This window comes from Strigops habroptila, chromosome 2 (assembly GCF_004027225.2).
Source record: "Strigops habroptila isolate Jane chromosome 2, bStrHab1.2.pri, whole genome shotgun sequence".
In the NCBI taxonomy this organism is placed as follows: domain Eukaryota; kingdom Metazoa; phylum Chordata; class Aves; order Psittaciformes; family Psittacidae; genus Strigops; species Strigops habroptila.
Genome location: NC_044278.2, coordinates 28,424,430 through 28,567,936, shown reverse-complemented (window position 1 = coordinate 28,567,936; position 143,507 = coordinate 28,424,430). Strand labels below are relative to the sequence as shown.

The 143,507-nt window shown below is 39.6% G+C and overlaps 4 protein-coding genes across 19 annotated transcripts; all 4 read left to right on the top strand.

Moving 5' to 3' along the window:
* Positions 1-16,056: 16,056 nt before the first annotated feature.
* Positions 16,057-28,140, top strand: C2H21orf62 (chromosome 2 C21orf62 homolog). Of its 3 annotated transcripts, XM_030477644.1 has the most exons (3): positions 16,057-16,472; positions 18,702-18,838; positions 25,228-28,140. In XM_030477644.1, the coding sequence occupies exon 3, from the start codon at positions 25,295-25,297 to the stop codon at positions 25,967-25,969; it is 675 nt and encodes a 224-aa protein (XP_030333504.1). In that variant the 5' UTR covers positions 16,057-16,472; positions 18,702-18,838; positions 25,228-25,294; the 3' UTR covers positions 25,970-28,140. The 3 variants fall into 3 exon arrangements, with proteins under 3 accessions (XP_030333504.1, XP_030333502.1, XP_030333503.1); XM_030477642.1 differs by lacking the exon at positions 18,702-18,838; XM_030477643.1 differs by lacking the exon at positions 18,702-18,838 and having other exon boundaries at positions 16,057-16,476.
* A 2,304-nt stretch (positions 28,141-30,444) lies between these two features.
* On the top strand, positions 30,445-57,030 carry PAXBP1 (PAX3 and PAX7 binding protein 1). Of its 3 annotated transcripts, none has more exons than XM_030477639.2 (18): positions 30,445-30,994; positions 32,648-32,776; positions 34,403-34,576; positions 35,736-35,957; positions 36,577-36,680; positions 37,516-37,736; positions 38,681-38,870; positions 43,632-43,755; positions 46,048-46,147; positions 46,591-46,706; positions 48,658-48,857; positions 49,380-49,524; positions 49,713-49,834; positions 50,599-50,675; positions 50,939-51,005; positions 52,659-52,805; positions 53,203-53,357; positions 55,455-57,030. In XM_030477639.2, exons 1-18 carry the CDS (start codon positions 30,457-30,459, stop codon positions 55,570-55,572), a joined length of 2,949 nt encoding a protein of 982 aa, XP_030333499.1. In that variant the 5' UTR covers positions 30,445-30,456; the 3' UTR covers positions 55,573-57,030. The 3 variants fall into 3 exon arrangements, 2 of the variants coding, with proteins under 2 accessions (XP_030333499.1, XP_030333498.1); XM_030477638.2 differs by having other exon boundaries at positions 34,400-34,576; XR_003990279.2 differs by lacking the exon at positions 50,939-51,005 and having other exon boundaries at positions 34,400-34,576; positions 55,455-55,980.
* Positions 57,031-62,735: 5,705 nt separating this feature from the next.
* On the top strand, positions 62,736-129,182 carry SYNJ1 (synaptojanin 1). Of its 11 annotated transcripts, none has more exons than XM_030477636.1 (33): positions 62,736-62,818; positions 64,179-64,324; positions 76,935-77,021; positions 77,429-77,696; positions 80,086-80,311; positions 81,571-81,654; positions 82,450-82,511; positions 83,131-83,227; positions 84,454-84,623; positions 86,687-86,768; positions 89,473-89,625; positions 92,723-92,879; positions 94,587-94,610; positions 98,783-98,974; positions 99,110-99,194; positions 100,435-100,575; positions 100,956-101,148; positions 102,460-102,618; positions 104,831-104,987; positions 105,339-105,456; positions 105,569-105,784; positions 106,620-106,698; positions 107,239-107,401; positions 109,398-109,604; positions 110,554-110,682; positions 111,299-111,337; positions 116,269-116,316; positions 117,975-118,013; positions 118,106-118,176; positions 120,455-120,563; positions 121,493-121,716; positions 124,110-124,133; positions 126,216-129,182. In XM_030477636.1, exons 2-32 carry the CDS (start codon positions 64,201-64,203, stop codon positions 124,128-124,130), a joined length of 3,924 nt encoding a protein of 1,307 aa, XP_030333496.1. In that variant the 5' UTR covers positions 62,736-62,818; positions 64,179-64,200; the 3' UTR covers positions 124,131-124,133; positions 126,216-129,182. The 11 variants fall into 11 exon arrangements, with proteins under 11 accessions (XP_030333496.1, XP_030333492.1, XP_030333495.1 ...); XM_030477632.1 differs by having other exon boundaries at positions 92,714-92,879; XM_030477635.1 differs by having other exon boundaries at positions 92,714-92,879; positions 124,113-124,133; positions 126,216-126,342.
* A 265-nt stretch (positions 129,183-129,447) lies between these two features.
* Positions 129,448-138,971, top strand: LOC115604497 (cilia- and flagella-associated protein 298-like). Of its 2 annotated transcripts, none has more exons than XM_030477640.1 (8): positions 129,448-129,511; positions 129,736-129,898; positions 131,290-131,457; positions 132,832-132,899; positions 134,988-135,146; positions 135,665-135,796; positions 138,362-138,457; positions 138,545-138,971. In XM_030477640.1, the coding sequence occupies exons 2-8, from the start codon at positions 129,760-129,762 to the stop codon at positions 138,653-138,655; spliced, it is 873 nt and encodes a 290-aa protein (XP_030333500.1). In that variant the 5' UTR covers positions 129,448-129,511; positions 129,736-129,759; the 3' UTR covers positions 138,656-138,971. The 2 variants fall into 2 exon arrangements, with proteins under 2 accessions (XP_030333500.1, XP_030333501.1); XM_030477641.1 differs by having other exon boundaries at positions 129,471-129,483.
* Positions 138,972-143,507: the final 4,536 nt, after the last annotated feature.

Here is a 143,507-nt window from a genome sequence, read left to right as displayed (position 1 = left end):
ACAAGCAATCATGCTCAGCTCTCGTAGGACCCCCACTGCAGTCATACACACTGGGCCAAAGCAATGTCAGTTCTAGATCTCTGCTTTTCAGTATGGTGTTCAACCTCTTGTTCTCTCAGCCTGGCAGTAGTGTTCACTACAAACCTCACTGCACCACAGCCTTTCCTTGCACCAGAAAAATACACCAAACTAGAGCAGCACAGTCTTCCCCAGGAAAATATTTCTTCTACCAGTGAAACTCCAGCCCTGAAAAGGGCCTGCAACACCTTGGTACGTATTTGTTCAACCATAAGAGAAATCAGAAAGCCTTACTTCAGAGGCTTTCAGAGAACAGAGGAAAGATCTTTCTTTCTTTAAGATTTTGATGTTGTTGCTACTACTACACAGCTGGTTGTATATGGATGGATGTTTCTCAGATGTCCTTTCAGTTCTCCCTTATCCAGTCTGTATGAGTAAACAACAGCAGTGCATGTCAGGCAGGATCAGCCAGTAGCTCTAAAACACATAAAAGCTCTATGCATTTAACTATATTTTGAGTTCCCTAGTTGGCTTTCATTTTATTATTGCTAATATTATGTGGAGGCCAGAGTATTAATAAGAGGTCAGGAAGTGGTCACTGCTTAACTATAAAAATCCCAAGGTGATGGCTCCAGAGCCAGCATACCTTCAGCATGTGCCTTGTTTTGCAGCACCTCTGACAAACATGCCTTGCTGGATGTGCCCGATTTACACATTAAAACCCCCTGTGTAAGGTAAGTAATCTCTCATCAGCTGTTTCCTGGCAGTCTGACACAGGGCAAAAAACAGCCTTGTACCTTAAACACTCGGTGCTGTGAAGGCATGCACTAAGCAATAACAGATTAAAATAATCAGAACATTTTGTCTTTTTATGCAAAGACTCATTAAAAATTGACTTGCTCCTAAGGGTGAGACATTCTGGGGACAACACGAGACCTGACCGAGATCTCCACTTGACTCACCTTCACCCTTGCTTGGGTTTGAAGTATTTCTTTTCCTTCTGCTTTTCTAAAAGGGTGGAGAAGGCAAGGGTAGGAGAGGGAACAAACATGATGCTTGTAGTGTTTGGGTCTCTGCATTACAGCCTCTTCTAAAACAGGAATAAGAGTGACCAGAAGAGGGATCTAAGGTAAGGAAAAGCCCCAGAGATGGACTAGGTTGTTTCCTCTAGGGAAGAAAGGAAGCCTTCACCTCAAGCTAAGTGCAGTTTGCTGCCCAGACTGCCAAAGCACTTCAGTTTCTGCTTGGTGTGTGTGGTCAATAGCAGGCAGACTCCCATGACAGGTTTCTGCTTTCAGGACTGTGTGACATTTGCTCCCCACCATTTTGCAAAGGACAGATCAATATTTGTTAAAATTACATTTAAGATTCAATTAAAATTTCTCCAAATTTAAGAAATAAAGCACATTAAATGTTTTTTGTGGAAAGAAGGTTATCTTGCAATAATGTTCCCATCTCTCTCCTCTCCCACAACTCTAACATTGGAATGGTTTCCAGGCATGAACTGGTTTATCCTTACAATGCACCTGTGAAACAGGGAAATGCTAGCAAACCTATTCTGAAGGGCAGGGAAGACACAGAGATGTGCAAGGGTTAGATTTACCACACAGCATCCTTGATGTGTGGGGTGCACTTTCTGCACCCCAATCCACCAAAGTCAACTTCATCCCATCTGTGGTACCACTGCGGACTGGGGTCCAAGAGGTAAGACCATTTCCATCTCCACATTTTTGCATTAGCTGCTTGCAGCCATGCTCTTACCCTGGTAGCCCATGGGAGAAAGAAGGAAGCTTTCTGCTCCCTTAGAGAAGGGACATTGTTTCACATTTACTGCTTAGTAATAGCCCACTTGCAAACAAATTGCCATGAAGTAGCTGTTGTACTGCGCGTTAGCGGCCCAGGTTGATTTACAGCAAATTGTCCATCTGCCAATATCTCTAGAATAGACCCCTCTCTCCAGGCTGTAATATTCATGTCTAGTTAGCGCAGCACTTTTGAATTTAGGAGCTGAGACCACACTTGAAATACAATGTCCTTCAGCAGTTAAATCACAAAAAGCACTCGCTCTGTAAATAGTGGCATTATCAGAAAAGTTTGCGGCTGCTGATTTAGTGCTAGCTAGAGCTCCATTCCCTATAGAAGATCAAAAAAGAGATTTCCACAAAAATAATTATTAAAAAAAAAAAAAATAGAAAAAAAGAAACTGAACCTCAAAGCTAAACCTTTTGCTTTGGTCTAGATAGAAGTGTTTTGTCCTGGTTTTAGCTACTTTGGTTCTAGAAAATAAAACAGAAGTAAATTTAATAAAAGAAATGCCTAAGTAACGCACATCCACAATCTCCTGTTTTATATATGTGTGTATATATACAGTATAAAGTATATATATATAAACACTTCTGACTGGTTTTACCGCAAAGTTCACAACCGGGTAAGCCTGGCATAAGCTTATGACATTTAATGGATGTCCTAAGTGTGCATTTTTTTATTTCCAATCACTCTGTTTTGGGAAGTTCTAGAGCTAGATAATTTTTTGTCACATTTATATACTCCAACAGCAGTTACTGCAAGCACTGTGCAGACCTGCTGCTCTGCCCCAGCACTCTGGCTGCCACACAGGTCTGTGGCAAACACCTCAGGGCCCTGAGTACGCTTCAAGCACAGCATTCAGAAACTAGCACATCATTACTTTTATGGCATCTTGCATACTTTCACACCAGAGTGACAAGGGAAGAAACAAGGATGAGCATTTCATAACCTGAAGATGAGTGTGAGGGCGGTACAGTGAGATTCATACAGGAGTATTTGGGTTAACCATCTGGGATGCTCTGAGGCTGGTATGGGCTGCTGATCCCTGTGACGCTGGCTGTGAACCAATCCTGCTCACGTTTCACAGCAGAAGAATGGGAACTAACTGCTAATGTTCATTTTCGCCCAAAAAATAATCAAGTGTCAATCACTGGCTGAATATAAGAGAGCTGGTGGCAGCAGGGAGGTTGCTCTTCCTACCATATGTCTTTTCTCTTGCTTTGGATCCATGGTGGCATTTGTGAAGTGTCAGTACTCAATTCTTTCCATTACCTGGTTTTAATTAACCCCCTATAGCCCCTTTGTGTGGCTGGTGATATCAGCTGGGGCTTTGAATAGAAGCCACCCTTGTCAAAAAATTTTGGAACAAGCTCCTCTTGAATGGGCCCAATGAGCCAGGGGGCTGTTTCCTCCTTAATCCCACATTTAATAGCACGAGCTGGGGACAATAGGCAGCTTCTCCAGCTTTTTGCAGCTTGATTCCGTTTGACATATCCAGCCCTCTTTTGTCCCCCTGGTGAGGACACGCCACCTCCGCGTGCTCTGCACGGGACACCCTCCCTGAGTGTCACCGAGATGAAACAGCCCTGGGCAGCCTCTGTCTCCGGACCCACACTGCTGGCTCCATTGCTGCCCGCAAAGCTGCTTACCGGCAGAGAGGGCTCCAGCCAGGAGAGCAGAGAAACCTGGATGCCACCAGTTTTGGCTGGTCTTTTTTTCCTGATATTCCTATAAGGATGTATTTCCATCAAAGAAGTCAAGGATTATAAGATTTTGCCATGGCAACATGCTATTATAAATGCAAATGTAAAACTGGAAAAGGAGCAAGCTTTTATTTCTCATAATTAGATGACAAAAGGGTATAACATTGCAATTTTCCATATACTTTGAAACTGGAAAAATCATCCTCTCCTCTATCATCTTTTTTTCTGGAGAGCTATATTTCTTCAGAAAGAGCTTTCAATTGGAGACTGTGGAAAAAATAAAATTTTTTAATTTCATTTTTATTTTGTTTGAGTGGTGAGATTGACACTTCACCTGAAGAGTGGCTAGATCTGACTGGCTGCTGCTGTTTTGGGCAGGCATTTACTATCCAAAAGGATAAGTAAAAGATCAGTGTGATTATCAGTCTAGGAGCCACATTTTAAATCAGGAGACTTCACAAGCAGAAGCTGTCCTGCCTGTGACCTTTCATTTGTATTTACAGCACCAGAGCTGATGACATGTTCATTAGATATTTCTTCAAATGCCTGCTGCATGTAGAATAAGTGGACTAATTAGGTTTAGTTCTGAAAAAGAAAAGTCCTAGCATGTGTATAGTTGGCTAAGCGTAAAACACTGAGCAGCACATTGTACAGAGAACACCTGTTAGCGTATATTTTTTATTTGTCTGTCTGTATTTATCTTCATTTATGCAAAAAACTTTACCCAGCCTCAGTGTCAGATTACTCCTACCTTGGGAAAAGAAGATAAGTTTGAATTACAGCATATGCTAATCCAAATAAGATAAAAAAGATTAAAAAAAACCCCACAAAATAAACCAAGAAAACAACCAAATAAACCACTATAAAAGCACTGCCTTAGCACTGTCCCAAATTTCCACATTTAAACAGTGATGTGTGTGGACTCTACTTTTGGAAGGTGCACTTAGGACTCTCTTAAACAGATCTTGTTTTCACAGTAGCAAGTCTTTCCAGGAAATCACAATGTCTTAAGACTGGTTACCAAAGATGAAACAAAAATTAGTAATAACTCCTCTAATTTGTCTGTATACCATCCAATCAGACTTTTTCCCCAAGCTATTCATACAGTCCTCTTTCAAGGTCCCTTTAAAAGTAAATTTCTTTAATGATGCCTGCAAACTCTCATCCTGCCCTCCGAGGATTTTTTGCTAATTTGATGAAGACCACACACATAAAATCAAATGCTTTTGTCATTTGTTTCTCATTGTACCCACTTTCTAAAAGAAAGCATCGCCTGCGTTGTCTCATCATAGAGTTGGTAATCTGGCACCTTTCCAAATGTTCATTTTTCAGAGTAGCATTTTAGATAATTGTTGAGCTTCATGGTAACTATCAATTATGTGACTCACTGGAAGCACTAGCACACTTTTCTGTGTCCTGATATACCTTATGGTCTATTATTGAACTGGCTTTAAATCTCTTTGTGGGTTTAGTCCTCACCAACTCAAGTAAAGCAGGGTTTAATCCTGTGACTTTACCACTTGTAAGAATATCCAGTGGTAAAACAAGTTCTCTGGAAAGTGGTATTATTAAAAGCTGCATCTATCAGTAAGCTTTATTCCAAAGCTGTATAAAAATATTGTATGGTTCATCTTTCAGCCACGCATATGGCTTGTGATCTCAGCTCTCAAGCTAAGCAGTAACTATTTCCAGCACATGGAATGAAGAAACATTACCCATCTAGATGCCAGAGGCCAAATCCTTCAGGGCTATGACATCCATTAACTTAACACCAAACCCTTAGATGCCTGGGTCCTGGCATAAAATTCCCACTGCTCGGTTAGGCACCCAAGCTTCCTACATGCTGAAAGAGTTTTGGGTTGGGGATGGGATGCGATTCACCACAACCAGCCTGCCCAAGTTTGCCAGTAAAATGTGCTAACAAGGTATGTCTGAAAGGCAGGCTTCATGCACTCGACTTAAGCAATCCCGTATGCATTTGCACCATGCCAAAACAGCTGTCCTTATACTTGCATGTTGGCCAATTCAATTGTATTATGCAAACCCTGGACCACAGTATTCCTGTTCTCCTTCCTCCTGTGTTGCCAATATAAGGCAACTCAACTGCACTGACTCATTCAACTCCATCCTGATCTACCTGACCAAGGACACAGCTGCTGTCAGGCAGACAGTGCCCTTGTTGCAAAAGAAAGGGCTCACTTGACGGTCGTTTGTACCTGCTGTCTGCAGAGGGTCAAACATTGTCTGCAGGTCCCTCAAATACCTATTTGTCTCCCCTTTCTCTTTCTCCTTTGCTGTCCTTGAGCTCCTGCAACACCTATGATGCCCCACTAGCCTTTAGACCATGAAATATGCTTCACCCTAAGAGAAAAGTAGTTGTTTTCCTTGTGATGATGGACGCCCTTCCCTAGGCTCTTCTCTTATCCTCTGTAATGCCCCTGACAACCCTGTGAAATCTGCCCTCGGTGCCCCATTGTCCAGGCATCATTTTGCTGGAGACATCAGAAGTGCTGGTGAGGGGAAATCAAAGTGCATAGGCCACAGGGGAGCTTATCCGTGGCAGATGCTCAGGAAGATTCAACCATAAAAGGGTAAAACAATGAAATATGTGGTCAATGATGGTCTCAAAACATAAGAATCCCAAAACTCTGCAGACTTCACAGTATGAAGCTAAATAATAGATTTCCATGATTTCAGAGAAATAACTTCAGACATGCTTAGGGGCAGTATACCATCTCATAGAAAAATAAGTATCAGGACAGTAAACTTTAGCTAAAGCAGTCACCTTTAAATGGACAACTTGTGAAGTAAAAATGTAAGGGGCTGTTGCCTCTTGAAAAATGACAATCTAAGATAATATAAGCCAACTTAAAGAGATTTATATGAATATAGTTATGTATATACTTCCTAGGAAATAATTTGAAAGAATTAACAAATTTGAATACCATCCTACATTTCTTCCCCAATCCTCAGAATTTACTGGTTTTGAGACAATTCTTATCACTGGATTGGGATTCAGCCATGCCAAGGAAATAGGGAGAAGATGAGAAAAGATGAAAGAAATTCTTTTCTTTCATCCTGGAAAGAAAAAATACCTTCAACAAAATGTTAAATTAATCTGAAGAAATGAAATGGAGAAGTTGTTTTTGTATTAATAACTGAGCTGATGAAGGCTGTATGAAGTTCAAAGAATTGATAGGACATTAGAGTAGCAACAGCATTAGGAGTCTCCACACTTGATTCCTGTAATTGTAATAAAGTATCATACTTAGTCTTGAGATTTTTTTCAGGACTTTTTAGTGGCTTTACTCTCAACAGATTACATTAATAAAATCCCATGTTTTTTAAATATTTGTATTCATTTACTGTGGTTTCTTAATTCTGTAAAATGAATTGTTCTCCAGAACTGATCAAGAACTGTTGCCCTCTGACTTCCCTAAGTAAAGCACAGAGGTGAGGTCCCTTTAGCTAGGAAGCTTCCTGCTCTCTGAAGATCCACCTGCTTTATGAAACACGTTAGTTTTCATGTCCTCAGTCTGTATTTGAGCACCTTATTTTTTGTGCTGGGAGGATTTATACCACAAGCCTGGTAGGCAGGAGGGTTATTAGGAGTGCTGGGGGGAAAGCTAGCCTGCTGATCAAAATTATTATTTAGTTGGGTATTAATGCTGGAAGCACAATTGGGATCCAATAAACAGTACTAGACCTGAGTCTATTACTCTGTGTAAAAATGGGCACATCCAGAAAAAATGACACTTAAACTAAGAACCAGCTTCAAGCCTTTGCCTCCAGTGTTCGCTGCTGGGTGTGGAGCAGAATGGATATGGATATGTTGCAGGAACAGACAGAGATCAGAAGAGATGATGATTGCCAGAGGCTCTGCTTCGCTGAATGTTTTGCACTTCTTTCCTCTGCCTGCTCTTTCAAAGCCTGATTACACAAAGTTAACGAAAGCCCTTTCGCCTTCTGTAAAAGGATAAGGATTAAGTGAAAGATTGCTGGTACCAAGTTCATTCAGCCGCATTTGCCTCATCTGATACAGAGCCCTGAATGACGTCTGAACAAATTTTTCGCTAGGACTGGGATATTAAAGGCTCTACTGTAAGGCTTCTTTCCTTTATTTTGTGTAAGGAGCTATCCTTTTCACAGGATGGTGCCTTGTTTTGTGATGGTCAGTGAATATGGAAAAAGCAATTAATCTGGAGGATCCTAAATAGGGACATTTTATATAGGAAAAAGAAGGCATTTCTAGCAAGGAATGAATGTGCCATTCCTACCTTGAGTAATGAGATAAAGGTGTGACACAAAGGGAAGGACAGTTTATAGAAATCCCGCATGATAATCAGTGCAAGTGTACTGCATCAACATTTAAAAATTATTAGACACTGATCATCAGTAAAGATACAACTGTTTCCAGTGTTCCACTTCAAACACAGAAATGTACTAAAAGGAAACTTAGACCAGCAGTAATGAGATTTATTACTCTAGAGGTGAATTTAGGGCACTTTTGGAAAATTGACAAAGGATGAGCAGAGACAGCCTCAAAAAATGTCAGGCAAACGTATGTAAGAGTGGCACAGTCTTGGTCTTTAAGCCTGGTTTTGATCAGATTTTTTTGTAAGGGATTTTAATGGCAATGAAAACTTTTTGCTTTCTCCTAGCATCACTGTCTCTGAGGGGCCACGAATTTTCCCATGAGCATATGGTCAAAATGCAGTCAGGAATATCTTGCTGTTGCTTAAGCCAACTTCTTATCTCCCACTGAAACCACTGAGTCCTAAGCACCGTCTTCTTCATTTTCCTCACGAAGACATAACACCCTTCCATTGCATCTTTAATATAAATCCAGCTTTTATTTATGTTCCATATTACTTTCAAGCATACAAACCAAGCCAGTGTCTTCCCTGAACCAGGGTCTTAGGTGAGCAATTCCAAAGGCTCAGGCAGAGAAACAGGTAACAGAATTCCCTCCTTCCTACCGTCCCATAAAAATCACCTTTCCTCAGACCTAATATGCAAGGTCCTCCCTGCTCCTTGGAGAAAACAAGGAAGGAAAAGATACATGATCAGCAGTGAAGCCCCATCAACATGATGTATACCTGAGTGGTTTGAAACAGGGTACCAAGGTCCTATCAGCCACTCTGCCCTCAGCTGTGGGAATAGCAGCTGGGCACAGGGAGATAGGTATTGTTCAGGAACCCCTTGCAGCATTTAGCTCAAAATAGGCACATCCAATCCCAGGCAAGGCACCCCTGCCAGACCTGGGACAGCTACCAGTGGCTCAGTAGCCTGTGCCCAAAGCTCCCAGGAGTGCATCAGCAGTGGTTACTCCTGTGCCCATCACTCTTCCTCCATGCCCAGCGAGGCTCTGGCAGGGATCTGCTCCATAGGAGGCCAGCAGTGGGTCTGGGCTGCTCGAGCAGCCGTTCTCATTGACACAGGCTCCTCCAGTGCCTCCCAGTTTGTGACGACAGAGAGCCGGGCCCCAGCGCTGCCTGCAGCAGGAACCGGAGCTGCCCGGGGACAGCAGCGGGAGCTGAAGGGAAACCCCAGGCACAGCCAGACCGAGGAATACTCCAGTCAACTCCGGTTTCTCCCCAGCCATCTGCGTGTCCCCCTGGTCCAGGGGGCTGAGCTGGAGGAGAACAGCTCTGCTGGCTCTGTGCTGCTGCTGGGGGTCTCCCTCCCTCCGGCATGGGAGCTGCTGTGACGCATGGCTTGGTGCGGGCATGCCACGAATTCACACAGCCTGCGGGGTGGGTGAGCAGAAGGAGTTTCTGCACTGTGAGCGATCCAGCAATGCTGCTGCCCAAGGTTCATTTTTGCTGCCTCAAATGGCTCATTAAATTGGAGAGATGAAACCTGTAACACAGCCAGATCAATACCGCACAGGGAGAGCTCCTCTCCGTGGAGGGAGTTGGAGGTGGGGGGACAGGTCGTAATCACGACACCTCGGTCTCACTCCCGCCGCAGCGCCCGGGTCAGGGGCACGAAGGACCCCGCTCCCGCTGTGCCCTGGCCCCGCCAAGCCGCCAGGCGGCGCTCGCCCTCCGCGGGGCGGGAGCGCGCGGGCGGGAGCGCGCCTCTGCACGCCTGCTTCTGCCGCGGCTGCTGGCGCCCCCTGCCGGCACGGGCGGGCGGGCGCTGAGGAGCCGACCGCGTCCAGAGGCTGCTGCCGGCAGGAGAGACAACAGCGCCCCCAGGTGGCTGCCGACCGCTACCTCACCGTACGGACACACCGACACACAGAGGCGGAGACACGCAGACACCGGACACAGACACGCAGACACAGACTCAGACACGCAGACACAGAGACACAGACACGCAGACACGCAGACAGACAGACACAGAGACACAGACACTCAGACATGCAGACACACAGACACAGAGGCAGACACGAAGACACGCAGACACACAGACATGTAGACACAGACACGCAGACACACAGACATGTAGACACACAGACACGCAGACACAGAGACACAGACATGCAGACACACAGACAGACACAGGCACACAGAGACACAGGCAGACATGCAGACACACAGACACGCAGACACACAGACACACAGACACACAAATACAGACACACAGACACAATGATATGCAGTCTGTCCCTCTGAAAACAGCAGCCTGGCTGCTTTTGGCAAACCAAACTTTTTGACTGCTTCCCCCACCCACTCAGCTTTGCTCTCACATCTGTGTTTTATTTACATAAAAGATAAATCCCTCCTACAGCACTGGAAATCCCTCTACTGAAGTTAACTCCTTAATTTGCTGCTCAGATCTCCCCAAGGTCTGCCATTAGCAGGTTTTTCAAACCCCACATATGATTTTAGATTAGATATTAGGAAGAAATTCTTTACTGTGAGAGTGGTGAGGCACTGGCAGGCACAGGGTGCCCAGAGAAGCTGTGGCTGTCTCATCCCTGGCAGTGTCCAAGGCCAGGCTGGACAGGGCTTGGAGCAACCTGCTCTAGTGGAAGGTGTCCCTGCCCATTGCGGGAAGGTTGGAACTGGATGATCTTTAATGTCCCTTCCAACCCAAACCATTCTGTTGCTCTATGATTCTATGACTAGGCAGCATTTTGCAGGGAGGCACAAGCTCCCACTGCCCCCACCTTGACGCAGCAAAATAAAAGCCAGCCCCAAGCTGGAATTTGGCAGCACACTCTCTGTCCTATGTCCCCCTCCTTCCACCTCATGCCCTCCAGCACAGCCTGGCACAGCCTGAGGAGGACCACAGAGACGAGCCTGCAACGTTGGAGCTTCTCCTGCCCCATCGTTGCTTTTGGACTGTGAAGATAAGCTGGCAATCTGCTTCCCTAGAGATCAAACAGGCTGTGGATTAGTAGACACGGTTTGTTATTTGCTATATTTATTGTTGCAGAATTGACTCAGAGGCTGCATGAGGGGGTAGCTGAAGAAGAGGAATGCAAAGAGGAATTGTACCAGAAGAAGAGGAATGAAAAGGAGAAGTTGGTGGGATGGGAAATTCAGCCTGTACCTCAATCGCACACTGGCTCAGTTTCATGGACCTGCTACAGGTTGCTTTCCTCTGGGGAACAGCAGGGCCCAGTCCCTCTCCTCCTATCAGAAATCAGTGGCTCCAGTGAGAGCTTTTTGCAGTCAAAGGACGTGCAGAAGTGGCACAGTTGGCCTGGCACATTGCTGAGCACCAGCAGCCCTATTTTCATAGTGATCTCTAAGATGCTGCATTCAGGGGGAAATGGGGAGAGCTGAGCTTCCGAGCTTTGCTGGGAATCTCCACCCAGACACAAAGCCACAATCAGTAGAGCCACATGCCAGCCGAAATCTAGGCATAACCACCAAGTGCCTAAATGGTGCCATACATGAAATCAGCTGGATGTTTTAGCTGTTAGCAGATTACTGTCTCCACTACAAAAATTACAGCCATAACTGATGGCACAGTTCCTCTGGGTATCGTTGGACCTGATCAGCTCCAGGCCAATGAGAAAGTCATGACGTATAGCTCCTAAACCAAACAATATTGCAGTCTCTCTGTGTAATGTAAGCCCAGGCCCACATACCCCATATTAGTGCCAGCAAATAATGACTGTTCATCATGGGTGAGGCCCATGCTGCTCAGCTTTTTCAAACAACATTAAAGTAACATATTTTTTTCTATGGCATGCAATGAGAAAATACAGTTAAGTGCAGAATTATACTCCTCAAAATCACCTGTTGGGCTGGATGAAGTCAGTATAAGGTCTTCAAAGCAAGTGCTTTTAGCAGGAGTAGATTTATTTTTGTTGAGATCTTATTGTGCCATAAAATTTCTTGTACTGTATGTAGAGCAGTAGGAGCAAACATGGCTATGCTCGAGAAAAAATACTGCATCAGGTGGGCTCCACATTTTGGGCTAGGCACATTATTTTGGCTTCCTTCTGAGAAGAATGAATGTAACCAAAGTTACGTCCTCTGAAATAATCTGGCGATCAGTACAGCTAGCTTCTTTCCTTGTTTTTCATCAGGTTTCTCAAGCCTTAGATGGAGAGAGAATCTCACTTTTGTGTACACAGTTCTTGGCCTGTAGGTTCAGATGAGCACTGGTTGCTGCCAAGTGTAGAAGTGAGGTTCTTTGGTGTTTGTTTAGAAATGTTATCCCTTGACAACAGGACAAACATCCCGTTCGCTTTATGGATGATACTGAACAGTGGCTATCAACCCTAACAGTTAACCCTAGTCAACTCAGAAGCAAGCATCAATTTATCACACTCAATCATCATTCAATTCACATGGCTTTAATACTGCTGTAATACGTATATATACAACATGTTTATTCTTACTTTATGTCAGCATATGAGATATTTATACTATGCCACACTGTGGCATGTATACTCTGTTCCACAAAACCTGTCCACTCCTTAGCCTCTTGACAAATTGCTGCTTATTTTTATTGACCTAAGGCTGTAGAATTTGTGATGCATTATACAGTTTCTCTCCACATTTATGGGAGAAAAATGACCATGACAAGGGGAAAAAGCACCCCAATCTCTAACCTTCACATTCTTCCTGGAGGAGCACTGAAACTCAGTATAATTTCCTGATTCAAGAAACTATATATATGTGCACATATGCACATACAAAGAAGAGTTAACGGGTGTATTTATTTTCCTTTAAAGACAAACGGCAAAAGGTATCAATCATCTTATGCAAGTGCTTTTGTGGCTGTCCATTTTGCACACAGATGGGAACATGTTACCATTCCCCACGATGACATACTGAGACATGTGGACATAAGCAGGAGCAGTGCTGGACAAAAGCCACTTGGCTCACTTACGAGGCCGTGAAACAGAGCTGAACCCAGGCAAAGCTCATATCCATCCCTCAGCCTGGCTCTGAACCTGTCAGAGATCCTGCAGTGTTGTGAGAGCTGAAATGACAGGGATGGGGCTGCCTGGCATATTGCAGAGTCTGGTCTTCAGGGAAGTAATTTACCAATTAAGAGAAGAAGAAATTTCCATCTAATGGACTATGGTACTGTGGGGATTGGTGGTTGCTCATGGTAGCAATTTGGCTGAGCAGAGAGCTACTGCAGGGAGAAAAGAGGGCATGCTCCTGCTGCAGTGACCCCCCTCGACGCAGCGAGTCAGAGGGAAAAGGTTTAAGGAAGGCTAAAGGATGGGCTGGATTTCAGCCATCATCTTGGCAAAGTCAAGTCCAGAAACTTGGCTTAGGAGCACAGGTGACAGAGCTGTTTGTTCTAGAAAAAGGAAGACGACCATTTAAAAATTTATCTTTAAAATATGTGGCCCACAGAGAGTGAGAGAAAAAACAATTTATTTGCAGGTTATATACTCAGGAATATTTTCTAATGCTATATTTGATTAAACACTGAAATGAGTTAAACAGGAAGGCATTGGAATCTCTTTTGGTGGAGATTTTAAAAGATGATATGAAGTTGCTTTACAGCCTAGGGAATGGACTATACAAGGTTTTCAGACGTCTTCGAGCTCTGCCTTCCTGGGTTTCTGTGATTAACTTTAATGTGCCCAGGAAAGTCAGCTTACCCACCCACAGCTACAGCACAGCACTGTGGGCAGCCTCTGTGAGCAGGAAGCTACAACTGAAACAATGAGCTTCATAAGTTGGGGTTTTGTAGTTTTCACATAGTTCAGAGACTTAGATGGAATAGTGAGACTTTTCTCTCATGTGGCCAGGAAAGGCTTGTCGGCAAGGATTATAGTCCAGGCAGACATGAAGGAAAAGGTGCTGTCATTTAAAAGACAGAGCCCCCTGGTTTCCCCTCCACCCTATGTGTGACTTCAGGAGCTCTGCTCCTGGGTCCCTCTTTCTTTCTCATCGCCTCCTCTCGGTTTGTGCTGCATCTTGTATACATAGCAGTATGATGTTAGCTGGGCCCAGAAGGTGTTGCTCCAGTTCCTATATTTATAACTGGTATTCGTAGATGTTGGAGACCTGGCTTGTGCCCACGGGCAGGCTGAGTGCCACAGGATGGCAGCCTTGCACCGCGCAGTCCTGCAGACACCATCTCTCCACCTCCCTCTCCCCCCGCTAGATAAGCAGTTGGGGAAAAGGGTCTTTTGAGGAAAACGGCAGACTTTGAAAGCTGCCTCTCCTGTGTAGCTATAGCCAGGTACTGAAATCTCACTTCTCAGGAATTGTCAGCATTTTTAGCATAGAGCTGAAGCTACCATCAGTTTGTTTCACTGTGTTGTCCAAATGCTTGAGTTATACAATTAACATTTCCAAAGCTGAAGCTATACAGCAACCTGAAGCAAACAAACACTGTGCTGAGCTCAAAGACTGGGCTGAATAGTTTAACATTGAATAAACCAAAGTGGGGGGATGAGTTGATATGCTCAAGGACAGGGCTGTCACTCAGAGGGATCTCAGCCCTGCACAACGGAAGGATGAGCGAGCCTTAACAACCTAACATTTTCTCCCGTATTGCTTGTGCCAGATAATATTTTGAAAGAAAAGATTACAGTCTGGTTAAAGGAAGATGCTTTATTGGTTTATCCTTTTCTCATATTTTGGGCTGTTGAATGACAATGCTCTTTTTTGAGGATTCAGAGTTGCTCCAAACCTGTTGGTAACAGTTCCTTGGAGTGGAGGTGCACACAGGTGTCGAACCCAGGTTCACTCAGTTTCCATAGCTGGACTACTGAGCTGGCTGCCAGCCAGAGCCTTTCTTAGATTACTTGACAACACCCAACGGACAAAAAGGAAGACTGAAATTATCAGAAATAAAGGTACTTCATGTTAGGAAAACATAAAGCTAAGGATGATTTAGAGCAAGGAGGGAATGAAGGTCTTCCCCTATTAGATGCATCCAAGAAAGCTTAAAGTGGAGTTTATACTGAAATACAACAGACTTTCTGCTTAGTGCATACAGAGAGAAATTCACTGCTACCTTATGCGTTGTATAAGGCAAAGTATCTCTTACTGTGTAACATTAACAATAGAGAAGTATTCTAGCAAGCAGATCCTATGTTCTTCTTATATTTGCCTGATGCACAGCCCACGCATTTACTACAAAACAGGGTTCACCAGAGCATCTCTCTTTCAGGAGTTGAATGGGCATCTTGGGAATTCAGGCTTCTGAATGAACTTCTGATGGGCAGAGAGAGAAATACTGCTCCTTCAGTTCTGAATAAGAGCAAGAAGGGGCTGAAATCTCTCACACACCATCTCTGCCAGGAAAAAGAACAAGTGCAGTAACAAATTCCAAATTCACAAACCAGACAACTGGTACAATTGGTTGGATGTTTTCCTTTACATTTGCATAAGCAATAAGCCTCATAAATGAGTATATAGGGCTTGAATCACAGCAGCGTTTTAGTGTCTAACTTCCATTGGTTTCAGTGACCATAAAATGTCCAAATCTGAATTGGACCTAAATGACACTCTAGCTCCTGGCTTTGGCCAAATGCCCTTACTAAGGTGACAGCATCAGTAGTTCCCAGAAGGATCTTAGCATCTTGGCATACACATGACATGTAAAGGCCAGGTGCTGTTTTTGATAAAGCAGCAAGTATCTTTCCATTTGAATCACAACAATTCTTATTTTTCTAGGATGCTCCTACTGCATTTCCTCATGAAACTGCTTATGACTGGCCTGTCCTTACAAACAACCCCCCTGGTTATTCAGGCTTGTTAGTACCAGGCTAGCTGTAGATATTCTAGCATTCAGTAGGTACTCTCCTATAGTAACAGCATTGTAAAACATGCCACACAGATATTATTTTCCATGTTGGATCATAGAGAAGCATCCAGAGAGTTTGAGTTGTGGTTGAGAGCCACACTGTGCCTCTGCTAAGTTGTGACTGAAAATTTCCAGTTACTCCTTGAGTTACGCGAGCAGGCTTTCCAACTGGACCTGGGGTTTTGCTGTTTAAACCTACACACAAAGTCCCTGGAAAGGAGGCAGGGCAGAATATGTCCCAAGGGGACGGTCACGGGGCTCCCCAAGGGGAGGGCCAGCACGGTGCTGGGAGGAGAGCACAGCACGCTGGAGGTCCCCTCTCCCTCCCTGTGCACCAGGCTGGCCACCTCCCTGTTAACACCAGCTCCCTCTGCTTGGATACATCCCAGCTCCCCTCCTAGAGCAAGCAGGGAGGCTGTCAGTCACCTGTAAGCATTCCCATGCGAGCCCTTTGTGTAGGAGAGCACACCCGACGGCAAGGGAGCAGAGGTAACAGACAGGTAGGGATCCTGCTGCGATGGCATTTATGATAGGGATAGACCTTGGACTGCTCTCCCGGTAGTCAGGGGAACGGCGTGGGTTGCCAGCCGGCGAAAACATAAAAGAGCAGCAGCGAGTGGGAGAAACGGCACTGCCGCCTGCCCCGCAGGCTGACCCTGCTCCCAGCCACAGCCGAGCATCCCTGCCTCCGCAAGCTCGGCCAAGCGGGAAGCCGGGCGGTGACAAACCCATCCACCGGCAGCCGGAGAAAGAGTAAGTAAGTCGCTATCTTTGTTTCAGCTCTAAAATGAGGGGGTAAATGACAGAGGAACGTTTAATAACTTGTATTATTGGGAATGAGGCCATTTCTCTTCCAGTGCAACTTCCTTGCCAGTAACTCTGTCCTAGCAGGTTTTGGGTTTGGTTTTTTCAGATTTGTTGTTTTGTAATCACGGTTATAACAGATTCTGCAAAGTTTGTATTTCATATGTTGCAACTGTTTATACGCTGTATCTGTGTGCCTTAGGTAATAATTAATCACTCTATGAATAATAACCATGAAGAACAGTGGAATGATTTTGCTCGATTTTGCTAATGCTTCTTCAGGCACATCTTTAAAGGTGACAGGAGTGTTGGTGGGAATTATTCCAACTGACAGGAGTTCAGTCATTTTATTCAGTTAAAACTGGAGAAGAGCACTGGAATAGGAGGACTGGGGAAAGAAAAGCTAGGACCTGTGCTTAATTATGACATTTAATTTACCTGTGGTTTAGACCTGTATTTTATTCTGCCATTTAGTTTATAAATAAAGCCAGTGATACAGTAAGGACAAAACAAAGGAAATACACCATCTCTATATAGCTCTGGAGTTGCAATGGCAATGACAACATCCACTACCCAAGTGAGTGAACGTGAGATGAAATACCCAGCACCAGGAAGCCCTATTCCAGACTTTCAGTCTGCAGCTGCTTAGTGACCATTAACATTTCATGACAGCTTTCTATCACGCAGCTTACTCCCCTCACATCTTTATTTCTTAATTTAGGATTTGCACAATAGAAAATAAAGTGTTAAGGTACGCTTTTTATGCCATTCTTATTCATGAGGTAAGCATTACTGGTTTGGGCTTGGCAAATCTTTAATTTAGTGTAATGCTTAACTTGAACTTTTGTCCAGGTCAGATTAGAAAGAGAAATAGTAACAAAAAGTTGCAGTCAAGCTTTCTTTCCTAAAGTTCACTCAGTGTCAATACCCTTGCTCTGGAGACTAGTTGGTTTGCCATGAAAAAATTAGAATTTTAAAAAATTGATTTAAAATTAATCTTAGTACCTCGGTGTTCAAGTGCTCAGCTTGAGCCACCAAGGATAACTCCAGTTTTCAGGCAGTGCTGACCACCCATTCTTGGGATACCTGATTTCCCAGGTGGTGTCCCTTTCTGAGGACAGACGCATAAACAGGGATTTGACTGTGCATACCTTACCATTACAAGCCTTACTTGCATGAAAATGTGATGTCCTAGTGCGTTCATGAGCACACAAATTCATGCTTTATGCATGTGTGTACACTTTTTTTTTCTTTAATAGTCAGACTCTAAATCACAGGAAGCACAATCCCCATTGTAGCTTACATACACTCAGTGCATCCAGAGTCCGCACCAGTACCGAAGGAAATTGTATTTGCTAAGGCTTCTGTTTTACAAAAATAAATAAAAGTAGCCTAATGGAAGGCAAAAGGCTAGATCACTCAAGAAGCAGACAAGAAATTTATGGAAAAGTACTAATCTATCATTTAGAGTGTACTCTGGGGTTTCTCTTTAACACAAAGCCAGGGCATGATTTTGTACTCCTGACACCTTTTTGGTACAGGACACTCTCATAAGCATCATGACAAGAGTTCAAGCCACTAGTGCTCCCATTATTTGAAAGCTGCAGAAGGCACTGCAGCAAAATATCAGTCAACAGACTGGAATAGCTGCCTAGTTAGATAGCAGCAGGAAAAACCCGTTTTTTCCATAGCGCCTTCCCTCTGAGATTCTTAAAGCACTTCATAACCACTGAATAGAAAAGTGGGTCTTGTAGTCATAGGTTGTACCAGCAGGCAGAATGGAGACACACTGCCATAATGGCACTGCTACAAATAAAATTCTGATATTCTATTTCATTAGATCAGATTTATACCACTGGTTTCAATCCAGTTGCACAGATGTAATGACAAATCCTGCCTATGGTGCTTGAGTGGGTAAGGCATGTTTGATCTGCTGCTGCTTTGTAAAGCTGAGCAGAAGAGTGCTCTCCTCTCAAATTGGTAAAGCTTCATACCACTTTCTTTTCACTTGTCACATAAATGCTTGTCCTGGTGCAATTCAAAGGTGAATACCCAGAACAGTGTGGGTCAGCCTTCCCGGACAGCACGTACTGTGCACATCTCCAAGATGGAATAGCTCCAGGTCTGTTACGGCAAAGCAAATCCTGCCACTCATTTTGGTCCCCTGCTCCTTATTAGGAAAAGTGCAGACTGCACATGTGAAGCAGGGCATGAAAATGAAGACGTTACGCATGCATTCTTTCTCCTCTTTCAAGATTTGGAGTAATCAGGCTGTGACCTGCCAAGGGTGAGCTTCATCCAGCATTAAAAGGGAGGTATCACCACTCCCAATTCTTTCGGAGGACAAGACTTGCCCTTTTCGTTGAGTTTTCTCCTACTAATCTGCCTCCCTGCAGTTACATGTCACAACCTTCCCCACTGTAATGTTTGCCTCTGGTATGGACAAAAGCTTTGCATGGGATGGACAGGCTTGACCATCCTGCAGAGATGTTTTTAGATGAACTCTCTGCCCGGGAGGCTGCGTTCACCTCAATATCAAAATACCCACACAGGAACATTTTTGAGGTTCTGTGTGTTCAAATACAACCCAAAAGAACTGCCTATTTTATCTTGCATTTTTATCACTTCTGGGAAGGAATTTGTTCTGCTACACTTAACAGCATCATTACTACAGCACTGGCTGCTCAGCATAATGACAGCAGCCCAGGCTTTTGCTGCACAAGCAAATGCAAATACTATCAAGCTATCGACAACAAGAAGGGATCACGCTGCAGCCTGGAAGTCTGCAGAACATCAGTTTTTATCACCAAGTTGTTTTTCTATATTTATCTGTGGAGTAACTAAATAAATATGGTAATTATTTAAACAGAGATTGAAAACAAAATACCTCTCTCTTTGCCATCAGCCCACTTAGAAAACTCCTAAAACTCCCACAGAGGAAAGAGGTCAAATCCAGCATTTTTTTTCCCTCAAGGCCTGAGCCTCCCCAGGGTTTCCTGGTCAGATAACTCTGCAGGGAAGACTCAGGCTGTGAAGGAACTGACTGCATTTTACATAACCCTTTACATTTTCCTGTAATCTTGTATTTTAACACCTGTTTAGTTCAGTAGGTGTTAAAAGCTGTCCTCATCCTTTCTCATATGCATACCTCTTTGCATACCAGAGAAATTATTTCAGTTTAGTGTTTCAAATGCTGAAGAAACTATACTTCAAAACCTCCAGTTATTTACAATGAGAACACAGCCCAGCCACTCAATGGTAGCCCTGTGCAGCCTTCAAAAACCCCTTTTTCAACAGACATTTTACAGGTTAGACCAGTATTAAATATCACCAAAAGAATATACAGATGAAGATAAGCCTGGGGCATGCTTTACTCCTTAGAGTAACAGGAGCTTGTCTGCTCTCCTCTTCCCCCCGCCTTCTTTTTGAGGTTCCAATGTGACAGGCGAGTAATGCATCAGCCCCAGTGGTATCAGCCCAGTTAAGCTGCTGTACCTACATCCTTGCTGCCACCTTCACTCTGAAATGCAGTGTATTTTTTTACACATCCCTCCCATACCTGCATGCAAACAGGAAAAGAAAGAGGCAGTCTTTGTAGTTCTTCTAAATGCTTTTGGCGTTGCCCAGCCTTTCATGCTATTTTGATCTAAATTGGGTGGTTTTGGTATTCATTCTGTGTACATTACTCAAGCTGCACAAGATTATATGGATTTAAGCTCCTCTTTGCTTAATACAGCACTTTCACATAGGCACATGTTAACACAAGTGATCAATGACGGGTTTTAATTAGGTTTTTTTCTGAATAGAGAATGGAAGAAAGCACCCTGTGAAGAAATTAATTGTATAGGCTTTGGACTTCTATTGAATAGGATTAACTTTCCTTGAGACAGTAGCATTCTCACACAACAGTCAAAGGCTTTTTATTGCTTTTTTGCAGTTTTCTTAATACACAGATCTGTAATTAGAAAAGAAAAAAAAACTAGTGGAATGATCAAAGCAAATTCAGAAACCTGAAATGACACTATTACTAAATAAGCATTGAAAATCTCCTTTAGCTATCAAAACCTGTGAAGAAAAAGGAGCAAGGCTGTAATCGTGTGCTAGAAAACTTTGGTGATAAAATGTAATAAAACAGGGGGTTGAGTGTTGGAAATAGGATACACATCTGAAAACATGCATGGCTGAAGCAATCAAACTGGAGCAATTTTCTGCTGGTACCTGTGTCTAGTGTGATTTCCACGTGAAAAGCCCCCCACTTGGGACAGAAATGAACAAATGATTTGCTAGATTTAGATCACCCAAAAATGTTTTTTCAGAAGCAGGTTATTTCTACCTGAAGCAAGCAAAATTTACCTAAAATCATCAGGATTTTTGTTTGCTGCTAAGCAGAGAATGCAGCTTCTCTTCTCCCCTCCCTACCACAGAGATCCCAGCTCCAAAGCGGTGGCTGCCTTACCCCTCCCCAGGCCAGCACTGCGGGCTGGATGGACTCCAAGGCAGCTGCTGGGGGTCTAGTTTTTCTCCAGTTTTCGCACAGAAGGAACAACTCATTACTGAACAACAAATATTGGACTGGATGTAAACCACACAAATCAGGAGCCAAAGCAGAAGCAGAATGGGTGGCTCTTCTAGAGAAATGTTGTTCCTCTCTTACTTCCTGTCAAGACATGCTTGTAAAGTTAGCAAAAACCTGCCCCAGAACCTCAGTTCACTTTTTCTGTATGTTCTGCCCTATGAAAGAGCTTCCTGTCTTGTTGAGAAAGGCTTCCTAGTCCTTCCTCCTCCTCCATTCTTCCATCCCATCTCTTGGCTGCACTTGCCTCTCCTCCACCCAGCTCCTTATCACCATCTTTCCCCCTTCTCTCTAGAGCTGCCTCCTTTGCCCACAGCTGCCTCCTTATTCCATCATCCAGGCTGCTGTTGTGGTTTCTTCCTCACCCACCTGCATCTGCTGAGTCTGTGCTCTGTATCTAGATACTCCTAGAAAAGCTCTACTACAGACTTACTGTGTTACTCTGTGTTACAGAGCTGGTAAGCTTTGGTGCTTAGAGCTGACCTTTCTTCCCTGTTCTCCAAGTATTCAGCTAAACAGAGCTGGTTATAACAAAAAGTCCTCCAATTTGGGGTGATGCAAGAGCTTCCCCTCAATGTGAACGAAGACTTTTCTAAAGGAATCTACAACGAAAACTGGATGGTAGCTTTGGACTTCTTGTTGATTAAGATCTTGAGGCCAATTAAGAACCTCTTCATCTTCAACATATCTCACTTCCACATCCCCATTTCCCAGAAAGCCCTCGCAGTGGTAGAGTTTCTATCATTACTCTTTTTGTAATTGCTGAATCTTTGCCTTGTGATACCCGAACTGAGGTATCTCTTCAATTCACAGAAACCAAAATCCACACTTCAAAACCTTTCTGAGGTGTTTTAATGCTGTGATTGGAATCTAACCACTGGGGAAACACTGTCAGTTGTTTGGAGGAAAACTGCATCAACTGTCTGTACTTCCCATGTAGTGACGGTATTTTACCACTGCTCAGTGAAGCTGGGTGGCTGCTTACCCAGGCATAAGAAAAAGCAGGCATAAGACAAGACTTCTGGGGCAATACTAGTTTTACTTGCCTCTTGTTCTTTTTTGACTTCTAATTCTAATTAACCCAAGGTGGTATTACTTCTGCTGGAGGTCATTTTGCAGCCTGGCAGATTCTTTTACTCGAAAGTTTAAACCAAACTTTCAGCAATAGCACAAGTGCATACTACGTTTAGACTACAGAGGCATTCTGTGTTTTAATCAAAATGTACCTACAAGTCAGTTCACTGCAACTAGTTAATGAACAAGTTCAATAATTTCTGGTATCATTCGAAAAGGTGCAACTCAGAACCATCAAGCTGGTGCGGTTAAGTTTTATCTATGCTTTAGCTCATTTCTTCCTTGCAGGCAGCAACCTCCACCCCCCAAAATTAAAGTCAACTTTTTTCCAAGCCTTAACCAGTGCAGACAGTGAAGTAATTTGATTAAGAGCCATATAATGCACATTTTTTCTGTAGATAATCAGCAACTTAAGTAAAGGTGCATTGCAGGTGACTTTGACACTTCACAGAGAGACAACCTACAACATATATTTCACTGCTTGTATATCACTCACCAAAGCCACCCAGAAACTAAATACTGAGAACTGAGTTGATAGGAATGTTTCTGCATTGCAGGGAGCAGAAGAGGATAGCAAGTATTTCTGGAGATAACATTTCCTGGAATGCCAAGATTTAGAATTTTGTTTGGATTTTATAGATGGAACCCTAATGCTATCAGCTAAGCTAAACTTGAAAAGGAATTTTCTTTGGCTGGCTGCAGGATAATAGAGAACTAAAGGTTCTCTACTCTTCAGGTACTGAAAGAAAGAAAAGGAATCAAGAGTTAAAACTAATGAGGATGCATCAAAGTATTTTATTCTAATGTTTTATGACTATTAAGTCTTCACATGTTGTGTGGAAAAAGCAGTATCATCCTTTTTGATGCAGGTGGGAGTTTGAAATGCAGAAGTGCTCGGTCTTCAATTAAAATTCCTTTTCCTTAGTTCAGACTCATATTGTTAACATTGTCTAGGAATTCTTCTTGCAAATGTTACCTCCACACCAGATAAATCCAAATAATTTCACTGAGTTGTGAAAGAGTGGTGATACTACAGATTTCTGATTTATCACAACTGTTACCCATGGTTAAGGACTGAGAAAATAAGCACAGTGTGGAGGTTTAGTAATAGGATTTTCATTGTGATGCATGATTAGATGCTTAGATACTGGAGGCAAAATTAATCTAGTAGTAATGATACCAGAACAGCTACAGCTTGGATGTGTCTGACCTTTGAAGTTAAACATTACCTAAGAGTTGGACTGGTATTTCTGGTATGTTCCACAACATGGATTAAATATTTAAGCATTAAAATGTCTGTATCCTTCATTTAAGAAAACAACAGGCCAAATTCAGGGAGTACATACAGAATTAAATTGTGTTTGAGACTGTTTACATTTACATTATATGGGTCTTGTATAAGAACAGCCATAATCTGCCAGACCAAACATCCATCTGTTGAGCAGCCACCTCCATGTGCAGCTGTAAGCACGTAGGAGAGATTTCAAACAGGACAAGAACAAGTGATACTTACTGCTCTAGCTTTATTTGCCTCCAACTCTTTCCAGCACAGGGCCTTCTGTATGCAGGTGTGGTGCCTGCATATATGATAATCGCAGTGGACTTCTCCTCACTGAGCTTATCCAGTCCTGCCTCAACTTGGTGAAAACTTTCTGCACCTCCAACATCTAGGGTAGTGTGACCCTACTGGTTTTATTTGCCTATCACAAGCTAAAGATCTCATTCCTGGAAAGGATCCGATGGCAATGTCTGGCCCAGGGTCCACCATTTCTTATGTGCAGATTTTTCTCCCATGTGCATGTAACTTTCCCTTTTCTTTCTTCTTCCATGGATGGCAAAGCTCTGGTCATTTACGAACCATCATCGTTTACACCAATTCACTGACAGGAGAATTCAAAGAAAAAAGGTGAACTAGAAGACTATATCCTCTCTAAGTTAGAAATGTGGGAAGTAGGACACAAACTATTCTATCAAGATGCAGTTTTGTGGGTTTTTTAAAATTTAATATTAGTCAAAAGACACTCTCACTTGAATTTTCAGCAGGAACTGAGCTTAAAACATTTTGATCTAAATCACATACGTGGTAAACTACCATGCATACAATAGTGCTAATGACAAAGAGAACTTTAGTGTGCTACTAAAGACACTTTCTTTAATTGTCTATTAAATTACCATGAAGTTTTTAGCAGAAGATTCCATTCTGTAATGATGGAAGACTAAATAACAGACAAAACCGATTTCTATTTTTATTATAAATACTATTATTGTCCTGTTTATCTGGCATGTTTCTCCAAAACTGCAGCTGTATTGCCATGTTTTCTGAGGTGCTGGAGATACGCATTCTGGACATGGGTCAACCTTTCACATGCTAAGGATCAAATTCTGCCCAGTGCATGCCCTTACTGCTGCCTTCATTAGGACATGCCACCTTTGGTCAAAATTTGACTCTAATGTCTCTTGGTGCTTCAAAGCAATTACAGTTAAATCAGACAAACTTTCCAACATCTTATATATAATCAATTTATATAATTTAACCACTCTTTCTTTCTTTGCCTTTGCCCAGTATATCCCACACCCAGTTTAAAGAGAAGGTTATCACAATCCTTACATAGCAATTCAGGTGTAAAACAAAACACTCATCTTTAGTCCCTCTCAGACTGCCTCACTTTGTGAATTGGAGAACAGGGTCATTTGTCGCCTCTCTCTGCTGTTGTGAAGCAGACAAAGAGAAAGCAGAAAGGAGAAATGAGCAAGAGGAGTCCTGCCCTTACATTCACACTGGGCAGGCTGAGGAGGTGCCTGGATAGAGAAGAGGGTGTCCAAGCTGCCCCATAAGCAGATGAAACTATTTAGAGCAAAAGAGGAGTGAAAGAAGAATCCTAAACAGGAGTCACAATTCATTTTTCTGAATCACTGTAGCTGTGCTTCCCCTCTAATGCAGGGCAACCCGCAAAGCTGCAATATGGTTCTGAACAGACAAGACAGTGAGAGTGAAAAGCAAAGTAATATTAACTATTGAGTGGTCTTCAGTATAATAAAGAAATTGTTTTTCTTCAGTAGGTAAAGCCAAGTGATATAATTCACTGAGTAAAAGGAGATACTTGGCAGCTTGGCACCAGTACTAATGAAGCCAATAGCCTTCTCTGCTCTCTCCTTTTGGCTGGCTCTCATTTTGGCTGGCTTCCTTGGCATGCACATCACTGGCAGTTTTGTGAGAAGTCAGAAGAACCATACGCTAATTTTCACCAAGGAAAACACAATTCGCAACTGCAGCTGCTCGGTGGATATCCGTGACTGCGACTACTGCCTGGCAAACTTGATGTGCAATTGCAAAACAGTGCTGCCTTCTACCATGGAAAAAACTACCTACAAAAGCCACCTGACCATTTGGTTCACAGACACCTTTGTGCTGGAGATGCTCCTCAACTTCACAAGAGTGTGGGATTTGAAGCTGTCCTTCTGTGGCACCACTCCTCTCCCAACAGAATACTTGGCTATTTGGGGACTTCAAAAGCTGCGGGTAAAAAAGGTCAAGGGACTGTTTCCAGAGCAGAGTGTAACCATCTACAGCAGCAGCAACAATGAAAAAGAAAACTCACTTGCAAAGCACAACAAAGACAGGCAAATGCTTGTACATATTTCTTTTCTGGATACCTCTCTTTTCAATGGATACTCTTTGCTGAAGTCATACAGTGTGGAAAATGTCTCTAGTATCATGGAGCACTTTCCCAGCCTGCTGTACTCTGATGTTTCCTCAACCTCAGATAACAAGAGCTATGTTGTAACATTCATTTACTGAGTTATTTAACATATTTAGGAGTCAGAGGCACATTAGGCTGCTAAGAGACTGATGTGCCTTCTTTAAGTCTGTCTGATTTGGCTAGGAGAAGCTGTTAGGGGATGGACAGTTCTGACTATGATAGCACTCTACAAGGAGGTGTTTAAAGTAAGACAGACTCATCAGTCGGATTCAGTAAATGCTTTCTTAAAGAACAAAGAAAATGTGAAATAACTGTTTTAGAAGGCACCGGTACAAATTCTTTTTATATATTGTAAGCTAAGAATTCATACCTACAAGGCATGTTTTGTTCTAAGGTTGTGCCTCAGACAGAAAAAGACATAACCATGTACCTCCACTTGTAAAAGAACCTGAGCCTCCCAGAGAGTCACTGGGGTTAGCTGGCAGCTCAGGAGGTCTCCAGTCCAATCCCGTGCCACAAGCAGGGCCACCTCTGGGATTAGGTAGCTCAGGGGTTTCTGCAGTCATGTCCCAAAAATCCCCAAGGATGGAGCCTGCACAATCTCATTGGGTAACCTGCCTGCCTATCCTCACGGGGAAACTTTTTTCCGTGTATTAACCCCAGCCTCCTCTTCTTCAGGCTGAGCAAGCCCAGATCCCTTACGCTATGCTCACTGTCACATGCACCAACGCCTGACCATCTTGGTGTCTCTCCACTGGGCTGTTTCGGTTGATCCATATCCTTCTTGCACTCAGAGGGGCAAAACTGCCTGCAGTGCTCTGTATGTTGTCTAGTAAGTGCCAGTACAAGAGGAATAATCCCTTCCTTCCACCTACTGGCTGTGCCCCTGTCGATACATTCCACTGCTGGCAGGTTCAAGGGGTGCAAGGTGGTTACAGGTTACTCAAACTGGGAGTGCAGAGTTGTCCTTGCCCTCTGGTACTTGGTCAGAGCTGGGAAGCCTCTGGTGTGGCTGGGTGATACAGCCTCTTATGAAAGCAGGGACGGGCTATGCAGGCAGCCTCCAACCTCAGCACCCAGCAAAGGCGTGTTTGGGGAATGACCAGGAAGCTGTGTTCATTGCCAAGCCATGACACACATCATGGGAAAGCACTGGGCAGAAGGCCACCCAACAAGTGAGACGCCATGCTCACAAAGGTGTTTTTCCCAGGGAAATACCTGTCCCTTGCACATGGGGTGTGCCGGCACCTGCAATTTCCCCAAATGCCAGGAACTTGACTTCATCTGCTGTGATAATGGCAGGCTCTGCCAATGTCCCCCCCTACAAGAAAGGAGAAAGATCCCATGCAATGACTCTTGCCTGACAAGGGAAGTGAGGCTTCTGGCAGACATGGAGCAAGCAATTTTCAGATGCATTGTGGGAGAAAGTTTGCGATCTCCTGAAAACATACATTGGGACTATTTATATAGCCCACAGTCTGCTCCTTGCCCATGTCCACAGCATTTGCATTCTGTGAGATACAACTAAGACCAGGATCCATCCATATAGTACAATAAAGGCTTTGGAATAGCAAGTCCTAACAGTCTTGCATTGCCATGAAATTGGGATGAAATATGTGTACTGAGGGGAGTGCCTATCAAGATTCTGAGGAACCAATGTGTTTGCTTCAACAACTTTAAAGAAAGACTTTTTCTGTGACTGTAAACAATGTCAAAGCACTTTTGCCGGGAAGCAAAACTTCATCTTCCAGAATACTTAAATACACACACACCTTCCATTACCGTGAGCTCTCCCACTCAACTCAACCATGTGGTTACTACGGAATTAACGGGGTCTATTTGCAATTGCAAATTAACAGATTTAAGCACTTGAGTGTTTGAAGGCTGGGATTGAACTCAGTTTAACCCAACCAGAGACCTATTATATCAGCTGTTGCAAAGGCCTTGTTTCCTTTGTCAGCACCTGGGCAACAAACCATAAGCCTTCTCCCCAGATCACAAATATTTCTAGTGATACCTCTCACAACTCTGCCACGGGTCACAGAACAGCCAGGAGCTGGAGCTGGGCTGACAGAGACTGGCGACAGGGGGCTGGTGGTGTTCTGAGGCGTTACATGCCTGGAATGTATTACAGACACAGGCAAATAATTCATATTGCCTCCCCAGGAATCCAACTGTCTGCAAGAACAGTAACCCTGCCTTCACAAACTGGCTAGTCACTAATCCTGCACAGAATGGTGTTGTAAATAAAAAACAGAGCTGGCACACACATTTATTGATTTCTGAATATTGCCAATGCTCTCTTTAACATCCGGGAAAATAAAACCGAAATGATCTTCAGTGAATTCACTAACTGAGGCTCTGCTGCCCTCTAGTAAAGAACGTGCTGAATAACACAGTATTTCCACATTGCCGTGACAGCAGAGCCTGGCTGCTGATACTGTTCAAAATTCACACCTGCAGCAGTAACTGAGAATGTGTGTATCCACCCCTTGTTGGGAAGAAACCACAGGATTAATAAATCCATACGCTTTCTAACACTGCAAACTACAGTTTCAGTTACTTTTGCCACTATAGCGTTGTGAATAAGACTCACGGAGAAGACCTTTTATTCCTGTGTCCAAGTAAGCACTGCAGAGATTTTACTGGAAATCAGGAAAAAATCCTCCTCTCAATTACACGCGCAGCAGAAATCCACGGCACCAATACTGCAGTGATCTTTCCAACCCCCCTTCTTCTCCAGCAGATACCAAGAACCTGATTCTCCCCATTTGAATTTTATATGGCTTTGCTGCATTAGAAGCTTGAAGAACTTCTTCAAGCAATGCATATAAAACGTATCTTAGACTCACAGAATTGTAGAATGGTTTGGGGTGGAAGGACCCTTACAGCTCATGTAGTTCCAACCCCCTGCCACGGGCAGGGACACCTTCCACTAGACCAGGTTGCTCCAAGCCCTGTCCAACCTGGCCTTGAACGCTGCCAGGGATGGGGCTGCCACAGCTTCTCTGGGCAACCTGTTCCACATTCATTGTGAATTTCATTAGTTCTGTTGGCAGAGGTTTCTTTTATCTGCATGTAAACTACACACAGCGGTACATTAAGCATCACTCTGCAGAAACAATTATGTGATTTTGTGAATCTGTTTTAAATCCCAGTGTAAGATACACTCAACACTGTGCCGCATTTATGTATTTATAGCGATTAATATTTATATACACAATGGTTTCATTCTCCATGTATCAAGTTCAACCTGTGTGTATTTATCAGCCTTTAACAATTACTGGATATGCCAATCAATGGAAACTGAGGGGGGGGGGGTTTGTATCAGAAAAAAATTGAGATAGGAGCTGTAAATTTACAGTTTTCCTTCCTACTAGTAATTCTGATGTGACTTTGGGAAGTCAGTACAGATTGAGAACAGCACAAGTGATGTGAATAGACATGAGGAAGAAGTTCTTCCCTGTGAGGGTGGCGAGGCACTGGCACAGGTTGCCCAGAGAAGCTGTGGCTGCCTCATCCCTGGCAGTGTTCAAGGCCAGGTTGGACGGGGCTTTGAGCAACCTGCTCTAGTGGAAGGTGTCCCTGCCCGTGGCAGCGGGTCGGAACTGAATGTGCTTTACAGTCCCTTCCAACCCAAGCCGTTGTGTGATTCTGTGCTTCCCACGGGACACCTCACTGCGCAGCCACAGCGAGAAGCTGCAGGGCGCGAGCCAGGACCCCGGCGCCTCCTCCCGGGCACACCACAGGCTGGCAGAGGGGGCGCTGCAGGACAGCCTGTCCCTTGCGGTATGGTGGGGAGCGTGAAAACAGAACCCCTCCAGCTCCCAGCACTCGCACTTGGGGAGGCTGCCTTTAAAATTCCACCCATCTATTGGCATCTTCCGCCAAACTCGCACCTTCTAGCCAACACAGTGGCCACTGAAGCCGGTTCAACCGACTTACGATGTCCTCAACCGAGGCGAACCGAACCCAAACAGCCCCACGCCAGCTAAACAGCTACTGCTATTTAGCACTAGCCACGAGCCCGCGTTGTTTTCCCCCTCCCGGCCAGAACCCACGATCTCCTCAGGAAGAGCCGTTGGACGAGACCCCGCTGAGGCGAGCACCCCGCCCGCCGAGGGGATGACGAGGGACAAGCGCTGCGCGGCTCCTCCGGGTGCCCGTCCTCAGGCTTGCTGCGAACAACGAGCCCGCACAGGCGGGGACGGGGAGGCGGCAGCTCGGCGCCCCCTTACCCGGGGGACACCCCCTGCTGTAACCGGGGCGCACCAGCCACGGCCTTCCCTCCCCCCCCCCGGCGCAGCGCTCGCGCACCGCGCCCCCCCGTGACGCGCGCCTCCGGGTGGCGCTGCTGCTTCGACGCAAGATGGCGGCAGCGGCGGCCGCGGGGAAAGGAAGGGGGAGGAGTGGCGGGCGGCGAGGCGGGCCGTTCTAGCCGAGCTCTCTACGCTCCACGCCGCACACGCTCTATCCGCCGACCCCGCTGCCTCTCTATGGTCGGGAGGCCGCCCGCCGTTGTCAGGTTGGCGGCGGCGGGTGTGGGACGTCAGGGGGCGCTGTGGCGGCCGTTGCGGCGGCTATCATGCTCGGGGAGCCGGGCCTGGGCCGCGGCGCGGGGTGGAGGGAGCGGTTGGTGGCGGAGCGGTCGGTGTCCGGCGGGATGTTCCGCAAGGCGCGGAGAGTGAACGTGCGGAAACGGAACGATTCGGAGGACGAGGAGGAGGAGCGCGACGAGGAGCCGCCGCAGGAGCCGGCGCCGGAGGCCGGGGCGGTAGAGGAAGGGGCCGGCGAGGCCTCCATGGCGCTGGCGGCGGGCCCCGGGCTCCTGCCGCTGCCCGCCGGCTGCGTGCCCCTCGCGCTGCCCGGCAGCCCCGCGGCCTTCGCCTGCGCCGCGAGCTACGGCGCGGCTCTCGGCCTGGGGCTGAGCTTGACGGGAGCCGATAGGACCAGCCTGGGGGCTCTGCCGACGGCCGCCCTCCTGCCCCCCCCGCCGCCGCCGCCGCAGCAACAGCAGGGCAACGGGCTGCCGGGGACCGGGCGTCCCAAGGAGAAGAAGCGGCCGCGGGAGAACAAAGAGGTCCCGCGGGCCAGCCTGCTCAGCTTCCAGGACGAGGAGGAGGGTGAGGCGAAGGGCTGTCCGCCTCTTGGGGCCCGGACAGCCTGCACCGGCCTCCGCCCGGCGCCTGCGCCCCCCAGGAGAGCGGGCCTCTAGTTTTGCGTGTTTTTAAGGCAGTGGGGTTGCCCCGTGTGGGGTGGGGGCGATGGGGGTTGCACAAGAGGGGTATAGCCCTGGGGGGTGCGGTGCGGCGTGGCGGGGCAGGGAGCGCCCCATCGGCAGTCGCCTTCGGCGCCGGGCCCGACCCGGCTCCTGCGGGGCCAGCGTGCTCCCAGCACGGCGGTGATGTCCCGAGGGTTTAATGCCGGTATGGCGGGGCAGATTGCCCCTGCTTCGGTGTTGCTGGTGCCTGCCTGTTGCACCCGTGTGGCTTGCTGCTCAGGGCGCGGGCTTTACTCTGACCTGGGTTCATGCGGCAGCAGGTACGAGGCCCAGCCCCTGCGCAGCCGTCCCCGTCCGCCGCAGAACCTGCAGCGCTGGTTGGGGGCATCCTGGCGGCTTGGTGCCTAGTTTGTTTCCATCTGATGCGCTGGTGTTCACAGGTTGGACTGCCTGTTATCCTAGCAAACTCCATGTGAAGCCACCGGTGCTTTGTTGCAGAGTTAGTTCATCGAGCTGTCCCCGAGGTTTTGTTAGGCTAACCTTCACAAATGGTGGAAAAAGTGGTTGAGCAGTTTCTGGACTAAAGCTTTTGTAAAAATAACATAATTGTATTTGTACAGTGCTTTAGGTAATAATTCTGCTGGGTTCCAGCAGGTACCATGCTCATGAATTGGTCTGTTCACACTCAGTCTGATTGTGGATAATAGTTATTACCTATTTAAAATTATCAAAAAACACTCCTCAAACTCCAGAGTTTGTGGCATCCCAGAAGTTTAGGGTGAATAAAATGAGGAATGTATTTTTCTTACACCCTTTGTCAGCAGGAGAATTATTGAATTTTCTTAGAAGGAATTGTATTGTAATCATTTGGACATTGATTTTAAGACCAGTGATTTGAAATCTTGACAGAAACACTGGAAATATGGAATTACGCTATAGACTTAAAAACCCCAGACACTTGTGGGTTTCCTACATTAAACTTTGATTATTGATTTTATTTATTTATTTATTTATTCATTCCCCTGTGCTGTTTAGTTCTTAAACTTACTGCATACCTTTTGGTAGGTTGTAGTGCTGCAGGTGTTTGAACTGGTAGTACAACCAAAACCAGCCATTCCCTTACTCATTAATTGTGTGTATGTGTGGCTGTGAAAAGACTTGACCCAAAATGTTGTGGCTTCATGTTGTTTTCTTCGAAACACGTGGTCACAGTGAAGGATGAGCTTGGTTTTGTTTGTTTTTAAAAAGAAGGTTACTACAGTTAGATAAAAGTAGACCATGCGTGTACTCTGTTGTGTAACTTCTGCCTTATTTTCTGTGTCCATGCTGTGAGTGGGATGAATACACATGAAAATGACCACAAAAAATGAGGTAGACATGAGTCCACATGAAAGGGTATGGGACTGGTTTTGTTGCAACAGTGCAAATGTAAAGTCACCTTAAATTATGTTGTTAGTGGCATTTACTAAGTTCTAGGTACAAAATTAACAGATTTAATAGGTAAGTATACTTCTTGGCAGGTCTAATGTAATGTTTTCTAACTTCTCTTTTAAAGAAACTGAAGAAGTTTTTAAAGTGAAGAAGTCAAGTTACAGCAAAAAGATTGTAAAACAATTGAAGAAAGAATACAAAGAAGATCTTGAAAAATCAAAAGTTAGAACAGAGGTCAATTCTCCAACAGATGGTAACTGCAAAGCTAACAGTACCTTTTGTAATGGAAAAGATTAAGTCCTGTAGACACAAATTACTTGTTTTCAGGATGAATTGTTAGTCTTCTAGAGGATTTAGCATTTAGAACTGAGGCATGCATTGTGTTCATTTAAACCTTACAGATGTTGTTCTGAAGCTGATAGAGTTCATGTGGAAATGAATGTAGAAGGATGAAACTTGTCAGCTACGTATACAGTTGCCAGTAGACTGCAGTAGTTTCTGTATTGCAGCTCTGTTCATGTCAGATAAATTTCTCCCTATGGAATTAAGAAGGAATTAAATTAGTTTAGAAGTGTGTCTGGTGCTTATCTGGCACGATGTGTCCTTGTAACACATCTTGAAAAGGAAGATTTTGGGATAAGCAAGAGTGATGTTCTTTGTTATTAAGTAAATTATTCAACAGCTGCCTATTTGAGGACTTGGATCTTAGACTTGCTGATTAAGATGACAGGATGAAAATTTTGGAGCAGAAGGATCTTTTAACAATGTACAGTCCTCCAGAGCTTGGGGTGGAGCCTGGGATTTATATTTCATTGTACTTATGCTATTGGTTTTTGGGAAGCTCATTGGTAAAGTGTAATGATTCCTTTTACAGTTAGGGGATTTTTTGTGTAGAGTAGTAACCTACAGTGCTATGAGCACAAGCTGAGAGGCATATGATCTAAAGATAGCAATGGTATAGCTGAAGCATGTGAGACTTGAACATGGTCCCGTGCAGAAAATTGCCCTTTTTTAAGTTAATAAAATTAGTTTTTAAAAAATCTTAAATATTTTAAAAAGGCTTTGTTTGCATTTAAGAAACCCACTGGTTCTTTTTTATTGGAATCTTTAAGTTGCCTATGCACTGGTGTGGGGCATGAGCCAAACCAGAAATTATCATTTCTGTGGCTAATGTTCAGGTGATCTATGGAAACCTGGATCTTAATTCTTACTTCAGTCAAAGATCCTTCATTTTGCACACAGCTAGTGTATGTTTGTTTTCTGTTTGTCTGTTTTGCAGTCTTGGTAGTTGGTTTGGTTATAGTGCAAAGACCTCCTGGCTGCTACTGAGTCAGTAGTCTGGATTCTCTAAGCAGATGCCGAAGTCTGAAAACTCAGCTATGTGCACCTGGAGTTCTCATGCATTTTTTTTACATAATATTTATACCTGCTGCCTGTGTCTGCATGTTACCCACCTAATGCAGGGTAGTGTTGCACCCAGCCCAACAGGAAAATGAAAGGGTTCTTTTGAAATGAGTCTGTTCATGTGGAAAGATTTGTCGTAACACAGGCAACGCTTTCTAATTACATGCGTAAGAGGCTGTGTGAAGGTTGCACATATGATCTTAATTATTGAGTTCCCTCACTTTTTTTAATACTTGGCAATATAGAGAATGTTTAGTGGTTGATGAGGTGTATGCTTCATCAGATTTTATTTTGAGAGTATGTCAGTGACTTAATCACAGTTCAGGCATATTTTACTAGATCTAGAACAATGAAATTATCATTTTTTACTTTTGGTTTTTAGACCTTAAAAAAACCCCAACCAACAAAATAAAACAAACTTTTGAGTGATCTTTATAAAAAGAGTAAAACATGGGCTTTGTTGTCTTACCAGTAGAACCACCACTAGAAAAGACAGGACAGATTAAGGATATAGGTCAAGAAGATGGGACTGCAAACAGTGAGCATGGTGAAGAAGAAATGGAAGTTGAAAGTGAGAAGGAAGAAGAAAAACCCAAAGCTGGTGGGGCTTTTTCCAGTGCTCTGTCATCACTGAATGTTCTCCGCCCAGGTTGGTTTTGTAGTATGTCTGATATGTTAACAACATCTTTAGCCAACTTTTACAGGAGACTGAGAGATTAGGAGATACTTTCCAGCAGTGTATCAAGCATCTGGGAATTCAGAAAACTGCTGTTTTCCAAACCTGTTCAACTTTACAAGCCTTATGAGAGAAAATGTTTTACTACAGTACGCTTCATCTTGATGTCAGAAGCAGGAATTTGTCTCTCAGTGATGACATGAGGTTCTAGGTCAGGCACTGAGGCCAGAGAAATCAGTTTGAGAAAGTATTTTTGAAACTGGTTTACAAATTGTTAGCTAACCCATGGTAGCGTGCTCTCCACAGCCTCGGCCATGTTTCAAGAGAAAAAGAATTTCCTAGTTGACTCCCAAATAATTCTTCCTTACAGGGGTAGTTGCAAAGTAGTGCCATATGTATGTTATTGCATCTCTAAAGATGCTGCTTGCTTGAATAGAGTATCTCATGTTCAAGTATAAAGAGAATCTGAAATTTAACTGGTTTTACATGCCTAATCAAAGTAGTGGTAAAAATTGTTTCAAGAAACTGATTTTGGGGGACTATTCTTTATAATGACTTACATAAGTTGGATTAATTTTGTGTTAGACATTTCAGATTTTTTATTTATTTGTTTTTAATTAGGTCTGCTTTTCTTATTTTTCCCTCAATTGTACAATCTTCTCATATTAGCTTTGTCCAGTTTGGTGTCCCCTTAATCTCTGAGCCGTCATCATCTGTTGAAATGGCCTATGGCTTTTGCTCATGCAAAATAAAAAGAGTCAGGAGCAATATCAGGGCAGGAAGTGACCCAGTCAAGAACCTCGTTTTCTTCCTCCATTTGCAATGGTCAGCTCCTGTAAAGGACTTCCTCTTCTTAAGGAATATTTCCCATAGGAACATCAAGCTCCTGCAGTTATGGCATGAGCTGCTGGAAGCAGAGCTGGGCTTTTTGGGAATATCCTAGCTTTGAGGGTTTCTGTTCAGAAAGTTTGCATATGCAGCATATAAGTTGGTTGCAAATGTTTCTATGAGTATGGATTTTCTTTGTCACATTTTTTTCCATTTGCGAAGTTGATTTGATAGGTTGGCAGAGATGAATAATAATAAGTTTTTGTTGCAGTGGTTGTTTAATGGTGCAAACATCTATCTCTAGGAGAAATTCCAGATGCTGCTTTTATTCATGCCGCTAGGAAAAAGCGTCAAATGGCTCGTGAGCTGGGAGACTTTACCCCCGTTGACAGTGAACCAGGTAAAGGCCGCCTTGTTCGAGAAGATGAAAATGATGCCAGTGATGATGAAGATGATGACGAGAAGAGGAGGATAGTTTTTACAGTGAAGGAAAAATCCCAAAGGCAAAAGATTGCTGAGGAAATAGGTAAAACCTTTTAAGAAGGACAGCTGATAAATATTCACATTGTTTCACTGCAAGTGCTCCCATTCAACATTTTTAAAAAACATGTTTTTCAAATGGGCATGAATCTGGAATTGTGTTCCATTTCTAAGGAAAAGTACTGCATAATGGAAATCTGCGTATAAATTTTGAGCACAAACTATGGTCCTGTGCTGAGAAGCACACGACTCTTCTGACTCTTCTGAAACTTAGACTAAGAATCAGTTAGTATTGTTCCTGTACTTTGTTTTTTAGGAAGTATATAGTTGGAAAAGAAAAACATAAGTTCTTTGGTGTAGCGTTCTTCTTGCTGACAAGCAGGTAAAATAACTCTGGAAAAAGAGAATTAGTGAGATAGATATGATTTTAACATTAGAGGATTTTACCAGCAGTTAGTTGCAAATTTACCCATTGGATTTTTTAAGTGGAACCTCTGTGATAATAATTCACAGGCTAGTATCCTTAATTCCTCATGAAGAGGAAAGGAGGATGCACTGGGACGTTCCCACCGAAGCATGGTCTCTCAAGGTTTTGCACTCATGGCCCTTACTATGAATACATTATCTTCTCTTTTTTGTTACCTGTCTGTTTTACTCATGTTAAGGTATTGAAGGAAGTGATGACGAAGCGCTGGTGGCAGGGGAACAAGATGAAGAACTCAGTAGATGGGAGCAAGAACAGATACGGAAAGGCATCAACATACCTCAGGCACGTATTCAGTTGTGAACTCTTTTTGGTTTGTTTCTGCATATGTTGGCTAAATCCATTACAAACTTGAGCAGCTTACAGAAGGCTGTTTCATCTGAGAAGTTTGGTGTGTAACTTCTGATATTCTGTAAAGAAAAATGAGAGGTCAGATTTAAGTATCCAGTGGTATCCATTTCATTAGTCTTTGTTCTGGGTAGATACTGATTGTTTGTGGTGCTGTTAATAGGCATTTGCAGCCTAAACCAGAGCTAGAATAATGCCGCTTTGAAGAGACCTCTGTTCTTGTTTGTCATTGGATTCGTAGAGTCTGTGTAAACAGCGTGTGTTTCTTTGTTTCTGTATCTTGCATTGCAGCTCAGAGTTGGAATTAGTAGCAGGTTGCACCATATATTGCCTGTGCACTCATAGTGAAGTTGCCACTCAGTTTAAGAGGATAGTTGTCTTTTAAAACAAACAAACAACAACCAAACCCACCACCCCACATTTCAGCAAAATCACAACGAAACACACTGACTCTAAACCTGTGTCATTCTATTAAATAGTCATAGCAAAATCTAGTATAGTCCCAAACCCTTGGTTATTGTTGGAGTTATAGGCTGGTTAAAATTGTCATTTCATATGATAATACAAAGATACTTAAATGTGTCCATTTAAGAACGTGCATCTGGGTGAATTTGTTTCTGTTGGAAGTTCTACACTTAAATTCACTTGAGAATTACATTTTGTAAATGTAGCTGCCTGCATTTTTTGCTTTATAACATATACGTGATATGAAAGGAAGTTTCTCTTTTCTTTAAAATCTAATAGAGTACAATTGCATTTTCTCTTTCATTAGGTTCAACCAAGTCAGCCTGCTGAAGTGAATAATCTGTACTACCAGAACACTTACCAGACACTGTCTTATGGTTCATCCTATGGCATTCCATACACTTACACTGCGTATGGATCATCGGAAACCAAGTCTCAAAAAACAGATAATACAGTTCCTTTCAAAACTCCCAGTAATGAGATGACTCCTGTTACTATTGATTTGGTAAAGAAACAGCTTAAAGACAGGTAGGACAGACCATCTTTTTAGACTTAAAGACCTGTCCCCTAGCTTTCTGTTCCTCGGGTGTCTTTTAGTCTCGGTGAGCAAACACAGAGTTTCATCGCTGGAAAAGTACTGACTGGCACATCCATTAAAAAAAAAAAAAGGCAAACAAAAAAGGCTCAAAGTGAAGATGACATTGATATTTTTTTCGAAAATCTCCTTGGATTGCTTCTATGGAAGTGAAGCTTTAAATATGAGGCCATTGATCTTGTTGAAGACAGGTCTGAGTTGCATCTTCTGGACACTGCACAGGCTTATAGTCAAGAATGGAAAGGCCAGTGAGGGGTTTAGCTTATCAAGTTGCATTCCTTTAAACTGAATCAGATTTTTCGCCTTCAGGAGACAGTTTAAGTTTTAGTGTATACAGGGGTTTTCTTTTTGGTTTAAACACTGTAATCTGCTTGTCAGGTACGCAAAAGGTCCTACCGAATGAACAACCCAATTGCAGTGAGAAATCATTTGTAATGAACAACTTGCACTTTACATGTCTTCAAAATTGGTTTGTATGCCTCTTGTAGTGTTACAGCCTTTGACAGTGCATTAAGTTAGTAGAGGAATAAGTCTGCTTTGTATAAGCTCTAGTTCTCCCACCACCACCACCCCAAACCTTTCCTCCCAGTTATACTTTTGGGCCAGCCTTGCACTATTTTACCACCTCCTGTAAAAAGCTGTAAAAAGGTAGTGGACAGTGCAAGGCACTCAGCATAGTCTAGAGAATTAATTTAAACCATTAGTCTTGCTGTATATTTAGACAGGAGAGAAAGTGGCAGATAAAAGTTAGAGAATATGTCTTTGCAGTATTTCCCGTATATAGACTTGGCACTTGCACTGTCTGTTTAATATCTCAATGGTCTGAAATAATACAGACTTTTGGATGTAAATTTGCTATTTATCCGTTGCCCTTCAGGTTGGACTCTATGAAAGAATTGCACAAAGCTAATCGGCAGCAATATGAGAAACACCAGCAAAGCCGAGAGGACTCTACCAAGGCAATTGAAAGATTAGAAGGGTCTTCTGGGGGTATTGGTGAACAGTATAAGTTTTTGCAAGAAATGCGAGGGTATGTCCAAGACTTGCTTGAGTGTTTCAGTGAAAAGGTAAGGATGAAAAAACATTCATCTTTTTTCAAAAAAAAAAAAAAAGGGGATTCTTAGTACATGCCAAACACCATCTCCTTCTCTTTGCGAAAAATGCCCCCTGAGAACATGTTCTTCTAAAGGTTTGGTTATTTGAGGGTTGAAAAGATAATTTGTCATCATGCCAAATTGGTTATCAGAAACCAATCTTTCACAGTGCAAGAGGTCACTGACTTTAGATTGCCTAAAACAAGTTTTAGGTTACATGTCGTTAGGATTTTGGTAGATACTCTGGCATTTCAGCTTTACTCAAGATGTTACTTTTTACTTGTGTTGGATATCAGGTTAACAAAAGTAAGGGCCGAATTGCAGCGTTGTTACTGTGTTCATAAAGCAATCCAGAAACTAGCAAAGACTTGTATTTTGTGTGTTGTTATAAAGCTTCCTTCTGCCAGGCAGTTTCCCATACTTGGTATTGCTCTTGTGTCTGAAGGAGAGAAGTTTTAAAACTAGTGTAGCTGTATGAAGACACCTAAACTTAAAAATATACTCCTTTCATGTAGTGTGATGCTTTTGTGTATGTCTAACTTGAAAACTTGGTCTTTCTTTCTTATGTTATTCATTATGCTTTAATTATTTTTTGTAAATATAACAGGAGCTCCTGAAAATATATATATATGTATATTTATATATATATATTGCACACAGGAGCTGTAAAGTTCAGGTAGCACTACCTAGGCTATTCATTGTCTTCTGACTTGAATACAATAGCATTGTGTCCTCTTAATATATTAGTTGTCATAATTACTTGAGTAGTGGAAGCTGTTTCTTCCCTAGCTTGTTAGGTGTGAAAGAAGAATATAAAAGCATTCTGGTTGCTAATTGGGTAGACAGGAATTGTCCAGCGTTACTGGTATTGGGAGAGTCCCATCTTCAATCCTGTAAACTGAAGAATAGCTGTATCGTGAACCAAACCCAGGAAGTGTGGACCAGTTAATTCAGCCAGCTGTTTGATTAGTTAAAACAGGTATTGTTCACTGAAGAAGCAGTATTCCTGAGTCTGTGTTGGCATTAGCTGTTGAGGGGTAGTAAAGGTACTTTCCTTTTCAGCTGTGTCAGTGCTGGTTGCTCAGATGTCTAAATTCCTTCTTAAAAATACCTTTTTATATTCTTTTCTGAGATAAATTTGTATTTGAGAAGACAAGTTAAACACCTGTATCTCTATTCAGCATTTGCTTTCTAAAGACCTCTTGTTAAATTTCTTTTGGGGTAACTGTAAGCCACGTCTAGAGGTTTTCTTTGATAGCCCATGCTGTCTTCTTCAAATCTTTTCTTTAAACAAATTGTTCTAGAAGGCCCCATTCTGAGTATAAACCAAGCCTTTTAGTCTCCCAGATTTTGTATAAACTGGGATGATGACTTACTGTGAAGTAATAGTGTAACAATTTCAGTTCAGTTTGTAGAAATGTTATTGACCTATCTAGCTATACTGGTAAATAAGTACATTCCAGCCATTTTATAGCAAATTAGCTGCTGATAATTTAATAAACAGGCTTGTTGTAGTTGTTCTCTTACAACATATCTTTGCTTTCCAGGTAGGTGGTCTTTTAAGGATTCTACACCCAGACACCTTCCTCACCCTTCCCACCCTCCCCATACCCCACTTGCCATGCCAGTCCATTGAACTTTTAAGGTGTAATTTTTATCATCTCATGCTTCTTAGGGGCATTCACAGAGTTTTGCTGGTTTTAGTTGGAGGCTGCTGCAGTACCTGTATGTACAATGAGTTGCAAAATTAGGAGGTGATGTTAGTTTAACAGGAGCATTTCGTTTATTATGATGTCGTATATATTCCTCAGTTCTTTGGCCAGATAATCTGTTTTGGAATTTGGTGCTTTCAGCAGGACAGAAGTACTATCAAATTCAAAACCAGTAGCTCACAGGACACTGCAGGGCTTTCTAAGAAGGAGGGGATAGAGTGATAAAATCGGTATCAGTTTTTATTTAAATGAAATAATGAAGTGCAGCAGGACAGTAAATTCTTCTTTGAGTGTAGAAATAAATTGCCTTCAGCTTTTTTGTAGAACCTGTGGCCCTGACTACATATTTAAAGTGTGTATGTTTATAATTCATAATGTATGTAGTTGTAATATACATAAGTATATAAAATGTGTATCCATGTGTGTAATAACACTGTGTGTGTATATGTGTGTGTACATACACACATGTATGAGCTCTAAATATGTATAAAGCTAGGTCCCTCCCTATCCTTTCAAATATGATGCTTTGATGCTTTCTCTTCATTTTATTGGGATGGTTATTAGACAAATTCACATTGGTACTGATCTGAATGAGAAAGTGGTTTGCTGAAGAAGTACTAATGGGTTCACAATATACTTGTCTACTCCAAAAGAGTCCATTCCCCTAGAGTTTTCTTGTATGTCTAATGACTTAGTTTTGGAGAACCAAAAGCAACATTATAAATTAGACTTTCTTCCCCCTACCCATCTTATTTCTGCACCTATTCACCATTCTGAATCCTTCATGACCCCCAACCAAGCAAAACCATGTTGTTTTATTCTGTTTTGAAGAGAATCTGAATGTTAGAAACACTTTGTTCATTTGTAAGGTGCAGCGGAGAGTATAATGAGGCAGCTCTTAGCAAATTTTAGAAACAAGCAATAGAAAGGTCAAATCTTCTATGATTCCCCCCCCCCAATAAATGATAAAAGCCAGTGGAGCGGGAGCTGCTTGCATGACTTCCTTCACAAGTAATTCCTGTCAAAATTATGCTTTCTGAGAAGGCTAGAAAGTGGTAACAGTGTCTTTACATTTTGAATGTAGGAATATGCAAGGGATACAGAAAGATTGAATTGTTCTGAGCGTGTCTGACAGCACAGTTAGATGAACAGTTATTTTACCTGCAAAAGCAGATTATCAAAACACAGTGTGTCAGAGAGGGGGACTGTAGGTTAAAATTATGCTTGTCATCTAAACATTCAGAGGGCTTTCCACTTTACCTCTTAACACTGTTTACAATGAAAGTGAATTAAAAAGAACCCAAACCACTGAATTTAAGGTATTGACTAAATAAAACAATAAATGACAGCTGTAGCTTTTTAGTAGTCAGGGAAATTGTCAATTATTCATCAACCACAGTATTGATTATAGAAGAACAACAGCTTCTAAGTCTCTTGTGTTTTAAGTAGGAAGTGTTTTGAGTGGATTTATGTATCTGAATACATAGTTGGGGTTTTTTAATCCCGAGGCAATTATAGAAAAAACTCCTAGGGATGTTTTGAAAATTTCGTTTTATTTGTCAATTTTAGAATTCCTCGTACACTCCTAAGAGAAGAATCTATAGTTTTTGTGGTAATCTGCAGTAAAGCTAGTTGTTTGGGGTTTTTTAACATTTCTGTTTCCAAAATTGTCTTAAATACCAAATACACACTTCCAGCGCTGGGATATTGCGACCTTCAATTTCTCTCTACTCTGTTTTCTCCAAAAGATGTGTGTATTTTGAGTTGGTGCAGAGTTGCTTTTATTTTAATCCCTGCAGGCCAGTTTATACCACAGAGCACTAATACTTCATCCTTTTGATATCTCCTCTGATGTATGTGTCATTATCAAATAGCTGAAATGACCCTGTAGCTGTGATCTCACAATCTTACATTTTACTGGAGGAGTTTCTTTAATAGCTGCTGAGTCACGTTTTAAATTATATTGGGAAACAATTTCTGATTTTATCTTCTGTTTTGGAAAAAAACCCACCTTAATTCTGGTTGGTAGGCAGCAATGAAATATTTGAGCTAAAAGGCTGTAAGACTGTGGACTAAGCACATGTCTCGGAGGTAAGGACGTAAGTGTTCATACCAAAAGGAGTTGCCTTTCCAAATTAAGAGACTGTGAAAGTTCTCTTTTGCATCTGAATATTTATAATAATCTAATCTTCATTTGTCCCAGGAAGTTAATTTTTGCAAAAGTGTGCAGCGAATCTGACATATTTAATGTCAGGAAATTTCTAGATGTTTCCACATCACCCATTTTTTGTTATAGTTGCTACTGAAATTTAGTCCACTTTGGGGGGCAGGGGAGCAAAGGCAAAGTGGCAGGTCTGGTCTGGCTTTAAGTCTGTGTCATTCAAAGGTTATACTTAATGCATAATGCACATGAATTGTACAATTTTAATTTCAATGATTTTACTGATTTGAATTACCTGTTGGCATAACATGCTTAGGCAGCAGTTTATTGCATTTCAGTGATAGTATTTCAGCATAAGCTAATGAGAGTTACAGCAAACCAAAAGCTGCTGGCTTCAGGAGGTTAGATTCATGTTGGGGTATTTTTACTGTATACAGTCAGGTTATTTTCTCATTAAAGTACAGAATACTACTACATTCTTGTTTAAAAGTAGAGAGGAAACAGAGAGGTCTGAGAGTTATAAGCACCATAACACAGTATGTAATATGCTTGGTAGAGAAGGCAAAGGTACTTGAGGTAACATTTCAACTCTTTAAAATGGTTGTCTTACTCTGTAGACTCACTCAGTCAACAGAAGTTACTTTGAGAATGCTATTTCTGCGGTTAAAAGCTGTCAGCTTTAAATGCATGCATTTTTGTCACGTTGAAATATTTACTGGTCCAAATGATACCAGTGGGTAAAAGGAAACAGTTTGTGCTGCTAGAAGTACAGTGACAGCATTATGCTTCGGAATAGTATGGTACCCCAGAAACTAAGCACCTGAAGAACTTGATATTACGTAGTGTGTTGTATTTTTACAGGTGCCTCTGATTAACGAACTTGAGTCCGCAATGCACCAGCTGTACAAACAGCGAGCTTCCCGCCTTGTCCAAAGACGACAAGATGATATTAAAGATGAATCTTCGGAGTTTTCAAGCCATTCAAGTCAGTCCATCTTGAAGGTTTTTATTATTCATTAAACAACCTTGTTTTACTTAGTATGGCTTAATTTAAATGTAAATGTTTAAAGTATGACTGTCTTAATGTTTATCCTTACTCTTGAGATGGGTAGAAGCAAGTTTAGATAAAAGTTCTCTAATCTGTTTTGTTTTAAACTCAAAGCCACTCATAACTCTTGACTTCACCTCTCCTTTCTTTTGCTCCTAACTGTATTTTCTCTTTCCTAGCACTGGAAATGTATGCATGGTGGCAGTGGTAGTAGTGGTAGCATGTGACTCCTGATTTTCCTCTTGTGTCAGGACTTTTTTTTTCCTAATCTCATCTATAAATTTCCTATAACACCTACAGTTAACTCTGTACAAAGCCATGATGCACTGGGCTAGAGCTGATTTCTGTCTAATGCTCTATTTTGTAGGCAGCATAAGTATTCATTTCAGACACTTAACTGGTAAAAGTAAAGAACTGGAAGAGACTGGTGCCATTGTTAAGAATCAGATTAATATAAAGTGACCCTACAATTTAAGATTAGTCAGTTAAAATACCTGCTTACTGTGAGTGTGTGGATGGGGGATTCTCAATGAGGAGTTTTCTCGTGGTGATTGCTCTTCAGTATGTGAAACTACAAAAGTATAAATGTTAACTTGGATGGAAATACACGTTCCTTGGAGGAGGTTTTATTCAGCATGTTAAATGATGGGTAAATATCATATTATTGGCAGTCATCTTTCTGCTTTGGAGAGCTTTCTGTTTTTAAAAATGGCTTTCTTGTCTGTCCTATTGCTGACATAAAATCCTATAATAAAAGCCATTTCCTATTCTGTCACATTGTGTCCAGAGATGAAATTTTGATAATACCATTAGATAGAACTTACTGAGGGTGATAGTATTAGGGCATCAGAGCTGGTCATCCCTTTACAGAGTGGTTAGCATACATGTTCCCTTTAGGACTTCATTTAGAGCCCCAGGCATCACATGTAGGCCTTGCAGTTTTACTATGAAAATGCTGTTGTAAAAATTAGAAACCTAATGTACTAGAAACATGCTTCCTAAAAGAAGCTTAGAATGGATTATTTTAGACTGGAATTTAATTATGGGGTGGAAATAGTTGTCATTGTCAAGGCTGCGTTTTAAAGAGAGATCTTATTTAGTATCTGGGAATCTTGAGAATGAATTTCACTGTATCTAGAAATAGTTCAGTTCTGTCTCTGAAATTACCACAGAAACTAGGAATTGATGCCAGAAGTTGATTTGATGCGTGTACAGACATAGACAATCTGCTTTTCTTCATGCAGTGTCAGAACACTAAAGGGCTAGAAGTGAATATAAGTTTGTCTGTCAACTTTTGCTTTATTTCTATGTAAAGACAAGCAGCTGACCTTGGAATAACATTTTAAAAACTGGACAACTGATGGCTTCATCAGTATGTTAAGGCTCTTAGTAGTTCCAGTATGGATTTGGAATACTTACATAGATCATTGTTAATATTTTTAATGATGGATTTGTAAATACTTTTACTTAGAAAATTAAATTTACTCTGAAATTTGGGTAGGCTTTTGTTTAAATTTTGATTTTTATATTTTAGTGGGTGGGCTTGACCACTGGCTAATATTCAATCCACTTCTAAAATTTACCTGAAAAGGATGAACTGGAAATACTTTTGTGTCTGGCTGCTGGTTGACGATCAGCTTCATTGGTTAGTGGTGGTGTTTTCTATAATCAGGAACATCTATAACGAATTACAGCTTTAAAAGAGGAGGGAAGATTGTTTATTTTCCTGTAGATTTTGGTGTGTTTAAAACTTTAGGCAGTCTAAAGCATATAAACTTCAAAACCACTGTGAATAGAACTCCCAAATATCATATATTCCTGCTCTGGTGACTCTTCTCTGCCTGCCTTTTCGTTCGTTTTCTTTTCAAAAGATACATGGTGAGCGTGTTTATGTAAGGAGCACCTTTTGTTGTGGAATTTTCAATTTAAGCTATTTCTTTTAAATGTTAACTTTTATATAGTTGGGCACTGTTGTGAGAGGGACGAGAATGAGGTATGGTGAAAACTATTTGTTGTTCAAGTGGAGGTTTTTCCAAACCCCGCTACTTCCTCTTTTAACCTCTGTACTTGCAAATTCAGGCTTCTGGGTGCATCTTTTTTTAAAACTTCAACTTTCTACTTCAAATTACTCTTAGTTTAAAGTAGGTAAAAGGCTCTTATGAAACTGCCTGCAACACATTTATATAATCATAGATAAGCATTTTAATTTTCATCCATCTAATTTTACAGATAAAGCACTGATGGCACCAAATCTTGAATCTTTTGGACGAGACAGAGTGATCTATCAAGAACAAGTAAAGCGCCGGACTGCAGAAAGAGAGGCTAGAAGGTAAAGTACTGAGATTTCTTGTCCATTAGGAGTCTTTGCTTGCTTGCAGAATACAGTTGTCCCGTGTGACTTACTAATGTAAGTAGCAATGTTTGCTCCTTCCCTGCAAAGGGAAGAAACACTGAAGCTGGGCAGGGGTTTTCTTACATATCCCAGTTTACCATGCAAGTATACAAAACAAGGCTCCATTACGTGATACTGATATAAAGTCACTAAAAGAATGCATAGTAAACCCCTTCCATATCTGTCTGGTCTCTGCTGATTTCTCTTCCTTCCATTGTTTGAGGCAGCAACATAGACGTGGTGATGTAGTGAAAGTGGGGGGTTTTTTAGCCTGGATTTCCCTGCATTGAAAGCTATGACAAGCTTAGGTGGGTCTGTTCATTGCACGGGGGGGTAAAAAAACCCAGTAATAACTAGTTTATGCTGCTGATCTTTTTCAGAGCTCGTCGTAGACAAGCAAGAGAGCAAACTGGGAAGATGGCAGATCACCTTGAAGGCCTTTCCAGCGATGATGAGGAAACTTCGACGGATATTACAAACTTCAACATGGAGCGAGGTTAGCAAAGCTACTGAAGCTTTATGTAACAAAATACAGAAAAATTGGCAGAAAAAAAAAGAATTGATCCAAATACAGCCCTATCCATATATTTCACCATATTTTGGAGGAAGTTTGGGAACTGTTCTTTGCTGGATCATCAATGTGACCAAAACGGTCTTTTTTCACCAGGCTGTTGTGCAGCTTGCAGCGAAGTACCTCATCCTTACTGAGATTCTCCTTAATTAAAACATTCTTTTGCTGGCAAGCAGTAAGATTTTGTACCTTCAAGTGGATACGGTCTTCCTTCTACTGTGTAACATAGTTTATCATTCTTCAAACATCTGTTTGTTTTACATGTGAAATTCTGAAAACCTCAGTGATTTAGAAACCTTTAGAAACCTTTTTTCCTCTTTCACAGCAGCAGTTAAAATACATTTCCAGTGATTGCTGTGAAACCAGTAGTGAAGAAAGTGGAGCATCACTATAGTAATCCCGTACCCTTCTTATCTTGAACCTGAGTACAACTGTAATTCTCTCTGATTAAGGAGAATTTAATCAGTTTAGAAGAAATGTGGAGAAGGGGAGCAGCAAGGATCACACATAAAGAGTTGCTTATGTTGTGTATGAAGGAGGATTAAACAGTTTTACAATCTTCAGCTAGGAGAACAATGTTGACTTTTCACAGTATGAGAGCTAGGGGGCATGAAATGAAGTGGTAGGATTGGTTTAAAGTAAACAAGTCACTTCCCACAGAGAGTGTAATAAAAATGCCAAAGTCATTGCTGTAGGAGGCTGTGGAGATCCAAAGTGTGAACAGATTAAAAAAGCAATTAAATGAACTGTCTAACGGTTGGATCCTTCAGAAGTGCAAACAGTTTCCACACTTTTAGTTGCTGGCTGACTTACCAAAATTGTGGGTGCAGGGAGAGCTCTTTGATAAACAGAGCAACTGTTCAGGGTTGTTAGGTGCTATAATTAAGTTTGCTAAGTTAAATGATCTAGATTAAAAATTCAGCATGGCTGAATTGCTCTTTGCAGCTTGGCACTTTTATGTGTACTAAAGCCTTTTGTAGGAGTAAGCATAGTATTTCTAAAGATTGTTTATTTTTAATCATTCATAGCTCTCATGTTAGTCCAGAATGAGCAGTGAGCTATATGGAACAGAGGGATGCACTTAGAGCCTGCTAACTTCATTTGTAGCATCTCTTCTTGACGCCAGTGTGAAAAGTGTGTTTATATGACATAATCTTATGCTTCCCTCAGGCCTGTCTTTACCTTCTGAGTCTACTACTTGTATTAGTTGTCTACAGGTTACTACTATAACTGAACATTTAAAACTGGCTGCAGCAAAAATGACTGATGAAAATGAAACTAACCCTGGGAAGTAGAAAAGATGAAAGGAAAGTAATACATGGAGAAAATGTTTTGGACTGCATAGAATACTGGTACTGTAAATATAAAACATAAGGAAGGTGCTAAGGGATTGTTATAGTTGCCCAGTTTAACAGCTATGTTATGTTCAGCAGTACAGCATGGTGTCTGCCAGTGCCCTCTCAGTCTGACATGCTGATTCAGTTAGCTTATCTGAGTTGCCCCCCTGTACTTGCACGCACAAAGTTACAGCATCATTTGAGTTGGAAGGGACCTGGAAGTCCTGACCTCCAGAGCAGAGCAAGGCCAGCTTTGAAGATAGATCCACGCTTGAATGCAGCCCAGTACGCGCTAATTGTATGAAACATTTAAAGCAAGACCTGTGAGACCTGTGATAAAATAGTACATCAGAGGCTAATCATGTGCTCATGTTTTTATTACTGTGTATACTTGAGGCAAAAGTAACAGAACTTTTAAACATGATGGTTTTTTTGCTTGTTTATAGAGTTTGCTTATGCCAGTGAGCATCAAAGTCCCTCTTGAAAGAGGTAGTATGGGGAATAGGTGATAAACTTCTTACTCTTTCTCTCCCTCCCAGATCGTATATTGAAAGAATCCAGCAAAGTTTTCGAAGATGTTTTGGAAAGCTTTTACTCAATTGATTGTATTAAGTCACAGTTCGAAGCTTGGCGCTCGAAGTACTTTGCTTCTTACAAGGATGCCTACATTGGCCTCTGTTTACCAAAGCTGTTTAACCCTTTAATCAGACTTCAGCTGCTTATCTGGACTCCTTTGGAGGTAAGGTCCTCTGCAAGCAACTTCTACGTAAGCTTCTATACAGTGGTTCTTTCACACTTCTGCAGAGCAAAGTAAATTGCACCTTTGATGTGTGTTTCTCGTAAATGCATGTTCTAGGCAGAATATTTTCGTCACTTCTCAGGAATCAGGCTTGCCTCTTGTTTCTGAAGGAAGTAGTGTCATTGCTTCAGAAGTAGGGGAGCCAAAGCAGGTGAAGTAATTTGCCCGCCCTTGTGCCAGGTTAGGAGACTGTTTGGTCCTGAGGCACTATTTCTTTTTTTGTTTAATTTCCAGTGCAGATGAGTATCTGACATGTAAACAAAAAGCACTAGGTTTGAGTTGTGCTCAATTGCTGCTTGCCCTGCCTGCTAGCATACCTCCTAAAGTGTTCTAAAATCGCTTTGTTCTGTTTTGTGAGTATATCATACTTGCATATATACTACTCTTACTTCTTTTTTTTTCTTTAATGTGTTGACTGCACATCTCTATTTAGAAATCTAACCTCAATTCTTTTCTCACTAGGGCAAGTGTCGAGATTTTGAGACTATGCTGTGGTTTGAATCATTGCTGTTTTATGGCTGTGAAGAACAGGAACAAGTGAAAGATGATGCTGATATTTCACTATTGCCTACCATTGTAGAGAGAGTTGTTCTTCCTAAATTAACAGGTATAGTCTTGGAAAGAGAATGGGCAGAAAGAGGTGTGTGTAGAAACTGACGTTTGTGCTTTCAGGTCTTACTGTTTTGTAAATTATTACTAACTAATTTACTAAGTACTAAATTACTAACAACTAGCTGTTGTTAGTAGTTGTATTTGAGCATTTGCAAAGTGGAGCAATTCTTTAATCTCTTACAGTGATTTCTGAAAATATATGGGATCCTTTTTCCACAACACAGACGTCCAGAATGGTAGCAATTGTACAGAAACTAGTAGATGGATATCCTTCAGTGGTGAACGCAGAAAACAAAAATACACAAGTAAGTTGTTTTGTCTTAAATGTCTTGCATAAGTTGAGAAATTTGAATATATTCTTTCTACACTATATTGGAGAACACAGCATGCTCAGTGAGGAGCAAGAAAGAATTTTGCAATTATTTGATGCTCTGCAGCCTTGTCAGGGAGAGTCAAGTGGTGATAAATTAGGAGGAGGAACTTGGTGAAGTCTCCCCAAAATAGATGCTAGAGATAAAAAGAGATATCAAATGTACTAAGACTTGTTGACCTGTAGTTTTGCTTTAAGGGTCAGCTACAAATAGTCAGGCTTTTCTCTTTTTTAGATTTTTGTAACCTTTTCAAATGTATTGCCTTGAAATTTGATTGTTTTACTTCTGTGAATACAAGAATTGATGTCATGAGTTCAGGTGCCGTAGCTGATGCTGTGTATGAATTGCTTTTAGAATAGTGGAGATAGGCCAAAGCGCATGTGTATGGAGAAGCTAGAAGACTAAAAATTACAAAAGCCCTGACTTCCCAGAAGCTAATTGTGTAGCCAGGCTTAACTATAAAGTAGTTCCATTGCCTTCAGTTTTTATTGAAAGCACCAAATTTCAGCTCTGTTAATTACTACAGGTTTCTCTAAGATTTTATATATATATATATATATAATGTGCTTAAGTATGTATGCCTTCTGTGTGGCTGTTAGGGTCATAAATGTTCTTTCTTGCTTTGAAAATCAATTTCTGAGTGGCTAACTACTAAGCAGTGCATTGGACACTTTAAAAAATGAAATTATCTGTTTCAGATGCTTTTAAAGGCATTGTTGCTAAGAATGAGGAGAACACTAGATGATGATGTATTCATGCCCTTATATCCAAAAAAGTAAGTTTGCTTTCAACTATGGTGTTAGACCTTTATTTGCAAGTTGATGTCTTCTGTCCATAGTTAACAGGGGTTTTTTCCCAGTATGGTTCACTGGCTGGATACAGGAGATATTTCGTTATCATGCTGTGAGGATTTAGCAAAGACAAACAGGATGGAAGGGAATATTTACAGAGATGAACTGTGTTGGGGAAGGAGGAAGCCAGCAAACTCCAGACAGAGGTGGTCTTGGTTGTTCATTAAAGAAATCTCTTACTTTCCAGCATCTTAGAAAACAAGAACTCTGGTCCATATTTGTTTTTCCAGCGTCAGTTTTGGTCCTCTGTTAAGGTAAGTCAGTAAATACATCTGGTAAATCTTTCATCTAGACGGTGTAGCAATGAAATCCCCTTCAAATCTGTGGAAAATGGTAGATGGAAATTGCTTTAACTTCATTTGAAAGAACTCTAAATTAGGGTTCTTAGTCTCTGATAATGCACTGTGCCCTCTTCAAAAAGTTGCCAGTGAAAGTGCCATCATTTTAACTTGGACATTGTGGGTTTACTTAGCATACTAAACCTATATTTTTTTAATGTCGTGCTTAATGTCATTGTCAGAATAAAATATGCTGCTTTTGTTTCATTTACATTGGAATGAGAGAGCTTGGTTTGGTTGGGGGTTTTTTACATATAGTCTGAGAATCTCCATGAAAATAACTTGGCTCCTTTTCAAAAGCTTGCTGCTATTTGTCAAGTATAAGAGCATTTGTAATCTTGAGTTTAATTGAAACGATAAAGAGTGCAAAAGAAAAAGTCTCTGGGTGTGGAACGTGCAATACAGAGTTTGTAAAGGTCTGTAAGAATCTATGTTGTAGTTTATTTTCAATAAAAGGCTGTGAAGTAAATTAATTCCCAACTACACAGGAAAGTAAAGTATGAGTCATAGAATCACACAATGGTTTGGGTTGGAAGTGACTTCAAAGATCATCTAGTTCCAATCCCACTGCCAGGGGCAGAGACCCACAGTGATTGAGCTGCTGATCTCCATGATTGTGCAAACAGAACTCTTATCCGGAATTTTCTATTCAAATTGCAGCAGTGAGGGAGACTGTATTCCTAATAAGCTTCCAGTCACTTCATTTACTTAAAATATTTGGCACTGAATTCTTTCACTTTGAAATAAAAGTCAACTTCATAAATGCTGCCTAGAGCAAAAAATGCACAAAGCTCATTTATTAAAATGCTGCTGTTAAAAGTAAAACAGATTGCTTGTTCAGGGCCCGTGTGTCTTTAAAGGGTGAAATTGTCTGCTTCTGGCACTATCTATTGGAGCCTGGGCAGCTTAAAACAGTGGTAACAGCATAAATACTTCTACTTTAGGGAAGCATTAAAAATACAGCTCTCTTGCACTAGCAAGTCAGTTACAGCATCAAAGATGAGCAGAAATAGAAGCTGGGAGGCAAGTGCTTATTTACCATTTCCTGATGAGGTGCCTCAGCTGTACACTGCTTGCTGGGTTTATTTGTATGAGGGTAGCAGCAACTCTTCACAGGCCACACGCCAGTGGGGAATAACAGCGGTACAGCTGGCTTAGCCAGCATCCCTGGTGACACTTTGTGTCTCTTGTGCCTTGGACGTAAGGGTATGCTGGGGCTTTCGTTGACAAGGTTGCTGTGAATTTGCCCCCATATGGCATATGCTAGGCATCACTTGGCTTGACATTGACACCAGGTTTTGAGAACAAGATGGCTTAAAACTTTAATCCTTATTTTATGATTTCTTGTGCAAAACATGAGCAAAGTTGAGATGGTGGTGGTGGTTGTATGAGAATTCACAACACTCTAGGCTGGTGCTGTATGGATCCTGAATAGTTTTGAAGCTAACAGAAGGCATATTTCCACTGCTTGGCCATGCTGTTGAATTTTGAAAAGCTCTAGAGTGTTTGATCAATGTCCTTGCTTCAGTACATTTGTAAATACTTATTTTCCCTGTGTTGTATTTTCAGTTATTAGGAAACTTTCTCCAGTGGTATGGAATCCTTTCAAACAAAACTCTTCAGGAACTGTCAATAGATGGTCTGCTAAATCGATACATACTTATGGCTTTTCAAAACTCTGAGTACGGAGAGGATAGCATTAAGAAAGCTCAAAGTGTAAGTAAAATGAAACCGTTTAAAATGATTTGTAATTGAAGGAAAAAAAGTAGTTAAAACTTTAGGTTACCTATAAAATCTTGGCTTTCATATCCCAAAGTTGAAATGTCAGTGAAAAATAGAAATTTTTTTTTTTTTTTAATACATAAAACAAAAGAAGGAACCTTTTCTGGCTCATCCTTGTAGATAGTTCAGGTATAGTGTTGGTTTCAGTGGTTTACTGCTTGAATTTTGAATTTTTGGATTTTTTTTTTTTTTTTTTTGGTAGGTTTCTCAGTGTTTCACTCAGTTGGGCCTTGTCACTGCAGCGTTAAGCGGCAGGCTTCACAAATCATGTTAGATAGCTTTTAAAGCTCTGTTACGTTGTGTTTAACTTTATTTTTCCTGTTATGTCTAGGTAATTGCCTGCTTTCCTAAACAGTGGTTTGCTAATCTAAAAGGAGACAAAACTATTTCTCAGCTAGAAAACTTCTGTAGATACCTTGTTCATCTGGCTGATACAATTTATAGAAACAGCATTGGTTGCTCTGATGTGGAGAAAAGAAATGCGAGGTAACTTACTTTGAGTTAACGCAGTTGCAGTTCTTGGTGCTTTGTGTTGTTTTGCTGATGCATTCAAACATGGGTAAATATCTTTATAGTGCTGCATGTCTTCTGAAACTTATTTGAATTCAAACTTAAACGTTATGCTATGGTAGATGGGGAGATTTTTAAGGTGTCAAACTGCAGCTGCTGGAAATCTTGAAACATTTGTAGTATGTTTTGCACTGCTGCTTAGTGTCACTGATTCTGGCAGATTTTGTAGCTATTGGTTTTGGATTGTTCCACCTTGTGAGCCTGTTGCCAATTCCTGCATAATGGCTTCTAAATTACAAACTGTGCTTTTGTATACAGTACAAAAGTTCTGACTTTATTTACACAGCCAGCTGGATGAACCTGTTTTCCACTAGATCAAAGAGTCATTTGACTGGTATCTGATAACCAGCATAATTAAAAGTTCGGATTAGATCCATAAGTGTTTCTGCTGGCCAAGTAACCTGAAATGGGTGTATTGTTCTACACTCATAAACTTAAAAAACAAGTTGTTGCACTGATATGCAGGACTATAATGAGACTGGAAGATTGTTTATTCCTGTGCTGTGGCATGGGAAGCAGAGGTTTCAAGGCCAATAGTTCTGTTGTTCCAGCAAACCTGAAACCTGGAAAGACAAACCCCCTTGCTACCTGCATTAATCATTCTTGAATTTGCTTGAGCCATTGTTGAATTACTCTTCAATTATTGAGGCTCTCTAGGGGATTAGATCCTTTTCCCTTTTTGATCTTATGCACAGCACTGAATTACAGAGTCAGAAATTCCCCTTAAACCGTAGCAGAGAAATCTTGGTTACGAGGGTTGGGTTGTTCTTTTTTCTGGTGTCAATTTTTTTTCCAGTTGCTGTGTTGGTTATTAAACACTTCTGTGTTTAGAGTCACTTTGGCTGTGACATATGAATCATCTCGTTTTCAGAGAACACTGAGCTTTGTGCCACACTAGGTTGCTTTTATCTGCTCTCAGGTTATGCCTCAGAACTTTGTGTCCAAAGTATTTTAGGAGCGTCACATACCAACTAAAGTTTCCCCATGATTCAAATTCCAAAAGGACTTGTTACTTCTTCATTTCTAAAACCAAAATGCCCTGCCTAGCATGATACTGGAATTGAAATGCAGGAGTTGAGAGAGAATCCAGTAGAGATTAAAACTTTCTCTCTTTTGTTAGACTGTTCCTAAATCCGAAAGAACTTTCTTTTCCAGCTGGAATGATAACTTGGTAAAACTTTTGCATTGGAAGAGAAACATCCAATTAATTTTTTTTTTTCTAGTGAATTCTAATATAATTTCTGTCTTATGTTGTCCTACTTTTTTCCTGGTATTTAACAAATCTATTGCCATTGCCCCATTAAGCAGATGAAGTAAGTCTGCAGCAGAAATGAAGAATGTCTTATCTTTTCTTATAAAGCCTAGTACAGTTGTTTGAACTAAAAATGCATTCATTCCTGCCAAATGTATCTTTACTTATCTCTAGGTTTTCCAAACATTGGATGCTTTTTCACAGATCAGCTAAGTTAATTTTTACAATTGATTTTAAACTTCTATTGTTTTTAGTGAGACCAGTCTAAATTTCATGTCCATCCTCAAAGCAAGATACCAGAATTGTTCTTGACAGCTGAAGTAGTACAGTCCTCCTGACAGTTAGTTCACTCTTAAGCTTCCTAGATTGACCTGAATTGTAATGCAACCTTTTTAAGGCATGCATTAAAGCATACTTGCTGCCTTGATTTTATTTTCTTTTTTGGGTGAAACATTCATCAAGAGAGCTGTGACTCATTGCACAGTACCATAAGTAATCCAAGACTTTCTCTTGAGATGAAACTGCACCTCATATTAAACCATATCGTATGATTAATTCCTACTCCCAAAATACATTTTTCAATTTCAGTACAAAGTTGATACCCAGCTGATTTTATCAGACTGAGCAAGGGGAGCAGAGGATGATGTGAAGTTATCTGAAACTGATTTGCTATGTAGATTCATAATGTAGTCTTCTGCTGAAATATGAACTCGTGCATGATCATTCCATTCCCGTATTGACTTCTCCTTCCTCTTTTTCAGGGAGCACATAAAGCAGATCATAAAGCTTCTAGCAAGTATCCGAGCACTGGATCATGCTGTGACAGTTGCAAATGATCACAACGTAAAAGAGTTAAAGATTTTAATAGAAGGAAAGTAGACTTTTCTGACAACTCATTTTGAGCTTTAAAACCATTCCTGATGTGTAATTTATGTACATATGTAAAGTTTCTTAAACTGTAAAGTATTGATCTTTGTTTTAATACAAAGTGCATTCTTATATACAGCATCCTTTAAAAACAGAAAAATAAAAAATTACTTCTTTGAAAACAAAAATGGAATCCCAATATTGTCATCTTTCCAGAAAGCAGATTTTCCTTAAAGTTTCTCAAAATCTTGTTTACAAAAATACTTTGTACCCATGATTAGTAGTCATCTATCTTGGTAATTGTTCCATGGTTAACTGGAATGTGTATAATATATTATGTGTAATACAATGTATGCATATATTTATACCACCACGTCGCTTTCACACTGGATATAGAGATCATGTACTGTTGGAATAAGCTTTTCATTTGCTCAAAAATACTTATTTTGACAATAAAGTGATCAAATTATTGGTCAAAAGGGCTGTCAAAACATTCCAATATGTGAAAATCGTTTGAACTAAATAGTTGAGACGCTTTCAAATGGAACCTGACCTTTAAAAAGCAGCTGCGCTGCACTCAAATTGGAATAGCCAAAAAATCTTTTGCATTCAGAATATGGAACACTGAAGACTGTTCTTAGAACTAAAACAGGAAGTAAATCAGATCTTAATAATTTTTTACTAGAGGCATACAAGGAGATTGTTGTATTATACTTGTGATTATTGCACATGTATATATGACAGCACTTCCTAAGCCCCAGATACCTTTCATTTTTTAGGAGTAATAGCTTACCCATGAACTCTAGACACTTGTTCCTTGCGCAAGTTGGTTAAATTCACTTTTTGTGTCTTTTGGGTTTTGGGGGTTGGGTTTTTTGGGGTGGGGGGTGTTTGTTTTGGGGGGGTTGGTTAGTTTTTGTAGCTTCATACATGGAACCTGGGTTTTTTTCTGATCAGTATGGCTAAAGATATCAAGCAAAATGAAGGTGAAGAAAATTTTATATCCCATGATTGGAAGTATTCGTAGTAAATAATCAAATGGTACACTTCCCACCAAATACCATCTAAGAATAGTCTTTAAAAACAAAAAAAGGCATTTAATTTGAATGTAAATGAAAAAGAAAACACTTCTAAAATCCGATGATTTACATCAGAACACCATTGGGGTCCAAGGCATGGGAATAGCTGTAATAGCCTTGGATTAAGAGCTATTTCCAGGTGTGCCCTACTCTTTCGGGGAACTGTAGCAATAAATTGGCATACTGAATAACATAAGAAATCATTGTATTTTATGCTCATGTCATGTGGTATGAGTTATTAAAAATGTACAATTTGTAACATGCGGACTTCATTCGGACACTGAACAATTGTTTTTCTGAACTGTTGGGATTGATGGAGTACATTCAGAAATACCTGCTTTTGAAAAATTGTTTCAATAAACTCATCTGTCAAGGAGCTGTTGCAGTGCAACTTGGTAAGCTTTATTTCTTTGGAAAGGTGAGAAAGGAAATATGTGTGCTGGCTGATTCCATTTCAGTATGGCAGAGAGAACAATTGTCCTTGGTGGGGTTTTAGAGTGAACAAAAGCAACCCTAACCAGTCTATAACTGGATTTGGTTTGGAAATCATGTTTATTCACTCTGTACTGCCTCTCTAGGAAGAAGGCTTGTAAGGAGTACTTTTCACTCTCTCCCTGACTGTTGTCCAGGTTTGAGCCATTGGCCATTATCTCAAACTTTGCTTTTTTTCTAATAGTATATAACTAACTACACGACCTAAGTGCAGGTTTGTAACTGCATTTGACATTTCAGTAGATGGGCACACTACTAATGGGGGTCCAGACTAGCAGAGCAGCAAAGCTCTGGATATTTATTATTAAAAATACAGGTATTTTGCTCCAATTTGGATTGTGACTAGCAGGGGAGGGAATGAAGAGTGTATCTTCCTTGTAACCTCCTTACAAATTATAGCTACAGGGAAACTTTTTTCAACATAGCCTGTAGTCATTTTCCTAATTAACTGCTGCAGAAGAGCGGTTATTTCTATTACACTGTGCCTGTCCTCCCCGATCTACAATGACACTATATGGCTCTGGCATTTAAGCTCCTGCATGTTTGAGGAGTTTCTCCTTCCTATGCCCACATGTCACATTTGGAGAACAGCAACATGAAGAAAGTTACAGCAAAGTATACTTGTGGGTGATAAGTAATCTAACTTCTCATTTTAGGCCATGCAGCGCCTTTCCTATCTATAAATAGTTAAAATTGTGCAGGGCACATAAAGGCGTTATGTAAATAATGTTACCCAATTTTATTTATAAACAAACTAACCACTTTCACTTCTATCATTTCACCTGTACCTCACTTATTGATGCAAATTAAATGCTAGTAGCAAATGGGTCATGCTTTGGGTAATGTTCTTTAAACAATGTGAAGTAGCTGCTTGGTTGAGGTGTAATCCGAGGACAACTGCTCTAATGTTATTCTCCCAGTTTCCCACATGTACCCCACTGTTCACTATCAAAATTAACAAATCATTCTAACCTGTTAAGAGACCGATGCCCTAGATGATGATGAAACCCCATGTGGGAAGGTACTAACACATTAAGTGACATGGCAATCTTATGCTCAGAACTCTAGGGACTCTAACAAAGTCTAATAACCCCTTTAGTAGTTAGTATTGCTTCAGAACAGGGAAGATGTACGACAAAGTTGCATGTAAAACTTCCAGTCATTGACATTTTTATGGACAGGATAATTATTACAGAATTGTTATTACAGTTAATTATTACAATTATTTTATTATACGGTTATATATTACTACAGTTATTACAGAATTACCTTTTCCCTAAAGGTTGCCAGAAGCAATGGGAAAACCTTGTCCTTTACTATAAAGGAAAACAAAATGAAACCTGAAACGTGAAATGGAGAAGTTGGAGGAAAAATTGTACAAATTCAGGGAGACGTGTGATTCCTCTTTCTCCTCCTTTCACATACATCTCGTTTTCTGCAAAAGTTTGCCAATCGGTGGTTCTGCTTTCAGTTCTCCCCAAGTTACTCTACAAAAAAGGCTTTTTTTTTTTTTTTTTTTTGAAAGAAACCTAAATATATATCCACTGAGGGAGGAGATATGCACCTGCAGTTTTGCTGTAGTGTACAGCATTGGTGAGGTTTGTTCTAAAAGGCTGACCTGTCCTCTTACGCATGGTGGTTCTTAAAAGCAGTCCCCCTGTCACTTTAGTTTTATTAGTCACCTAGTGAAAACTAAATGTCCTGTGATTAGTGCTCCACAAGGAAACACCACCACCTGTGACCTGTCCAGTCGGCTTTACCTGTGAAGGCAGAAGCAAAGCATTCCTGCAGGAGTTAGCAGTGACATGTATGGTAAAAAGCACTCTCAGGAGGCTTCAAAAATGCTTGTTGCAAGGAGGGAGGATGGATGTGGTTTTTTGAGGAACTTGCACACAACCAGCTCTGATGGATCAGAGTTGAGTGGTTTTGTCCTGCGTGTGGTACTCCAAACATAAAACTTTGGTGGCCTTACAATTGTTAGTTGAATTAGTCTCTCTGCACTGTCAAATGATATAGGATTGTTTGTCCAAGAGTACTTGATTTCTGTACAAAAGTAAAACTCTTGCCCTAAATATGCAGAAGTAAATGAATGGGGATAAAATAATTGCATGGAGACCAACCTTATAATATAAGGGCCTGCAATTTAAAGCTCTGCTCCAAATGATGACTTAAGCATGTGGTTTTGTTTAAATACTTGAACTGCCCCACTGAGTCCACTTACACTACTTTTATGCTTTATGTGCACAGTTACATCTTTCCACAGAGCAGAGATCTGGAGCAAAGCACAGATACATCTCCAAGATTTGGTGTAGTATTTTTCTCACATGCTTAAGCCCAAATTTTCATGGCCTAGATTTCACACAAGTTCTTGAGTATTGTCTGTTTACCATCTTAAGACTTTTGTGATACCTAGCTAACAGAAATCATTCAGCAGGATGTTTTAAACAGGCTCTGCTCAGAAGCAAAGTGGGCTGCAGCCAGATGCCCACGCAGGTGCTCTCTCACTCCCCTCAACAGCACAGTGTGAGAAAACAGGATGAAAAAGCCCATGGGTCAAAATAAAGATGGGGAGATCACTTAACAATTACCATCATGGGAAACAGACTTGATTTAGGAAAATAAGTTAACTTATTGGAAATAAAAATAGATCTGGGTACCGAGAAACAAAGACAATTAACACACCTTTCCTTCCCACCCCTTTATCCCAGGCTAAACTTCACTTCTTCATTCCCAACTTCTCTACCTCTTCCCTGCTCCCTGAGCTCCAGTTACAAGCGGTATGTCTCAACATTTCCATATATTTAAGACTGGTGAGATTCTGAAATTCAGTTGGCAGTTGTTTTTATTACACTAAATTGAAGAAAAAATAAGCTTTGTTTGTAATATGCTTTGCTATGTTATGCAGTGTATTACATTGGCAATTTGTTAGAATCAAATATTAATACTCATTTTCCATTACCTTCTAAACAGCAGCATTTTCTGAAGTTAATAATAGCTTTCTCAAAGCTCCCACTATTTGACAGCAATACATTTTTCACATTCTCAGCTGATGTAAACTGATATTGGTGAATGAAGACTTGGACATGAGCCTGCAATGCGTGCTTGCAGCCCAGATAGCCCGTTGTATCTAGGGCTGTGTAACAAGAACCGTGGCCAGCAGGTGGAGGGAGGTGATTCTCCCAGTCTGATCCACTCCGTTACGCCTCACCTGGAGTACTGTGTTCAGCTCTGGGGTCCCCAGAGAGAAGACACAGTCCAAAAGAGGGCCTCTCATTTGGGAAGGCTGGATCACCTCTACTGTGAAGGAAGGCTGAGAGAGCTGGACTTGTTCAGCCTGTAGAAGGCTCCAGGGAGACCTTATAGCAGCCTTCCAGCACCTTAAGAGGACCTACACGGAAGGTGGAGAGGGACTTTTCACAAGGGCAGGTAGGGACAGGACAAGGGGGAATGGCTTTAAACTGATGGAGGGTAGATTGAGATTAGACATTAAGAAGAAATTCTTTATTGTGAGTGGTGGTTAGACACTGGAACTGGTTGCCCAGGGAAGCTGTGGCTGCCCCATCCCTGGAAGTGGTCAAGGTCAGGTTGGATGGGGCTTGAAGCAACCTGGTCCAAACCCCATGGCAGGGGATTGGAGCTAGATGAGCTTTAAGGTCTCTTCCAACCCAAACCATTCTGTGATTCTATGATTATATTTTCAAATGATGCACTTCTCTGACTTTGAAAAGTCACTAACAAATAACAGAGTAGTCCATTTTCAACTGTGTAATAATGATTAGCTACCAGGAAAAAAAAATTAACCTGAGGCAAAACATATTTCATAAGAAAACAGCCACATATGCCACCTTAATCTATTTATCTGCTGAAAAAAATGTGAATAAACTTATACATCAATTGTTTTTCGCTACAAGTATATATCATTTATTATCATTTTAGCCTTGGGTGTATCTTGTAAAACAACCTTTAAATTGCTATCCCTGCTAGTGATCTTTAAGCCTGGATAAAAGCAGGACACACTTACTTTGCTTCCACAGCATCCATATTGTCGTTATTTTTACATTCGCAACAGTAAAAAGTTTCATGAGTTTCTTTTTGAAGTTGTGCTAGAGATCAATTATTTGTGAACATCCACCATGAGCAAGTGAGAAACAGCATAAGCTGTAATAAACTGTTAGTAATTATTCATTCTACTAATTTCAAACCCCATGAAACTTATGTTTAAATAGTGTTTTTAAATATCATACCTTTATTTATCTATAGAACATTTTCACTGGAGTCATCATGATGCATGCAGGAAATTGGCCAGTTAAACTCTATAAAGATCACTTACATTGTATTTTGCCTTGCAAATATTTGCTCTGTGTTTTCTCCCATCAGTGTATTCCCTTCAACTGGTACTTAGCCTATGGTAGATAGGTGGGATAAGACCATATTTAAATATCAAAAGATTATGTATACAATCTACTGTTTCTTTAGAATAGACCAGAGCTATTCAGGGAATATATATCAAACATAACTTTCTGTGCTTCAATATAAAACTTGTAAGAAATAGAAAAGGTCTTTTTGTTTTTAATTTTTACACTTTGCACTGGGAATTGATCTTGGAGAAGGGAGCGGGAGGAAATGCTACAATCTGAAATCAAAGACAGCCCAGCTCTTGTCTCAGGAGGTAGCTATACTTCTCGCACTTATGCATATTCTTTAAGTTCCAATTACAGCCTCAGTGAAGAGAGAGTCTCTCCAGTTTTTCAGATGTTTTCTACTTCAGCTCTCCACTCCAGCTGCCATCCTGGCCCCAGCGCTATCTGAAGTGAACCAAGAGCCACTTCTCCCTTGACTTTAGCATGTAGCTCTCAAACCTGCCTTGTGTAGTCTCCTCAGCAGCCTGTAATGTATCACCAACATGATGCAGTAAAGCTCCTGTGAAGCGCTGCTCCTCCTCCACTTACACCCTGCACAGGCTGAATGGAAATTTCCGAAGAGATGCTGACGGTCTCTCCCTAAAACTTTGGAAGCCCGTTAGGCAGCGGCAGGCGTTAGCCGTGACTCAGTGCTCCCACCTGACCCGAGGCACTCGGTGAGCACCCGCACCCATGGGTGCTACGCCCCTCGCACACTCTGCACAGCGAGGGGTTTCGGTTCACACTGCTCTTTGTGAGCCCATCCCCAAGTTTGTTCTCCCTGCTGCAACTGTAATAAATACACAACCAGCACTGTTTTAACAGAGCCTCACCGAGCATCCACAGCGCGTCTGTCAACTCGGAAGCTGGCAATCCAGCACTGCCATAAGACTGCGCAAATGGGCACCGAAGAGCTCTCCTCCTACCCTTCCGTGAGGGGCCAGGTTCCTCACGCTGAACTCCACCCTGACAGCAGGGCTCCCCCCAGGCTCGGTGCTCCGGCTCAGCGTGCCCCTCTCAGGGCCTACACGAGGGATGCCGCTCCCGGGAGCCCGGCTCTGCCACAGCCCGACCCAGACGCGGGGCCGCCGGCGCCAGCACCCCCCTCACAGCAACCGCCCAACGGCGGCCCTCGCGCCGCCGCCGCCTCCGCACGCCCTCTACCGACTTCCGGTGGCGGGAGGCGCAATGCGGAAGGGACGGCGGGTCCGGAGCGGAAGTGAGCGCACGCCGGCTCCCGCGGCACGGACCGGAGCGGGCGGCCGTCGGCGGCAGGTGGCGCGGCCGGTGAGGGAGGCGCTGGTACCGCTGCGGCTGGGGGGGGGTGAGGAGCGGTGGGGCGGCGGACGCGCGGCGGCGCCTGTCAGTGCGCGGCGGCGGCGGCCCGGCTGTCGCCGTTCCGGGGCTCGGGCCGCGGGGGCGCCGCTGGCGCTAGACAAGATGGAGGAGGCTCTGTCAGCGTCGTCGCGGGTGCTGGCGGCGCGGGGCTGTGGCGGCCGGCGGTGCGCGCCTGCCCTGGGCGGCAGGTGGTAGCGGGGCGGGGATCTGCGGGCTCGGTGCCGGCTGCGGCGCTGCCCCTCGGCCGGGCGGTGGGAGACTCGCGGCTGTGGGTGGCCCCTTTCCTCCTGCCCAGCGAGGGAGGGGGGATTCGGGTGAGGGGCCGGCCCGGCGGTGCTAACCCCCCACCGCCGGTGGTGCTGCGCCTGCAAGGGGCTGCGCTGGAGGGCGGGGGCCAGCGTGTTCCGGACCGGCGGCGTAAAGTCCGCGTCCGCCCTGGAGGCTACGGACGGAGCTGAAGGGAAAGGAGAGGGCAGAAACCCCTGCTCTGGCTTCTCAAGAAGAATCTTCTCTCGCTGTATGTTTCCTGAACTCAAGCCCTTAAAATTTGGCTACTCACGCGTTTGTTTATAGTTCTTTATTGCTTGGGTTTTTTAATTGTTTTAAAAGAAGATCTTGCCTCTGGGGCTTACAGGCAGATTCACGAGTACAACACTGCAATGTTTCAGTCATCAGCCACTGCAGGGGAGGGTTTAAATCCAAACAAAAACCTGCTTTCATTTTAGAAAAAGAAAACCGAAATAGGTTAACGGTTTAGAATGATCTTTTAAAACGTCTTAACAGCTTTAGTGTCGAAAGTATACTGTCCTTTTCTACAAGGTCAGAATCAGTAAAATAGATCTAAAAATTGAAGCGTGCCCAGGCTTCTGGTCCTCTGCATTTGGCATTACTTTATGATTAAGATATTTGCCACTCTTACGTATTTGTGGTGGCTAGTGAACATTATTTTCATTCTTTTTTTCTTTTTTTTTCCTAAGAAGAAATCCTATTTAATAAATATTGTAAAATAAATTCCTGTTGTCTCTTTGAAGCTTTTAAATAAATCCTTTTTTTTGAAAGATGTTTCTCTGGGTAATTGTGATTTCGAAACATTGCTATGTTGTCTTTAAATAGTCCCTGTGTTTGTTTTGGAACATGAGATAAAATAAGTCTCATGAGGTAGAGTGAGCAGGTCTGTTGTTGTTGTTGTTGTTTGTTTGTTTTTGTTAAACATATAAAATCCCTAAGAAAGGATGCAAGTCAGACCTGCTTTGCAGAACGTATCTGGAAGTACAGGAAGGTTTCGCTAACATCATCTTGTGTTGGACAGGGCTGCCTCTGGTAAAGGCAAAATGGCTTTCAGTAAAGGATACCGCGTCTATCACAAGCTGGATCCACTTCCATTCAGTGTGATAGTGGAAGCCAGAAACAGAGAAGAATGTCTCATGTTTGAATCCGGAGCTGTGGCTGTCCTCTGTAAGTCGATATGTTTTGATAACTACCATGTAAAAAGTTGGCAGACTTGACATCATGTAAGCTGTTTATTTATGGAATATAAAGAAGCAATTATTCTATTTTCTTATTTGCTAGTGGAGAAGCTTCCTATTTAAATAAGGGGAAAAATAAAAAAGACATTTTCATATCTCCATCTGTTAAGAGAAAATTTTACACTTTTAATTTCGTTTCATCATGCATGTATATTTTTATGTATACTAAATTTTCTTCTAATTGCTTCCAACAACATCTGCTTATTTCTTTGGTTCTGAACAACCTTTTCTGTTTTAATACCTGATAACTCATTGAAAAGCTAATTCTCTGTGTTGTATTTCATAATAAAAAATTCTATATTCTTAAATGCTATATCATCTTAATTTGGGTTTTTTTTTGTCTCATTTTGTATCATGATTTTTGATGGCTTTTTGATTTTTAGTTTTATTTTGTCCCTGTATTTTTAACCTCTCTGGAGACTCTGTATTGATTTGTCTTGTAATAAAATGAGTAATATTTGGAGCAAGGTGTCTTGCATTGCAAAGTTATTTTTACATGTTTTCAGTGATAAATGCATTAAATGTTCCCCTTAAATTCTTTTTGCCCTCTCCCTCCCCCTTTTTTTAAGTCATAATTGGAGGACACTAAAATGAGAAGTGCAGAAGAGATCATGAAGCCTATAGATAGGGTTTTAAAACATAGTTTGATTTATATTCTTCAGAAAGTCTGAGCACCTGGTTGCACAGGGTTACTGAGCTTGATTTTGACTCTTTTGTAGAAAGCTTTCATGCTGTAGAAGTATTTCCTTTTTTTTTTCCCCTTCCCCTAAGGTCAATAGCGTTTTGATTAATTCATTCTGATGCCTGTTTGTGGTTTTCTAGCGTAGCTATTCTGAGCACCTGATCAGAAAATGAGAGATTTGATTCACTGCCTGGAGTCTGAGTAGACTCAAACCCCTACCTTTCAGGCAGATGCTCTCTCTGGCTTCGAGACTGTAGAGTTGGCTGAATGGGGAGTGTGTTCTCTGGCAAGACTCAGAATAAGAAATGTGATTTCCAAAGGAAAGTGGGACTTGAGATATGTTTCCTTTCTTCAGCGTTTGCAATTGGCTCTCCCCTATATGAGTCTGCTCCTTGGCAGTGGCATGGTCTCTTTCTGAGACACCTGACTGTCCCTTTGTCCTGTGTAAGGTACTTCAGGTTGGGCCAGAGAGTCATCTGTACTGGACAAGCTGTATGAACAAGTGTTGCCTAGCATGCAACTTAATCTTTGATGTGCGATTAGAACAAGCTGCCATTAGCTGCTAGAGGCCTAGCAGTGAGGCATGCCAGCATGGTTGACATTATAGCTGCAAGTCAACAATGATCCTATTGAAAAACAATGAGTGCTTTTTCCTATTTTTGAGTTTTGGTGGGTGGTTTTTTTTTCTGATACAGTTTCTTCTTACTATGTATAAGTAATCTCATTGACTTTGCCATCAGTACTTAAAAGGCATTGTGTGGTGTGGATTGGGTTTGGAGTAACTGCCCGGTCATAAAGCTAATGAACAGGTTTAGTGAAATCCATAAAATGGGGAAAAATGCTTTGAAGATTTGTGGAAAACTTTATTTTAGCATGTATTTAGTAATTGCTGAACACGCTGAAGCTACTTCAGGAGCAATGCATTAAAAATAATTCATTCCTGAAAGTTATGCTCAAAAAGGACAGTAAGTCATTATTTCTGCTGTGATACACTGCAGGCACCTGGATAAACTTTCTTCTCTGAAAATTAAAAATCATATCAGAGTTCTTGCCCTCTTCTATGTCTCATGTTGTTACCAAACAGAGGAAGTAGACCCGAAACAAAGTTTGAAAGCCTCTCTCCTCTTGGGTTCTGTACTTAGTAATAGCATGTTATTAGTCTGTAAAAGGTTCTCCTTGGTATTCTAATTAGTAGATTACAACATAGTAAACATTCATATTAGGTAGAAGTAGGTCCTCTGAATATTGTTTTCAGTAAGCTTAACCAGTAACTGCTTACTCCTTTTCTGTCTGGTAAATGGATGTGTTTTCCCAATGCATATTTAGCTGTGGCATTTTGCTTTGATTCCCTCTTTGCACCTAAACTTGGTAGATACTGAAACATGATTCTTTTGTTAACGGTTGAAAGATCACAATCATACCCTTGAACTGACAGCAGAAAAAACACTAGAGTCCCATAGCTCAGAATTATTTTTTATTTCCTCTTTTTCTGCTTGCTGTTTACTTCTGGTGTTCTTTTTAATACATATTTAAAGGATTGCAATTATGAGTGCTTGAGGAAGATTTGTAAAGTGCTACACCATCTCTGTAATAGTGCCACAGAAACCAATCAGAAGATTCTAGTCTGTAGTCTTACAAACTTCTGGATATTGGTACAAATCTAAAAGCTGAAGTTAATGCAAGTCTAGCCCTAGGTGAAGATTCCCCAGATATTCGTAAGATCTGAGTGAATAGATAGAAGAATGGTCAGATCAATTTAAATCCAGAACAGCATCACTTTAAACTGTTAAAAACTCATATTTTTTTGCTAATGCTTTGTAGACTACAAAAATTGACAATACTGATCTCAAACTGTTAGACATTTTTCAAAATATTTTCATCAATACTGAAGATAAAATAAGGTGTTCAGTCTTATTACCTGATCGGAGTTCTTACCTTGTATAATACAGGCAGAACCTAGTGAAATATACTTTACTATTAAAAGTGATTCATGTGGCTTGGTTCTGAGAGCCTTAGTTATCTGCATCTTCTGGAGTATCCATGTATAGAAATTTGGATTTGAAAGGGGCTAAAAGAAAGGAATGAAAGCTTACTGATTCTTTAAATGTCATCTTGGAGGAAGTACATCTGTCATTTTGGTGAGGGAAGGATAACAGTATTAACCTTCATCCCCTTTACATGCAATGAAGCATTGCAGGATGATTCAGAGGATTTAGTTAGGCCTCTGTATGAAATGCTGAACAAACTCATATGTTGTGTGATTTTCAGTGCGTGTTGTGCATGTACTGAATCTGTTATTCAAGTTGACAGGATAAGATGGAAGAAAGGAAGAGGGTCGGAGGAATAGTTCACAGAGGTGGTTGTTGCATAATCACTCAACCTTAACATGGAAGCAGCCCAAGCCACGCTACTGCTGGAAGCTTTCTATGTGCTGCTTGTAATGTGGATTAGCTAACATTAGTGTGACTAAACCATCTGAGAAATACTTTGCTTGCCTTTATACGTTTAATACATCTTCTATTGACTCAATCCTAATATTGGGTTAGCCCAAGATATTGAAGTCTGAGGGGATCCTGCCAGCTTACTTCTCAAGGCCTTGTAAGAGCACTTAGTTTTAAATGTCATCAGCTTTACTGCTGATTTGTTTAGAATGTAGTGGGAGGATGGCATACATCTATTTTTTCTTATTTGACATACAAAATAGACAGTGTATTTATTCTTTGAAATGGGACTCTTTAATGAGATACCTTACCGGTAAGATTTCATTGACTGAGCAGGAGGTGATCTCTCTCCCTTTTCCTCTCTGGTGAGTCATAATGAAACAAGTGGGAAGCTGTCTTTACTCCTGTTGCATGCGATGAGAAAAGGAGAATGTTCTGTCATCTGGGAAAATACTGAGCCTTGAGTGGAGAGAGCAGGAGCTTCGTGCTCATCCTTTGACTTGCATCTTATGGTAACGCTGAGAAGAGGGCAGGTGTGAACAAGAAGAGGCACTATGCCCACCCTGAGCTTTCTGTAGAGCTAGAAAAAATAAGAGCTGTAATAATAACCCGTGTGCAACAGGCATCCTGGTATTCATATTCATGTTTAGCAATGCTACTCTACCACCCATCCACATTCCCTTTCTTTTTAAAAAGAAAATCCTTCCACATTGCATTCTTGAAGGGGGGCAGCAGATATGCTATTATCTATCCACAGTAGCAGATGGCATATAATAATTTTGCAGAAGATTTTAAGTTGATATGGTGCTTGACAAAACTTAGACACCTGAAGAAAAACATAGTGACAGATACATTTGATGAGTACTTGCTATATGTACATAATTATTAAGGAGATGTATATATATATACAGACTATATTCTGTATGCTCACAATTGGAGGTTTTTTTCTTTGGTGTTTGCTGTCACCAGTAATCAACTGCCACTGTGTGATTCTGCCCACACCCCTGATAATGTTTATACAGAGTTTTGAGTGGAACCACATCCCCTTAACTAGGGAAGGAGAGTATTTCAAAATAATTCACTACATTCTGCTTTTCATTATGGGATCCTATAACATAAGCTTAATATAAATATTGTCCTGTTTTAGATACATATATAAGGGTGCAATAATAAGAATTAAAATTCTTCAATCAATAACTTATCCTCTGGAAAAGGTGTCTGTTAGACAAGAAAGGTCAAATATGGGCTGAGGCTGAAATAGTTTTTGAGTGTATTTTGATGTCGTACTGTATTAATCTGAAGCCAGTTTGAAGGGACTACGATGCAAAGGTAGACAGTGATTTCACCTTCCTGTCTTTGTTACTGTTTTGACTAAATGTCGTCTTCTGGACTATGCCTTCCTATTAAATAGTGTCTTAAAACACTTAAGAAGCTTCAGGGAAGCAGCAGCTATGGTGGGTGCCAAGGGCAGCTGTGCTGGTGGAAGAGGCTGTAACTGTCTTCCTGTCAGCAGGTGCTTTTCCTAGGATTCTGCTAGAATTCACTGTCCTTTCAAATCTACCGGAGAGACGTTCCACTCATTGCTTTCCAGGCATTTCCAACAAAATCACATGGTTTAATAAAGACCATGTATACTAGCCGAGAACACATTGAAATGTGCAGGAAGTACAGTAAGAATCTTCGTAGAAAGTTGGTGGAGGCTGTAACTCTTGCCTGGGAGGACTATGACCTCTTTGAATGACATGGTGGATCTGCAAGAATTTGATTTACAGTTCTGGAAATGCTAAGAAGTTGTTATGACACAATCTGAAGGCTTTTTGCATCTTAAAGTAGACTAGCTTTACAGTAATAGTGAAGACTATTCTGTATGTTTACTACACCCCTTTGCATGATTTTAACATGGGATTTCACTGACAACAAACAATTCTCTTTACGAATGTTCCCTTTCCATTCAGTTCCATTTTCATTCAATTCAGTAATTTTTCATTTCTATGGTAGCTGACATGATAGTAAAACTCTTGGGTTTGCCCTACTGGACATCCAATGAATGATAGGTCTTGCTAATTAAATGCCTGTCAAGAAGCTTAGTTTGCATATTTTTGGAGTTCTGAGATGTAATTTAAGAAGAAAAATAATTAGCATTTCTACATTTAAGATAATTTGGTAGCTTTTTGCATGCTAACATGGGGTTAAATTGGAAATTTTGTAGTTCGGTACAGGCAAAAATTACAATAGTTTGCTTTCATGTGAAATAACTGTTTTAATCAAAGCATTCAGTATTAGAAGAAAATCTTTGGAGATTATTGGTGCTATAAAGTTTTATTTTCAAAGGAGAACATGTCACTGAGTCAGCCCAAATCACATGGAAAGGAAGTGCTCGTAGGCTGTTACATAGGTCAGCTTTGTTTTCACACTTTTATTTCTCAGTTTGGATTTTTCCCCCTTGTCAGTGGTGTTAGTTGAAATGATACATTTTGTGAAGTAAATTTGCATAGTATTGAAGAATAGTGTTAAGGCAACCAAGCCTTTTATTTGCTCATGTGTTACAATTTTTTTGTTGTTGTTGTTGCTGTTCCAAAAAATGATGGTTTTGTTTTGTTTTCTGGTGTATAGTATTTAAATATAATTGCTAACATCTAGAGATATCTGGGGTTTTTTTCATTGCTGGGTAGAGATGATTTGTTATTTGGGGGTTCCTCCCTATAGTCCTAAGGATACATGTTGATTATGGTAACATATAGATGTCTTTGTGAAGTGAATAATGGTGAAAAGTGAATGTGAAGTAAAAATGCATTTCCAAAGGAACTGCACATGATTTCAGGAGTGTGTCTTTGTTCCTAGCCCAGTGTCCCATGTGCTAGCTGGGAATTGTAGCCACTAATTTATAATGTCTCATTGTGGCACCTCATGATCCCACCAAGAAGAGAACATAACTGTAGAAAGTCTAAATGATAACTTTTAATATGATCTTAACTTTGTAACTGTTAAAATTGCAAAACTAATTTGTAATCTGGAATTAAGCAGAATTCATGTTGAACCAAGTTGTACTGAAAACAGGGTTTTCATGGGGGTTCCATTTGCGTAACAGTAAGAGGGCTGACATAATCACTTTAAAATAATTGAATCATTCACCTTTCTTAAATAAGTTAGTGATTGATAAGGGGTGATTACAGATGCACACTTGTGATTTAACTTGGAGCAACAGAGATGTTAATGTTTAAAAATACTATGACCTAGTAATTTTTAATAAATATTGACTTTAAATTATTTTATTCTTTTTCTCTTGACACTGCATATGAGGCTTGCTGGCTTTTTACAAGAATGTATTACAACTGGACCTGAAAACCACATTAAAAGTTTTGTGATTTTTTTTTATTTTTTTATTTATTTTTTTAACATATATATACTGCTAAATAGCAATCATGAAATTATAGAGTTTTCAGTTCTTGGAAAGGTAAAGAGAGGGGTCAGCAGAACTGCTACCTTGGACTGCCAGAAGGCAGACTTTGGCCTGTTTAGGAGGCTGGTTGACGAGTCCCTTAGGAGGCAGTCCTGAAGGGCAAAGGAGTCCAGGAAGGCTGGACATTCTTCAAGGAGGAAGTCTTAAAGGTGCAGGAGCAGGCCGTCCCCATGTGCAAGAAGGGAAGCTGGCGGGGAAGAAGACTGGACTGGCTGAATGGAGAGCTTTGGCTGGAACTCAGGAAAAAAAGGGGAGTTTATGACCTTTAGAAGAAGGGGCAGGCAACTCAGGAGGAGTACAAGGATGTCATGAGGTTATGCAAGGAGAAGATTGGAAGAGCTGAAGCCCAGCTAGAACTTGATCTGGCTAAAAGCTGTAAAAGACAATAAAAAATGTTTGAATAAATGCATCGGCAACAAAAGGAGGGTAAAGGAGAATCTCCATCCTTTATTGGATGTGGGAGGAAACGTAGTGACAAAGGATGAGGAAATGGCTGAGGTACTCAATGTCTTCTTTACCCCAGTCTTTAATAGTAGGACCACTTGTTCTCCAGGTGCCCAGCCCCCTGAGCTGGAAGACAGGGATGAGAAGCAGAATGAAGACCCGTAATCCAAGGGGAAATGGTCAGCGACCCGCTACACCACTTCAACACACGCAAGTCTATGAGACTGGATGAGATCCACCCAAGTGTACTAAGAGAGCTGGCAGAAGTGCTCACCAAGGCACTTTCCATCATTTATCAGCAGTCCTGGCTAACTGGGGAGGTCCCAGTTGACTGGAAGTTAGCAAATGTGATGCCCAGGGACTGAGGAGCTACAGGCCTGCCAGTTTGACATCAGTGCTGGGGAATGTTATGGAGCAGATCATCTTTAGTGCCATCAAACAGCATGTACAGGACAACCAGGGGATCAGGCCTAGTCAGCATGGGTTAATGGCAGGCAGGTCCTGCTTGACTAACCTGATCTCCTTCTCTGACAAGGTGACCCACTTAGTGGATGAGGGAAAGGCTATGAATGTTTTCTACCTAGAATTTAGCAAAGCCTTTGACACCGTTTCCCACAGCATTCTCCTGAAGAAGCTGGCTGCTCATGGCTTGGACAGGCATACACTTTGCGGGGTAAAAAACTGGCTGGATTGATGGGCCATGGCCAGTGGTGTGAGGTTCAACAAGGCAAAGTGCTGGATCCTGCACTTGGGCCACAACAACCCCATTCAATGCTCCAGGCTTGGGGAAGAGTGGCTGGAAAGCTGCCTGATGGAAAAGGACCTGGGGTTGCTGGCTGATGGCCACTGAACATGAGCCAGCTTGTGCCCAGGCAGCCAAGAAGGCCAACAGCATCCTGGCCGATATCAGCAATAGTGTGACCAGCAGGACCAGGCAGTGATCATCCCCCTGTGCTGGGCACTGGTGAGGTCACACTTTGAATCCTGTCTTCAGTTCTGGGCCCCTCCTGCCAAGAAAGGAGTGCTGGAGGTGCTGGAGCGTGTCCAGAGAAGGGCAACGAAGCTGGTGAGGGATCTGGAGAATAAGTCTTACAAGGAACAGCTGGGGGAACTGGAGTTGTTTAGTCTGGAGAAAAAGAGGCTCAGGGGACAGACTTTGTAGCTCTCTACAACTACCTGAAAGGAGGTTGTAGTGAAGTGGGTGTCGGTCTCTTCTCCCAAATAACAAGTGATAGGACAAGAGGTAACAGCCTCAAGTTATACCAGGGGAGGTTTACATTGGATGTTAGAAAAAATGTGTTCACCGAAATGGTTGTCAAGCACTGAAGCAGGCTGCCCAGGGAGGTGGTTGAGTCACCATCCCTGGAAGTATTTAAAAGACATGTAGATGAGGTGCTTAGAGACATATAAAGCCATAGAAGAAATACTGCCGTGTAATGTTTTGTGTCCATCTTTATACAGAGACATATGTATGTATGCTAGCATTGTCTACTGTTTAGTGCTCCTTTACAGTATAATTTAAAATCTGTTAAGTCCAGTGTTATGGATGAGAGTTGTCATTCCAGTTGGTAATTTCTGTCTTTAGAAGTTGCATGTCTTAATTCATTCTTCTTAGTGAGTAACATCATTTTATGTATTTTTCAGACAACCTTAATTATGTTTGCTTACTTCCAGCTATTTAAAGATAAAATAGAAAAGTCAATTTCTCAAGGCGAAATAGGTCCATTGATTTGTAGGACATGAGTGTTTTGTTTTCTGAGTGCATATTTGTATTAGTTGCAATTCTTTTCAAGATGTGGAGCTCATAAATCAAAGTCAAAAGGGGTCTCATAGCTGCAGACCAACCTACCATTCTGGGAAGAGGTATTCACATTCATTAAGAATGTTAGAGAGGAAATGCTTTCGGAAATGCTCTTGAAAATGCTCTCTCCTTCTGTTGGGATTACCTTAGCTTTCCTGTGGCTTAACTTCTAAGGTGCAGTTCACCCAGTTGGTAATTTCAGCTATTCATAGAGGAAACTGAAAGTTGGCTTTGCATTCACTGAACGTAAGATACTGTAGTGATGGAGTCCCTTCAGTGGCTCTTGCATATCCAGCTGTATCCAATGGCTTTGCATGCTGAATGAAGTGAGAGAGGATAGATCTTCATGAAGCTCCTTGCTTTGGTGAAGAAGAGTTAAATATGGTATTTATGGGGAGAATCCAGATGGTTCCAAAGCATTTATGTTGTTACTCATACTGTTTGGTACGGAGTGATATAAAAACCTGAAAATTGAGTTTTGATATCTTCAGAAACGGGAAATGGCATGTTAAGTGGCAGTCCGTAATAGATTACACTCTGGCCTTCATGTTTGGGTTTTTTTCTTGTAGCATCCATAAATGAAAGGCATCCTTGTGGCTAGCACTGGTGGAGGTGCTGGTTCAGGAAATTCTTATAAATGTTTGGAGGCTAAATGGACTTTTGGTCTAAGCCAGCTGCACAACCATTTTCATGTTTTCATAGCATTACTTCTTGTTTGTGCCAGGGTCCTGAGGACACCACCAGGCTTGACTGTCTCTGCCCAGCACTCATGGGGCTTTCCCCAACTCTGGCCATTGTCCTGGACCCCATTTCAGTCCCCTCCGGGCTGTCAGTCCCTGTTCCAGCAATGCTGCAGCAAAGTGATGGTTTCCAGTGCTCCACAACCCTACCCAGCCTAGACATGGGTCATGCCAAGCCAGGCTTGGCCTTTCCCTGTCCCTTGGCCATCCTGAGACTCTTAATCTGTTCCCTGTTACCTTCACCAGGCCTGACCCTTGCCCACAGGCTGACATCCTGGCCTGGCCTCAGGTCATCCCCACAGAGGTGCCTGATGCCCTTGGCTGGGGCTGCCCCCAGCCTGCCCTACCTCACTGGGGAAGCCCCCATGGCTACCAGTGCCCTGGCCCCCAGGGAGATGCTGTTCCCCATAGTCTCGTAACAGTTCAAATGGAAGAAAATGGAAATGAACGTGATGTAGCTGTGACTTGTTCCTGAGTTCATCTTGGCTTGCAGAAAACTCAAGTGCCTTTCCCTAATATTGTAGCAGTACTAATCATGGGAAGTCCCTTACTGTCGTTACCCCGAAAGCAGCCTGAGCACTGCTGCAGTCAACCATTCAAAATATCCCTGCGTAGTAGTATGGATTGGTGCTCCTGTGGTAGGGAAGAGGCAGCAGTGCAGTGCTGTGGAGTTGCTCCTTTTTCTGCTATTGGTTCTACTTTTGTGACTGCTTTCTTTCTAGCTCGATTTCTTAAGGAAAAGGAGGTTTATGTGATAACCATTTTTTATCTCTCTGTATTGGCTAATATCGGTCTTCACCAAATCCTGTAATTCTTTCATCTTGCGCCTAGACTTGGGTTCTGCAGGGGCAGTAGCTGAAACCTGGAAGTAGGTGAGGATAGGCCAGCGCAGGACAGATGAAGTGAACCTTCTGAGGTGTGCAAAGCTTGTTGTTTTCCCATGTGAACAAAAGATGGAAGAAGTGCAGGCAGTGCAAGATGGAAATACTTACATACTCACTGTAGAAAAGCTTTGCTCAGAGTTCACAGTGTATTAAATCTAATGTAACTGAAAAACATAGTATGAAATGCTTTTGGTTGGTGCTTGGGTGCTTTGCTAGGAAAATAATAATTCACTAACCACAGTGAGTTTCAAATTTCCATTTTTTTCTGTTTGTTTTTGGAACCCTTTGCTGCTTTATTAGAAGTAGCCTTTTTTGTTGGTCTGAATTTGCAAAGCCCATGTTACTTCATTTACTTCAGACATTTACTTATTAAGGGATTTACTTATAATGGGTATTCTATGCAATGGTAAAAGAGAATAAATCCATAGCAAAACAGAAAAAACATTCTTCTGAAATGTCATTAAATGCTGGCAGGCACCTTTAAGGAAAATCCTGCAATAAGTTTGAAACTAGACCTCATCGTTCATTAATAATTTTAAATGAAAGAAGACTGTAACAGTTCTCTGGTTACCGAATGTTGAGTTTACAGGAGTAGGTTGACATCATTAAATGCTTGCTGGAAAAATGGATTCCCGGTTTTGAAGCTTAGAAGTTGCTCTTTCCAGCCTGATGGTAATCTGGTTAAGAAAAATATGGTTTGGTGATGCTGACAAAATCAATGTCTGTAAACAATATGTTTAGATTGGCTGTGAGTCTCAACACTTATTACACGTGAGGACTTTGGAAATAATCATGCTGCTATAATTCTCTTATCTTTAGCATCTGGTTTAAGGGAATATAGTGTATCAGTGCAAATAGTTAATCTTTTAAAATGCACTTAATAAAACATTGAATGAGCTTAGGTTTTGGACTGAGGTTAGCTAATTGTTTCTTCTATATTGAAATTTCTGATCCACTTTAATAATGGAGCTGGTGGACTTTTGAACAGAAGGGATAGGCTTGTGCACAGGCAGAGCTATGCTAAGCTGAGGGAATACTCATTAGAAAAATTCACAACAGGAGTTCTAAAGAAAATATAGCCAATGTGAAAGAGAGCACAACAGAATGCCAGGGCAATAGGTGTTTTGATTTATGCTTTTCTTTATGTGAAGTTCTGATTTTTTTAGTGTCAAAGTGAAAATTAATTATCAAGTCGTTTCTGAGGAGGGAGAAGGTGCGGATCCTTGGTGACTCAGAAATCTTGATCCCTGTGGATCCAGTGATACAGCTGGAATTGTCGGTCTTTGCACTTAAGGTGCAGTCTCAGTCATGAGCAAAAATCTCAGGACAGGTGGGATCTGCAGCATCTCTGTCACCTGGCTCTGCAGTCACGCTTGTGGGTCTGGTTTTTCGAGTGCTGATTAAGGTTTTAAAGTGTACATTAACATTAACTCCCAGGTGAATAATGGTAGATATACTTCAGCTTCTCCTAAAATACTTTTTTTTCCCCAAAAGTGTCTATGAAAATTATGTTTTCCTAATCTAAGATATGGTATTTAAATACCATTATCTTGTGAACCTACAAAAGTTTTTATTTGCTTGGAATATATTTAGAACTAGTTAAAATGCACTTGTGATAATCCTGTTTACTTATCTGGAAATAATACTGCCACATCAGAGTTTTATTCTTGGAGATTTATTTTTTTTTTTTTCATGGAAAAAGGAAAAGCAGCATTTTGCAATACTCTAATTTTAACTAATTTAAGGGAGAGCGTACCCATGGAACTCATTTGACTGTGTTTTAGATGCTTTTTATATTAAGAGATGATGATGTTAAAAATGCCTATGTTCTCCTTTAATATCACTTGGAGTTTTTGCAAGTCCTATTTTTGTTGCCTAAAAACATAGCATGATCATAATTTGTCATAAAATCAAATACTCATTTTCCATTATAAAATGCCATATGCTCATACATTTTGATTTTTTTCCAGAAGTTTCACATAAATGCTACTTTTGTAGTCTCAGATTTTCAGTTCAGAGTAGACTCATTCTCCCTGCCATAGTGTATGGTCTTCTACATCATAAAATCGTACATTTTCTCTCCATAGCTTCTGCAGAAAAAGACACAATCAAGAATACCTACTCCAAAGTAATGGATGCATATGGGCTTTTGGGTGTATTAAGATTAAACCTTGGTGAGTAAAATGTGTAAAACTTTATTTTTTCATTTGGGAAAGAGAATTGTGCTGCTTCTGTAAAACTGCACAGCACAGGATCCTCACAACAGGAACTGAGCTCTTTGTTTCTTTCTATTTTTTGTCTTTGTCGGATAACTTGCAAGTTTGGAGCACTCCCAGATATGAGGGAGTGAACAAAAATAACTTCCGTTTTCACAATCCCTGTTATTTTCAGCGCAGTTTCTCCTGTTTGCGTTTTCTTTTCTTCTGTAGAACTTGAGAATGAGTTCTTGATGTTGATTCTTTTTGTACGTTTTTCAGGCAAACTGGGGTCAGGTTGTGTACATTTAAGCATATGAATGCATCGAATACATCACACTCCACTAAGATTCATTCTGTTATATGTGCCTTTTCTTGTTTTACAGGAGACACATTGTTACATTATCTGGTTCTAGTAACAGGATGCATGTCGGTGGGAAAGATTCAAGACTCTGAAGTTTTTCGAGTTACTTCCACTGAGTTTGTATCGTTACGGATTGATTCAACAGATGAGGATCGTATTTCAGAAGTGCGCAAAGTTTTGAACTCAGGCAACTTTTATTTTGCATGGTCTGCAACTGGGGTCAGTTTAGATCTTAGTCTCAATGCTCACCGCAGCATGCAGGAGCACACCACTGACAATAGGTTCTTCTGGTGAGTTCAAAATGCATTTTATCAGACATTATGCAGAATAATGCATGCCTGTGCAGACTAAACTGTGGCAGGTTTTTAGCCTTGTCTTTATCAGCTCCTAAATGTACACCTTTGTCATGAAAATGTTGATGAGATAAAATAGCATTATTTTATCTCTAAGGACGTAAGTATATTATTAATGATACAATGTTTCCATCGCCACTTGGAGTTTCTTATTTGAAAGACACTGGTTTTCACTGCTTATGATATTGTACTTTGATATGAACAGTTGTCATAATGTTGTGTTTCAGCTTTGGTGTCTTAATTCTTCATTAAGTGTGTCAATTTTTTAAAATCAGTGAGGTAATAGAGCTTTAAAGAAAATTTTTATCCTTTGAACATTCTGGATTCTAAAAAGGTGTGGTGTTTATATTTTGTTTCCAAGTAGGTTTCCAACATATGAAAGGGCTTTAAAGGTTCTATTGTACACATAATTGTCATGTTGCTGTTTTCGTTTAAACAGAGTGGGTAGGCTATGCTACTGTGCACATTGCTTGGCTGTTGAATTCAGTATCTATTTACAGAGTATTTTTGAATAAAGTATAGGTTTTCACACAGAGAATTCTTGGTAGACGGAATTTTGCTGTTTCTGCCAATAAGCAGCTTAAATAATGCCAGTAATGCATACTGTCATATAAGAAATTCTGCTCTCATATTTTCAGCTGTGGTTAAAAATGGTGTATGTGTCCATGAACCTTGGAAGGGTCCTGAAGATTTGGCAGTGTGCCGTTAGAACAAGTGAAAAGCTACATCTTCCTGTCTCTCTTGTCTAATATACAGGATGCCAAACCAGCTCTGCCATATGTGCCAGTGCTACTCTACACTCTGCCATTGTTATGATCAGATTGCTCTATAAGACAAAATATGTGTGTTAAGACAGAAAATAAGCTGTCGTCTTCAGAAACACATCTACTCTGATGTAGGTTTACAGAAGTTACAGGAGCCTAGCTGTTTGTCTGTCTCTGCATCTGGAAAAAGACTGGGCTGCCTGTTGATAAGTCAATATTTCAAGGCTTGAGTAATGATGATGCCTGTTGACCCTGTCCAGATAAGCTTGGCTGATTTTCACCCCTGTCATAAGACTTAAGTTACCTGACTCTTTTTCAGTAAGAATCAGTCCTCGCAGGAGGTAGATTGAATGTCGCAGATTCCAAGGTATAGGAATGTAAACATTAAAGTCAATAACAGAAAGTATTCTGCTTATGCACTTCAGCAAGCTTTCTTGGGCTTTTTCTGTTCAAAAGTCCCAGTCTTAGATTGCCCAGGGAAAGAATACTGTTTGCTTTCTCAGTCTCCTGTTGTAATACTGTTCTGTAAAGTGAATGCATACTTGAGTCACAGGATTTGAATCTTCATTAATGATTGAACTGAGGTGTTTATAAGTTTGGTTTTTTTAACTGGAAGTTTAGAATGAAAAGGCTAAAATTAAAGTGAATAGCTTCAACCTTTCAATCAAATATGTTGTTTGCAATTATGGCAGAATTTTCTGGGCGGTGACAAAACCAGCTGTCTTACTAGAGTTTACTATCTTTGCTGTGCAGAAAACTTTATTTCCTTTTTATACAAGTGAATGTTTCCAAAGAAGATCAAAAGCCAACCCCCACTAGAGTGAGGTAAAACAAAAAACCCCACAAACCCCAAACTTTAGTCTTATTTACTTACTACGGTGTTGATTGGTACTAATTATTGCACAGGTATATGCAAGTTGTGGATCTTTCTTTCATTTGAGCTGTAATTGGTATTAGAGAACAGTATATGCAATACATAATGTGGCAACACTTAATCCTGAAATTTATATTTGCAGAAATTTGAAAATCAGTTGGCTATCAGTGTATTCCGGGAAGCTTGTCTGGGCAAGTAGTGCCTTATGGTGACTTGTAATAGAAATAATCAATGTATGTTGACAAGCCTTTTTTTCTAGCTTTATTTTGTGGTGATGTGAAATTGAATGGTGCTCTACCCATCACAAAAACGTAACCCTGTAAATGGAATTCTGGCTTGCTTTTCCCAGAGTCTATAATCTTTGGCTTCTCAAAACAAATCTGAGTGGAGAAATATAAACAAGCTCGGAGTGTTGTTTTTTGCAGAGGCTATAAGGGCTATTTTTTTTAAGGTCATTAAAATTCATGGCTTCACCCCATATTCTTATTGTGTGAACGTTTAAACTGTTCTCTTGTAAACTTTGCTATTTCAGGTATGCTTAAATAAGAGTTATGTATCATAAAACTATAACACACATTTTTCTTGCTTGTAGTAGTGGATGTAAAATATAAGAAGTTAGTAGCTGGCTTAACAATTTGAGCTGTATTTTACTTCCTTCCAGTTATTTTTTTTTATTTTTTCCTGATAGGAACCAGTCACTGCATTTACATCTGAAGCACTATGGTGTGAACTGCGATGACTGGTTGTTACGTCTCATGTGTGGAGGAGTGGAGATAAGGACAATTTATGCGGCTCACAAGCAGGCAAAGGCTTGTCTCATTTCACGGCTGAGCTGTGAGCGGGCTGGCACCAGATTTAATGTTCGGGGAACAAATGATGATGGTCACGTTGCTAATTTTGTTGAAACAGAGCAGGTATGTTACACTACAGTGCACATTGCTTGGCTGATGAACTCAAGATAAGCATGTCTGTGGATAGTTTTGTTGCCCTAAATCAACAAATCACAAGTCGAGTCTGTGATCACAGATATTTGAATAGTTCCTTTGCTGCTAAATAAAGAATCTTAAGTAGGTTACATAATTTGATGATCTTGGTTTTCAGTGTAGCTTAGGGTAAGGGCATGCATGGGTCTGAGTTTCAATAGCTTAAGAAGCTGTTATCCATCAGCTGAACTGTTGTAGGTGGCTGTACTTCCTTTCAGCCTCCCGAGCTGTAGGTGAGCATGTACTTCGTTGGGCCTGAGCTAGTAGTAAAGTAAAAAGCCTTAGAAACAAGCAAAAGAGATTTTTGGCAAATACATGGTACCTTGTGGTTCAGGAGAGATAAAAGCATTCCTAGGGTTACTTAACACAGCTCCTGTGAACGGTAGTTCTTAAAGCCACTGTAATTCCGCTGCATTTGATTGCATATCTTTGCCTTTATACAGAAATGCAAGAAGCTATTAAATCATTCTTTGCTGGCCTTTCTTTGCTTACTTCTTATGATAACCTAGTTGTGAAGATGTTCCTGCAACTGTATGCATGCGAGTAGGTATCTTGGGTTGACTCACTGACTCTTTGCTAAGCCTCGGTGACTTCAGTAGGATTTTATCCAGGAAGTGCTCTGCTTGTACACATCCAGTTTCAGTAGTTTCGTCAGAACAGTGGTGTACAGTTTCTCCATCCAAGTTTTTTGCCAGGCTAATGTCACTAGATGGTTGGCATGTCATTCCACTTAAGTATACAGGAAAGGAAACTTCAGTAGGCCATTGTATTTTGGATTCTGATGCACAAAATCTGTGCAGGTGTTCTGAGTAGGCTGAATTGTTATTTTCTGTGCATTGGGTGTACATTTTAACTGTTACTTCAGGAAAGTCTTACCAAGTTTTTTTTAAAACAAGTTACTCTTAGCACAGAATTAATTCAGGCCCAAAGAACAAAAGCTTGCTGTGTTTTCTTAGATGTTGTGAATCACAATTCTGCAAGGATGCACCAGACTGCCAGAACTTCTTTTATTAATTGTTCTGAGGGTATAGAGAGTCTAGGGAACATGATTAATATTTTAGCTTGTAGTGTGGAATATGTAATATGTAAGTACATTTTATTTACCCTCTGTTTAGCTAAGGCTAAGAAACCTAAAACTGTATACTCTGTAATACCTATTAACACTCTAGTTGGTTTTTTTTTCTCAACAGGTGATATTTTTAGATGACTCTGTGTCATCTTTCATACAAATTCGAGGATCTGTTCCATTATTTTGGGAACAGCCAGGTCTGCAGGTAAGCAGGAGATAAATTCTATTATACAGATAATTCTTATTCATGTCTTTTTAATCATCTTCTGCACAGTTACCTATCAGGATAAGGTTATCCTTTGCGAGCAAGTTGGTGCTATTGTTTAATTCACCAGGCTTGTTAGTCTCGAGTCTCTGAATGCTGTTTTGCATAAGATTTGAATGTCCACTGCTTTTAAAATGTTTTCTCTTTGAAATTCTGAGGTTTTCTGTGTTAATTTGAATTTCTATTTTAAAATAGGTTATCTAAGGTTATCCAAAGAGACTGTTTTCTTCTGAATTGCTCTTGAGGCTAAGCCTTCTCAGGAAGTCAATAAGGATCAATAGTTTCTGTAATATAATTTCATCCCAGTTTTCTTGAAAGAGGGATTGTATCAGCAACTCCACCATGATACAGTTTTTACAGGGAAGATTAAAAAACGTTCATGGCACATGGTGACTCTGGGTTCTTTAAACTAGACGTACAAGCATTTTGCAATAGAAGTGCTGAAACATATACATGCTTTTTAATCAAAACAATAATTAGATTACATAACTAAGTATATTAAATAAAAAAGAGGGGTGGTTTGGTTTTTTGGGTTTTTTTTTAGAAAAAAGAAGAGGAATTTAAGAAAAGCCTAAAAAAAAGAATGCACACCATAGCAGGAAGAATAAATTTTGGAGATTTCATTTAGAAAGTGAAATGATTTTTTAGGCCATATTTAGGATCAAAATAGGTCTTTGAAGAACAATTCATCAAATATGTAAAGACAAATAATTTAATATAATCTTCATGTCATAGGTGGGATCCCATCGTGTCAGAATGTCAAGAGGTTTTGAGGCGAATGCACCAGCTTTTGACAGGTGAAAGAATGTCTTAAATTTTTGTTAATGCACTACTAACCTGTGATAAGTGGTGCATCAGGGGGATGGGATATGTTATTCCAAATGGGAGGCTCTGTCTATACAAATGTGTGATTCAGCAAAGCAGCAAAGTGCTTGGGCAGTTTTTTCAAACTTCTACAGGACTGTTTGTGCCTTTGAGTGCTTTGTTGAAAACTTTGAAGAAAATTTAAAATAGTGAAATACTTTGTTAAATTTAAAAAAACCCAAAAACAACCAACCAAAAACCAACCAAAATTATAGCATGCTTACATTGAATGATCTATGTTTGTCAGCTGCTGTATAAAAGTAAAATCTATCTTTTGAATTTATTCCTGCCATGACACTTCAGCTTCACAGCCTTATGGTTTTAACTAAATGTATGTTGTTAAATCGGTGCTATTATCCTAATTGAATAGCAGTCAGCGGTTAGTGCTATTACTGAGTTCTATTGATTTGTTTGGGCAGGACATAATAAAAGGCTTGCAGTGGTACAAGAGTACCTAGTACATTTCTGCAACATCTCAGTCAGTGTTGCAGGTGTTTGTGTTAATTTTGTGCATGCCAGAAGATGAGTGTGGAATTTTTCTTCTGTTAACAGGCATTTCCAAACTCTTAAAAATTTATATGGCAAGCAAATTATTGTAAATTTACTTGGGGCAAAAGAAGGGGAGCACATGCTCAGCAAAGCTTTTCAGGTGAGTATGACAATTCTCTCACTGTGCATATCCTTGGAATTTGCCTGTTTGTGATGAAGCTTTTATATAGCCTTTGAAAAATGAAACAGGTATGCTATGCTCTACCACTTGTGGTTAAAATTGTATTACCATAAAAACAGTGCTTAAGATACAGAAAGTGCTTGATTGTGTTCAGATTGGTTGCTTTACTGAATAATTATAACAGCAACATAGACAGTGTTGAGGGATTTTAAGTTATTTTCGTATTTCATGCTTAATAGTGGCTTATTTTAAAAATAAATCCTTTTTGCACTATAAAATTGGTGAATAAATAAATGATACTTTGTGGTATTTAATACTATGATGTTTATTTTTAAAATCTTTCCCTTGGAATTCTTGGATATATTCCTTAATATTTAAAAATACACCCAAAATTTAATCAGTTTAAACATAAAAACTGCTTCATGATTAAACAGGAATGTTTGTTCAGAAGATGTTAACTGTAAGTGGCCATTTTCATGAATTCCCACTAGTTATGTTAAAAATAACTGTCACATTGTACTGACAATTCGAGAAGATCTGTCTGAAGCCAGAGAACACCAGCCACCTGTTATTTCCCTTTTTGCCTCTCCCTTTGTATTATAATGGTTGAATGTCTTAGGCAATTCACTTGTATCTTTTCTGTATCCAGCAGTCCTGGTAGGAGACATTAGTGCTCCCAGATGCATATCAATGCAAATCATAGCTTTGCCAACAAAGATTGTGTGAGCACTCCAGGATTGGTCAGGGAATGTTAAGGAAAGTTTTGCTTAAGCCACCTTTCACAGCAACGTAAATAATTTGACTGATTTTTTTCAGTGTTTATAGGGAGTTTACTCAGTCCCTGTTGCTGGCAGGTGTCTGAAATGGTGACTGTGAGTGAGGAGGGTTTCCACTGAAACAACTCTTTCCAAATTGAAGCATTTTAACAGTAGAAGAGGCTGTAGACTGTCTTGGTGGCCCCTAGTATAGTGAGGAAAAAAATGTGACAAAACCCAGAAACACCACAGGGAAATTTTCATCAATTCTGATTTGTTGAACAATAGTGATAAAAATTATTTCATTTTACCTAAGAGAAAGCATGTAATAGAGAAGATAACTAAGAAAACAGCTTAAAAAAATATCTGTAGCCTCTTAATTAGCTTATACTACGATGTGTTCAGATATTGGTATATGTATATCTTTTTCCTCTCTTTTTACAATATCAGAGCCATTTGAAAGCATCTGAACATTCAGCTGATATCAAAATGGTGAACTTCGACTATCATCAGATGGTTAAAGGTGGAAAGGCAGAAAAACTACACAGTGTGCTTAAACCTCAAGTCCAGAAATTCTTAGAGTGTGGATTTTTTTATTTTGATGGAAAGGAAGTTAAAAGGTTTGTGTGTATAACTTCTGTACATTTCTTCAAATTAAATGATATTTCTGAGATGCTTTTCACCCATTGACAAGAAGATAAGAGAAAAATGTTACTTCTGTTATTGTGTATTTATTGTATCCAAGATGGTGCTTATTATATTATTTATAACTGAAATATGAGTAACTTCTTTTACTCTATTAAAATTTTGTGTTGTTCTGAATATGCTCTAAAAATTTTAATGGAAAATATCTCTGAGACATTGAGGGGGCATGACTTAATTTCAGGCCACTGACCTCATGATTTTGGTGAAAATGGGCAGTCGTCCTTTTTCTTGGGTGCACCCATAAGGGCTTAAAGAATGAGTGGATTTCCATCTTCCCGTATAATGTTATTCATATTTTCCTCAGTCATGGAGCATACCATTTTCTGTTTGTTGTAAATGCTGATGTTCAGTGCAACCTTTTTCTAAATCTGTGTGCACCTAGGTCCCCCATTTGAAAGATTCAAGTCCCCACAAAGTACGAATGAGTTGCATGTTTTCTGCCCTGTTCCGTACTTCCTACTCCTGCTGTACTTGTCCTTCTGTCCTCATTTCCCCGCCCCTATTCCTAGAGCAAAGGCTGTGCTTATCTCAGCAAGAACAGCAAAGCGGGGCTACAGATAGGCAACATTCCTGCTCTTCTCCCTTCCACACCCTTCCTTGTTTTAATTAATACCAGAGCAAACTGCAGAGTGAGGTTCTCTGTGATAATTGTTGAATGAGAGGATTGTGCTATGAGCAGTGGGGTTTCATCATTTCTAGTGTAGTGGGAGAAGAGGGTTCCAGTGCCACCTGGCTGTGGGATTAAAATCACCCAGGGGCAGGTTGTAGTAGGCCTGAATAAAATTAGATTTAGTGAGAGGGTGCTTAGTTTCCCTCTCCACCTCAAAACATTGCTGACCATTCTCCAAAAAGCTTTGAAAGCAGTGTGATATTTTGTGTTGGAGGAACACCACTGGTCTTGATGGAGATTCAAACAATATTGTCACCCATCAAAAAGACTGACAACAGAATGAAAGCAAAATAGGCTGTGACTTGTGATAGCTTGAAGAATTGTGTCTTTTACTAGATACAGTGACAAATTTTATAAGTTCATGGACCATCTACTTTGGAGAAAGGGGTTTTTTTTCTAACACAGATAGCAAGTTGTTTCATATTTCATATCACATACGAAAAAAATAATCTTGGAGAAAGTTCTTCAAAACTTTTTACAGTTTATGGTTAGTTCTGCAAGTAAATGTGATGAAGCCTTTCTGACTTAATTGGGCAAAATGTGTAGTGGGAATGAGGAAAGTAAGGAATAAGTGTCTATCACTGGAAGAGCCATCAGAATTTTGTACTCATTGCTAGGCAAGAAGAACATGGATTTTGCCTGATATGATCCTTCAGAGAGCTTCACAGCACGAGTTAATGGGCTTCTCTCAAAGAAAGGAGAGCAGTTTAGTGTGTGTGAGGACCTCAAGCATCTGTCAAGCTAAGGGGAAGGGGCTTATTTTTCATTTTTATTTGGGGAGGAAAGAGAAAGTAATGAGGGGTTGAAATTGGCTTTAGTTTTATCACAAATTCTTGTTACTTTTAGTTTAGTTAGACAAATCCAAGAACTGTCCTAACTTTTAATTTTTTTTTTCCCTTTTTCTTTCCTTTTTGTTTTAACTCAGAGTTACTATTTCCCTCTGAGATTCCTGGGAAGTGTGTTTGTTAGGATTGTTTGAAAAGAAAACTTAATCCTGCATAACACTTTAACCAAGCAAGCAGGGAGAATTGAGAAAAAGTGAAGAAGAAAGACTCACGTTATTTGCAAAAAATAAATTAGACTTTTATAGTGAACACTGCTGCAAAATTCACTGCTTTTATCGGAGCTAATCCTCTATTGCTGATGCATTTATAAACATACTTGCGATGACAGTAACATTGCCCTGACAATACCCTGATTTACTGTTCTGGTTCAGATCTTGGTGTCCCTGTCTTTGTTGATGGTATGTGTGTTAAATGAGTTATTTCAGTTGTTTTCTCTCTCTGTCTCTCATTGTCCTTGGCACAGATCTCAAAGCGGTACTGTCAGAACAAACTGCTTGGACTGTCTGGATAGAACAAACAGCGTACAAGCTTTCTTTGGCTTGGAGGTAGGAAAACCAGTTCCAGATACACAACTGCTCCAGCTGTGAAAGTAGCGTTACCTTCCCTGTGAAAGATGAATTGGAATAGGTGGCAGTTTGATTTATAGCATGATACTTTTCTCGTTCTAGGACAACCAGATCTTAGTAGTTATAGAAGCAGCACTTGTGTAGTAGTTGAAATTAAAGATTAAATGATAGTCATGCAGCAGTATGAAAAATTTTTATTCTTTTTTAGGTGTTTCTTATGTCCATTAAGGTTCAGGCTTGCCATTTTAGAAGAGGTAGTAGTGTTGTACTCCTTCACAAAAACACTTGCATTCACAGCTACTCTATTAGATTAAGTTCTTCAGGGTGTAGGATTACTGTTCTTAGCGTCTGCCAGTGCTGTGTGTTCATATTTTCACAGCACTGGGCTCTGAATTATTGATGGTACGGTATCATGGTTGAGGCTTTGGCCACACTCAAACTGCGTCATTGGAAGTTGACCATGGGATTCAGTTCTCCTGCAGGGTTGTGCTTTAGCATATTGGCTTGCTGTTGGAACAAAGATTCTAGCCTGTAGGCTTATACAGTAGAGCTTGAACACGTGAACCTGATAGGAATTGATGGAGTAAAATAGTACTGATTGGGCTGAAAGGGCAGCTTTGAAAAACTTTTGACAGCTCCACTCATCTTAATAAACTAAGTTTGGCTCCTAAAGGTAAAATCCTTAGTGTGTTTAAAAATGAAAACTTATGGGTGCTGTAACATGAAACTAAGTACAATGAATATTCTTTTGTTTTTTGAGTTTTATTTAATTAAAATGTTCTTGTTCTAGCATCTGTAGGAGGAATTTCTATGAGAACAGCAAAATCCATTAGCTGTAGAACAAACATTTCTGATTCTGGAATATGTAGTGCTTTGCTGCTGCTGCGTTTACAAAGTGAACACTGTTGCCAGTTCATTGGTGTTTTAGTAAAACAGAATGCTGAACTGTTTACTCTCATGCAAGTACTCTGGAAATTTTTCTCTTAACATTCAACATCAGTACATACTGTAGCAGTTACAGTACAGTTTGAGAGATCTACTGCTTTTTTCTCCATTGTTTCAACTCTGCTTGCATCATAGGGGGCCATACTTTTTAATTACTAAAATTAAGGAAAATAATTCTTCTTACTTAGTTCACTGTGAAAAGAGTAGCAACATGCTTTGAAAATCTCACAGCATCGGATTGTGTTATGTAGTTTGTACATCTGTCCATCTTCTATTGATTTGCCATGAGAGAAACAAATGATTACCTTAAGTCTTTCCTGGTCCTAAATGTGTTTGCTGGAGTTTAATAGTTTACTGTAGATAGAAATGCAAGCTTGAGGCAAGGAATGAGAAACATCGCCTCTTGTACTTTGCTAATAATACAGTAGTTTTGTATGACATAAGAACGAACATTTATACACTTTTACTACATACAGTACTTATTAAGCAAACTTAGCTTTGCAGCTCTATTTTTTCCTTTCTCATCCTTTTAAGAACTGGATTGAGTATCTTTTTTTTTTTTAGACCAGGTGAGAGCTGAAATTATGATTTCAGCTAATGTATGAGAGCTAAAAGTCTAAAGCTAATTAAGAAGAAGAAAACAGTAAATCCTCATGAGCTACTTAATTTTAAAATTCTATTTAAATGAGATATTTAAATTCTTGCTTTTTTTAACTTGATAGATACTTAATATAACAAGTACTGAGCTCTGGATAAGCACCTAAAATTACAATATCAAGCACCTAATTTCTGAAGCTTCTTGTTTATTTATACTTAATCTTATCTGCAAGTTCCCTTTCATAACTTCTGTTAATTTCTGACCAACCTTCAGAATTTTGCCTTTGTATCATTTTATGTTCATCATTTTAGACTCCTCCTCCTTGCAGTTGGACACCTCAAGGTTTTAAAGATTTAAAGCTCTTGAAAATAGCTTTTTATTTAGTTTTAATTTTTTGTATTTATTTTCAGTATTATGTTGGTAGCCACAAACACTAGAAACTTACTTGACTTTTTTTTTAATAATCATGATTTCATAAACAAGGATTTCAAACAAGGTACAATGTCCCACGGTACATCCATGAGCATAGTGCGACATTTAAGTGATGTATTTAAATGTAAAATAATCATAGAATCATGCATTTTCTATGTACTATATGCATACAATTGAAATGCATTTTATGTAGACTGTGCATTTTGGAAAATTAATTCAGGTATATTGATTGGTAAGGATAAAGGTTTGCAGTGTGTTATGCTTGAAAACAGAGTGAATGACAGAAGCCATTCCTGTTTCACTGATCACAGAGCTCTTTTGTTGCTGCAGTTGGTAATAGAGGTCAGTGTGTTAGGTATTACGCTTTTTTTGGGGAAGAACATGAATTGCTCTAAGTTATTCAAGTAGAAAGACTTGGGAACCCAAAATTGCTTACCTTGTAACTACTGAATTTTTAGATTAAAATATTTACAAATCAACTACATAATTCTTTTCCTATATTACTGCGCATCTTTAAAAGAAAAATGCTGGAGGCTAAAGTTACATGTACAGTATACCCTTTCAGACATGACATGCTGTCAGTTTGTTCAGAATGATACATGTAAACCAAAGATTTTTTTGTGCAGATATGCTGAAAAAAATGATATATCTTTTAATAAATACATTTAAACATTTTTCTTTTGCAAATGTTGTCTTCAACTGTTGCAGATGCTAACAAAACAACTGGAGGTGTTAGGATTAGCTGAGAAGCCTCAGCTGGTTACTCGCTTTCAGGAAGTTTTCCGATCCATGTGGTCTGTGAATGGTGATTCTGTCAGTAAAATTTATGCTGGAACTGGAGCCCTTGAAGGGAAAGCTAAGGTAAAGTACATTGAATAGAAACTTCAGCAGTATTCATTATGGGTTTTTAAAAATTTTGTAATTAATATAACAATTATGAGATTTTCTTTTTTAAAATGTGCTTTTATTGTAATCCTGAAAAACCCCAACCAACTAAACAACAAAAAAAAAAAAAAAAAACCAGAAGAAGGTCGGTTGTGTTGATAACCGGATGTTGTTTCGGTACATCCTTTCTCAGCCGTGCCCATGCCTTTCAGATAACGCTGTTTTGCAGGAAAGGATGAGGCTCAAAGCTTTCATGTCTTTAGATCATAGTTCAGTAAAATGTATATTCAAATCAGCGTTAGTTTCTTTGAATATTTTCATTTTTCTCCCTGTACCTTTGCCTCCTATTCTTTCAGTTTTGTTCACTGTGTCCCTGTATTCACTGGACATTGTTCATACTTTTTAGTGTTTATTAACAATGTTAAAATTCCTTGGTTGCAGCTGGGTGTTTTTTATTTGCATGTTCCTCCAGTTGTTTCTTTTTAGTTTTGCAATCAGTGAAAAAAAAAACCACCCAAATTCTGTTTCTACCTCACTAAATTTTGTTTCTGCCTTGCTTTCTAACATTGTGATAACAATTCCATACTACATGACAGTGTAATGCTCTGTTTCTCTTCAACTTATTTTGTCTTTTTTGATGCCCGAGTTGTTCACATTTTCTAATGCTTTTATTTTTCTTCTAACAATGTTGCTTTTGTTTCCATAATTCTCTCTCTTATTAGGTGATACATGTCAAGACAAACAAATGTTGAACCATAGTAATTATTGCCCTTAGTTCCTTCAAGAATTTTTCATACTTTTATTCAAGAATGCACTGCTTCTCATTCCGTATTGTATACTATGTACTCATAGTTGACTGTTTTGGTTTTCCATCACTTGTTCGTTCAAACCATATCAGGGTCCTTCTTTGCACATGTACAAGGCATTGCAGTAAGCTACATAAAAAGAAGTAAAAATTGTTGCTTATTCTACCCTTAATTGATGCATACATGATTTTTTCATTTGGGAATTGCTTGTATTTTAGTATAGAGTGGCAATTGGTTAAAGATGTTTAGTTTTATTTTCTTACAAAAATGTCACCCAGACCATCAGGAAAACTACAGTAAGTATTTTATGAGGTATCTCCCCTTCTCCTGACTTTCTCATTCAACCTTAATTGTTTCTTTTCCTAAATTAATAGTTTTCTGACATTCATTTGGCCACTTAAATTTTTTACTTTGTAAAGTGTATTTACGGTATTTATGCTTTCATTTGAATGTCTGAAACACAGAGTACATTTACTCTGCTGTCTTTGTAATAACACAGGATCCCTGCTCTGGTAGAACTGTTAATGAGTACCACATATCATAAATAAAACACAGCGTCCCTGATGGAAGTCCATCTATTCAAAGAGGATCTTTAATTCTTGCAAAACCATACAATACTTGCCATTGTTTCAGTGAAACCTGACCAGGTCGCTACTCAGTATCTTCTTGAGTACTCTGATAATACATAACAAAAGGTAGTTTTTTTTAAGTTGTTAGTTGTATTCTTATTTCTCAAACAAAAGTTTGATGATTGTAGTTCTTCCATTTCTTGCTCTTCAGTCTGATTCTTTGAAGTCCAAGAGTACTTAGAAGTAAAAATACAGAAATTTAGGATAGGAGAAAAAAAAATATATTTTAACCTTAAATGTGTTAATATGCATTTCTATACTGAAAAACGGTCCTTTTTAAAGTATTATAATACTTGCTGCGTCTAACTCCTACTCTTTTTTTTGCTTTCTCTGGGTTCCTTTCAATTAATTGCCTGATATGTGAATGGTGAGTGTGGTTTTTTTGATCATGCCATAAGTTATACGTTGTGTGACAGAAAGGGAGCAGCATCCTGTTAAAATCCTATTGCAGTGGTATGCTCCCTAACACCTCATCCACATTGTCTTCCAAAAATCACAGTGCAAATTCACTACTACTTACCCTTGACAAAAGAGTAGTTTGTTTCTTGTTGTCTAGTGCTATTAATAGAACTAAATTATGGGTTCGTTTTGTAGTTTTCTTAAGCTTTTGTGTTTTTCTCTTATGCATTTAAGAGACCTTCATGAACAATGCAAGCTGTAAACTTGGAGGGTTTTTTTTTATGCCATGCAGCATCCCTCATGGATTACGGTTTATGTTTCATATACATGCAATAGCATGTGTTTAGATACACCTCACAGGCAAAATACACTTACATACATAAGACACAATAAACCATGTAATCAAGAATGTGTCTTTGTGCCTCTCATTGTCAGTGCTGTGTACACAGGTTACTGCTTGACATGTTGATTACATTATCCTCTAAGTGTCTGACCTGCAGGGAATGTCTGTAGTAGTAGTACATCTCTTGGAGATTCTTGTTTAGCTCAGGTAGTTGGATACTTCTTTTGGAGCACTGTTCATGCCACTTGCTGGTAGTCTGTGCAACGACAGTGTCTTCGTATATATGTAGCTATAGATCAGTGTATATGTTCCTTCTGGGATACTGCATGAGACTTGCATGATTTTTTAAAAGTTAAGGGGTCTTAATAAGTTGAAGTTATCTCTTTTTTCTTTTTTTAACATGGATATTTCAGAATGTGAGTTCTGAACTAATATGCTCATATATATATACATACATACATATATATTCATGTATCATGATATTTAAACTCAAGTGCTTGCTCATCTCTCACTATTTGGGGAAAAGCCCAAAATCCCGTATCATGGTCTAAACATGGCACTATATCAATTTTTGAAGACTAAGGGTTTAGGGGAAAAAAAGTTACTTCCCTCCCTGCAGTATTTTGTTTACTTTAAATAATTCAAACTGGAATAATCTGGTTGTTAGATATGCCTTGAAGGTATTACTGTATGGTTTAGCATTTGGGTGGGGAAAGAAAAAGCACAACATAGTACAGTAGGCTCAGAAGACTTTAACACTTAAAGAAGGAAATTGCCTTAGATTTTAAAATCATTAATGTAGTTTACAAATATGTTACTGAATATTGCCAATGTTATTGTGAGCAGTGTCCAATGTAAAATATTTTATACGTGTTCCTCCCTAACAGGCTGGAAAGCTGAAGGATGGTGCTCGTTCTGTGACCAGAACGATTCAAAATAACTTTTTTGATAGCTCCAAGCAGGAGGCCATTGATGTTTTGTTATTGGGAAATACCCTAAATAGTGATTTAGCAGATAAAGCACGGGCTCTCTTAACCACCAGCAGTTTACGCGGTATGTGTCTTTCAGGATTTTAATCTGTCTGATAACTATTTGGTGTAAGAAAGCTGTATGGAGTCTGTTTTCAAAGCAATATTGGAAAGTGTAAATGCTATTTTATGTTCTCTTGGCTTATTAAAAGATGAAAGTTACTTCTGCTTTACTAATATTACCAAACTAACATGCTGCAGTAATCTCTTTACTGTTTATGTTTTGTTGATGTCTGGTGGAGCATATTTGTCAGAACTTTACTGTAGATGCATGATAGATATGTTCTGCTCAGTTCTTCAAATCCATTTATAGCAAGTGTTAATCGTGACAATTACATGCTGAATTGGGGAAAGAAAAACCTGATTTATTAAGATATTAGGGGTTTTTTATTGTTTGCTAAATGTCTTCCTTAATTTGATCTGTCATGTCAGTGAAGAAATTCTCACCATGGTATTAAACTAGATAGAAAGCATTTATTTTTTTCTCAAGCTTATCTTCATTTTGGTTTCTAAGATACTGAGGAACAAAAAGGAATGAAAGACAGCTTAAGATAACAGGAGCCATCAGAAAATTCCTGATGTATGATTTTACATCATAAAATAGGGGTTTTTTTTGTGAGAAGAAGTCTTTCCCAGGAACAAGTGCACCACAAAAGCTTTGTCAGTCTGTGTGCGAATTTCGACATCAAAATCAGAAAGATTTCAATAAGAAGGTCTGCTCAGGGAGAGTAGCCATGTGCACTTGGGGCTCTGGTTTCAGGAAGATGGTTCACCTCAGCAGAACAGGGAGCTGAACCACAGCATCCTGCATCCCCAAACAGAGGTGTAGTCTACACAGTCCTCAAGACTGCAGTCATGTCCCATCCTTCTGCAGGTCTAACAGGCAGGGAAATACTAAGAGGGCCAGGTGTAGGGCTGTGTTTAGAATACACTCCTGGGATAGTAAAAAATAGAGGAGCTAGTTCTTGGGAAAAGAAGGAACTTAAATTTGAGTCTCCTTTTCGAGATCCCAAGTACGAGTGTCCTAAATGGTGGCTTATTGCCAATTTTAGGGATTAATAACATTCTTATTTTTTCCTTTTCTTTTTTTTCCCCCTTTATTCTGAACACTTCTCAACCTAGAATGAGAAAAATGTGTCAAAGCTTCAGTGTAAATCTGTGGCACAGAAAGAAAATTCTTGCCCAGTTTTAGTCTTCAGCTTGTGGGTATTTTTATATTTTCTATGTGAAACCTGAAAGATTCCTTTCCTCTCATTCCTTTACCACAAGGTTTTGTGTTATTGTAACTTTTCCTGTATCTGAAATGTGCTAAATTAGCCTTACCTTAAAATTAGTTGAAAGTCATTCTCATTTCTTCTCACTTTCTTCTCACTTTCTCTGTGAATGCAAGCTATCTTTTCATTATTTGCAGCTTCTGTCAGCTGAGGAACATTAATCCCTCTTCACTGAACGTAATGTCTTTGCATTGTCTGCTAGATGATGAATTAACTAGAGAAATACTTCATCATATGTAAATCAATTATTAATAAAGCAAGAAAAGACAATTTGTTAATACTGTTGTGGAACTTTTTAGATTTTGCAGCATAAAAGATGTGCTTTAACTGATGCAAATGGTTATGTGTAATAAATTGTATATTACAACATGTTCTCTCACATTTACTGGAAAAATTTAAAAAAACAATTACTTATTTGACTAATTTTTTTTTTTGTTTCCTTCTTACTGCATCCATAGTTTCAGAGCAATCATTACAATCAGGTATAGTAAATTAAGCTGTAACTATCTGAGCAGCTATTGTTCTTCTTGTGCCTATTTACATAATACTTGGTTGTGGGCTCAATTTTCCTAGTAGTGTTTGGATCTGGCATTCCTGTGCCCCCAAATCCCTTAATCTAAGAAAAACCCTTTAATACAAAGAAGTGAAAATGTAAGAATATAAGGGGTGAAAAATATTAGAAAGAGGCAACCAATCATTTGGGGTTTATTTTTGAAAATGGTTTATTCTAGCTGTAGAGGAATTTGCTTTTTTATCTGGTTTGGGAGCTCCTATATTTTTGTTTCATCTACATGTTTTGTTTAGGGTAAGAGCTAAAAATTCTTCAGTGCAATTTGTAACGTCTTATTTGCCGTTAAAAGGCTATACCTGCTTCTGTTCTTGCATGAGCCGGACTGGTTTTGTAGTATCTCACAGCCAAGGTTAATGTTGTACTGGAATGATCTGAAATAATATACTGACACTTGTGTTCTGTGGGCAAAAGTACAGTCAAAACCATTGAGATAAGTTACCTCTGCATATGACACAAAATGAAAGTTTAAGAACATCTTTTTAGGTAAAACTCTCAGTGAAGAGAAGGCCTGAAGTGGCAACTTTATAGTTAACTCCTGATTTTCTACTTTGAGACATTGCAGTAGTATCTTGACCAATGTCTGTGATGTTGCTCTTAAAACATGAGAGATTGGCTTTGGAGGATTCAGCAATACTGTGAACATGAAGAAGTGATACATGATAATAAGAATGTAGGGATGAGCTAGATAGAGGAAAATTACATGAAAGATCTCTTCAATTTAAGCAGCTTTTGAAAGCTCTTAGTTATTATCATTGTAAGTTAGCAACATAATGCATTCAGACTTCATTTTCAAAATTTTTAAATTCTTAGTGGAAATTCTCCTTTTTGTTTTAACTTAAGCTCTTTACATGAAGCTGCTCTATTTGGGGAGATAAAATATATGCATATGCCATATTTTTAAGGGAGAGCTGCGAGTACTTGTCAGCTGTGCAACACTTCATTGTGTCCTTGTTCCTAGAAACTAGTATTTAAAATATAATATTCCTAATGCTCATATGTTCAGAGTTTACTTTGTGTCAGGAAAATTTAAACATCCATTTCTGACCTATTGCCTTAATAGGGTTCATTGTGCTACCTCTTGGAAGTAGGTTTAGTGAAACCAGATCGGGTGCTTAATTTCTGGGTGACAGGGAATAAAAGTATGTTCTTAATACCTGGGAAGGCAAAGGGAGAGAAGGAGGGAAATAAACAAGGAAGCTCATAATAATTGTTCAGACAAGTCTCCCATTTTAAAAGAATAGCGAAATTGTGCACAGTATCCCCTGAATCTGTGTGCTTGAGTAGTAGCTGCTAGCCCTGGGTACTGAAGAGGGGAGGATCCTTGGAAGAAATCATAAGGATTTGTCATTGGCTAGATTGTTGTTCAAATACATCTCAAGTGTTTAAAGCTTCTCTCCCTCACACACCCCCCCCCCCCTTAGAAAAGCGCTTTAAACATAATCTGTATTTTTGAGCTTTAAATGTTTTTGTCCTTTTACAGTTTTGCTTTTTCTATTAGTGTTTTACTTTATCTATGTAAGTCTTACTGAGTACTTAAATAGTGAAATCTGAATCACAGGTAATACACACCTGAAATTAACTGATTCACTGGCATTTTGTCAGTTTTAAAAACTGTTTATTGGAATAAACAATCACATTGTCATTTATGGTGTTACTATCTAGACTGTATCAGCCTAGCTTATAACTCACAGTCATACATGTCAACTATTTTTTTACTTCCTGATATAACATTTCACTGTGGGTTTCATCTGGATACAAATTGCACATCTTGAAATATATCTGCAGTCATTTGGATGTTGTAGTAAAATAGTTCAGTTGGGTTCAGTTGCACAGAATATCCCACCAAGAACTTAAAATCGGTATTCCCTTTGTAGAACTGATTTCCAAATGCCTGCCTTCCTAGTATGAACAGCAGTTAAAGTATTTTTTCTGCAAAATAACAGAAAATATAATTGTTTGGATTTTAAACATTGTAGGGTGAGATACAATTTTGTTGAAAAGATAAATAGCTAGAAATGTGTAGCAAAAATAGTGTATGTGGGAGGCTCAGGAGCTCTAAAAAACAATGGGCTCACTCAGTATTTTGAAAAACATGAAAATTTGGGGGTTTTTTTCTTATTTATTCTGATTCAGAAAAAGAGTCATTCTACAATTTAGAAAGCTTGCTAGTTTAAAGGTATGAATTTCGTGCTTGTAGTAAGCATGTTGTCAGTTCACTTCTGCAGTCAGATTCTATCTTGGAAAGACTTTTCACGTTAAGAGTTCATGATAATGTCATGAATAGGCAATTGTCTATTTTGCAGCTTTTCTTAAAAGCTGCTTGGTAGCAAATATGAATTATTTGGAGTAACTGTCTAAAATCAAGCTGAAAATTGCTAAATTTGCAAAAGAAAAGGAAGGATTTGGAGAGAATAAAAGTCCAAACTCTGCTTTTCAACTTGCTCAGAGTACTGTGAAGGCTAATCTGTGCAGATCTTCGCAGTGTCTGTGATGCTATTTTGGGTTCTTCGGGTTCAGGTAATCCTTTGGATTATTTAGGTGCTTGTGCATATTGTGGGTACATTTCTTGGATTGGTTTCTTTTCAGTGGTCAGCTTCTGTCCTTGATCCTCAGAGGCTTTTCTGGCATTTGGTGGACTTCTTGAGTGTCACCTACTGTGTAGATACATTCAGAAGTAGACTCAGTATTTGGCTCTCACCTGGTGTATAAAGTATTCTGTTAGATCCTTGCTGTTTTCTTGACTTACCTGGGTTTTACCTGGGTTACAATAAGAAAAGCATGATCCCAAGCATGATCTGCTTCTAGCACCCCAAGGAGACACCAGTCAGTTCATCAGTGAATGAGTTCACAAACAACAAATATGTTATTTTCTTTTATTGTTTTCCATTTGTTTCAAAACCATGAGAGCTTGAGAATCCCTGGTTTTTGTTTTAGTTGGGTAGCCAAGATTTGGTAGTGAATTTAAAGGTGGTAAGCTTAAAAGGATAACTAAAAAGACAACAGCTTACTAATCATCCTATTGTGGTGATTTGAATGGAAATAATGTGCCCAGTAGCTGATCATTTTGCAAGACAGTGCACAGTGAATGGAAGAATTCCATCTAATATTATTTATATGATTCTCACAGTCTCATAACCATGAGAGTATTCAAAATAGGTAAATTAATATCACTTAGGTAAACTACAATGCAAACAACACTGTTTACACCTGATGCAATTTTTATCCCACTGATATTAAAGAAAAAAGGAGCGTAATTTGAAAAAAATATTCAGGCCTGTTTGTTTGCATTGGGAAATATAGCTGTATGACTATATTATGCAGCTGATTCATGAAGGCACTTTTAAAATCACTGTAACTCTAGTATCTGACCATTGAATAATCTTGTTTGTTTATTTGTTTCTCACAATGCCCTTTACAGATGGGTCATTACACTCTCTCCCATCTGGCAGATAGAAACAAGGCACAGAGAAGGGCTGGTGTAACAGGGAAATGAGTTTAATTGTTTTGAATCCTAGCCTACTTTCCTCACTAAAGCAGAATTCTAGAAATACAACTAACCTAAAAAATAATTCAAATTTGTGGCTTACATGATAATGTACCTTACCTGTTTTAGTAAATGTATTGTATCAGTAATTTTTACACTTCTAGAAGTTAGCATATCTGCCAGATGGTTTTGTAATGGAGACTGAATTTCATGAATGTAATCTGTGAGAATGAGGTAGATACCTCTGTTGGCATGTATGAAAAATAGTGGTGTCCGTAGAGAATCACACGTAGAGTGAAAGAATGACAGATATTTATGAAACATAGAGATTATGTTTCTTTTATGCATCATTTATATATATGTTACTTTGAACAAATTACTGCTGACTTTCATTCAGTCAGTATCCTACCCAGACAAGTAGTATGCCTGCAAATGTACTTTCCCTTGTGAAAAGTTGCATTCATCTTGCTTTCACAGTTTAGCTTTCTATATGTCTGTGCATGGATTTGTTGCCATTTTCTAAAGGGAAAGCTCTCATTGCCAAGTTTTCTGGAGAAACATTCTATATAAAAATAATGTCTTTTCAAATGTTTTTGCAGCATCTGTAAAAGTGCTAAAGAGTATGTGTGAAAACTTTTATAAGTATGCAAAACCGAAAAGAATTAGAGTCTGTGTCGGGACGTGGAATGTCAACGGAGGGAAGCAGTTTCGAAGTATTGCCTTTAGAAATCAGACCCTCACTGACTGGCTTCTAGATGCACCAAAGTTAGCTGGAATTCATGAATTCCAAGGTAATATTTGTATTCTGACAATTTTTTCATGAAAACTCTGATTTTTGTAATTAGATCATAAACATTAAAATAGATACATGACGTCTTGGTTCTTAATTATAAATGACAATTAGATTTTTTAATATTTAAATGCAGATCGCAAAAGCAAGCCTGTAGACATATTTGCCATTGGATTTGAAGAAATGGTGGAATTAAATGCAGGAAACATTGTGAATGCCAGGTCGGTATACAATCTGTACAGAACTGTTTAGTTGATAATCATATTTTTTAAGTAAAATGTTGTTTATTTTTTTCTCCTGTTTTGTAATGGTTGGGGTTAGTCTGGATTAATTTTTGACTGTATTCCAGTTCTCTCTGCCAGTTTCTGTGCCAGGATTGCAGATTTCATCTCAGCTTTCTTAGCAAAGCTGTGATCACTTAGATCATGTCTAACGTGATCTTAAGGACCCAAATAGTCAGTACTTGGCCATATTTTGGATTGCACCTTTAGCAGTCCCTCAACTTTTTCCTTCATTGAACACTTTGAAGGAATTTACCTCTGATGCTTGTAGGGTTCTGCATTATCTGTGCTTTCCTATTGCTGCAAACAGCAAGTCCTGTGAAATTCCTTCCAAAAGCATGTATTGTTGGTATGCCTTTACATAGTGCCTCGCATCAAATTTTGATCTGTTTAAAGCAAGGTTTGCTTCCATAGTGTCAGGTTTTGCTGTCGTTCCATGAATTACATGTATATCAATGAGTTTGGATCTCTCACCCCTAGTAGAGGGGGTTATGAAGAAGTATTTTTACCAGTGGTGAAGTCTGTATGTGTAGTCCTAGTCACTTTCTCTGTTGTTTTGTCTGCCCATTTTGCATGTTTTCTGGTGTTTATCTAGCTTAAACGCATTGGAAAAAGCATCTAAAGCCTGTAACACTGTCAACCTTTGCACAGGCTTTTGTCTTGAGGACATAGTGGCAGTTTGTCATCCCATAATTTCACACTGTGTCTAGTTAACGGTGTCTCCAGGTCTGATATTTTTCATTTATTTCCAATACTAGCTCTGAAAACCATAGTCTATTAGGTGTCCAAGGAAGTTTTCTTGATCAAAGACATGGACATCTCTGTTTTCCAGTATTAACTGAGCTCTAGGCTAGGCAGTAACTCCCTAGAAAAATTCTTAGGTTTTGCTCCTCTAGTCTAGCCTCAGAAATAGAGGAAAGATAGCCCTGGCTCTTAACATTGTCTGTGGTGTTGAGAAAAGTGAGGCAGCATTTTATGAGTCTGAATTTGAAATGATGATGTCATGGCAGCTTGTGTCTCTGCTAGAAGGCATTTGAGCACCATTCACAACTTGGCTTTGCCTTGCTACCTCAGGGTTTAGTTAAGGTGATTCTATGAAGGTTATTCAATTAGATCAACAGTTTAGATACCTGCTTAATTAGATTTATTTTAAAACTGGCATTTTTCATTTCACTGCTAGCACAACCAATCAGAAGCTCTGGGCTGCTGAACTGCAGAAGACGATATCAAGAGATTACAAGTATGTGCTGCTGGCTTCTGAGCAGTTGGTGGGCGTCTGCCTTTTTGTGTTCATCAGGCCCCAGCATGCGCCTTTTATCAGGTCAGTGAACACACAGCTGTGCCCAAGTTGGGTCACCTTCAGTTTGCTTTGTATTGCAAGCTAACATACAAATGTACTAAGAAGCGTATGAGGGTCTAATCCAGCTGTTCTGTCTTCTGGGGAACTAGTTGCTTAAATTCTTTTATCGTAGTTTTAAAATGCCTCATCAGTTGCCAAGAGGGCTTGAAAAGCTGAAGTCTTATATTGTTACCTCCTCAATAGCTGTTGGCATTTTGTTAAAATAGCCCAGTGGCCTTACTGCTGAAAGAACAATGTGAAAATGGTCTCTTACCAACATAATATTGTACTCAAACATACTTAAAGCTGTTAAATTCTGTGCCATTGTATTTGAAGGTTTAATAGTTGTTTAACTCTTTCAGGGATGTTGCTGTTGATACTGTAAAGACTGGCATGGGAGGAGCCACTGGTAATAAAGGTGCAGTAGCAATTCGGATGTTATTTCATACATCCAGTCTTTGCTTTGTCTGCAGTCATTTTGCTGCAGGGCAATCGCAAGTTAAAGAGAGAAATGAAGACTTCATAGAAATAGCTCGCAAGCTCAGTTTTCCAATGGTAAGCAACAGTGTTCAAATTCCATAATGAATAAGAAGTTGAACCCTTTGAGCTTCAGCAGTGTCATCCAAAAGCTCTATTTATTTTTTTTCCCCTCCTCAGAAATTTCCTGTGGAAATCAAATTTCCTTGGGTTAGAGGCCTCAGAGATAATTAAGTTCCCACAAGATTTATTGAAATAGATGACTGCAGAAAGGATATACCTTTCCAGTGTAATGACTGATAGAGATAATGAAGCATAAATTCATTGCCTAGCATTAGGCATCAAGGATTTAGCATAGGAAAAAGACCTGATAGATTCTACAGGCAGTAGAACTTTTGTAGGCACTAGAGTTAATCAACTATGGGAAAAAAATCCATGGAAAACAGCACTATTTTCAGTACACATTTCAGTACACTCATTTTCTTGTTCACCCATTTTTGTCAAATTGGATTGTGCAGTTCTGTACCATATTCTCATAAATGATTATCAAACACCAAGTAAAAGTAAATTCTTGATACTTTTATCAGTGCAGCAAAATTCTTTCTTGAGACTTAAGGCTGTCTTAAATTTTGTAGTTAAACTGTCCTTTGTTATTTTTTATGGCACTGTGCAGGATTCTCACACCTTATTTTACAGGGTTTTTTAATTTCTAAATTTGTCCCCATGGTCATGTTTTGTTTTTCTTGAAAGTACTGTATTATTATGGTCCCTAGAAACAGTTTCCTAAATGCTGCTATTTTAATCTGCCAGTGCATCTGCTTTGATTTACTTAAGAGCAATGCAAAAATCAAAACAGAGAGGTAAAAGTTCTCACTTTAAGCCTTAGGCTTTGTTTGAACTAACAGAGCCCTTCTGTCTTTCCCTAGCCATGAAAATTGTATGTAACCGAAAAGTCTTCAAATAATCTGAATAATAAAGCCCTTGATTTGCAGTTTGTCAGGGTATTATGCCACAAGATCCCAGGGTAGTATTCTGTTCTCCTTTGTAACCTATTTGTGACATATGTAGCAGTTGCCATCTCAGAGCAGACTTCTAAAACAGACTTCTAAAAAAGGAGTAGAAAGCTAAAGAGTTTTAGAATCCAATTCAGATGACTCATGTTTCTTTAGAAATGCAAACTACATAAGAGATGTTACTTCTTCTTTCATATTCTGTATGTGTGAATACCATACACTTGGCTATGTTGTTCTGCCATATGAACACTAAATACTAATGTGTATTTCAGTTGTCCTCATCAGCTTGAAATGATGCATTACATTTTACAGTTAAAAATTGAATTTCTGCATCTCTTGGATGTTTTTAACTTCATTGTGTGCCTCTGTTTGACAGGGAAGGATGCTCTTTTCCCATGATTATATCTTTTGGTGTGGTGACTTCAATTATCGAATTGATATTCCAAATGAGGAAGTTAAGGAGCTAATACGACAACAGAACTGGGATTCCCTTATAGCAGGAGACCAACTTATCAATCAGAAAAATTCTGGACAGGTATCTTAAACATGTTACTTAAAAATGCTTTATTTTTCTTTTTGGCTTTAGCAATTTTCTGTGGTGCTTCTGTAAATCTATATCCTCAGTATGTTTTGCTTATCACTTTTTTCCAGGTAGTGGTATGGAAGGGTGCGACATAGCAACGTTTAATAAGTTATTCATAGTAACTGAGCTGAAGAGCCAGTGACACCAAATAAGGAAACTCTATCATCTATTAGAACTTTATGTTGGAGTTTACTTATTATATATATATTTTAAGCAGGTGCAACTATTAAAAAATATATCTTTAGAAGTTCTTTTGGTAATGTTACCAGTTACTTTAAATTACTTTTAAATACCAGTGATAGGTCTGATGATGCTACTGTGTCATTCTATTGGACAAAGGCACAGTCCAAACTGTAGACCTTTTTACTTTGTTACTCCAAAAAATGGAGTAGCAAAGTCTGAAGAAACCTTCAGATTTTTAATTTTTAGGGTTTCTTGGGAGGCAGCACATAGCAACTAATGGAGTGTTTGTAATTAACTGAATTTTGTGTGCAACTGTGTGTTATTTCTTTCCAGCTTTATGTGGGAATGCTATAGATGGTAAAATAACAGATAATCCTCTGTTGCCTCTGTTGTTAGTTTTGTCTACTTGCCAATACTTTGATCATAATTATTTTTCTGATCATAATGATTTTTCTGAATTAGAGTTCTCTTCCGTTTGTGCTGGTGTCTTGTGCACCAGAACAGGAAGAAAAACACTTGATAATTTTTGATTTTTTTTTTTTATAGCCCAGTTCCTACATAAAATGAGAGGTACATTCAAGTGGGCAGACAGCATGATTATTTGTTAATTTGACCAAAACAAGAGAGGTGTAGAGGATCTGGGGACACTTAGAACAGTTATAAAGCTGGAAGGATCTATGGAAACTACCTGAATATGAAAAAACCTCAAAATAGTCTCCTGACTGGGGAGAAGAAGGGAGGTAGTATTGCACTGGTGGGTAATACTCCATTATTTGGAAGTGGCTGGCTGGGCAGCAGCGGGTATCAGCTGGCTACCAAGGGTACCTGCATGGTTGTTTCATGTGGCTGTTACCCGGTGTATCTGCTGTTCAGGAAAAAGGCATTTACATAGCAACTTTCTTCATAAAAGTAGGTTAAGAAATAATTACCAGAGGCAAAGAAATTAATTATCTAAGAAGTGATGGATCTTCTGACATTCTGACATTGATCTTCTGACACTGATTTTTAAATTGACTGGATTTCAATTTATATTTCGAATAAGAAAAGCAGGCTAACCTATCACTTGATGCAGACTTGACTGTAAGACTTAAGTTAGATTTCTGTTTTGCAGATCTCTGATGTTAAGTAAAACTCCTCATAAAAGTTTAAACTCAAGGCTGGAGCTGGTTAAGATAACAAAAGGGTTTTAGCTTAATGTCTAGTTTAAACACTTAAGGAGGGAGCATATCTCCTGGCCTTCTGGGGTCTTGTGTCAGCTGACTGTGTCTGTTTATGTTGCAAAGCACCTAACGGATTTTTTAATTCATTTCAATTGACACCGTATCTCTAAATACCATACGTACTCTTGGCAGATACTATCTCCTTTTATTCTGTTTTTCCTATTCACTTGAGAAAAAACGGTGATAACCTCTCTATTATTTCAGTTCATATCTAATATATTAAGGACTCTCTCTCTCTTTGCCAGCCCTTACCTCCTATTTATTCATGGGGCATTTTGTGTCAATTTGGAAGAATGCTTTGCATGTTTAGATAGGTACATGGAATATAAACCTCAATTCCCAACTTTTGCTGACACATGAGCAACTAACCAGCTAATTAAACTGTACTGTCCATCCAGTACACTGATGGACAGCATCAGTGTACTGGATGACCTCAAGTTCTGAATGACATTAGAGGAACAGTAGGTTGCTCATGAGCCTGGGTTTAAAGATATGAATGTTGACATACTTCTGTTTAATGATGATCTGTCTGGGTCAGGGTCACTATTTAGTCTTAGTGGCAAATGTAGGATGTTTTCAGCAGATAAAATTTAGAGAAGGATTCGTATTATCAAATTACTTTTTTTTTTTTTTTTTTTTTTTTTTTTTGCGATGCGTATACAGGTTTTCACTGTTAGAAAAGAGAATTCTCATTAGTTTCAAGCAGTTTCCCATCTGTTTCTGTCTTCTGGCATGACACATAACTGCCTTGTTTCTCACAGATTTTTAGGGGATTTTTGGAAGGGAAAATAAATTTTGCTCCTACATACAAATATGATCTATTTTCTGATGACTATGACACCAGTGAAAAATGTCGCACACCAGCATGGACAGATCGTATTCTTTGGAGAAGAAGAAAATGGCCTTTTGACCGATCAGGTTTGAGTGCTTCCTTAAGTTGTTTAAAATATTCTTTTCACTGGCTTATAGAATCCAATTGGTGACGTTCACAGTGCCAGTGATTCTGAACTTCTGTCCCTCACTTTGTATGAGGCAGAAAGCTTATAATAGCATCTGCAGCAAACACAGCGATGCTGATCAAGAGGCTCAAGAATCAGGTGCCAGTTGCTGATATTTCAGTACTTCAAAAGGATCTTCTGGTTTTATCTGTAGAACACTCGGTTTTGGTTCACTCTCTTTTTTCTCTATTTACAAATAATTTATTTTTTAAAGCATATTATTGCAATCATGGTGTTTTTCCCCTTTTGTTTTCATTAATACTGACTGTAGCTGAAGACCTGGATCTTCTGAATGCTAGTTTTCACAGTGACAGTAACGTCCCTTATACATGGAATCCTGGTACTTTGTTGCACTATGGAAGAGCAGAGCTGAAAACATCTGATCACAGGTTTCAGTTTTATTTTATACATTACTTCCTAATAATTGAAAATTTAATATTCATATTATATATTTTGTTGTTCAGATACTCTGCTTACAGATTTTTCTTGTGTATTTCAAAGGCCTGTGGTGGCATTGATTGACATTGACATATTTGAAATAGAAGCAGAAGAGAGACAAAAGGTTTATAAGGAGGTGATTGCAATGCAAGGACCACCTGATGGTACTGTAATGGTCTCCATCAAAAGTTCTTCAGCAGAAGAAAACTATTTTGATGACAACTTGATTGATGAACTTCTTCAAAAATTTGCAAGCTATGGTGAAGTTATACTTATAAGGTTAAAAAGACTTTTTATGCTTAATCTCCATTCCTCTTCATTGTTCCCACCTGCTTCGTGAATAAAATTACTTTCTTAGCGGGCATTTCAGTTACGATCTACTTAATTCTTAACATTCAGATTTCAACTTTAATGTCTTTATAGGTAAAAATAAGTTATACATACCTGTATGTGTCTCAGTTTTCAGACTTAATTTTTCCAGATACTCTTATTTTTGAGATAGAGTATCATACTGACTTTGTCAGAAATCAGTATGAATTAAGATTTGTTATTTATGTAATTTTACACAAATTTTGTATTCTAAAATTAGTTTAGTAATTTTAAATGAACTGAAGATGAGAGGATTCCTGTGAATGTTGCATTTTCACTAAGCCATTAATTGAACTATAAGTCTTGTGGTATTTTGTTTGGGTTTTGGGGGGGTTATTTTGTTTAGGATTGGGCTTTGTGGGTTGGGATTTTTTGGTTGGTTGGGTTTTTTTAGATGACCAGGAGCATAGTGCCAACTCCATAGTATGATGTCATGTGGAACAACTAATACAAATGTCTAACCTGTAGCCACACAATTACTATTGAATGTGTAACTGTAGTCACATAATTTTTAAGAGGACAGTGTTTTTACTCTGTGAATTTACCTGGTTCTCTCTTTTGGTTGTCATTGCAAGGATACATTCAATTAAAGCTTATTAGCCAATTATATATATATTTTAATGAGCTTAAAAGAATAGTTCTTCTCCATGAAGTGAACCATTTGAAAAACCTTTAAGATAAGAGGCTTCAAAAGTTAATAGGTAGGATGAAGTATTTTAATTATTGTTTCCAATGGACTTTGCAGGTTCGTGGAAGACAAGATGTGGGTAACATTTTTGGAAGGAAGCTCTGCTTTGAATGTTATGAATTTGAATGGTACTGAGGTAATGCAAAAATTACTGAACTTTCCTATAGCAAGAGAAAATCCAGCTTTTTAAAGACTTCTTGGTCAGGGTTGGGTTTTTTTCTTTGTGTATTTTTAAGAATGAAGTTTTTCACGTTCCATACTAGGCTGTTGCATCCAATTTTATTTTTTTGTTTTACTTTTGGTAGTCACGTAGCTTTGTTAACGTAGTGTATAAGCAAGTCTGGTTTTCTCTACAAAGAGTAGAGTTTCTGTCAGAATAAAGAAACCTGAAGTTTTCCTATTAACTAAAAAGGAAAATCTTATTTTCCTTTAGAAAAATATTAAATAGTTATAATTAACAGTTCAAACTGCATAAATGTACTTACTTACCAAAATTAAGTGAAAAGTATAATTACTTCTGTGATGTGTCACTGTCACTTTTTAGCACCAGAAATTCTGATAACCTTATTTGTGACATTTTCACTATTTTTTTTTTTCTTTCTAAATCTAGAATGCTGAATTTTAATATCCTACTCTTAACAATTTCTGTTTTGTGCATACCTTTTTGGCAATTCAGCTACTTGGCAAGATTATAAACATCAGTTTGAAAAATCCAGATTGGATCAGAACTTTGGAAGATGAAATGAATCTAGAGAAGATTAATATTGGGCTACCTTCATCAACAAGCTCTACTTTGCTTTGTGAAGATGCTGAGGTTACTGCTGACTATGACATGGAAGGTGTGTTGAAATAAAGCACTTGTTTTGAAATGTTTGCAGTCCTAAATAATATGGTTAATTTAATGCATATATAAATATGCATTAAACAAGTTTATACCAATCTAAAACAGATAAATTAGAAATCCTGTTATTTCCAGTAGTATCTTGACAACTTGTTGAGCAGTTTGCACTGTATCTCGAGGTTTTACTAATTTGCTGGCAGTGTCTTCATTCTTCTCACTATATCCTGTGACCTACCCTGTCAGGGTCACTTCATTCAGGCAACTTTTACTGTTCATGGAGACACCCTATAAGCAGGATATACAAAATTTCAGACTGCAAAGCAATTACATTTTTTTTGCCAATGCACATAGTAGATTAATAGGACATTGAATATTTACCACCCCCAAGAAGACAACAGGTAAGCCTGTGACAGGCAGGCAAATATGAGTCGGGCAAGGAAACCTTCAACCTCTGTTGCTCTTGGAACAGGCTGATCTTTGGCATTGGTGAGTTTCAGTTCGCTATTTTTTGTCAGCTTTGTTTTTGCCCTGAAGGGTTTTTATATCTTTTCATGTCATACTTCTTTAGCATAATCCTCAAGTTGCTGAATATCACTATCGCAGCAATTGTGCCTCTGCATTTTTGCCTTTCTTTACTTGCATGTTTCTAATCTATGGACTTTGTCACATCTTATTTTTTAATCTATTAATTAATTTTTATGAAAGGTCTGATTCATCTCTACATTAAAAAATATTCTTCTTATATCATTGACAAATAAAACAGCAGCAAAGCCACACACACACACCCCCTTACCTGCTGACACTTCCTGTGTGTATTGCATTTCCATATGTATTTTACAAGGTTGTTTTTTTGTAATTACTTGAACAGATGTACTTTCTAGATGTAGTCATCATGTCTATATTAATTTATTCTGAGTAGTTCATTTGCTTTGAATTTCTATCCAAGCTCCTTAGGGGTAAACATCATGTTGCAAAAGTTTCAAGAAAACAGATGGCAGCTATGTATACTGGAAAGAGTAGACTAAAGGGATTTTTCGTATAGGTATTTCAGAAAGGAAGGTATGTTTTGGTAAGGGTAGGATGTGGGAAACCTGTATGAAAAGTCGGAATTTGTGATAGTCTCGATGTCGTAAGATGCTGTTTTCCAATGCAGGTAGAAAACAGGACTTATACAGTTTAGACGCTTCTATGGTTGGTTGATTTTATTAATAGTCCTATGTGAAATAGCATGATTCCCTTAGAATGTGACATCTCAAATCCCACAACACTCTTAGATCAAGAGCTATTATGTAACTGGCAGCCTGATTACTCTGTTACGGCTGAGCAGTGAAAAGTTGAAGCTGGAACTTCTGTAGAACATTGTGTGTTGTTCATGTACCTGAAGAGAGAGAAGCCTAGAAGTTATGGAAGAGAGGATTACTATGGTCTTGTTGGAGTGCGATGGGCTAATTTTCTATTTTAGGCATTTTGAATATCAACATGAAAATATTCTAAATTGACAGTTTATTTTTCACGGGCACATCCATGTTGAACCTTTTTTTTTAAACATCATTCCGCCTTTTCAAACAGAAGGTATTACAGATGGAAGATACGTTAAAATCCCCTGCCCAGCCTTCTGAGGTATAAGTGAAGCTTGCCACCTATTGCAAAGCAGGGAAATAATTTTTGCAAAGATCCTCTTTGTAAAGCTAATTGTTTGATTAAACAACATTACAGTTGCCACTCTATAATAATTACCAATAATATATTTCTATAATATGTACTGTGCATTTGGAGTATTTTCAACTGGTTTGAATACATACGCATTCTTCATATATAATTTTATGATGCAAGAATCATGCTTTGGTTGTTCCTAAGCTAATTCCTTGGAACTTGAGGGGGTTTTGTAGAATATCCCATGCCTGGAATAAGTTTATAATTTCTCCACTTTTTAAAACAAGTACCTATTGTTCCCTTTATTTTAGATGCTTTTTCTTTTTTGGGGTGTTATTTAGGAGACGTTGATGACTACAGTGCTGAAGTAGAAGAAATCCTTCCTCAGCATCTACAACCAACTTCAAGCTCTGGTCTTGGAACCTCCCCAAGCTCTTCACCACGTTCCAGTCCCTGTCAGTCCCCTACGCTGTCAGATGGACCTGCGCTCCCAGTGAGACCAAGCCGAGCACCGGCAAAAACTCCTGGACCACCTGCTTCCACACACAGTGTGTATTACATCACTCGACTGCCTCTATTACTACTATACAATCTGGGAGCTGTCTGTCTCAGTGGTAGAATACTAGCTTATAGATTATTTTTAATTTAGCTTTTAGATTAATATAAAAGGCTATTCTTGTCATTATCTAGCATTTTATGCATAAGTGGCCATGGGCGAATTACTTCATTCTTTGTCTTGGTTCTCCTAATGAGCAGTAGAAGAGTTTTATTTCCTGAGTCCACGGATCTGCACTGCTGCAAGCTACCTAACTTGCTCTAGTTCTTTAACATTTCATCATGAAAGAGACAGCTCAAAAAGTTATGTGGTTAATAGGCTTTCTAATTTGATTAGTTTGAAACCTCTGCTGAAAAATTATGTTGCAGTGTGTCAGTATCATCCTAGTTCACTTCAGTCATACTCTCCAAATACAGCCCATTTCAGTTAATGCTCGTATCAGCTGTAATATGTAAATTGTAGTATGTAGATTTGTAAATAGACTGTATAATATGAAAGCTGCTATTTAAACACAACTTTATTTCAGTGGATATTTAGAATTACAGTGTTTGGAATGGCTTCTAAAGCAGTTTATTTCAATGTAATTTGGAGTACCTTTACAGAGACTGCTAAAATGCCTTCAGAATTCCCCTTGTAACATTTTTTTCCAGAGCACTTAGTTCAAAATTTGGAACTCTGCAATTTCTAAGAATGTTCAGGATTCCATGAAAAGCATATACTGATTAAACCATAGGAGACAATAATCTTGGCTTAGGGAACCTGTTTCTTTTCTCCATTGGTTTATTCCTCTTGTTTTCCCTCTCTCAAAAACTTCTGTATCATTTCCAGGGCTGGGGACTGACTGTCCTCTCTGCAAAAATAACTTGCTATTAGAACAGCTTTACTGTGATTAGAATGTACAAGTGATTAATGTTTGCATTGTCTTCTGTGATGTTCTTCAGCTGAATTTCAGGTTGGCACCCAGCAGAAGGAGTCTTCTCAGAGCCTGGAGCCTAAACGTCCTCCACCTCCTCGCCCTGTTGCTCCTCCTGCGCGCCCCGCTCCACCACAGAGGCCACCACCACCATCAGGTAATGCAGTAATATGCATCAGGTGGTCAGGAATATTTTGTGTCAAGTCTGTGAGGTGAACTTTGAAGTCCACACCCAAACTACATATTACGTTTTGGTTTGGGGCTCAATGGAACATACCATTTTTTCACCAAAATGTTGAGTTGCTACATGTAATAGTAATAACAGTATGGGAAATAACAGCATTTTCCAGTACCGTTTAAATACTATTGTCTTTGCATAGTGAATAAGTTTAAAAAAATTATAAACTTATTTTCATAATTTAAAAGTGTGGGCTTCCTACACCAGTGTTTACTCAACATTTTCATTTCTATAGCATCTTTGTTTTTAAAATAAAAGACAAATAATCTTGTGCATTCATTGATTACATTCCTTTAATTTGGGCATCAGTATGTATGCATTTTATCATGTCCAAGTTTTTAATGTAGAGTTCATCTGGATCATCTGAAAATGTAAACAATTGAGCACTAAGAGAAACTGGATGTTCAGAAGCATATGGGCAATGTAACTAATAACTAACTGACCCTTGTCATTTTAACTTTATCATTCTTTTTCTTCCCTCTTACTGTACTGATATTTTTCATTATTGCTGCACTCATTTCTTAAATACTGTAAGGCGGTAGGAGTCCTGCACCTGCTAGAAAAGAATTTGGAGGTAATGATTTTAATTGTTTTCAAATATGACTACGTGGTAAAACTACTCTGGTGGTCTGTTATGCCAATACTTAATACGATGATGTCCGAAGGTATAAAAATGGGTAATTCTTGAATGCCAATGTAATCTCTTTCTCAGGGCTTGTATCCCCCTCTGAATTACATTTGACTTTTTAGTGAAACAATATTTCTCCAGAAGTTGCTATATTATAGTCAGAGAGATTAAAGTTGTCACAGGTTTTCATTACTTCGTCCTGGTCAAAATATACCCTGCTAACTTTTCTGTGAAAGCAGAAACCTGTGTTTATTTGTGAAAAGGCCAGCTTTTATCCTCACAGTCCACAACAAGGAACGTTGTAAAACTGATTGTGATTGTAGCTACTTGCAGTGGTTATCCATTAATTAATTGTTCAAGTTGAAACTACTGCTGGTCTGGCCCAGTTTATGGGTAGCTTATTTTTTGTTTCCAAGTCTGATATGTGCTCCTAAGTCCTTCCTAGAGACATGAAACATCCTCCATAGTTCTTGAACCTAGCCTGTACTTCAGAAACACAAACTTAGCAAAGGAATTTATTCAGCACTCGAGAGCTACAGGTCTGTACTCCCATAATTCCTTCCCCCTTGATAATGCTGAGGACTTTATCAACCCTTCTGGCTAGTTTTGTTTTTTTCCAGCTTGGTCTGGTTTTACATGTATAACAACTTACACATTCTCAGAAGTGCTGCTTCTTGAAACTAATCTTTGTCCACACTTCACAGTACAGGTGTTCTGCCTGGACTTAAATCAGCTCATTAATGCATGGGATAGAGTGAGAATAGTGAGTGGCTCTGAAATACTTTGTTGATGGCTTTTCAGACACTACCACTTACTTGCTAGGAAAGAGGAGCTTTTAAGAAAATAATTCATACGGTTTGAGCAGTCTCAGAAAATAAGCAAAACTATTTTACATAGTATATAAATATCCACTAACTTAATCTGATCTCTGGCAGAGATGTGCATGGCTCTTAAATGCAATTGAGGGGAGGAGATCATTATGCCAAAGGCATATCTCAAATTAGTTAAAATTTTAGCTTAAGTTTCAAAAATTAGCCATTTTATACATAATGTGTAACATATGTGGGATGTAATTCCTCATTCTACTTCAGTTTGCATAGTTCTATCTGCACTGATACAATCCTGTTTGCCTAGTTTGTCTCAATTGTGCAAAGACTAGCTTTTTTTCACCCTTTTCCCCAACATAGCTTTCCATAAAGAACTGTAACTTGCATAAAACTTGCTTTTTATGCAGTCTTTTAAAAAAGATTTTGATGACCTAAAGTTCATCCCACTTTTTCTGTCCTCTCATTTTCCACTCATGGTATACATTTGTAAGGCATAATGCTTTGCTTTTCAGTGGTACCTGAGCTCAGCTCAGAGCAAGCTAGCGCAGGACTGGAAGCAGTATAAATGTCATAGTGTGATACCACGCTTGGGGAAATGGCATCTGTTTCTCTTACCTAGAATGAAGGCTTCTAAAGCACTGTGAAAATGTTCCTGTGTACTGTGTAAGTGTATCAGACTTTGTTTTTAGAGTTCTGGAGCACATGCAAAGTGACACTGATCATGTCTTTAAAATGTCATGCATTTTAAATGTTACAGGGGTTTTTTTGCTCATGTGTTTTAACCTTTTTTTCTGAGTGCTGCACTCCCTTCAATGCCCATAACATTTCTTCTGATGGCTCAGTATGCTTTGGAGATAGCAGCAGGATTTGGGCATCTAAGGTTTAGGATTTTTTGTAGGGTTTGGTAATGTTTTATATCAGAAGTAACTCAGAATTCAGGGAAACAAGGCTATATACTCGTTGCAGGGGTTTGCAAAGTGCGGACTTTTCGCCTGCTAATGCCAAAGACTTCCACTGAGGATTTTATAATCTCTCAGTTGTTCATAGCTAAAAAAGATGTTGCACTCTGTTTACCCAAGATTTTTTTTTTAATACATTACAGAGTAAATTCTTACAGAACATTAAAAATTATAAAAGCTGCTAGTTTTCAATTACTTGAAGTTAAAAATAACATTTGGTTTGTTGTGTTTTTTTCCATTAATAGTATTAGTCAGACTTTTCCTGATTAATGCAGGAAAGGCTTATAGTTGTCTCTTATCATTGGTTTAAACTGTTAAAATGGGGTGAAGATAGGGTTAAGATTGAGAGAATGCACAGTATTTCAGTATATGCAATAATTTGGGTAAAATGCACTATATTTTCACTATGATTATCTTCCAAATAAATAAAATAAACTTAGAAAATACAGTAATCAAGTTGACATTAAAAGAAATGCAAGTATCTTAAGCTATGAAAATACATGCACTCAAACAGCAAGTACTTATTAGTGTACACTGATAGTTACAGTCACTCATTAAACTTCGACTTGCAGGAACCATTCAACACCATTATTTTTCCCCTGTAGCTTTTTTCTTTTTTCTCAGAGCAGAGTTCAGGTGCATTAGGATATGTCAGTCATTTTGAAAAAGCTTTTTCTTTCTTCTTTGTATTTTTATTTGTTTTAAATATGGAGAAAGCACCTTGTTTTCTTGCTGAAGAAGGAATGTTCAGTAATGGAGGAAACAAGTAGCCTTAATGTTAAACAGTAAATGCATTGTTCAGATATAGGCAAATAGCCTAGATTTCATATATATGCACACAGAAATATACACTTGTGTACATATATGCACATTTTATTTTATGAGAAGTCGGGGTTGCCTTATTTTCCATAAAGCTAATGTGTAAATTTAACCTTTGCAAAACATGGAGTTCTGTCTAAAAGATGTCAAGGCAGGAGTTACACGTTCTTTCTATGTAAATCCAATCCCTTTCCTTAAAATACTATTTAAAACAAGTATGTGATATCTTTACCTACAAATACTTTTTCAAACTGCAGTGGAGATTTTAAGCCATATACAGATGAGAGTAACAGTTTAAAATGATACCCAAAAATGTGTTTCACGTTCAGATACACATTTTTCACTGTCCTTAAGATTAAAATCTTCCTATAATGCCAATTATGACAGCATTATCACAGTACCGTAATTTTACTTTATCACCATTAAAGAATACTATTAGCAAGTGAAATTTGAGGTATTTGACCTTTGTGTCTCTTCTCTCCCATATAATGAATATTTTTAAATTTGCAAAACCTTTTAAAATAAAGCCTCACGCATGAAAGTCTTCCTAGGTATGGTGCGCCAACATAGGGACATGTCTGTGGTCAAAGAGGTGCCCTGCCACCTTTTGCCTGAAAGGAGTTCACTTTATTAATCATCTTGCATAAACCAAGATTTGCTTAACATGAGCATCCTGAAAATACCTATTCTAAGTATGGGCCGAGTTGAGCTTTGGGAGGGGAAAGTGCAGAAGATCTGTGAAATGAACAGGCTCATTCCCTGCTCTTGGAGAGGTTTTATTGTGTCCATTTCCATTAATACTCCAAGATGAACAGTTAGCTTTATGTCTCTGTAACCACAGAGGGTTCAGAGGAGTGTCCTGTACTCTGTTGGGCTGCTCTCCACCTCCCTTTATTTTCCTCCACTAGCAGGTAGGCTTCTCATAGCTTATGGGTTACCACTTTCTTTTGTCTCCTGGGGTTCCTCTGGGTTGCATGGGAACTAGAACCTGAAAGCAATTAAATGTTCTCAGGCAGCGTTCTCCTCCTGTGCCCGTTCCTTACAAACGCTCTCTGTTCATCCCTCCTCAGTGCTGCTTCTCTTGCAGAGAAGTTCACTATCAGAAACTTTTGCAATGGAAATCTAATGTTAATTGGCAGAGCCTGAAACGCACCCAGAATACATAACATATGCTAGTATTTAACATCTTTGAACCAGATGTTCAGCAAAACCAGATATATGACATCTCTGGAGATAATCCCATACCAGCCTCATGCAGCCTTCACTCTTCCTACTCTGAGTGACACCTCCACCCATATCTGACAAAATTCGCAGCACTCTTTCCAGATCATAGAGAGCTCCTGAGCAGATACCACACATTGGCACATGATGAGAAAGCATGAGGCTGTGTCATCGCTAAGGCAAAAGTTGCTTTTAAGGTAGGCTTCTTGAACACTGGCTCCCTTTCCTTCCTCTATACTTGAGCCACTCCAGAGTTGTGAGATATTACTGTTATTTTTTCCTATGTGCATGCCTTAAGGGTTTCTCCTTGCATACTGTCTAGTGTTATCTATGTCCTGCCATGTTTTTACCATACAATTTTAAGGACCCAGTATATGCTTGATCATACTGCAAAAACAAAACAATTCAGCATGGTTATGCATGATTGAAAATCTTTCTCTCAATCTGAACTGTAACATCTACTATGTTCCACTTGACACAGCTCTCCCAAGTACAGAGTGCTGCTTGGACATAACTTCATGATACAGTTCTGTAGGATACATTTATATAAAGTGGGAAACATTTCTTCCATAAAATTGCTTATACACATGTAGTCTTGGCAGAAACATACTACATAGTATTTTTCCTAAAATACAGGAAGCAGACTTAATGTTGCAGGTTATAACTCATGTACCTGTTTATTTTCATGTGTTTGAATATAGGTATGTGCTCTGCTTTCACAGAGTTTCAAGACTGACATTTAATGCAATTCTGAATTTATAGAAGTGTGTGGAAAGCGAATACTGAAGAAATGAAATAATCTTTCAACTGTAATATAAAATTGAAATAATAGCATGTTTCCAAACATAGTTGTACTTGCTGATCTCTAATTCATATCAGTCTGTTTTCCCCATGCTGCTACAAACAGTTGTCTCCTACAAGTAACTATAATTTAGCTAGGCATTTTTTTAATTATGTAAAGCTGTCTTGTGGCGGTGTTCTTTCTGCTTTTACTTTCTCAATCTACTGCTTTTCTTATGCAATATACAGCTTCTCTTCTTTCTCTGAAAAGGTCTTGGAGCTCCTCCCAGTCCTGGGGTAGCTAGGAGAGAAGTAGAAGGTAACATAAACATTTTCGTATTCTAGAAACAGATTTCTAATTTAATACCTGAGTAATATTATTGCCCTTGTGATAGTAAAGGTGGTTTCATGAATAAATATATTGTGTAGGATCTTTCTTCTTTTATTTAACATGGTTTTCAGACAGCCAGGTTTTCAATGATGCTGTGAATTGTTATAGAAGGCAGTCTTAATTTATGAAAAAATGAAGTGAAAACTTAGACTGAACTAAGCAAGAAGAATGCTTTCAAGGCTGGCTCTCAGAGGAAGCTGTAGCTGACTGATTGCTAGAGTACATACTATACTCTTAACAAAATCAGGAATCTAGGAAGCCTGATTTGTCATAAAGAACTACGTATGTTCATATATTTTGGGCAGAGAAACTTTCATTTAAGTAATTTAGCCTGTAAGTTAATATTTTGTCTCTTCCTAAAGAGCACAGTGTAGGTATTCTGATTCTGATACCTATACTATGTGATATACATCTATGAGAAGCATTTCTCTTGCATTACTCTAGTTGGAGTATGTGCGTAGAGTGCTGAATAGCGTCCTGTTTAAGCCATGCCAGCAGAGTCATGTTTTGGAGTTTCTTCCTATCCCCTCAGGAATGTATCTCGTTAGCAAATATAGGTATAGCAATAAAGTCCTAATATAGTCACAGTCAAGATGTTCTATATACTGCAATTACTTCTGGTTATAATGCTGGTTCACTTTTCTAGATTGGCAGAATTGCTATATGCATAGACTAGTTCAGGTTGGAAAGGACCTCTGGTGGTTATCTAGTTCAATGTCCTGCTCCAAGTAGAGTAAACTGGTGCCAGGATGCTTAGGGTACAAGTTGCATTGCTGAGAACCATACCCAGAAACCCATTCTAACCAGCTCTAAGAAAGCAGGGTTGTCTGACAACTGGAAGCTGATTTGATAAACTAGGTGTCTTATATATCACAGAGTATTCCTTCCAGTTATTGTAACTGACATGGTGATTTTACCTTCCTGGGAAATAGGCAACAGAAACACAAGCCAGAACCCTAAACCTCTTTTCCTGTTAGAAATTGTGCACTTGTCTGAGGTAAAGGTAATTTTTTCATATCTTGCACTTCACAACTTGAATGTTGCATACAAGGTCATCATTAGCAGCAGCATGTAAATGGTGACGTTGGTGCTGTAATATATTTATCCCAGAAACAAAGAGAGGAGGGTCAGGAACTTTGGTATAGACCATGTAGGTAGCTGACACATGTACTCTTCTGATCACATGATTTTTTGAATCAGCATGTTACATAAGTTCTTTTTTTGTTTTAAAGACTGCTGTTAGAATTTTTGCAGAATATACTACAAAAGGAAACAACTTCTTCTAGCACGATTGACAACACAGGGTACCTGTACTAGTGGGCATCTTTAGCTTGCAACACATTGGAGGTGATTTGACTTAATTTGTGATTAGAAGGGTCAAATTACTTCACGTGTGCCGTGGGCGAAGAGTGTGCTAGAGTAACAGCTTAGCTGATGGATGGACTTAAATATGTAACAACTTCAAAAAAAATCACTAATATCTTTTTGCTCCCATCTCCATTAGTGATAATGTACCATTGCTGTATAATACCCATTTATCACTTATCTAACAAAGTTAATCTAATTTTTTTTTCCATGCTTCAAAGCACAAAAAAGTCCCGGAACACAAAGAAAAGATAACTTAGGTAATACAGACACATGCTTTGTACTAATTGTAATATAGAAATAAGTTGATTTTGAAATATGTTCTAAGTCAGCAATCTCTGATCTGTGCCAGTTCGTAATCAGCCTCCACCTTCACCTGGAATTTCAAGCACAAGCACCGCTGGATATGGTACAACCAGACCGGTAGGTATTCTGTCTTGAAAAATTTTCCTCCTAAGTTTCTACAGTTTATTATGCTGGCAGTGGGGTTTTGTAAGTCATAACAGATGTAAGAAAATTGCAAAATCGACTAGGCCTTTTACACTTTATATAATTCCCTCAGCAATTCTTATCTGTTGACTAAAAATACCCCAGAATACATATATAATGGACATCACTTTATTGTTTTGCACTCTATGCAGTCACATCATAGGCTCCCAAATAATATCACATTTTATGTCCACTTTCAAATAACTGTAAAGTGGAAAGCTATTCTTTGTATTATATATTCCCGTTGACTGAATTGCTGGTTTCGTATGATAAAGTATTTTATCTTCTGTGCTGAAATGTATATCCTGATGGCAGTTAATTGCTTGTAGGCAGTTAATGTGTCATATAGGCAGTTGATGATTAGTTGATGTGTAATGGAATTTTGTACCTTGTTTTAAAGATTAATTTTTATAAAGGTCTTAATGTAAAAAGCAGCAAAAGTTAGCTCTGTCTTAATCAGGGGGGAGAAACAGAGGCAGGTGTTAAACTAAAGTTGCAGCTAACCACAAGAGTTTAAGTTAAATCCATATAAATTTGTTTTATCAAAGGTTTTAATGTCCTTTTCCACATTCTAAATGAGCAAGAGACAAAAGAACAATGTGAGCTGTGCAGGGATATCATAGATCTTGTAGAGCTTGAAAGAGTTGTACCTTACTGGTATTGCCATTTCTATTGTACTCTTGTACAGTATTGAAACCACTGAAAACTACTGTTGAAAGCCACCACTGCACTCACGTTTTGCTGATTAATTTTCCCCAGAGATTGATTCTCACAGTGAACAGTTCTTGATCTTTGCACATTTTTCTTATTTTCCCAGAAATGTAAAATGCCCTATTTCCTTTTTCCCTGGTGTGTTTTTGGGCGGTATTTCATTTCAAGGATTTCAGGACCAGGGACAGTAGCCATGGCCACTTCATGGTCCAGAGGATTCTTTGGCCTTCCTTTCTATTTCTTTTCTGTCCCTTTCTGATGTCTTTTCTTTTTCTTTTTAAATATATATACATTTTGGTGTTTAATCCTATCATCCTTCTGCCTGCTTTCAGAAAATTCAAAGAAATGACAAACTGCATCTTGTCACTTAAAGGGAAGACAGACATTTCAGAGGTTAGGTGGTCTAAAGCATGTAGAAAGTTGTGAAATGTACTGAGCCAAGCATAATGAATCAGATGTTACACAGTGTCATCGAAGAAGAGCACATACACTAGTAAAAGGAAGATCAAGGATGATACTTGTTTTTTAGGGGAGAAGTTTCATTACTTGTATTTGAATCATGTTTGTGTAGAGAGTTGTGCAATAGGGTGTGCTGTGAAAACCATTTCTAGAACTTCCACTGTTACTCAGATTTTGTTAGAATATATCAAGTACACAAAACTTTAGAGGAAACAAATCTTACAAACTATCTTGTCTCATGTTTTTAATTTTTTTCCTGTATTCTGACATTTTTATTTTTATGCTTTACATTCAGCTTTCAAGTGTTGTGTTTGTAATCCACGTGGCTTCAGGCGTAATCTGGAAGAGGTTCCTATTTCTCTTTAAATACTGATGTAGACTTTTAAATTTTGTTTTATGAGAGCAATTCTGTTCCCAGCATATTAGCTTCTATTCCAACAAGTTTGGGAAGGCTCCAGCCTTCAGATGAGGCAGAATGTATGTTTCATTAGTACTGTTTGCTGGGGAAAAGAAGTAACTGCCTTGCAGTTTCAAAGGAAAGAACTAACCATGATCTTTTATACATATCTTGGACTTTCACTGTATAAAATTGACTGTAGCTGCTCTTTGCAAATAGCAAGCTATAATGATAGCCTGAAAGGTACATAGTGTCTACAGTCTGCATTGACAGTGGGTTATCAATGTGTCCTTAGGTGATCTCCAAATAAAGTAGTTGCTGCTGTTGTTTTTATTGCTTATAACAATTCACAGACTTAGGTAAAACTTACTAATACTATCAAAGTAGTAAGTGTTTCTAACATTGTTGCACAGGTAAATATTTATATAAAGTTGAAGACTGTTGTAAAAATGCTTTGAATTAACTCTCATAATGTTTTGAGAATATATTATTTGCTTTTATATGTGCATAAAAAATTAGTTCAGCAACTGTTATCAAAGCATCTATTTTTCACAGAGTCCTAATTACCCTGAATCATTTAGCAGTAGATGAATAGAGATTCAAAGTAGAACTAAAATACTTTCTTTTTGCCTATTACTATGTCAGACTATTCCACCTCGAGCTGGAGTTATTAGTGCACCACAAAGCCACACCCGTCCCTCTGGGGGAAGACCAACACCCGAAACTCAGACCAAACCAGCTGAACCACCAAGGGGTAAGTTTGCCTTAGAAGTTAAATATGAAGGTCACTATTCAGTTAAGAGGTACTGTCTCTGGTTTGAATGCTTTGTTTACAACAAATGCTTTCTTTCTTCATGATAATTTAAGATTCTCAAATGTAGTGAGAAGTTTGGCAGTTTCTGTTAATCAGCCGCATCTTTACTGTGAGGGTGGTGAGGCACTGGAATGGGTTGCCCAAGGAAGTTGTGAATGCTCCATCCCTGGCAGTGTTCAAGGCCAGGCTGAATAGAGTCTGGGTTACATGGTTTAGTGTGAGGTGTCCCTGCCCATGGCAGGGGGGTTGGAACTAGATGATCTTAAGGTCCTTTCCAACCCTAGCCATTCTATGATTCTAAGTATTGTAAACCCTCATTAGGTAACAGGCAGCAGTCAGATGAGATCTAAACCCATAGATTTCATGCTATCATGAGAAACTTTGATCAGATTGCTGTGTCTTGGTCTGAGCACACTGGCGTGTCCTGTCATGTGGGTTGATTACTGGACCATTCTCTGCACTGGTTGATCTGTAATCATAATATTTGGAATAGTGTTTATGTTTGACTCTGAAAGACACTTCCAAAAATGTAATGTTTTTTTAAAAATTGTATTAAGATCAAAGTATGCATTTTATAATAATGACTTCCAAAATACTTTTAAATACAGCTGAAGTACATTTAAGAATGACATGGCTTCTGGTTCTCTATTTTGTATCTATAGTAATAATTTTGAATAGTATGGTAATAATTTTCAGTGCTGAGCTTTTGATGACTTCTAATCTAGTTGCCATGAATACCTGCTGTTCTTGCAGCCCCTTCTTCTGCAGTTCCATCTGGTTCTTCCACAGCCACATGTTCTCATTCATGCCATTCTAAGGATTGCTATTACAATTCTTTACAATAAAAACCACTGCAAATATATTTGCAGGCTCACCGTTGCTTCCTGAACCACTAAAGCCTCAGACTGCTGGACCTGCTCAGCCCACCACCACTCAGACACCTCCTGTGCTAAGGATGCAGGAGCCTCTGATACCTGTGTCATCACATCCACCTCAGACAAGTGCACCACAAAGTCTGGAACCCCCACAACCACCTCCTCGTAGCCGATCATCTCAAAGTTTGCCTTCTGAATCTGCTCCTTCACAGCAGCAAGTAAGTAAAAAACCCTTCTATATATGTTTTTTCATTATGTAAATTAACATAGCTTGCACGGAATGCTGTAGATTTGTGAGAAACTCCTGAAGCAAGCAAACAAAAGGTCAAAAGATTGGATTCAAAGATCATCAGGCTCAGGTAGCATAATGCTTAATTGCTTATTGTCCATGAATAACTATAATCTTAAATACTAAACATCTAACTTAAGATTTCTTACAATTTATGGACAGCTTGTTCTTAAAATTATGTTGCCATTTGACAGCTTTGTATGGGAAAACATTCAATCTAAGAAATGTAATTTTATAATGACACATGCATGACAAACTATGTAGTAACTAGCTGATACAGGTTTTCATCATCAAGTAAGCTTTATAGATTGCATGATGTGGTGCGTTATGTTGATAATTCAGTGCAGGAAGATGATACTGATGGATACTTAATAGAAATATGTTTCTCCACATTTCCCAGTGTCAATTAAAATATAGAAACATATCAAAATAATCTGAAAATTGAACACAGTTACATTAATATTCTGTTCTGTGAAACCATTTAGAGTGTTATTTAAAAAAAACAAAACAAAACAAGAAACTCATACCTTTTCCTAGAAAAAGCCGTAGTTTTTTACTACTGCTTAAAAAAATTCAGAAGTAGGTTTTCGGCATTGTTTATATATACATAAGGCTAAACTTCTTCACTAGAGACCAGTGCTGTTAGCTTTCCAGTGCCAGGTGCTAGGTCAGATAATATGCTACCTGAATAAAAGCACAAATTCATTGAAGCTGATTGATTTATGCCCACTTCTGACCATAAGTAGATTTATGGTTTTGTTTTCAGGTGTTCGTGGGTTTGTTTTATTATTTTAAAAACCTACTCAGCTGTGGATATGTATAACTACATAGACTTTAATCAGTATTTTAGATTTTCCTTTATCTCTATATCTGAAGCCCACTTTCACTGGAGAAGTTAGTTAATGCCTATTTTCTACAGCCAAATTCATTCCTCAGCAAGTTGATTTTGAATTCTAGTTGAAAAATCTTTAAAAGCTCTTCCTTTCTTTATGCTGAACCTCTCTCTGCCTGTTAACTTTTTTTTCATTTTGGAAACTTAGGCCAAAAAACAGAGGATATTTTTTTAATATACAGGTAGAATATTAGGACTTTCTGTAGTTTGTTGGAAAGTATGAGGTGTTGCCAGCAGAGAATATACGTGGATGCATAAGGTATTTGAGAATGTGGCAATTTTGTGAATAGAAACAGATTGCATTGTGTCACTTTTGAAAGCCTCACACCTTCTAAATATAGTTTTGCCATTAATCGTTTTGTGAAAGGAGTGCAAGCAGTTCTTTCAAAACTACTATGAAAATTAAATTTATCTGTATGTACACACGGCAATCAAAAATAGGCTTAAGAACACTGCAAACAGGTGTTTGAGCTGTGTCATGCTGTGGCTATATTGCTAATAATATCCAAACCAGATAGTTTAAGACTAGCACAGGGAGCTGTAATTTTCTCTGCAGTCAGATTTCTTTGATAAACACTGGCTGTACAATCACAAGGAATGCCCACTTTGAGCTTCATTTATTGTCTCTGACTTAGGGGTTTGTTTTGGGGGTTTTTTCCTTCTCTTTTCCCTTTTCCCTTTTTTTTTTTCTTAGTTAAATGATGTTTATTTCTTTTCTTGATCATCATTTGTAAATATGAAGTTTTCTGAGAAAAGATCTTTAAATAAACACAAAGTCTTTTGAGAGGTAGCGGATTTCAAGCCCATACTTTGATTCAAAGTTTGATTGTGATATTTAATAACCTAAATCTCTCCTTATAAAAATAATTGCTTGTATACGATGTCAATATTTAGGACTCTATCAAGCAGTACATAAAAAAAGAAAAATAGTTATTGTAAAATAGATTTTATTTATTGTAAATTAAGGAGATTTGGGGGTTTTATTCAATGAGAAGTCTTAATTTTTTTTCAGCTTGAAAAACTGTTACTATAGATGAGTGATTATACCAACAGAGTTTCCAGAATGAGGGCTACAATGCTTTTCGTGTTAATAGATGGTTAGAATTAGACAATCAGTAGTCAAGTTCTTATCATTAGTCTTCAGAAAATAGTACAATCAGCTGCACTATGAATGTCTGTATGGAAATAATGTTAGATTTGGCTTAAGCTGGGTTTTTTTGGTTCTTAATGGTAGAGCTTATAAGTCTTACAGTAGAATACAACAGAAATTTAAAATCTAGTATAGTATGTCATACATATTTTTGGTTTGTATTCATATCTCAAAAAATGGCTTTGTGAAAACTTAAAAGTATTTTTAACATGAGGTTGCTTTGTTACTTGGATTTTCTTCCTAATATTCTTTCCTTTGATGTCTGTTTCTCTTTCACAAGCAGGAGCAACCATCAGGGTAACAGGTATCTGACTATTTACCAATCTTATATGTGGTCTCCATCTATTCAAGCAGAAAAGATGTATGAATCTTGTTTTCATACATCTGTGGTCCCATCCATGTAAAAAATCACCTGTCCACATTAATGAGTTGACTGTCATACCATAGTTTGCTTTTTCCTTTCATAATGCAATTCAAATTGATACTGTTAACTGTATTTATTAGTGCCATTGCAAGTATTTTGCTTCATTTTTTATGAAACAACTGGAACCTCACGTATGTTGCTTAGTCACTGCCAAATCTCCTGGTCTCAGTCTATTTGGAAAAAAATGAATAGGTGTTGGAGTTAACATTTCTCTTTAATACAAATAAATCCTGATGCAATTGCGCTGCCATTGCATATTTCGCATATCTCAAAGAATAGAGGACTTCCGATTACCCAAAGTAAAATATACTGTCTGCTACAATTTTAAAAGTATTTGGTTCCAGAATTATTCAGAGCAGTTTTTTACTTACAGTAAAGAGCAATTTGGATTAATAGTTTCTTTGGGATCTTGTACTTTTTGATCACATGGTTAATGAACACAGGACTTAACCAGCTGATGCCAAGCTGCATTTGATTTTTATTATTTCTACAGTTCAATTTTTCAGACTTCCCCCCTCAGTTACTTGATGCCTTTGTTTTAACATTACTTTCTGAAACACTTACTACATACATATGAAAATCCCAATATCGAACTACTGTATTTATGGTTGGGTAACATTAAGCCTCATCTATTTTAGAGGCTCTCTGATGTAGTAGTGCCAGGGATACATGTAACCAACATTGTTGTTTCAAAAGAACCACCACCAGAGCAAATGCATTGTTGCCAGCATTACTTCTTTTCTGCTGCCAACCAATTCAAGCTGCAACTGCAATTTTTTAAAAGAAATAGCTATGCTGGATATATTGGGGGAAATGTACAATATTTTATTATTCCCGAGAGTCTCTAAAGCTTGTAGGCTAATTTTGCATAGCTGACTAGGCAGAGGATAGGTGGAGACGTGCTTCAAACTGTTCACAACAAATGCAGTCAAAACAAGATGTTTAAAGATTGAGGTTAGGCTATAATAATATTGTATTTTAGTTGATAGTTTTAGCTAGCATCCTAGTTCAACAAAACATTAGTTTACAGAATTTTCATGCTAAATATCCAAACTATTTGGCTATATTAAGGTGATGTGTTAAAATGACAAGTTTGTGAAATTTGACTTCTCAGAAGCTGTGTTAACTTAATCCTAATTCTTTGCATTCATTAAATAAGGGGGACCTCCAAACTCTGTTCTGTCAGTGTAATGACTTGAACAAAGGTAGATATTGTACCATTTTGGACAGTTGTTACAAGGTATTGAAGTTGCATTGTTGTTTGAATAAATTTATAAAAACAGGAATATTTTGTTTTAAAAGATGAGAAGTTTTGTGGAGAAAACTCTCTTCTCCATTTGGTATTATTCTAAACAATGATAACTTGCCATTTTAAAATACTACAAACTGATGATCGTACCGTCGCATGTCAAGAAGCACTGGAGATGCCTACAGAGGCATATGTCTACGTAGAAATGTTTGAAGTGCATATACTAATAACACTAATTTTTCCTTTCATTGTGATGCTTAAATATTGCCTGTAACATCAGTGTTATAAACTCTCAAACAATGAAACCTAGAGCTTTTTATTTCATATTTGTGCTGGGTTATCACTTGTTTAGAATATAATATAATTTCGTAAGTTTCTTAAACTTTTTGTTATACAACGTCCACTGGTGCTTTTGGCTAGGATTCTGGCTTGCATGAAGTAGATTCAAGCTGCATCAACCAACAAAGGGGAAAATTGTGTTTAACAACTAGTAGGCTTTTCTTCAGAGGAGGGGTTAAGGGTTATTGTTTTCCAGAAAAGAAGCAATCATTATACTACAAGTGCATTGTGCACGTTACAACCAAAATATATTGTAGTTTCAGTTAAAGCCCAAGAGCTTCTTTTCTTCTCATAGAAGAGTGAGAAATGGGGAGTTAATAATAAGCTCAAGACAGACAGACACATGATTACTAAGCACCTTGTTTTCTTTCCAGATTAAAACAAATGGAGCGTACGGCACTAAACTTGAAACGCAGTTAAACAGTGACCCTTTTGAAGATTTGTCATTTAAGCTGCTTGTGTCGAAGATGCAGACATCTGTTCGAACATCACCTGTTCCAGCTTTGAACCAAAAGGAGTTGATACAGTTGCCTTCAGCAACACAAAGAAATGCTGATATTTTGAATACTTTAAATTGCATGCCAGCAATGCCTCCTATTCCAACCTTTAACACGTCACAGGAACATAAGCGCAGCTCTCCAAATCCATTTATTACTGGACTGAACTGCACAAATCCATTCACTGAAAGAACTCCTAATGCTGGAAATCCATTTAGAACAGAAACACAAGAGTCTGAAATAACTTCACCTTTACTAGAAGGACGTGCCACTTGCAATCCTTTCCCTTCTCTAAATCCCCTCAGTTGTAATACAAGCAAGCCTGTATTTTCTGTGAATGCATCTGAAAACACTTTTTGCTTGCCAGGTAAATCTGTCATGGTAAAAAATGTACAGCCAAAAGGATGGGTAACGTTTGATGATGATGATGATAATTTCAACGTAAAGCTAAAGCCATCTAAAAGTGTTCCAGATATTAAGCAAATCAGTTCCAGGAAGTCAGCTGGATCTCCAGATTTGCTGGGCACTGAACAAAATACTTTTCTTGGTTCAGACTTTAACTTTGATAATGACTGGAATAAAAGTTCGACTGATTGTTTCTATACAATGCCAGCAAGAAGACCACCTGCACCTCCCATACCATCAAGAGTAACCAGCAACAGATCCCCTGCAGATGCTTTCACTTCCTTGGCACCTAAGGTGTCACCAACACAAGATTTTACAGAAAGATAGATGTTCAAATATATAAGAGGTTATATTTGTTGCTACGTTTATCCAGTAGAATAATTGGGCATTTGAGATTATTCTGTGTGCAATAATTATGTCAAATGCACTGAAACGTAACTCTGCTCGTAAACAGCCACTATTGTTTGTGTATAAATTTGAATATGTATATATGGTAGAGCACAGAAAATTGTCTGAAATGTATTAAAATCCCAATGTAATAGTATTTGAATAGACAGAGAAAAGAGGGATGAGCTACTAATCTCATTAAAATATAGCAATCTTGAAAATGGTTTTTGCTTAGGGAGCCCTCCCATTTCTGTTCCTCTTTGTGGAATTTCTAAGAAAGAGGCTCCTTGCTGGTAGCCTCCCCGTTCCCTTTTTACTGTTTTGTTAATTGATATTTATAAGTATTTACCAAAGAGCTGCCAAAGTTTATTGAGATTTGAATGTTGACAAGTATTGTTTAGAAGTTGTTTAATTTATAACAGAGGCTATGGATATTTGTAAGGCATATATTTGAATGTGAGGCACAACAAAAATAGTTTAATTTCAAACAAAACTTTGCGTATTAATATATTCAATATTTGACTTTAATTTTCTGTGTCAGTATATTTCAGCTATTAAATCTTACTGTGACATATACTCACTAGCATTACTTAAGAATAATTGTTCCATATCATCCATTTATTCATTACTATTTTAAAGATGCTCCCCCCCGCCCAAAATTGGAAACAACAGATATAAGAAGTTTTCCCTCAACCTCTGGGAAAAAAATTCCCTTTGGGTTTTGAGAAACAAAGCAGTCTTTATCAGTTGCAGACAACATATTGGAGTTGGCTTGTCCCACTTTCCTCTTCTGCGCATTAGAAGGGTCCTATAGAAAGCCCTGAGTGAAGGAATTGGCAGCCATGTTGTAACAGCAGAGGAGGAGATGGTCACCTTGTGTGATGGGGCTCTCCGCGCAGCATCCTCCCCATCTGTGAGACTGTCTGCTGTATTTGTAAAATCCTAAGTTCAAAGAAAACAAGGAGAACAGTGGTTCTCTGAACATCGTTCCATCACTTCTGCAGTTAAAACTGAATGAGTGACTCTTCCTCACGCAGAGACAGGGACCATTGTCAGTGTGGTGCTGCTTTGAGGCTAGTGAAGGCTTAGTCACCATTCTACATGCTGTGCTATAAAAACACAACTCTTTGTGCTTTTATGATTTTCTAAAGCTCAGATGAGATTACATAAAATATGGCATGTTGTTGTCCTGAGGCAATTTAAAATAACCGATTTCCTTAGCTCCATTTATGTATGCTATAAAAACCCTGCAGTTCTCCTTGCAGTTCGTAGTGTCTTAGGACAGAACTCGTATACACAGCTGCCTGCTTTCATCCAAAGCTGAATGCGTCACGCTGTTGTCATCTCTTGGGGGACTGCAAATATATCCCTACATGCCTTGGCTTAATTGCGAACAAACTGTACTGGTTCTGCAAAACCAGGGACTGAAACACAACACACTAGTGTTATATTTATAGCAGCAAAACACAGTGTGTCAGTACTTTTTAAAAAATTCTCAAATGCTATCAAAAGGTTATTTATAAAATAATCTACTCTTCCTTTAAACAGCGTACGGCTGGTCATGAGCTGCAGTTGGGTAAAGGATAGTGAGTTTTATATTGCGCTTTGTATCTGTTCAGGCCATTAAACAGCACTTGTACATTTTACACAGCAGTGGTATTATACTCTTTGTGTGCTTCAGTACGTGAATTCCCTTGTTTTAAACTGTTGCTATAAACATCTGTGTGATTGGTGTTTTGGTATATTCTTACGTTATTAGCAAAACAATTTTTTGGGGAAACTTTTTCCTAGTGGGAGTTAATGTGATAAATATGTTCTTTGTTGAGTATTTAATTACAGTGATTACAAACTACTGGCTGAACTGTACCTGGTATACAGCACCTCTACAGGATTACGGGGACTGACAGCGATGTACTGCAAACATCACCAGAAATCTCCAGAAATATAGTGTGTGTATATATATATAGCTAACCACTGTAACGTGTATTAACGACAATAATTACTAGCAGGAGTTCTGAAGATAATAAGAATTAAACTTAGAGACGCTCCACACGTTTCCATGGGTTCTGTGTTCCCTGTGGTAAATCACTGCTCAGTGTAACGTGCTTGTGGCACGCAGCAACCACGGCTGGCCTCGTCCCGGAGCTGCCGCCCTATAGCGCGGCACCGGCCCCATATACCGGCCCGTATGGAACCAGCTTCCGCTCTCCCTGTGCCGGAGGCGCTCCCCCGGCACCTTCTCGGCCGCGGCTCCCGGGTGGTGCTGAGGGGTGGCGCGGGCCCTTTAAGCGACTCTGATGACGGCTGCGGGAGGGCCGGAAGCGGAAGCGCCGGCGGGCAGGGCTGGCGCACGGTGCGAGTGACGGTTGCTCGCGGCTCCGGTGAGCGCTCGGGCGGGTGCGAGCGGGACGGAGGGAGGGAGGACGGGAGGACGGGAAGGGTGGAGGCAGGAAGAGAAGGAGGGAGGCGGCCGGGGGGCGCCGGGCGCGGCCGTTCCCACCGCGCTGCCCGCCCGCCGCCGGTATCCAGGGACGCGGGCCCGTTGCCGTGGTGGGCGTGGCTGCAACGGCTCTAACGACCCCGTCCTCCTCCTCTGGCCGCGCAGGCGCAGAGCGGCCCCGGCCCCGCCATGGTGCGGCTGCACGTGAAGCGCGGCGACGAGAGCCAGTTCCTGCTTCAGGTGTCCGGCAGCGCCCGCCTCGCCGAGCTGGCGCCCCTCGTCGCCCGCATCTACAATGGCAGGCTGAAGGTGCAGCGGCTCTGCTCAGGTACCGGCACTGGCGGGCGCTGGATCCCCCTCCCGGCTTCCCACCCCTCCTCACACGCAGAGGTGGGCTCGCTGCCCTCGGCTCGGGCGCTGCTCGGTCTGCGGGGTGGTGGTGCCCCGCTGGCTGCCGGGCTCGGGGCTGAGGGGCCGCCTCGGAGGTCACTTGGATGCGGCCTTGCAGAAGTTCAGTGCTTTGCGAAGTTAAGAAATACCGATCAAATCCCAGCTTAGCAGCAGATAAACCATCCTCCCCTGGATTTATGAGAATACAAACAACCCACCAGAAACGCTAAGCCATGTGTAAAATGCCACCTTCTCCTAGCATCGTGGTTTAGACCCAGCCGGCAGCTAAGTATCACGCAGCTGCTCGCTCACCCCCCCTTCACACCTCCCCCCTTCAGGCGGGGTTGGAAGGAGAATTGAAAGAATGTAAATCCCACAGTTTGAGGTAAGAACAGCCCGATAACTAAAGCACAGTATAATAATAATTACAAAGGAAATAACAAGGGAAGAGAATATAAAAAAACTACAAGGGGAAAGGGAAAAAAAACCCCAACAAACACAAGTGATACACAATACAATTGCTCACCACCTGCTGACCGATACCCAGCCCGACCCGAGCAGTGATCTGGGCCTTCTGGGTAACTCCCCCCCCGTTTATATACTGGGCATGAGGTGCTGTGGTATGGAATACCCCTTTGGTTAGTTCAGGTTGGGTGTCCTGCATCTGCTTCCTCCCAGCTTCTTGTGCCCCTCCTCACTGGCAGAGCACAAGAGACTGAAAAGTCCTCATGGACTAAGCATTACTCAGCAACAACTAAAACGTCGGTGTGTTATCAGCGTTGTTCTCAGACTAAAGCCAAAACACAGCCCTGCACCAGCTACTAGGAAGAAAATTAACTATCGCAGCTGAAACCAGGACATCTATTTTAGTAGTCCTCATGGACAAAGCTGTAGGTAGCCCACTCACATATTTTCTCAACTACAAAGAAATAAATTACTGTATGACAATAAAATGGTTTTTCCATTTTGAAAAAACCTGCTTTCCCAAAAGTACTTAGAAAAAGCAGTCAGTTAAAGCTGATTAAGGAAATGCCAGAGAGAAAAAGTTTATGGCCAGCAAGTATCATGTAGGTTTGTATACCTGCACTGTGTCATTTGTTACATTGTTTCATATATATGTGAAATATGTGAATGTAATTACAGCATATATGTCTCGATATGTGTATTTATATACCTTACTCTTTATTCCGTATACGTGGCTCTTTAAAAACTGAAGGCTAGGAGTAAGGAGTGAGGTTTGCCTGCATGTGCATAATTATACAGGCTTTTCTAAATGGTATGTTTCAATAACACAGATTTTTAAAATCTTGTTCTCTAAATGCTTTAAAGAGATGGAGGAGCTGGCAGAGCATGGTGTTTACTTGCCTTATAACATGCAAGGACTAACAGATGAACAAATCGAAGAACTGAAGTTAAAGGATGAGTGGGCAGAAAAGTGTGTACCAAGTGGTGGAAGTGTCTTCAAGAAGGATGAAATTGGGCGAAGAAATGGACACGGTAAATCCAATGTAAATGTTTCTTTTCCTGTAGGCACAGATAACCTATAACATAGTGAGGAACATAAGAACCGTAATTCAGGACCTTTCTTGTTTACCTCACTGTCCTGGAAGAAGAAAAAGCTGAGTAGATGCTAAGTATAGATTTGATTTCAGGCCAGCATGTTAGCCAGCTCATGTTTATTTGCTAATTATAAAAATCATCCTGTAAATAAACTGTATTAAAGGCAGTTGTAGATTTGTTAAGTGGCAGCTATTTCAGGAGCCTGTTTCCACAATGGGTTAGCTAAACTGTCAGTTACATACATAAGTCTTCTGTCTTGGGTTAGGACCTGGTGTAATGTTGATTTAAAAGCCTAAATAGTGGTATATCTCTTCAGCAAGTATGCTGTCTAACTTTGTGACTGTAGTGCTTGGAAGCAAACTCCAAAGAGAAGTAAACAGTTATCAGAAGCAAGTTTGTTTAATTTATTAATTGTAAGTGTAGAGGCTCTGAAATACGTTGGCAGGTGGTTTTTCTAGTTTCTCCTTTTTTTCCTCATTGGTTGTGACTCAGACTTAGTGAATTCACTCCTGTCACTTTTTCTTTCACCAAGTGGTTTTGCCTTAACACTTGGTACGTGTATCAAGCACCACTTTACGGTTGAGCATGAGGACTGATGGCACAGAAGAGATCATGATTATCTTTTTGCTGTCTCTCCCTGTATTCCAGACACCACAACAGCCCTTATCAGGTCAGCAGCCCTTTAGATGTTGATTCAGGGCAGCTCGGTTACAGAGGGATCTTTGAATAACTTGGTCTTAGCTTGTCATATGCAGAGCTTACCCCAAATGTCTTATTTGGGGGGCAGTAGTTCTTCTATCGCAACACACTGCCCAACCATATTTAAGCCTTTACTGAACTTAAGAGCTTATATTATAGCTAAACGTTTTCCCTCCTAAGTGCGTTCTCAGAAATAGCTGAGTGTCTTGTACATAGGCATGCAGACAAGGCATGGTTGTTAGCAGTGTCAGGCCTTACAGTAAAAGTTTGCATCAACTTTAACATAAGGACAGTAGCACTTGTAGTTGTACTCTGTCGTTTATTTGTTAGTGGGAGGACAGCTTTGTAATATTAACAAAGTTATAATGTTGAACAGTGTGTAAATGTGGAAAGGTAAGTTTGGCTTTCCCATGAGAAGTACTGTTTTAACTTGGTAAGAAATATGGCAATGAACTATCAGAGTGGTAAGTAGACTGCAACTTAGTAGCATCTCTCTTGCTTTGAGATTTAACATGTTTCATTTGCTTAAGGTAGAGAGTAACCTGGACAGAAAATTTGCTTGGTTTCTTTATTCTAAGTGTGGTCTATTAAATATGTGTCTCTTATTTTTAGCTCCAAATGAAAAAATGCAGCAAGTTATAAAGAAGACAATAGAGGAAGCCAAGGCATTAATCTCTAGGGTAAGTTTCCTGAAGTAACGTGGTATGTGGGACTTTCTTAATGGGTGCTGTGTAGTTGGGCATCTTAAGAAAAAACAGACTTTTTTCAGTGCAAGGGCTGATATTTTTTGAGTAATAATATGAAGTGATGTGAATAGTGCAATAAAACCTGACATTTCTGTTAATGATTTTCTTAATGGCTTTTGGCAAGCTGGTTCAACAAGTTAAGGAATCATATATTAAACTCCAAGTGAATGCTGGCAGCCAAGACAACATTGAATGATTAAATTGCATTTAATTTTATCCACACACTCTTAATTTGCTATTGATGCATTCTTTAGGCGAATGCTTGTCGTGTTTTCTGGTGAAAAATTAACTTCATTCTATGATGTTCCTGGAATAAAATACCTTTCGCTCGTTAACATAGTCTTTTGAGTTTTATGTATAATTAATTGAAAAATGTGTTCTAATCTCTTAGATTAGGCCTTGGTTTTACAAGCACTTGGAATCCTGCTCAGTCCCAACGAGTTTGTGTATTTAAAGATAAGCATGAGGGTATGCCCTGATGGGACTGTGGTCTTAATTATTCAACTTCACTTTACTAAATCTGTAGATGCTCTGTATTGTGTCTTAACTTCAGAAGACTTTGAAACACAAATGAAATAATATTTATTATCAAATTTCTTTTTCTGTCAACATCTGCAAGTAATTTTCTCCTCCCTGCTCATACAGTTCTGGGAATTGGAATGTGTAGAACTTTAAAACAGCTTTAAAACAGTTATGCGAATAGATAACGTTACTGTTGGTTTTTTTTTTTTAGTGTTGCCTGTGTACTTAAATTGGCCTTCTTGGCTGTTTTGTTAACAGTATCAGATCAGTCGTTTAGAGTGAGCAGCTCAGTGTTTCCAAAGGCCTCGTGGAGGCAAGCAGGGGAGTGCCTGGCAGCACTTCAGTGAGCTGAGTTGCAGCAAACCTTTCCTGAATTAAGACAGGATTTCAGCCAAATTGTTCTGAGTCACAGCAAAAATACAAACTACACAAAATGAGAGATGTTTCAGATTAAAGCTTTTGGACTATAAAGATTTTCTCCAGATGGACTTTTTCTTTTCTGTTGCATCTCATCATGTCTATTTCTAAAAACAGGGAGGAAATTAATAAGTAGTTTTACTACTTGAGTCAAAAATATCTGCATATCTGGTCTCCAGTTTGCAGGTCTTCCTGGGTTTAACTTCCAACTATATACCATATTGTCATTTACAATAAAATGTTGCAAAATTCCCACACTGCATGTTGACTTACTCCTGAAAGTACTACTTCTGCCATTCAGTGGTGAATGAAGCTAAGGATTGCTGGAGAAGTGGTTTGTTAGGTTCATCACTTTATAATAATGTGAATGAAGTACTTGCCAGGTAACTAGTTTAAGAATGTCCACAAGGAGGCAATATTCACTTACTCACTTTTTCCTAAAACTTGTTACTTAAAATATTGAAACTGTTAAATCCATAAGCAAAAACTTTATTTCTTCTCTTCCAGCTGCATCTTGTTTTTCCCCTATCTGTTGCGGTAGGGTTTGGAATGATCTCAAGTACTTGATCTTGCAGATCTCTGCATGAGCTGTGCAATATGCCAAGCTTTGCTCTTCTGCTCACATGTGCTCTATTCATTTTCCTCAAGTTTTAGGCCTCCTGTGTAGCCCTCACTTGAATTCTAGTGTTTTGAATCATGTTCATGAATCACAAGTACTTAGAACAAAAGACTCCCCATCCAGTTTCTGTGGTCATATCCGTACTTGTTTGAATGCCTGTATCCGACAGACATTTGTTACTAAATGTTTCCTGCACAATTTAGTGCAAATCTCTTTTCTTTTTGTTTTTTCTTCTGCCCCTTCCCCTCCTCCCCCCCAGTGTAAGCAAGCTACATAGAGGGGGCAAAAGCGAAGTGGTGTATTCAGAAGTCAATATTCAAATGAGGATATCTGCACTCCTAATATCTTTGTGCAGCAGTTAGCTTTGCTCAAATATCCCACTGCTGAACCTTTGAACTGACGACAAAGCAAAGTCTTTCTGCATGTTTGTTTTAAATTGCCAATGATCTTTGCCTGTATTTCAGAAACAAGTTCAGGCCAACGTGTGTGTTAATATGGAGATGGTGAAAGATGCATTGGACCAGCTCCGAGGGGCTGTGATGATTGTGTATCCAATGGGATTGCCTCCACATGATCCAATTAGGGTGGAGTTGGAAGATAAAGAAGACTTGTCAGGAACTCATGTATGCAGTAATGTATTTGCATTATATATAGTGCCTGGCTTAAATATGCTATTAAAGCATATTAAACAGCCATGCTGTTCTCAGTTTTATCAGTGAAGGTTATTTTCATTTGCATGACAAATTTTGTGTAATATTTTTGTCTGATAGCTTTATGTAAAAGCACAGCAATAGCTTAACTAGAAATAAGATGAATTAAGTTAATTTCAAATGTTACACACAAAGTTCAAGTAAGTCTGGGATTCATTTTAGTTAGCTTGTCATTTTTTTCTAATGCCAGTATTGAGGATTTATTGCCCAAAGTGCTTATGTTAAATCAAGGTTGATTGGAATATGAAGGATAATGCTGTAGATTAGTATGAGGAGAAGGATGTAGCAGAAGTATAGTGTAAAATTACAGTGGCCTTTCTGTTAGGAATTCCAGAAAGATTTTTCCAGAAAATTTTTCTGGTTTTGGGAAAAAAAAAAAAAAGGCAAAACCAACCATCCCAATACTTCACCTTGTTTGTTATTTGTCGCAGGCTGGACTTGAGGTTATAGAAGAATCAGAAGCACAATTATGGTGGGCAGGAAAGGAGTTGAATGAAACAAAGTTGCTCTGTGATTATATAGGCAAAAATGAGAAAACAACCATCATTGTCAAGATACAGAAAGTAAGTATTGCTGGGAGATTTCTTTACAAGTTACTCACCTTTGGCTGTCTAATTCTCTGTGAAAGAGAATTGTCCATGGGTGTATAAAATGGATTATGTTAGTTCCAATCTGAGTATCTTAAAACTGTGCATCTATTTTAAGGCTTTAATTTATTATGTTCCAAATTTTTGTTTAGTAGTTCCTTTGCCTGTCAGTTAAATACGGTAGTTGCTATTACTTGTTCCATAGCACTGTTCTAAAGTACAGCAAAGAGGTATTTAAAAATAGATGAAATACAATGGAAAAGTTTAAAAAACCTCAGCTGGCTCTCAGTTCCATGTCAGTGCAGAGCACTCAACAGACACAGTCATTCAGTCTGCCCAGTTTTTCTAATTATACTTGTGAATGTTTTTCTTGCTACATTCTGGCCTTTAAAAGGTTTGAATGTTTTGCACGTATGTGGTGTGGATACATCTTATCTCTGTTTCAGTCTGTTCTGTGTCCGAAAGACAGTGTCTGTAACTTAGTAATTTCCTGCCTGTGATGTCCTGCGTTTCATGATGTCCTGAGTTTCTTGATCGCAGGTCCTCGAACTGTCTCAGTTGCCTTGGAAATGGGGACATGCATCTTCTTTGAGAGGACACAGGTTGTGGAAGAGCCTGAGCTTACGCTCTTCCAAAGTGTTTAGTGAGAACTCGCTGAATGCTAGAAGGAAGAACACGCTGTTGGGCCTGTACCTCCCAGTTATGCTATTCAAGCTTCCAGCTGAACTTTTTAAAAAGAGATGAGACTTTCCATTTGTCAGATGTGGTGAAGCAGATGAGGCCTTCTGCATTAATTAGGAACACAGTTCTGAGGCATAGAGTCGTGGAATGGTTTGGATTGGAAGGGATCTTAAAGCTCATCAGTTCCAACCCCTCTGCTATGGGCAGGGACACCTTCCACTAGATCAGTTTGCTCAAAGCCCTGTCCAACCTGGCCTTGAACACTGCCAGGGATGGGGCAGCCACAACTTCTCTGGGCAACCTGTGCCAGTGTCTCACCACCCTCATAGTGAAGAATTTCTTCCTAATACCTAATCTAAATCTACCCTCTATCAGTTTAAGACCATTTCCCCTTGTCCTATCCCTACATGCCGTTGTAAAAAGTCCCTCTCCAGATTTCTTGTAGGTGTCCTTTAGGTACTGGAAGGCTGCTATAAGGTCTCCCCAGTGACTTCCCTTCACCCTCTGGAATAATGAGCTAAAATGAGGCAAAGTTCTCTTGCTACTCCTCTGTTTATATGCCTGATGCTTCAGCAAAAGCTAATCATTAGGTCTATACTGGTGTCTGATGCAGTGGTCATGTTCTTGCAATATCAAAATTAGTACCAAGCTACTGTGACTGTTCATTGTTTTTTGGACAAAATTATTTTATACTAACTGTGCAGTTGTTTTCATCACTGGTGAGAATACCATACTCAAGGGAAGAGTGTTTGGTGTTTCAGTTCATTTTCAGAGCTTTGTTAGAAGGTGCTCACTGTGTGCGTATGTATCTCTATATACATACAATCACATTCAGAGGCTGCTTTTGTGGATGTCACATGTCTGGGAGAACTTCGTCATAACTCAGAATTATTCTGGAGCTGTATTTCACTTACATGTCAGTGAGAGCTTCTCTCAGAGAAAGCATTAATGTTTATGACAGATCTTATTATCTGCAGGTGGCTAATAGAATTCTTCAAAGAGAAGTCAACTGATTTGTGTGTTTATCATTTAGAAGACCAGAATTGCTTTCTCTTTCCCATCAGGGTCACTGACAACAGTGTGACAACTCAAAGCCACTGAAGTGTAGGCTCCCAGGAAAGTTGTCTTACTGTTTAAATAGATTATTTTAGGACCTCTTTGGAGATTTAGGACCTCCTCAGAGAATGCAAAGTAGCACAGGGGTTTCCTGTCTGACAAGGCATGCTGGCATCCTTGGGTTGGAGAGCTAAATTAAACCACTTCAGACCCGTCTGTTTTGTTCCAGAGAGAATTCACCATCTCCATTCAAACAGTTCTGTTTGCTGTTGTTGACAGTAGCTGTCATCAGCTATTTTCTGCTGTATGCGTCATTTCTTCCATGAGGACACTTGCTTGGAAAAAAAAAATCTTTGATTTGTAGTAACAAATAAAATGTCTTTTACTTGTAATGTTTTGTAACTGCCTTCCTTCCCTGCTTTAATAAGTCATATGCCATCTTGAGTCTGTATTAACAGGGGAGCTAAAGATGGATGGGCCCATCCCGAGCCATCTAGAACAACCTTAAATCAAAGAGACTTATTACTTCTTTTAGAGCAGAAGTTAAGTAAAATAGGCTCAATCTTGTTTGCAGGCTCCATTGATGTCCACAAAATTGACAGCATGATTCAGATGCTGAGACGAAAAAATGATTCTCACTTGAATGCAGCAGAAGTTTCTCAACATTTCTTTTCCTGTCCTGAGGGACTTTACTAGATTTGAGAAATCCTTTTGTCTGAAGAAATACCTTGCTATCTTTCCATGGCAGCTTCTCTTTTGTATTGCAACTGCCATCATAAATAAAATTTACGATTTCCCTTTCAGAAAGGACAAGGAGCTCCAGGGCGTGAACCTCTGATTAGTCATGAAGAGCAAAAACAGATGATGCTATACTACTACAGAAAGCAGGAGGAGCTTAAGGTAACAGTGTCTTTTCAGTGCATGCGAGCTGTGCTGTTGTGGGCACTAACCGCAGGTTATGTTTGTTACTGCTGGTTCTGTTTACAGAAACTAGAAGAGGATGATGACGACTCATTTCTAAATGCAGAGTGGGCAGACAACCATGCTTTGAAAAGGCAATTTCATGGTGTAAAAGACATCAAGTGGGGTCCGAGATGAAGCTCTGCAGGCCCCTTTTTGCCTCTTTAAGCTGCTTGGTTGATAAACTTGTTTGCAGTGAGGAGTTGTGTTGTGTGTGGTGGATTCTTCTGGCAAAAGCTGGAAGTGTCACTTCCATAGCAGGTGCCTGTTTCACCCTTAGGTTTTCAATAGACATTTTGATTTCTGTGTAACTGTAGCAGTCCTTGTCTCTGCAAAGAATGGAATCAATCCTGTTGAAATTTGCCATTTTATTAGAAACTCGGAATTTGAATACTGAAATGTTAAAGTATTTCATAGATAATATAATAAATATGCAATAGAACGTTTGGTATCATTTTGAGTGGTCTTTATGCTTTCTTTGTCATTCTTGTATTTCTTTTAGATGGTGTGGTCTGTAGAAGGTAACTTATTTTATAAGAAATCAGTTTTACTAGGTTAGTCCAGGGAAAGTTAGTGATTTTTATGTGTTTGTTTGCATTTCAATAGCTAATTCCAAACTGTCACTTTTAAATGGGTTGACCTCTTAACAATTGTTTAAAGAAAGTATTTTTATATAAACACAAGTAACACAAAAATTCTTGGAGAATGCTTCATTTTCATTCATTTGGTTCAGTTGCCATAGACGTTGGAAGCCAGCCTGTTGATCTGATTCAGTGTTACAAGCTGTTAGCCCTGGTGCTTTGACAGAAGATTGACAGAAATTTGTTTACAAAAGTGTCGTTTGCAAGTAGATTTGATACCATTAGATACAATAAAAGCCAAATTTAATAGGGCCTGATCTCTACTGTTGAAGTACTTCTAAGATTATGACTGGTTTAGAAGTGTTCTCTTTCTAACAAATCAGCATTTTAAAATTGAGAAATCATGAAATTTATCGGAGAGTGTTTCCACAATATGCTTTGTTCAGGATCAAGGCCAGGCCGGATGAGGCTTTGAGCGACCTGTCTAGTGGAAGTTGTCCCTGCCTGTGGCAGGGAGGTTGGAACTAGATGAGCTTTAAGGTCCCTTCCAACCCACCCATTCTATGATGATTCTATGATCCTGTTACCACTTCTAAAACGTATCATCAGTCAGTTCTGGGTTCAAGACTAATGCTAGTAGACTTGAAGCAAATGTGTCTGGTTTTGAAGGGAGGGTTCTGATTTGGGATACCATATGACTAGTAGATAGCTGAATCTCTAGAATTATCTATGTAGATAATTAATGTATAGAAACAAGTTGCTCAAGTTTTACATGTTTAGACTTCTGTGTCCTCAAATGAGATGCTTTTCCGTGGAGGCAGATGTGCACCCTCATCAGGTCACTAAGCAGTGGAAAGCCGGGGCAGCCTGAAAATTCTGAGTGTTTTAAAATGAGGTGAACTGATGTGGGTACTCAGAGCCAACAACTGAAATGATGTGTTCCTTCACACCCCAGAGCAGTTGTCCTTAAGGCGGCAGAGAAATGAGAACATCCACCTTTTCACTTCTGCAGCGTAGAAAGGCAAGCCAGCTAAGGATGTTGGTTTTGCAGTTTGCAATAGACTTCAGGATACCAAGTTACCCCTGCATCCATCTGCTTCTTTTCCACCTGAACCAAACCTAGATTGTGTTCACAAACTACATCAGTCTGGAACAGACAGTTGCTCATCAGCACGTTGTTTAAGTCAAAGTGCACCAAGATGGAAGTAAATTCTGTGGTTGTTGACTGTTCCCTAAAAATACCTGGCTGTAGCTCTCCAGATTCACAAACCTCAATACTTGCAGCTTAAATCTTTCTGCTTGTTTGAGTCATTGTGAAACAGCAAAATGTTTTGCGAGTTGTTTTTTGGTGATGAAAAAATACCATTTTAAACATTAATATGGTTGAAGAGGCACTGATTAAGTTGAACTGAAGTGTTTGCTGAACTCACAGCTGGAAGATTGAACACAGAAAAGAGAATTAATGCTGTTCAGAACTATTAATGATGTTTTTAATTCAGCCACTGATTCTTTTGCTTTTAGGGAGGTTTGGTGTCTGGCAGTCTTTCTTGAATGTCAACTTTACAGTAACATATTTTTTTTACAAAAAGCCCCAAAATCAATATATGGGATTTTTCTAAGTTGCAAGGCTTGACATATTTTATATTTAAAAACTACTTGGAATTATTTCTATGTGGCAAGAAAAGGGGGTGTGTTTTACCAGAACGCTTTGTTCTAGCACTTCACTGAATGAAAGTCAGTGTCCTGTACAGCTCTTTGGAGATTCTGAACCACTCCCATAGCTTCCCCCTGAAATCTCTTTATCTGTTTAACAAGCCGCTGAGGACCGCCAGCCCTGCCTGTGGGTTTTGTCATGCTGACCTGGAAGGGAGATTCACAGAAGACAGGTAGCTTGTGGGCAGTCTGAGGTGGAGATCTGCTCCGGGATCAGAGGTTGCAATGTTACCTTTCCTGGTGGTGCTCAGTTATTGGCATTTATGCACTTTGGAACAGTTTCTTAGCGGGAGTACTTATATGCCTGCTGCTTGTCATTTGAAAGTAGCTTTTTTTTAGTTACTTTGTCGTAACTGCATTGAGATCAGTGGCCTTGGCAGGAAGCTTCCCAGATGTTTTGGATCAGTTATAATGAGTGCTTGAAAATATCCAACTGAATCCCTCTCACAAATAGAGCTTTCATCTTAGATTAGTATTATTCCGAGGAGTTTGTTCTGTGGGCTCCCAGTCCTGTAAATAACTGATGTCATCGTTGGCTTTTGGCCATTTGATTTAATGTCCTCGACACCAGGAAAGTATTCAATAGCAGAGGAGGCAAAATGAAAATAACATAAGCAGTAAAGTATCTGTACTCCCCGGATCCCCCTCGTTAAACCCCGCTGCACATCCACGACTGCAAGTCACTGGTTTTCCATGACAAAAACCTAACGCATTGCTAGCGCCTTCCTCCCAGCAGAGTTCTCTCTGCAACAGGCAAGCATGTCAAAGGAGCACAAGAAGTTTTATTGTCTTTCCAAGGCTTGTTGAGAGTTATTGTTTCAGTGAAAGACTTCTAAATTACCATTATACAGGGGATTCTGAGGAGGGTGTTTGAACGGGACCTTTGATTATGGTGCTTATAATATTGTCATTTCCTCTCTAAAAGTGAGGGAAAAGCAGGCCTAGGAAATAATTAACGCAGAAGGAACTCCATTTTATTCTGCATACCTTTGACTGCTGTTCTCTGCTGTAATTGGCCCTGTTTTCTTCTTTAGCTGAGAAAACTGTCCATAGGATCAATGCTCTTCTGAGTTCTGACAGCATCTATGGATCTGCTGGATTCATTTACTGTGGCTGAAATTGCATGAACTTACTGGAAAAAGATGAAAGAGTTCAGGAACAAAGCAAAGCCTGTAGATATTTAAACATCTAAAGAATTTGAGAATTATGAGATAGGAACACTACACATAGGTTTGTGAATTTGTGAAAGTGTTTTATCTTTCTTCTAAACTGTTTATTTCTGGAAGTTTGATAGTAGATGGGCCCTTCCAGAGGGAAAATCCATTCTCTATCAAAGGATACACACAGCGGAACGTTGCTAAGATGTTTGTTCTGTCTCCGTATCACCATTATGATTAATGGAGGTTTGTATTATGTGTTGTGGGAGTTGTTAATGCCGTTACAGTCCTTAATGTGCTGTTGAGGTTTCCTTGGACAGGAGTGTGAGAGGAAGCAAAGCACAGACACTTGGCTCTGTGTGGACATGGCTTCAGCACTGCTTCTCCCAATGAGGTCAGCTGTGCTTCCTGGGATGTGGGGTGGGTGCTGCTCTGCTCTGGGATGCTGCTGCCACTCCAGGCCTGCCCTGTGCCCATCAGTGCGTTCTTCTGACTCTGCAAATGTATTGTCCTGTATCATTTCACTGCAGGAGTGTCATGGGCAAAAGCCACTGGGGAACTGGAATTTGGCTGTTGTACTGGAAAGTCTTAGAACAGGGTGAGTCTAATACAACGTATTTTAGGATACTCCAGTGACATTTCCCTCTCTGTTCCCAACTCCTTTGCCCACAAACCCTCATGCCCTATTGTGGGTTTTCCGAATGACAGGAGGGTATGGCTGTCTGCATGGTGAGGGATGGGGTGTCTCTGGTGGGCTGCTGTTGTGCAGAGGTGACCCTGGCAGAGCAATGAGCACCTGGTCCCCCATGCATTGCCTGAGATGGGGGCCCAGTGAGCTGGAACTGCTGCTTTTGACAGCACTGACCACCTGGGGTGCAGCTCTTGTTCCTGCTGAGCACTGACAACCACTGGAGCCTGCAAAGGTCTTATGTGTGTCTGGGGACTTGTACATACCTGGGTCAGCACTCACCCCACAGCTGGATGCCAGTGATCCTCTACAGTGATTACTCTGCAGCAGGGATTGCTAATGGACGGTCACTAATGCACAGCCCCTCCACTGGATGTGTATTTCTCAGGTGCCCCGTGCATCTGAACGCACATTTCCAGCATCTGATGTCTGCCCAGGATGTCACCAGAGCCATTTGTAACATCAAACTGGGATTCGTATCTTCCTCTACAAGAAGCCACAAGTCCTGCCAGGAAGCAGAGGACACCCACCACCGCTGGCAGCAAGGTGTCCCTGCCAGCTGACGGTGTTGGAGGAAGATGCAGCAAATTGCATCCGCCTGCCTGGCTGTCTTCGGTGTGCACATCAGGAGCAGGAGCTTGCACTTTTACTCTGGCTGTGCCTGTCCTCACCCACCATCTCCATGTGCTGGCTGATGGGGCAGCAGTGGCCCAGGGCACCCATGGGCTGCCTCCTTCATGTGTGCTGGGGGCACGACTGTGCCTCACCCAGACCCACCAGCCCGCCTGTGTCAAGGGCTGTGTGTGTCCCTGTCGCGTGCTCTGGTGAGTACGGGCTCTGCAGTAGCTACA

Bases quoted from the DNA above. Each gene is read 5' to 3' on its own strand.
- C2H21orf62 (XM_030477642.1), top strand. From the start codon at position 25,295: ATGAAGCCAATAGCCTTCTCTGCTCTCTCCTTTTGGCTGGCTCTCATT.
- PAXBP1 (XM_030477638.2), top strand. From the start codon at position 30,457: ATGCTCGGGGAGCCGGGCCTGGGCCGCGGCGCGGGGTGGAGGGAGCGG. The intron at 32,777-34,399 runs GTAACTGCAAAG...TTGTCTTACCAG, and splicing joins GGTCAATTCTCCAACAGATG to TAGAACCACCACTAGAAAAG. The intron at 48,858-49,379 runs GTAAGGTCCTCT...TTTTCTCACTAG, and splicing joins TTATCTGGACTCCTTTGGAG to GGCAAGTGTCGAGATTTTGA.
- SYNJ1 (XM_030477626.1), top strand. From the start codon at position 64,201: ATGGCTTTCAGTAAAGGATACCGCGTCTATCACAAGCTGGATCCACTT. The intron at 110,683-111,298 runs GTAATGCAGTAA...AAATACTGTAAG, and splicing joins GAGGCCACCACCACCATCAG to GCGGTAGGAGTCCTGCACCT. The intron at 116,317-117,974 runs GTAACATAAACA...CATGCTTCAAAG, and splicing joins AGCTAGGAGAGAAGTAGAAG to CACAAAAAAGTCCCGGAACA.
- LOC115604497 (XM_030477640.1), top strand. From the start codon at position 129,760: ATGGTGCGGCTGCACGTGAAGCGCGGCGACGAGAGCCAGTTCCTGCTT. The intron at 131,458-132,831 runs GTAAATCCAATG...TCTTATTTTTAG, and splicing joins TGGGCGAAGAAATGGACACG to CTCCAAATGAAAAAATGCAG. The intron at 138,458-138,544 runs GTAACAGTGTCT...TTCTGTTTACAG, and splicing joins GAAAGCAGGAGGAGCTTAAG to AAACTAGAAGAGGATGATGA.